Here is a 144,179-nt window from a genome sequence, read left to right as displayed (position 1 = left end):
AAGCCTGGAATTGATCCCCCAACTTTCAACTGGAAAGGCCTGTTAGGGGAAGCCTGGAATTGATCCCCCAACTTTCAACTGGAAAGTTGGGGGATCAATTCCAGGCTTCCCCTAACAGGCCAAAGTGTCCTAGGGCAAGACACTAAACCCCAAGCTGCCCCCCCGATGTGCCTATCGGGGTATGAATGTGTTGGATGAGTGTGCATGTGAATGGGTGAATGTGACAAGTAGTGTAAAGAGCTTTGAGTGGTCTGCATGACTAGAAAAGCGCTATAGAAGTACAAGTCCATTTATTGATCTGTTTAACAGCTAAACACATCCAATGCTGGAGACGTACAAAAAAAAGGATATAAAATCGTAATCGTAAAATCGTATATAATCATGTGTTCCACTCCCTAAGCAACTTGTGAAATCTTGCAGAAGCATCCTCTATCCAGTGCTGTTGCAGAAAGCCCTTTTGGCTGAGGCTTGGGGTCAGGACAGTTTAATAATACTCAGCAATGCCTGGAATGTCAGCCTAATGCCAGTTCAAAAAGACGAGCCCTCAGCCGCTAAACCACAGGATTACTCCGTGTAAATCTGCATTTCAAATGGCACAAGTCTGATAAAAATGTGACTTTTTTGCCCCAATCAATTATTTTACTAGTAATGGTCATAGAAGTGGGTGTCTCTCCCCTGCACAATTTGAAGAAAAACTAGTTTGATCTCTCTCCCCAGTGATCCCACCCTCTTTCCCTTGTCCAGCAGACCCCGGAGGTTTGGGCCGAATTAGATCACACGCTTGGTGGGGGTGGCTTTTTGGACTAAGAGACTGACAGAGAGACAACAATGGCTCCTATTTGAGAGAAGCAAAAGCAAAGGGTAGCGCGCAGGCTGATGGAGGCTTATCGCCGTGGAGACCAAGCTGGAGGCTATGTTAGTGGCTTCTCATGAAGATTAGAACAGTTGTCTTGTGCGTGGATGAGACTGCATGCATGAGCTAAACATCAACACTAAAAATGAGTCGGTTTTTTAAGGTTATTACAAAAACATGATCAGAATTTAACTTTTTTTTTTTTTTTTTTTTTTTTTAAATCCAAAGATTTAAATAAATAGAGGAAAAAAATGTGGAAGAGCAACTGTAACTTTTACGCGTAGACCATAATCTTGTGATTTAACGCATTTGGGTTTTGTTTCAGGTCTGTTGAAGATGCACTGGTCTCCGGAGCACGCTGCCCCTCTATCTCAGTGGCCTGAGCAGCACCTAGATGTCACGTCTACCACCTCGCCACCATCTGCCCACAAACCCGACCCCCACACTACTGCAGCTCGCCGCAGCTACGGCCCTGCAGGTTATCCATGGGCCAGTGATGACATATCTGCCCTAACAGCTTCTTCTCTGCTCAAACGCTATGCTGAGAAGTATTCAGGCCTGGACTTATCCTATGAGCGCCCTGCTACAGGGACCTACTCAGAGACTGGAACTTTTCTGAAAACTGAATCTGAGCCCTGGGCATTGGGTCAGGGAATGGAATGCTACCCTGGATTGGAGGCACTGACTGGCACGAAGGTGGGGTCTCCTTCTGTGGGAATCCCTGCCACAGGAAGTGTAACAGTTGTGACCAGTAACTTGGCTTCAGAGCCTGGGTATAGTGGTGCTGGCTCCTGCAACACCCCATCTTCTCAGGAATACCCTCCTGCCTACAACAGCACCTATCTGTCCTCAGGATACTACCCTCAGCCCAGTGCAGCACTTCCACCTGCCCCTCTGCACTCCTTGCAGGCCACACCGACTCTAGTGCCCAGCTACAGTGCCAGCACTCCTGTCTACAACTACCCACCTGGATGCTACCCTCAAACAAGCCTGTCTTCTGGATACAACCACCCCAGTGCCTCCTACCTGCCCTCTGGAATTAGTGCTCCCACTCCCCTGGCCCCTAGACCTACTATGGTGGGAGGCAGTTACAGCTACCCATCTCACAACCTTGGAGGGAGCTCTGATGCAGGGGTGCCACTGAAACGCAAGGCCTTTGAGATGACAGAAGAAGGGCAAGAGGGCGCAGAAGTGGAGGGAACACGCTACAGAAAATACGGGAATGGTCATGGAAACAGTCACAGTAAGGGCAACGGTAACGGGCACGGCAATGGTTATGATATTAGCGGCTCAGCTTCAGACCAGCAGGCGTACAAACCTGGAAAGCCCCTGATGTCACCCCCATATGTCGGGCCAGGGGACTACAGCCCGCAATCAGGCCTAGCAGGCGAGAGTGTGTCAGGGGAGCACAACTTTCCTCAACAGCAGAGAATGTCTATGAAGATACCTGCATCCCATACACAAGCTGAGGACCCCACTGGTGGGCGCTGATAACCCCCATTGGCATTTGAGAGGATTCCCTTGCTCCTTAAAACCAACTGGTGTTCTTAAGCTAGATAGATGTGCAGGAATAAAATCGAATTGTTTGATGTTAAGTGTAATATCTCTGGCAAACACAAGAGGGCACAAGACTTTTTATTTCTTGTGTACATTTAACATATTCGTCACACATATTTTCCAAAGATTCACAGGGGCGTTTCTGCCTCAAAGGCTGAGGTAAGTCTTCAGAGTGAGTTGGAGGCATTCTCTTCATAGATATCACTAAGACATCCTAAATGTATGAGTGTCTGTTTCTCTCAGGATCCTATTTATTCCCGTTCTACTGCTGTGGCAGCGGCACTGCAGTTACTGTTTTACAAGTTGGTGTAATTATTTGTGGCCGTTATGTACGTAGGAAGGCCTGTGACTGCAATATGTTTAAAAAAAAAAATCATTACTGACCAAAAAGTAAAGAGAGCAATAAGTGAAATGGTGAGACTGCCATGTTTCTTCAGCACAATCACTGCTTCACAGCTAACCGCGAGGCTCAGAGCATCATTTGGCCTTGAGATTTGAATGTTTTACTTTTTCTCAGCCTCTCTTTTTCTCACTCTTTACCTATATCTCAGAGCCCAGCCTTCTCTGCTAAACCGCTGAATAACTTTTGGTTTTGTCCACTTCATGCATACCAAGCTGCTAAGATTATGGGAAAGTGTACATGAAGCTGCCCTTTACCTTGAAATTCTTTTCATGTTGATGTAAAGCAAGAGTAGGGTAAGATTTTATCTTCATGTTTCAATTGCAATGAAATGTTTAACTTTTTCTCAAAAGTTCAGGAGGGATCTGGCAACTTGCCCAGCTTATGCCTTAGTCTGTAACGTTTAAAATGCCGCAAAGATGAAAGAATATGAACATCAATAACCAAATACTCAGAAATATCTGTAACTACTGTTAAAACTCACTCAGATTTAATGCATAAAGGCTTTTTGTAAGTGCAGCTTGAATGCACAGCCCAGGTTTCATTGGAAGATAAATGCTTGCGAGTGAGTGCCTGTAACAGATTTTGCTCAGCATTATTTTCTTTATGATGATTTGCCTGCCTATCTGCCACAATTAACTTTTTTTTTTATATATGCATTCTCGTTACTTTTGCCTCTCAGAAGGATGTTTTATCGTTGTGTTATTGAATACTCAGGAAAAATATTGTTACCTCAGAATGATATAATAAGAATGTATGACCTTAGGGTGTTGGTAGAGAGCTTTTAGGAGCAGGATGAAAATAAATGGAGCCATGTCTGAAACTTCAGGAAAACCAAAAACTTACACGACTTTCAATAGCATAAAATAAACACACAAAGATCAACAACGTGCAAAAAATATCCGCTTGGCTTCTTTGCTCTCGGCAATTTGAAGTTTTTGTACCAAAGCCCGAAATGTTGAATGTAATTCAGATTTTTTTTGTTTTTTTTTTTGTTTAAAGGAAAATACATGCCATAATTAACATAAAGGATGTTTTTAGATATATGAAACCTATTTTCTTCATGTGTAGATGTAATTCTCTTATAGGTTTTGGTGGAAAAATGAACGGCATGTTAAGTGTTAGTGTAGTGTTTTTTTTTTTTTTTTGTGGGGTGGGGTGGGGTGGGGTGGGGGCGTGGTTTTGCAGACAAACTGTCAAAACGAAGCACTCCTGATCAAAACATTTCGATGTATCAAGATATACATATAATGCAGTATATAATCTGTAACTGGAATGTGTATTAGATGTCTTAATAAAGTAACCCATTTTAATACAAGTATTTTTAAATCACCAGTCAGTCATCTGCAATTTGAAATCATGCACTGCCAGAAAACAGCCACAGCTTTTAAACGCTTGTCACCATGTTGTAGCCTAGTGGTTTCACTATGCCAGCCCCTTCAAAAACTGTACCCACGCATCTTTATTTCCAACGTAAGCCCTTCATCTTGGTGTCTTAAACCAAAGCACCAACCCAGCAGCATGTCAAGACAATATGATTTCCCTCAGTAGTGAAACTTTGGAATTCCACTGGTTGAAATGCAGCCATTCCTGAAATCAGACTTACTCTCGGCGTGGAAGTGTATGAAGCAGACTCACGAAACAAGTGCTTAGTCATATCCTTAAAAAAAAAAAGTACACATATCTGGTAAATAATATGCCTGATTTTCACGTTTTTAAGCGCTTAGCTACAACAAATGAATGCTCTTCAATGCCACACAAAGAACAGGCTGCAGCAAGTATTTGCTTTAATAGAGTTAAAGGATGTGGAGTCAGAATTAAACTACGGTGTTATCTTTGTATTTCGCTTGTACTTTTGTTGTGTCTTATACATTCTCTGTAACCATTTCTACCTCATGTTGAAGACATTGTACATGGAAGTATTTATTTCATGTCATTTTCACATGTCAGTTTAAAGAGTAATGTTTCTAAATTTTGACCTGTTGTAGTCTACCTCACTAAAGACTGTTGTGTCCTGGAAATGAAGATATACCCAAAATATATATATTGTTGAATTTGTCTTTTTGTTCATGGGAATATAAAGTTTGGCTCTCCTTGACTTTCTAACACCAAGACTGTGAGAAGGTTCTAATATTTTTTGGCGTAGTGGTGTTTACCAGTGTGTTTTTGCAGATTTTGACTGTGACACATTGCTTTCGGCAAAGTGACAGTAATTATGTAAAATGCAGCTCACACTGGTTTTTCGGGTTCCTTGTCGGTGTCAGCTTTTCCCTTTACTTGTTTATGCAACATCACTACAAAAATATTGTTAGTTTTACAACAAAATCTTCTTCTAAACAGATATTATGCATTTATTTATCTGTAATTTCAATAATAATAAATTACTTTCCACCCAACTGTGATAACACCACAAATAGGCTATATATTACAAGATACTGACATTGTTATAATTTCATTGTTATTATTATTATTATTATTATTAATAATAATAATAATAATAATAATAATAATATTAATATTATTTAGTAATTAAGTGTAGGGATATATTCACATGGCAATATTGTATTTTGTCTGATAGCATTTATCGTCTTATATACACAAATAATTAATTATCAGCTGGCACTTTAAAGCTTAAATAAAAATGAACTATTCAACTATTAAACATTTACTCATTTTATTGTCCTGTGCAAAAAACCTGAGCTATTCCTCATTTCTTTACAGTTTGCTTCCAATGAGTCAATGTTTCTTGTAATCCTTTAAAATAATTTTGAGGAAGTTCTCCTGGTTTTGCAGTGCAGCGGTGACACCTACAGGTCGTATTTTCCCAGAAACACAAAAATCTTATGTGCATGTGTGTGTATTACGCACACACAGATATATACACTATACACACGCACACACATACATATATATTCAATTCAGCTTTATTTGTATAGCGGCACTTCACAACAATGTTGTCACAGGGAACTTTACATACACATCATTTCAAGCCAATGCATACATATCCTATAATAGAAACCAAATGATTGCATTGAATCATGACCAATCCCCATCCTGAGCATGCACTAGGTGGCAGTGGGAAGGAAAAAAACTCCCCTTTAACAGGAAGAAAACCTCCGGCAGAACCCGGCTCAGGGAGGGCAGCCATCTGCCTCGACTGGTTGGGGTGGAGAGGACAGGAAAGACAGATCAACATGTACAACTGCACTTAATCAGGAAGACCTGCGGAAAAAAGGAGAAATAAGTTAGAAACTGCAATATTACAATTTATTTATACATTAATACATTAGAGAAATAGAGCGAGGTACTTCTCAGTGCATCAGGCAACTTCCCCATTGCTACATAAGTAATGGATGGATAGACTACCCATAACTATAAGAGCAAAGAGCATAACCTGGACATTTTATATATATATATATATATATATATATATATATATATATATATATATATATATATATATATATATATATATATACACACAAGTTTTTCAAAAAGGGTGTCTGTGCAGTGCTGCATGTTTTAGATGCTTCCCTTTTTTTTTTTTTAAACACAACTGATTCAAATGAATGAATCAGAACGAATCAGAACATGACATCAAGCTCTGCACGTCTGAAGGAACCATCTAAAACCTGCAAGACACCTGCCCTCCAGGCTTGGGATTGAGGATTTCCATAAAACCACTTACCTCTACCTTTATACCATCAAAGAGTTATTTCCTTCAGGTCCCACCAGAGGGTGGTAGAAAGCCGTAGGAAGTCGTTTAAAAGCACTCCACCAAGGTCTGATGGAAACCTCTCAGCATTAACAGCACATAATAGTTGTCGTAGCAGCTGGGGGTGAAGATGTAAACCAAAACCTATAAGGGGTGATGCACTCTATGAAACTATTGCGATCTTCTGTAGCAATACGGAGTGCAAAATCAGGGTTGAAAATGGTGCTGCATGCATAAAGGAGTCTGTTTTAGCAAAAATGTTGCTTTGTCATTCATACCTTAGTGAAGTGATACATTAGAGACAGAAAGAGGGTTTCCCTCAAAACTCATATGCAAACATGTAGGGCTCCTAGCTCATTGCATGAACACGAAGGGTTGACTCTTCTGTGGCATGCCAGAAGAGACTTGACACAGAAACTGAAAAGTCACATATGTGCTATCACAGACAACCACCTCACCCTAGCACGTGATATATTTCAGATTACCCTCATTCCTTAAAGAGACACAATCTCCCTTTCCCGGTAACTCCTACATGAAACACACACGGTGTCCCCCTCTCCTTCACAAACGTGCTTCCACCCTGAAACTAACCCAACAGATCTCACCAATGTCCCACTTAATCCATGTCCCACCTCTGCAGCTAAGCCCTTCTATTCAGATGGATTCAATGAGAACAAAACCTAAAGAGCAATTTAAAAAAACAAAAAAACAAAAACAGGATTTTTCTTGTAACAATAAATAAATCAGTAAATCAAAAAACACAGAGGTCAGTGTGATAATGAGAAATTCTACTTGAAGTAAAAGTGCAAAAAACAAAAAGTTATATATGAAACATCGTGTAATTATACATTTAATAAAACCATGTGAAATCCAGCTGAGAAACAAACTGTGCGCATATACCATTAAAACAAACTGGTGCAGTCCAAACACTTGCAGCACTGCCCACAGGAAGCTGAAGGATAAATCTTCGGCAGTGTTCCTGCTCAGGATCGTCTGAGCCTCTCTTCATTGTTCTCATTTACTTTCCTTCTTCCTGAAGTAGCTCACTCTCCCTCTGCTTTGCTCTCTGTGGGTAAGGAGGTGCTTTACAGTGCACTGTACAGTCTGAGCCTGTTGGGAACATGCTGCTGACTCAGCCCAGGCCACTGCATTCATCTATCTGCACTGCAGTGCTGTCTCTGCTTACTCCCCCCCCACCAAACACACACACTCCTCCCTCGTTCTGTGCCTCTATGCCCACACACACAGGAGGGGATGGGGTGGGATGGGTGTGTGTGTGTGTGAAACATTAATGCACACACACCTGCCATCTTAGTACTGTAGCAGCATGACACACCCAGCCGCATAAGGCAGAAATTGTACTCAGATGTTATTAAAACATGAACAGAGAAAAAACAAAAATTGTGTGTCTGTAAGTAAACCATGTTCCTGTTTCCAAACAAAACAGAAAGTAGGTTTGTCTTACAGGTCCAGGTCTCTCGTGTCTCTGTCAACATTTTCTGTCATGTTTGTAACTTTAGGGATCATTCACTGAAAAATGATGGAAATAATTGTTTTAAAAAACAAGAATAAAAAAACCTTCTTTAAAGTGATATTTAAATAAAGTAATCATTTAAGTCGTGAAACCTCACATCCTCAGATAGAGCCAAATGAACCTCACAACCATTCATTCGATGACAAAAAAAAGAAAGAAAAACACACCAGCCAGAGAGATAACTGGAAGGCTGCTTTATTGTTTGGAAATAGATTCGTGCTCCAATGAAGACATTCTTTCACTGATTTCTCATTTAATTGTCCCATGTGGTTGTGCAACACATGTCCCCTTTCTGACTGTATTAGTGGCAAGAGATAATGACAGTCAAAAGTTTTTTATTTCTACTTTTTTTTTTTCCCGTAACCTATTTTCAAAGAAAAGAAATTTATCTCAGTCATGCTACAAAAACAATGGCCTCATATACCGACTGGTAAACCAACATTTGGAAATGAACAAAAGTGTAAAACAGAAGGCAAGCTGTTCTCCTACTAGCAGACGAGCCAGTAAACAGAACACACAAAGAGAGCACTTACTACATGATGTTAGTCCAGACAGCCTAATCTAGGTGGTGAGTTTGCAGTTTGAGCTCATTTCAAACTCAAAGTTTCATTTCCATCGTGCTCCCTTTTATATTCACTCCATGGGTGTTTGAGATCCTCATTGCTGATTTTATTGATCGACTAAATAGAAAGCTAAAAAGGCACGTGCCGTTAAGAGATATTGCACCATAAACAAACACACAGACATTTAAGACAACTAACCCTTAAATCATTAGATATATCATATTGAAAGTGACAGCAAAAAATTAAAGATCAACTCCAAACTGCAGCAGTGTGTTGGGGGGGGGGGGGGGGGGGGGGGGGCATGGAGGGTTTGAGCTGCAGCAAGCAAAAGTTTGTCACACAAAGTGAGCTGTGGCTTGTACTGGGACACACTGGTTAACCAGCAGTTGCCTGCAAAAGGCTATGTGCATGAGCGTGTGTCTGTCTGCATATGTATATCTTTGTGTTACAACATAGGAAACTAGGGGCAAGACATCGTCACACATGTACAAAAGGGTATGCTGGTAGTGCAATCCTCTCACTAAAGCAGGTTCTGCAATTCTCAGCAAGCAGCCAGTACAACACCATGCATTGTACGCCAAACCCAGTATGCAGAAGTACTGGGCAGGCCAGAGTTTTGGTTGTTCTCTGAACATACCACACAAAGAAAGAAGCATGATCAGTAACACTCTGTGGTTCTGATTTCACCTCAATGCAAGGAGTGGACAGGAGAGTTATATATATATATATATATATATATGTATATGTATGTATATATATATATATATATATATATATATATATACGTGTGTGTGTTGATACAACTGTGTATATAGGCATTGATTTACATGGTTTTAAATACAATTTTCTGCTCTTTAATATAAATTCTTTTAGCTTTCTCGCCTGTTTTTGGTGAAAAGTGACTGAAAGAATCTACTCCATCTAACAATGCGTCACAGCCTAACAAGTGTGACAAGGGCGCGTCAGCTGGAAGCCATTCTATTTACGGTTATTAATATTCAGTGTTAGATTAATAGCTGTAGTTTTTTTTTTTTTTTTTTTTTAGGTAATCCCATATTTACAAAAAAAAAAAACTACACATGCTGTTAAAATAATATATTACATTATTTATAGTGTCTTAAAAAGTCCAGTCTCAGCTTTTGCAGTTTTATGCCCTATAGCCTAATTTTTATTTTTTTTATTTTTTATTTTTTACCAAATGGATGGAAGTGTTGCAATTTCTTTTTTCTGTCATACATTTGTTTTATCTGTGGATTTCTTGGAGAAAATGGACGGCAGTAGCTTTTATGCTTGTCATTCAGTTTTATTTGGTTCAAGTTAACACCCACACTGATTTTGGAGATCTCATGCAGCAACTGGACCATGGAAACTTGAAAACGGATAAAGGCGTTATTCATCAACAGGGAAGTGACATCACTGCACAACAGGAAGTGCAAAAGCTCTGGTGTGGTGCTTAGGCTCACAGTACCATGAGAATGCATCCAGTGCTCTGTTGGTTATTTGGTATTTGTTATGTAATAAGAGCAATATGAAGAAAAATGGCAAATAAGAGCATTCGCTGTTGTTGACAACTGAAATTTGGGGCCTAGCCACTGAGTATTCCACTTCTGTGTGTGTGCTGCTCAAACCATCATATCCCAATTCACTCTCATGACATCTCCTTACACTGTTTCCTGTATCTGTGTTGGCTATCAGGGTGAACCTTGTTTGTTTAGAGAAATTAATTGAGACTAGACTTCAGTTTGTCAGGACTAAACCAAAAATGTCATCCATCATCAATATAAGAGTCGCCCATTATAAGCAAGCACAATGTTGCTGTTCCACTGAGATGCCTGTAGCCCTATAGTTCTAAGCATCATAAGAAGGAAGCACTAAACTGGCCCCTGACTGAGCGGCTGTCACAAAAAGGACAGCCAGCCGAGATCATTGTCCACCAGCATGACATAAAACAAAAGTGTAAAACATGATACATTAAATACTCCCATCACATTCACTTGCATTTTGTTGCAGAGCTCATAATAGTACATCTATAATATCTCCTGAGAAAAAGGGATGGATTTTTCAAGCATTGCATACATTTCTAGGGTCTCTCTGTCTAATAACGACAGTGAAAAAAAAAGAAAGAAAAAAAAACAGAATGGGCATCCAGTCCCACTCCATAGACAAAGGGGAACAAGGGATAACAAGGCAGATCTCTTTGGCTTCTCCACACACAATGTTCTCATCATCCATTCATCATTTTATGTTTCTCGCTCAAACAGGACACTAATAACACCAAACGGAAATGTTCTAGCACAAGACCACTTCCCCCTTGACTTGATGCGGCTTATAAAACTGTGTAATATAAGACTCATCGCCTATCAAAACATGTAGCAGGGAAGAAAACAAACGAGGGAAAAAAAAGAAAGATTCACATTTACATATACGGTAAATAGGTTACAAGGAACCAAACCTTTAAAAAAAAAAAAAAAAAAGAATTCAAACTCTTCTCAGCCCTTTCAGAAAGGTCTAACCACCCACAGAGAAACATCAAGAAATAGAAAGGAGTTTGCCAAACCTGTGAAATCCCTACAAACCACTGACATTAGGACTCCCAAATGCCTGCTCACACAAACATAAAGGCAGATGGTATAACATAGGACATATATGCATCCAAATCATAAACAAAGGCTTTTTAGCTCCAAAGTGTCGCACCCTCGAAAACATTTCAGCCCAAATTTACACACGGACGTGTTTTTCTTCAACTTCCACTCATTAATCTCCCGAGCAGCAAAGAAAGTGTTCGCATTTCTCCTGCTGATCTACTGCGGTGGTATCATGTGTTTCGTTCTTCTGTCTACACAGGCAATCCTATAAACATTTGAAGTGTGTTTCAGTGATGAGCTAAAAATTGGATCTATTTTTAGATGATCAACCCGCATATCGCTTATCCATGTTGAGCAAAGTACGGCAAACTGTCAAAAGTTTTGACCATGTCTCAATCACTGTCGAGCCACCGGTGTGGTCTGACTATTAGTGTCTTGTTGACTATGATAATTCATGCAAGATTTCTGATCAAAACATGCCATCATGCAAGTCATTTCTATGCATTGAACAAGCACAATTATTTATGTATTGGTTTGGAAATCTTTCAGAGTAAATGTAAGCCCTTGGCCCGAGTTGACCCCATAATAAACAGACCCTTTACCAGTTCGGTGTGAAAGCCCATGTAAAAAACAAAGCATCTTGATGTGGGTATAACAAAGATAAAATGAGCAGAGGAGTTGAGTGGCATGGGCAAACTGTTGAATATTGTTCTCTTATTTTTTTTTATACGTTTGCATTTTTGCTGCTCAAATAAACAATTTCAAGCTTTAATAGAACAAAAAGTACTGTCAACACTCTGTTTTTGTCTTTCTTTCACTCACCAGTCATCCTTCTGTTTGCTCATAAAGTGAGTGCGTCATTTACTCTTCTATACACTGCAGTTCAAAATGACAGAAACACTCATTGGCTGCCGTGAGAGGACGCTTCAACATCAAGCAGCATCCTTGCTTTCCTTGCACAGTACTGTCCTCCACAGGAATCCATTAATTGCATCCAGGCGATGGACTCCTGCTTTTTTCATTTCAACTCTTGGTGTAGAGTTTCTTGTCTTATCTGTAGACCAGTGGTCAGTGAGCCCCAAACTTCTCCTTGTAGGTCTTCTTTCGCTTTAGTTAAGATCATTAGTCTAGATACAACAATGCCACACAGTATGCTGATTATGTTTGGTTTGACGAAAGTTCAAGAGTCCTCGAGCTGTCACAGACCGAGCTGCTTTCCTCTGCATCAATATAGGAATGAAGTCTGTAAACAAAATCATTGAATACTACTTTTTCTGACTTGCAAATGAAATAATCTGTACATCTGTGTGGGTGAGTTTCCTCTCGCTTTGCTTTAAGTTACATTACTATAATCTTTATTGTTATTACTGTGATTAATCATCCACTGCCCTAACATTTAGATTCCCTGATGTCTTTTTGGTTTCTTCCTTTCTCTTTCCTCCCTCCCTTGCCCTCATTGTTGTCATCCTGTTTCTCCTTGTCAGGTTTGGTTACACTGTCATAAGAGGGCAGGGAGGCAGTTGAGGGAGTGCCCTCCTTCTTTTCTTGTTCCTGATTGTTACCACCATTCTCTACTTTGTTATTGGCCGGTTTGCGCTTACAGACGAAACCTCGCCGGGCCAGGTAGGAGCGGTAGGCCCTTTGAATGATTCTGACAGATACATCCTCCTGCTTGCGCCTCAGAGTGGTGGTAATAGGCTCATAAGAGACTTTGGAAGGATTGGCTGCCACAAAACGCTCCTCCATTTGTTGCCTCAGCATGTCCAACTCCCCACTGTCACCCAGCACACGCTTGGTGAAGGCAAAAAGGATGTCCAGACAGTGGATGCGGTCTCCGCTCACCATAGGCATGTCCATTGCGATCAGCTCAATGGTGTTAGGTTTGGGGACACGGAGTGGGTGTTCAAGTGCATCTGCAAAGTCAGAAAGCTTGGCATAGGTGATGAACTGGGAGGCATCAGGGTCAAACTTCTCCCAGATTTCATAAAAGGTCTCAAAGTCGTCCTCACTGAGCGGATCTGCACTCTCCTCAGTGGCCACACTGAAGTTCTCCAGGATGATGGCGATGTACATGTTGACCACGATTAGGAAAGAAATGATTATGTACATAACAAAGAAGAAGATGCCCACAGAGGGGTTGCCACAGTCTCCAGTGGCTGGGGTGCCGGCATTCTCCAAAAGGGGGTCACAATCTGGAGGGTAGTTAAGAATAGGCAGCAGCAGGCCGTCCCAGCCCGCTGACGTGGTTATCATAAACAGGATGATCATGCTGTTTCCAAAGGTCTCAAAGTTGTACAAGTCATCAATTCCAGCCCCGTGTTTCACGTAGCCAAAGTTGGACATGCCAAAGATGGAGAAAATGAACATAACCAGGAAGAGCAGGAGGCCAATGTTGAACAAGGCAGGAAGTGACATCATGAGGGCAAACAGCAGAGTTCTGATTCCTTTGGCACCCTTGATGAGTCGCAAGATTCTGCCAATACGAGCCAGACGGATCACCCTGAAGAGCGTCGGTGACACAAAGTATTTCTCGATCAGGTCTGCCAGAAACATCCCTACGGTGGAAAGGAAGTGGAGACATAGAAGACTTTTAGTTAGAATAGCAAAAATATAGCTAAAATCTGAGCATTTTTTTCCCCTTTTCTTTCATTTCGACAACAAAAAAAGAAAAAGACTCAAAGTAAAAGCAGGTCCATACCTAGAAACAGTCCCCTCAGCAAGTATCAAAGATGTTTTATGTTTTCAGCTGTGACTTTTATCTTATGACATGGTCAATTGTCATTTTTGAGGGGTGTTTAGGATTCATATTCTGCCTTCCTGTTATGGTTTTTGCTTAACCCATAAAGACCCAGCTTTGGAAAAACTGATCAGATAAGTCAAATTTTTTAAACATGAGATCTTTGTCCCTTTAACTAAATGTAAATTAAAAAGAACTGGAAGCAGCAGAAGACACAAATCACATTGTGTTCCCCAGGATTTTGAGCAAAGTTTGTACCATAAAGTGATGTCAAATGTCTCAGAAACTGTATGCATCATATATGTCACGCCGGGTCCTTATCGGTTAAGCTGTTTTATTTCTGTTCTAGTTTCTGTTCTTGGCTGTCTTTGTATGTTGTGTTTTAGGTTTCATTAGTCCAAACCTTTATGTTCTGTCATCCCTACTTCCTGTTCAACACACACCTAGTTTTAATTTGCTCTTTGCTTGAACTCGTCCTCGTTCAGTTGATTTTTCTCAGTATACAGTATATATATCTCTTGGTTTCTTTTGTTCTGTCCTAGATCATTATCATTTTTGTGTCTTTGCCTCTTCGTTTTCCTAGTCTTAGTTTTTGTGGCCTTCTTAGTTTGGTTTGTTTGCCTAATGATGCATTTAGATTATCTTATGCATTTGTACCCTGCTGTGGGAGTTCTTTTCATTATTTAACAATATAAATCCTCAATTCCTTCATCCACCTGCCTCCTGCCTGCTCCCGCATTGGGTCTTTAGTTTTTATGAGGCATGTTTTTCATTTTTAGCATGTTAGGCAGCAGCTCAGATGAGCACAGGCTTACAAACTGTAAGAACAATTAGAGAGTGAAGTTACATGTCTAAAGCTTCACAACTTACATCAACAAGCCTTTCCTGGCAGTGACTCTTCACTTTATTTACAGTAAAATAATTTGGGTCTATTAGCATGGATAAAGTCTCTTAACCATCTGTTACTCAAGCTTATTTACACCGGCAGTACCTAACCTTTGTCTGATCGAGCTGCCTCACACTGATCACACACCATAGCCTTTTTGAATACTTGCCCACGATTGAAAGGATGACCACCACCACGTCGAAGATGTTCCAACCATTGGTGAAGTAATAGTGACGCAGTGCAAAGAGCTTCAGTAGGAACTCGCCAGTGAAAATCACAATGAAGATGAAGTTGACCCAGTAAAGCACCTCCTCGGTTTCCGGAGACTGATCGTCTGTTTCCACCATCATGGTGACCATGTTGAGGCAGATGAGTATCATAATGGAAATGTCAAACACCTGCTGCGTCACAAAGTCAAACACCATACCCTGGATTTTGTTCTGAAGAGAAAGTAGAGGAAGAAAGGAGTTAATTTTGGAAAAGTAAAATCAGTTTGATAGGGATGAGAGCAGTGGCATTTACCTGAGGCCTGGGTATTGGCTTTTGTGGTTTCTTTGAGCCTAGCTTTTTCATGGCGTTGTAGTATTTCTTCTGCTCTTCTGTCATAAAGATATCCTGACCTCCAAAGTACAGGGACACAAATAATTTGGTTATAATCTGCAAACATTTTAGAGCCTTTGCTTTAGTCCAAATCTCAATAATATTTACACAAAGAGACTGTTCACTGTTTACAATCTAAAACTATAGGAACAACACAACATTTTGGGAAAATATAATCATTAAAGTGAAGAAAATAATGCTTATCTTTTTCTTCTGCTGGTTGAAGTTATCGATGATGACACCAATGAAGAGGTTCAGGGTGAAGAATGAGCCAAAGATGATAAATATGACAAAGTAGATGTACATATATAAGTTGTCCTCATAGAGGGGCTGATCTTCCACCTGTTAAGTGGTAAAAAAATAGGATAATTTGATATACAAAAGATCTGTATAGAAGCAATCCTTAACAATCTGTACTGAGCTATGAAGGGCCAGACTTTATAATCAAAGCTGAAACCAGTCTACCTTTCTGGAATCGATTGCTGCATACATGATGTCCATCCAACCTTTGAATGTTGCCTGTGAGGTAAGCAGTCACAATGTAACAGAATACACTCGACATCAGCAGAAAGAAACAAACAAGATGCAGGATGAAAGGCCTCTTACCACTTGCAAGAGTGCTAGGTATCCTGCACCCACATTGTCAAAATTGATTTTGACATTTTTCCATCTGACTTCAGAGTAATTTGCATTAATAAGTGCGAAGCACTCGGTTTTGTTGTTGACCTGATCCAGTTGAAAGTATTCCTCAGACGTCTCATTGAAACAGTAATAGTACTTTCCAGCAAACAGGTTGACGCCCATGATGCTGAAGATAAGCCAGAAGATAAGACACACCAGCAGCACGTTCATGATGGAGGGAATTGCACCCACCAAGGCGTTTACAACAACCTGAGGAGAGCAGTGAGGAAACAAAAGTTTAATTTTGCAGTCACACACACACACACACACACACCAGCTGAACGAGGTTCACATATGTAAACATCAAAACACTTACATAAAAATGCACACTCTGTCTCTCCATAAAAGAAGCCCAACTTGTGTCATTAGACTTCATGACACAAGTTTCGGCTCAACGTGATAAGCTAAAAGGGAGCGTAACAATACTCAGCACAATACAACACAAAAAAAGACCATCTGCTAAATGCAAATGTCTGCTTATTAAGATGTGAATATTAGTGATTAAATAAAACATAACTGGTAAAACAAAGCAAATATGCTTGTGTAGATTAGGAACAAATGCATGTAAACATCTGCACTCATACACAATAATTTTCCATTTCTTTAGGTGTTATACAATTTTATATATATAAACCCCTGCAAACATACAGCAGTGGAGCTTTACTGACAGCTCAGTTTATTAAACAAATGCATTTAACTTCTTTCAGCAGCTACTTATGTTTTTTTGCACTGAACTGTATTCTGCCATAATATATTGTTACACTCCTATAAAATGTAGTTACTATAAAACTACATGTTCAAACACTGTACCAGTGATTGGCATATTCATTTTGTTGTGCTCCAGCAGGTGTTTTAGACATGCTGAGTTGATCTGAACAATCAATGCTCATCTACTGTGAAAACAGATGATCTCTCCATATGAAATTTAGATAAGATATAACAAGCATTTGCAGTAAATTTGGGAGGTCAAAAGCAGAATGTGCATTTCCATACACAGAGGTGCCATGGAAACAGAAAGGCGAATAAATTACCCATAGAGACAAACATCAAATGTCAACTTATTTTTTTCTGTTCTTGCAGTGTTTTGCTGAATATCATTAATACAGAAACAATGCATTGATGTGAGAAGTTAATATAACTGCAAAATGGTAACTGTGAAAATCATGGTAATGAGAATCACTGAGGAGCAATGAGCAAGGATGGCAGGGGAGGGGGTTATGCAACCAGAAGTTTGTTGATCTTCCAGTGTGACAATGCCAAAGCCAAACTGTGGTAAGATCAGATAACAGGACACTTGAGGCAGAGCAAAAGTCAGAAAATGCTGAGCCTAGACACTGACACGAGGGTTTGTTTTCTTCTGCCCAACAACAACCAGAGGCTAATCTGACCCATCACACACTCAAGTGATGCTCACAAAGGAATTTCATGTCATAGGAAAAAAATTTATTTTCTGTTTTTTTTTTAGTGCAGAATCCTCCAGGGGTGAAGAACTATAGATGTAAAATCTATACACACATAAGCCCAATCCCAACTACTCTCTTTGCCTTAACTACTTAGAATAGCTTGATCTTGTCATTTTTAATCCTTGCTTAAATGTTAAGCACCCCTTTTGTTTGAGTGGCGGTCATCCAGCCACCCAAATGACATCAATACTTCAGCTGAAGGACTAGACAGATACTTCGTTTTACTTCTGAAAAGAAATGGAACATCTTATCTCTGAAAATGGAGGAGTATGGCCAATTGATCAGAACAAGAGAGGGAATTGGGAAGGGGCCTTTTTCTTAGAATCTGTGTGCACAGATTTCCACATCATTTAATTTGTCCCTCATATGACAGCAGGGAGATTCTGCACCTCAGAAACACTTAAACAGCAAGTGAATGTCTTGCACAATTTGCATCTCAATCAATAAAAAAAACCCTGTCAGTTTAGTTCAGGCTGAATGGTTTGGTGTGACAGAACATACCATCCTCTGGTTGTTTCTCAGCTCGCACAGAACAGAGCTGAGCTTTTACTGTAATATGTGCTGCATCATTCACGTAAGTAGATAGGAGGGATCCATTTTTACTTTGGGTAGTACTATTAATGCATAAATCACTGTTAATTGCCTTAACGTAGCGCTACATTTATCATATATGAAATGAAATATGATAAATCAAATCAGATGCATTAGGACCATCTGAGATGATCTGTGTCCATGCAAAAAGCTTCTCACTGATTAAAGGGGTTACTAAAAAAAAAAACTTCCCCTCAGCCTTCAGAGAGATTTTTAAGACTTATTTTATATTGCCATCTCTAGCATGCGTTAAAAGCTTTTATTTAATCGGCATGCAAAAGGACCAGCTGCCTGGTGTTTTAGGTCTTACCCTCATCCCTTCAAAACGTGACAGGGCCCTGAGGGGTCTCAAGGCCCTCAGTGTCCTGAGTGATTTAATCGGGCCTAGATCGGAGAAGCCCAAAGCATTAGCTATAAGGCTGACTATAGACACCTACACAGATAGGGACAGAAGGAGAAGGAAAGACAGAAGCAAAGGAAGAGAGGACCCACACAGTTAGAGAGGATATAGAGAGAAAGGTGGACCCTATATCAACTGTAAGGATGGCTGAATAATTACATATAGATAAGTACAAAAATAGCTTCTTTATGTGAAAGAATATTTCTATAACATGAAGGTCAAACAGGAGTTATTGCAATATACAAAGATCAATAAAGTGCACCCGAGGTTTCTTTTTTTTTCTTTTTGAAATGTGTTGGCTCTTGTTTGTGTTTGGTTTAGTTTGGCAAGCCAGTCTAGCGTGATAACCAGCTTAACAGCACAGTGAGCACACCTGGAAAGAAACTTGTGGTTGACACAGTGAGAGGAAGAGAAGAGAGTCAAACAAAGGGATAAATTAGAGGAGAGATGTGTTCACAAACACTAAATCAATGTGACACAATAATATACACACAGTACACAATACAAAACAGTACAGTTTCCACAGCAGAGGGCGTTTTACTTAAAGTGGGAAGAGAAAACGCAGGAGGTTGAGGACAACTTTCAGGGTTAGAAGAGAGGATAACCTGTGAAAGTAGGAGCCCCACCACAACACACAAACCTTACCCTGGACACCCAAACACCGACCTCTCAGTCCCTCTCGACAGCTGCACAATGTCTCTCTTAACTTAAAGAGAGACACAGTTATAGGCACCTGCTGTGAGAAAGAGGACAGGTCAGTATTAGGGTAGAGGATGCTATCTGCACAATACACTTCTTTAATATGGATTTTTCGGATTTATTTCCCACCTATTTTTTTTTTTAAATGTTTTTTGGTGAAAAGTCAAACTATCTGAGAGACGAGCCACAAATAATCAAACTATGTTGGTAATTGTTTGTCAAGTTGGACTTAGACCGAAGAAATTAAGCAATATCAGGAGTTCCAAAGAGAAAAAAACAGATTACAACTATAAAATATTGTATACCAGTCAGTGTTAATGGGGATATTTACAATAATGCTTTTTGTTTCATTTTCCTTTGTAAAAAAAAAAAAGGTTTTACTCATCAGGATGTTGTGCAGTTAGCAGCAAGGGTTGGCAAAGTTACTTGCTCTGATTCTCCTTCCTCTTAAAGTTTGGAATCTTCTATTGTTGAGACTGAAGTGAAATTTAATGTCTGTAAATGTCAACAGTTTCCAAAGGATAAATATTCATCATTTTTTTGGACCATTCATTCATTCATTTATTCATTCATTCATTATCCTAACCGCTTTACCTGATTAAGGGTCACGGGGGAGGCTGGAGCCTATCCCAGCAGTCTGTGGGCGAAAGGGGTACACCCTGGACAGCTTGCCAGTCCATCGCAGGGCCATTTTTTGGTCCACGTGACCTCGAACCATTGCAGGTAAAAATGTAAACAAATGTATAAAAACAACAACTGACTGAGAGAATAAATTTACACGTTTTTTGTCTGACACTTGTGAACCATAGCTGTCAAGTTTCCCGTTTTGCCCAGGAAACTACCATATTTTTCCCTGTTTCCTGACGTCGTCCCAAATTTTTATTTTCTCATATTTTTCCTGTATTTTCAAATAGGGAGAAAAAAACACTGATACAAAGAGAGAAACCCCCCGCCCCTGCAAAGAATAAACACGCATCAGTGAACATAACCTCCTTTACCACATGGAAAGAACTGCGCACAGACCTAGAACTTGACAGGTATGTTGTGGACACTTTAACAATGATTTTACATTATTATATAGTGCCCTGTGATGGACTGGTGAACTGTCCAGGGTGTACCCTACCTCTCGCCCAATGATTGCTGGGATAATCTCCAGTTTCCCCATGACCCTTAATTAGACCAAGTGGTAAAGAAAATAAATGAATGAATATTATATAGCAGATGGAGATTAGGGAAAGGAGTTCTGTTACTTGAAGTACCTGCTAAAAAATCTACTGTGAGGAATGGACTGACTGCAGGCTGTAACTAGAACTTTCAGAGAGTGTAGATCTTCGCCAAGCCAATGACTGTGGGTGTTATTTTGTGACACTGGCAAAATTATTCCAATCTTTCCATGAGAAAGAATTTAAACAAATTTCTGGATCCAGGTAGCGATCCAGATTAGAGATCAACCACATGTGAAATCTCTTCTGAGATTTCCTGAAAATTAAATAAAAAATAGACATAAGTTGTTGGGTTTTTCTTTAGTTATGTTGCTAAAAGACAGACACAGACAGACAAACCAACGCTGCCGAATGCATGACATGACTTGGCAGAGGAAACCATTATTTATGTGGCTACGATAGATGGGGGCCAAGCTAACACACACACACACACACACACACACACACACACACACACACACACACACACACACACAGACACACACACAGCAAACACATAAACAAACAATACTGTCATTTGAAAAGATTACAGGGAGGTCATGTTTGTTAGAAACAACCTTTCAAGCATGCATTAAATAAATCCAGCAGCTGATAAGTGAACCCGATCACATACAAGTAAACTACTGTAATTTGCTTATTTTTATATTTAACAGGATAACCATGTTTCATCATCATAAACCTCAATATAAACATTGATTAATCCTTCACAGCAGTCTGCAGATACGAGCCTTCATAGACATCATTATGGTTCTCTAAGTTTAAGGGCCCATAAGTACTTGAAGATTTCGCCGATGGGGCAAACACTGACATGCGGGGCTTTTTGTTACCCAGCCAAACCTAAAAGGTTTTGGGGCAGATGAGGTTTCCTGTATGTGACATGGCTCCGCAAAGTGCTTCTATGAGACGTTTAAGAGGACTCAGAGTGTGCTTACACAAGTGGCCACTGGGACTGCTTTCTCTTTGCCTCAGCTGCTTTTCCTGATGCTGCACTTTTCACTATTGTGGAAACATCAAAAAAACAAAATTCTTAAATAAAAATGTACGCACAAGTTATAAAACACATCGGATTAGGAAGAAAAGCGATGAACAGACAGAAAACAGGTACACATGCAAACAGGGAGACTCCTTTTTCTGAGAAAAAAAAGAGCTCTGAATTTTTGGAAAATTTAAAGGCAGTCAATTGAATTGTTCTTAAAAGAATTTGAAGTTTATAGTATTTGTTAAAAAATAAATCAATAAAATGACCCATTTGTCAAGGTCAACCTTCATTTATCTAGTATTCCAGTAGAGGAGTAAAATATCATCTGACTTTATCATCTCTTACAAATGAAAAAGTCAGATAAAGATTCTGATACACAAAACATTTTCTGTCTTTCCCACAACTGGGAGTCTCCAAAGCTACAGTGTTTTTCTTTTACACTGTAGCACTATACACACATACTATGTCTTCATTGCACAATAATAACTAGAAAAGCACTCAGTGAGCGCAAACCTCAGCCAAGGGCCACAGTTCTAAAAAAAATTCCTGGATTCAAACAGTGATCCGGATCACTAAAAAAATTAAATCAGTTCTTCCTTTTCACATTTCCACCTCCTGAAAATTTAATGAAAATCCATCTATAACTTTTTAAGTTATCTTGAACACAAACAAACAGACAAACACACAAACTGATAAATGCCAGCAAAAACGTAACCTCCTTGGCGCAGGTAATGAAACATAATGTACATATTTTATGAACCAACATGTTTTCTATGAAAAAATTACTTTCTAAAATCATTTTTATTATGGTTTAATCTTGCACAGTGATCATAAACATTTTGTCTATTTCTAAATGGAGGGATGCAGAAAATACAAAACAGTCAGAAACTTATCATGCACAATTATTATTTGAGTCGTTAAAGTTAGTGTTAAGATATTACTAAAGTTTGGAATCATACTCAGTGTTTTAAGATATTAGCGGGGTCTGAAGAGCTGTCAGGGAGGGAGTGTGACATTTCTACAAGCAGGCCATAAAACTGACATATCAGGAGACATTTCCAGTAAATACACGCGTGGGCTGGTTCCTTCTGTGTGTTTTTAACAATAATACCAAATGAAATGTCCACTTGCATTATTAAAATTTCTGCGGCCACTGGTGTTTCTACTGAAAACTGACTGGTTAAGACTGGTGATGTAAACATCTGTTTACATCATCAGCTTTTTAACAGAGAGACAAAGCAGGATTTGAGACTTCAGCTCATTCGGTCAACTTCAGCAAAATGGAGATACGGACAAAAAAACAATTAATGTTTTCCCAACAGACCACTTCCCGTGGTGAGGTAATATTTCAGTCCATTTTTAAGGTTATTGCCATTATTATTCTGCAGCATACCACTTCATTTAGGACTGTACATGATCAGAAGGCTGGAAACTAAGTGAAAACAAGAAAAGTCACTCAAAGTTTTTTCTTTTTTTTTGTTTAGTGAGTTTTAGTGCTGCAGAAGCTGTGCATACACCAAAAGAGACATTTCATCCTCATATCCTGGTACCTGAAAGGTCAAATAGTCTTGTTTACAACTTAAACTGGCCTGTGAAGCATCCTGTAAAATCCATGCCTTCCTTTGGTCATTATGGTCATTAACAAATGAGCTATATGTAAACAAGCAAATTACAAGAAAACTTACATCCACAATGAAGAAGTCTAGCCAGCACCAGGCATTGGTGAAGTACTTGACAAAGCCATAAGCCACCCATTTTAGCAACATCTCCAGGATGAAGATGTAGGTGAATACCCGATCTGCATACTCCAGAATGATGCGGACTGTTTTCCTCTGTTCAATGTACACATCTTCAAAAGCCTAAACAGAAGCAGAGAGGACAGACACAGGCATTTTAAAGATGTTAAAATTTCATTCTTGACTTGCATTAAAATTTGGAAAAATTGCAGGGAGGTTATTTCAATGTAAAAGGTGTTTAAAAAGTAAACTCATAAATGGCACATTTTTAAATAACCCAAATCATTTTTAATAGTGCTGAATTATGTAAAGCACTCTATATGCTGTTTACCTTTGAGACTACACTCTCAATATTGTTACTTGTAAGGAAAAACAGCGATAAAGAAAAAAATGATGACTCCTTCCACAGCCTGTATCCATTCTTCAACACATAAGGGTTTTGATTTGGCCAGAGGCCTTCTTCCCTTAGAAAGCTGCAAACCTAAGCTGGATTCTTGTGGTTGAAAGGTTGGTGCATTACAGCACTTTGCCATCCATTAGCAACAACAACATCAAGTACAACTGCAGAAGGAATGGAGGAGACACTCTTGCCTGCCCATAATCATGGACATAAATGTTCACTTTCTCTAAGTAAATGTTGCATGCATATATTTACATGGTCTTTTAACCCATAAAGACCCAACCAATGAAAAATGTTAAGATAAGTCACTTTTTTTTTTATATGAGGTCTTTATTTATCCCTTTAACAACATGTAGAAATAAAAAAAAACCAGTTTTTTTTTTTCCTTTGGATATTTAGCATTTATTACGATGTGATATGTCAACATTTTTAAAGTGTAATGTTTCGCTTTCTGGTGTCTGTTATAAGGCAGGGATCCCCAGCCATGATCCTCAAGGATCAGTGTACTGCAGGTTTTCCAAGTGTCCCTGCTGGAACAGACCTGATTCATGCTCAGACAAGCTCTGCACATGTCTGCTAAATACACATCGATTTGAATCAGCTGTGGTGCAGCAGGGACACTTGGAAAACCTCCAGGACACCGGTCCTCGGTTCAGGGTTGGGGATCCCTGCCGTAAGGGACAGAAGACAAAATCACATTGTATTCCACAGGATTTTGAGCAAAGTTTGAACCATAAAGTGATGCCAAATGTCTCAGAAAGTGTATGTTTCATATATGTCACGCTGGGTTCACATGGGTTAAAGTATTTCTCCAGCTGTTGCTGACATGCTGTCTCTTGCATCGATCAGACTAGTGTAAAACCGATAACCAACTCTGTTTTTATGCACTTTATAATGACACTGAGCTCTAAATGGTGTTTACGAGTAGTTTCAGAAAAAGAAGTATGCTCTCAAAAATATGTGTGTGTGTGCTTTTCTTTTACCAAGGCTCCACTGCTGAGCAGGATCATAAAGATGATGAGGGTTTCAAACCAATTGTGTTCTACAATCAGATAGCAGGTCTTCCTCAGGAACCACCAGTGTTTTCCCCAGCCATGGGTGATGGGAACGTCACAGCACTTGTATTTGGCCACACATTCTGTGTAATAAGCAAAAACATTAACACTTAATTTTCATCAAAGAGGCAGATATACCGTATGGCACGAGCACAGACAACACATCTGTGTCGTAACTGCAGGATGTAGGTCATGGGCTCATGTCTGTGTGTTATTCTCACAATATTAACTTCAAAGTCAGTAATAAATATCACACACCATCTGTCCAGCAGGCATCTGGGTCAAGGTACTCCTCCACAACTTCAACCACTGCCACCTCCTCCACATCAGGCTTGATGTCAATTGTGCTGCCCTCAGACGAACTGGTGTCATCCAGCTAGGACAAAAGGGACAAGTTCAAGCTCTTGAATTTCTCTCTGGATGTCAGATGTTGAAAGCACACATGTTGTGTATGTGGCACGGTACCAGTACAGTCATTACTTTAATGCCCCTTTGGGTCCAAATGCACGCCATAATTTACTGCAAGAGTAAATGTTCCAGCTATGTAGCAAAGCTGTTTTTCCCTTTTACACTGCCTGTTCTGCAGAGTCATGCAACCAATTGCTCTGGTGAAGATGTTCATTGTAATACTTGTAAAAGATTCTTCAGTGAAGAATAATTGTTCCATTTGTTATTTAAAAAAGGACTATTCTATTCATATAAATGCTTATTTATGCAAAAAGGTTAGTTCAATATACTTGAGGAAATTCAGAGATATGTTGTAATTAAAAACGCAATTATTGTCTAAAATTATCATCTACATACAGACCTCTGAAGTTGTTTGACTGTAATGTAATGTCTTGTCAAGGGGATTCAGGGAGAACTAACATTGGCCTAACAGAGGCCTTATTCTGAAAAAAGTTTGAAACCACAAAGAGTCACATTAGCTTATAGAGGAATAATATTCGCTTCATAAAACATAAAGTAAAGGAACATATTTGCGCTCCCTTCATCTGTTTCCTTAGTCAGTTGGATTTCTGCTTTTCTAACTGGCTGCTAGGAGACCTCTCTGTGTTTTTCCCTGCAGTGTGCCCTGTGGGTGGATGTGGTGCAGAGAAGATGGGTGGATGGTTAGTTAGAGGGACCCTTGTGGAATATAGAACTGGTGCAGATACTGTAGTGATGCAGATGTGCTATCTTCTCTCTTCCTACAACAAACCAGGCCAAGGTGACCTACGTATCATGCATCTTTACAAGCTCTGGGGCTAGCTTGTCCTTTTCCTACATTGATAATAAACAGCAGACTGTGTTTCTCTTTCTGTCCTCTTACTGGGCCTGCCCCAGTCCGTCTGCCGTCTTTGTTTGTCTGCATGCTCAGCACTCAGGATCAGTGTTACAGTGCTCCTGTCTAAATGGATGTTCTGAAATGTCAGGCAAACTGTGTCTTCAGTGTGGCAGCTTAAAACTGTTCTGCTTGCTTTATATAAATTGATAAAGTTGTCTTTCTAGTAAATATGTTTTATTTATATTGGAAATAGCAAAACTTGTTATTTAGTAATGACACGCAAAGATCATCCCCGCTTAGTCATGTGCTTGAATTGGCCTCTGCCTGGTCTTATAAATAAAGTACTGCTATATTTTTCTCCAGCATGCAGTAATTCAGCCAAACATTCATCAAACAATAACAGTGATGTCATTCTCATACTTTAGCAATCCTTCCAACTCACATCTTTACTATTCTCCACGTCTGATTCGCTGCTGAAGTCTTCAGTATTGAGGTTTTCAAAGTCCGACTCGCCAACAGCAATAGGGACACACACAGTGAGGTTGGGGTTGTGGATGAAGGACATGTAGTCATCATCAAACATGTACTTTCCTACACTGCTCCCAATGCCGCTTGTAGTGCCATTGCCATTTTTAGGATAGTCCAGCTCACGGTTGATGTCGACTGTGTGGTTTGGAATGCAATTGAGCTTCTTATCAAAAATATCATCAAGAGGCTTCTGCTCATCTTCAATAGGCTGCTTGACAGAGTGAAAAAACAAAATGAACAAAAATGGCACTAGGAAGTAACATAATCACAGAGCTGTTTAACAGAGAAACACATTCATCTGAAAACAATCTGCTTATCCAACATCCATGAATTGCTTATTTGTTTTGTTCTGTAATGGGAAGTACCTTCTTTAAAACAGTCGCTACAAAAATCGCCATGTTGGCCTTAAACCACGCGATCCCTTTCTTAATGCGTGCCACAGCAAGCTGCAGATTGTTGGGCTCGCCGTCGTCATCTGTGGCAGCGAGATTGTCTGCACTGAATGAGCTCAGCAGCAGAGCCAAGAACAAATTCAGCACCTTGGAAAATAACCACACAAAAACTTTGTACTCACAAGCATCCAAACTGGAAGAATTTTGTAGTATGTACGGTAACACTTGTCTTTTCTTACCACCAGATTTCCAATAACCATGACCATCATGAAGACGATTAGGCACATGGCCTGTCCTGCCACTTCCATACAGTCCCACATGGTTTCAATCCACTCCCCACACAAAACTCTGAACACAATCAGGAAAGAGTGGAAGAAGTCGTTCATGTGCCAGCGTGGCAGCTCACAGTCCTGTGCGATCTTACACACGCAGTCCTTGTAGCTTTTTCCAAACAGCTGCATGCCCACAACAGCAAAGATGAAGACAATGATGGCCAACACCAGGGTCAGATTACCCAGAGCTCCGACTGAGTTTCCAATGATTTTGATCAGCATGTTGAGAGTGGGCCAAGATTTGGCTAGTTTGAATACTCTTAACTGGAAGAAAAACAGAAAACATTTTTTTTTTTTAATTTCATAAATAAAAACCACAATTCAATGCTAAATGACAGAAGTTGTAACAAGACTTAATCTCAGCTACATGAGATGACAAAAGTTTGTGTCATACATTCAATATACTGCCAAAAGGACAGCACGAGTTTCTATTCTTTTTCACTCACCAATCTGAAAGACCTGAGAACTGAGAGACCTTCCACGTCAGCCAGGCCCAGTTCAACTAAACTCAGAGTCACAATGAAGCCGTCGAAGCAGTTCCAGCCCTCCTGAAAGTAGTAGTATGGATCCATAGCAATCAGCTTGGCAAACATCTCCCCAGCAAAGATGCCAGTGAAAACCTGTAGATAAGATAATCATAGAATAAGATAAAGTTGGAAATATGTGCAGATCATTTCTAACCAATAGGAATCGTGTAGCAATCACAAACCAACAACATTTCAGTGGGATTTAGTGGAATTAAAGCAAATACACCAGCTGTTCATGAAATCGCTCTGGCACTGACCAGTCAAAGCTCTAGAGACCCAATGTGCTCTTTGAGGGACCCAAAGTTGGGAACCACTGGTCTATATAAATGTAGGCAACCTAATTTGTACATAAATCTCACCTTACCTTTACTTCTCAAAGATTCTGGCTTTCTTCATGCTAATTCAAATGAGTCTCTGAGCTGAACTCGATATGTTGTTGGATCTATTAATCTGAATCAGGTGGGGAAGTATTTAAAACCTGTAGGACTGCGGACACATGTATACATACATTCAGCATTTTAAATATTTTAAATGATCAACTTCAGATAAAAGCATCAAAGTCAAAGAGCACTGCTAACAAAGTCTAGCAGAAATTGCACTGAGTTGTGGTTTTCTGGGCCTTTCCCTCAACATTAACCCAACATCAAATCATGTGTCTAGTCAGTGCTGCAGAGGACATCCAGTGATTCACACTGCAGCATCCACATTCTACGCAAATGAGTTCAATTCCTGTTTCACTCTGGACAGTGTGCCAATGTCTATGACCTCATTTCCTGTCTTAGTGCTGACACAGAGCCAATACCACTGCACTGCACAGTTGTGCTACAGCGATATCTGAAAGCAAGGGCAGACCACTGACAAATCAAAATGCCTGCTAAAGAAGAGGTTAATATGCACTGTGCCAAATCATTCTCGAACAGTCCTGTGCATGTCCATGTGTGGAGATGTGCCAGTACTTTTTGTTAGAAAAGAGAATTTGACGACTCAGTCAGCAAGTTCAGCGATGTTCAGAGATTTTTTTGTAATTAGGATGCAGTGGACAAAGGTCGGATGATCTAAGTCGGGAGAAGAGAGACCGGGGGTCAGGCTAGATAGCGACATTTAAATGGAACTAAATCTTTAATGAGACCCCATCTGAATACTGTATATGGTGAGTCTGAGAGCTCTTCAGTGCGCATATCAAATGATGCATCGATAAATTGGTTTGAGGTTAGAGAGGCAAAATCTGAAACAACTCTTTAAATCCTAAGACAAAAAAAAAATTATGCAAGACAAAAACTCACCAAGTTGCCAACGGACAGGACGCCTTCGAACTCCTCAGTCATGGGATAGTGCTCCATGGCCATGAAAAGAGTGTTGAGCACAATACAGATGGTGATGGCTAGGTCAACAAAAGGGTCCATGACAATTAAGTAGACAATGTGCTTGATCTTCAGCCAGATGGGGCAGCACTCCCAGATGAGGAAGATGTTAGCAAACTTGTACCAACAGGGAGGACACTTCCTCTGAGACTCCTCCAACTCTGCAGAAAGAAACAAAAGAAGGCGAAAAACAAAAATGTCACATTGAAATTGTCTAATTGTGGGCATGATCTAGTGCAAACTCAAGACTTATCAGCTGTCATTGCATCTCAGGTAAAAACCAAATCCAACACATATACCATTTGTGAGACAGAACTGATATTTCCTTCTGGTCTACTCATACAGTACATTTGACCTTTCCTGGCAAAGGATTGCACCATTTTCATGAAGAAAGCTCAAGCACTATGAGCACCTTCTAACAATGTGTTGGTGACCACACTCATCTGACTGTTGGCACGGTCTTTTCCTTTGAATGAGGAGTTGAGTTGATCCACAGACACCATGAGAGAGCCAGAGTGCTTCTTCTTTATCTCCACATCTGTAGTCTGTACTCACAAAAAGAGAGCACATCACTTTAGAGACCAAGCTGACTGCATGCTCACATGCATATTAAGCTGTACAGTAACTAAAACATCAGTGATGCTTGAAGTCTGCTCAGAAGACAAAAGAAAAGCCAGACACATCCCTTCACAGTACAACTGAAAAGTAAATTGTCTAATTTGTTCACTTAAAACAGTGAAGTTTCCTGCAAAATTTTACTTTCAATAAATGAAAGTCCATACAATAAACTCCCACATGCCTGTTGCAATTTAGAGATGTCTTCATATGAACAAACTACAAATAAAGACCAGGGTTTATTTGTAATTTTGCCAGACAAGCAGCCATTTTCAAAACAGTGGCTTTAATTTGAAAATTTACAATACACTTTCTACCTCCCTCCCCTTTATCACGAACTGTAGACAACAATGCCTAAGTAACATTAGACTGCATGCAGATGCATGCATGTCATGTCAATATAGGGGAATCCAAGACATCATTTGCTGCTTACACCATGCTACATCTGAGGAGTGGTTAAAGGGATAAAAGCAGGTCGACTGGTTGAGGATAAAAGAGAGGTCCACCATGCTTGATAGTATGAGGAGAAAAATTGTAACAGAAAATAAAAGATCCAGGTTTGTAATTGCACCATCCAGGATAAGGAGTAGAGAGTAGGAGAAGTGTGACAACAGCAGAAGGAGAGTGACAGACAGATGCAGTTAGAAGAAGATAGGAGTAGATGATAGAAAAGAGCGTTAGCCCACATGCCAAAGTCCCCAAGAAATCAGGTCAAATAAAGGTAAGGAACAAAAAGTTGAATCTGTACCATTAAGTGTTGAGATACTTTGCTTTTTATGGATGACGGTTAGAATTTGTAGGTTAATGAAAATCAAAACTAAAATAGTCTTAACCAATAAGATAATCAGTGAGGCAGTGAGTTTGTGGATAATATTTTGGCTTGTTAGAGCGGGGGAGTCAAACTCCAGCACTCGAGGGCATCTGGCAGGTTTTTGTTGTTTCCCTGCACCAACACACCTGATCAGATCAAATTGACCCAACAGCGTTTTGTCAACCTATTCATCCATTTTGTTCAGGTGTTTTGGAACATGGAGACAACAAAAAACTTGCAGGATACTGGCCCTCAAGGACTGGAGTTTAACACGTGTGTGTCTGGGTCTTTTCGTTAAAAAGAAGTGATGGGAAAAGTTATTATATCAGTCTGGATGTGTAAGTGGCTGTGTAAGGCAAGATATTCAACTAAATCTACATATTTATGAAAGGAAAAAGGGGCTACTGAGTTTAGGCAAAGAGGAACAAGAGTCAAGGGTAAGAGGTTGTAAAGGAGGAGCTGCAGTAACCAGGGCCACCATCACCATCATCATGCCTAAACTGTATTGGTGTCCCATGGACGTCCTTACACTGTCATCAGTGGCTGCCTTATCTATTTTCACCTCAGGCAGAAGCCGTCTGCCAGGCCCAGGGCCGATGAGAGACACCACGCCATTGCAGTCGACTGTGCTGTTCCTCTTCCCTCCAGAGTGGGGTGCCAACGGATGAATCCGTGATGAGCCTTGGCTGTAGCCACTGTAGCTGTTGCGACGGTAAGGTATAAACAGGGAGCCTCGACGGTCTTCACTCTCCTCCACTGTACTGTGCTCGTCATCTGCAAACTCGTTCTCGGAGCCCATGTCCTTGGAGCGGCCTTTGAAGCTGAAGATGCTGCTGCGGCTGTTGTGGCGCGACATGAATGGTGAGCCTGGGATGCTGAGCAATGACTGAGGAAGGAGAAATAAACATGGAAAAGGGGAATTAAAGGTTTATGAAAAACAACAAGATCTATGAGGAGACAGTGAGAAATAATACCGAAGAATTACCTGGAGGACAAAGATGAAATAAATTAGCAATCCTGAGCAAATGGAAGAGTATTTTGGATATTAGCACAATCAAAAATAGAAGAATTAAAACTTAGTATTAAGACTTATGCTGCTTCTCCAGAAGTAAAATTTACATCTTTTAAAATTTACTTCTTTTGACCTTTTGTAGAATTTTAACATGAAGTTTCCATCAATTTCCTGGTAAAGTACAATGTAATTGCACATATGTGTTCTAAGAAGACTGTATAAGCTGCAGAGGCTGTGCCCCTCCCAAAGCCAGTCAACTTCGATGGTCTGATGAGATAACCCTCTTAAGCCAGTCAACCATTTTTTCCGGTTTCATAGGGACTTTAATCAAACAAATCATCTTGTTGGTGCTGAGATCCACCAAGAAAGTCCATTTTGATTAGATTTTTTTTAAAACAAACAACAATGAAGTGGTCATTAAAGAGAGTGTAGCGCAAAGCAGAGTCTGGATAGAAAAACGAACAGCACACAGACATCTCTTCTGCCATGTTCACATGGCAGAAAAATGACTATAAAGGAGGCTGTAGCTAAATTTCTCTTCCAGACACAATTTGAGTTTCATAACAGACTTAAAATCGTGTCTGAAAGAGACATGTATTATGTTATAATACTCGACTATGACACATATCATGTTTGGCATTGTTTTTCTACAGAGAAACAAAAATAGTCTGGATGAATGAAGGACATGTCGAAGGTCCGGGTATCAAGGGAAAAACATCCACTTCTGGTTTGTCAGCTTCTGTGATGTTGTAAACAGTGTATTTTGTTACCTGGCTAGTTTGTTGACTTGGGGGTCACCATCTTATAGACTGTGAATTACTGTATTCTTCTTTAGTTAACTTTAGGTAATCCCTTAATACTTGAATTTATTTAAAATAAAATAAAAACTAACAAAAATTTAATGAAAAAGATGAGAAAAAAAATCAAAAAGGAAACAGACCAGAAAAAGGAAAATTAAATAGTAGATGAATTGATAACAGTAAATAAATAGTATGAAAATAAATACAGAAAAAAACTGTAAATAAAAAAATGGAATAAATTTATCAAATTTATAAGATGAATAAATAAAAAGAAGCAGCTTGTCAAAAATGTGCAAAAACAGACATCAAGGACTTTACAAAAATATTAAATTATTGGACAAAATTTTGTTTTAAATTTATTCTGGTTATCCTTCTGGCAAATTCAGAATTTTTTTTGTTTTATTATATGATTTTTAAAAAACAACATGAACATAAACATGTCAATGAAACAGGAAAAGCAGGCAAAAAAAAATTATTTAAAAAAATGTTCTTCGGAAGTAAACAAGCACAAACAAACTAAATACTAAACAGCTGGAAGACTTAAATGCTGCTAAAGCATTAATAAAATAGTAATAATGTTAACAGCATTATTTAATAGTATAACACTTATAGAGTTTTTCCCACTGGATACTTTTGATGACTGCTATGCTACTTCTTATGAAATATGTGCTTTAAAGTGAGCTGAGAAAGAAGTGCAGGAAATAGTATCTGAACTTTCCCATCCAGTCATACCACCAATTTTCCAAAGCAAAGAAGTCCACATTCTCCAGTAACCTTGCAGGTCACTGTCTAAAGAGAACAAGACTAGTCCAAGAAGCCAGATCCTTCAGAGCCTAGCAAAAGTTTGTTCAAGTACACCGTTTATGTATTTCTCAAGTCTGAATCCATGAAACACAGCATCTTGCAGACGCTAAACCAAAGAAATCAAAAGTTTTTCTGACTGTACCTGGTTCATGATGGATGTCTTCCTCCCCAATCGGCTTCCCGGGAAACGAATGGTGCTTTTCTTGCTGCCATCATCCGACTCAGACTTAACTACCTTCTCACTATCCCCTTTCTCCTTCTCCTGTTCTTTCTGACGCCATTTTTTCTTGCGGTTGCGACGCTCTTTGGCACTTTTGGAACTTAGTTTGGAGACCTCCGAGGAGCTGCGGGACAAGTGCCCCCCTCCTTCATCTTCCAATGCAGCCTCTGACACCGAAGCTGCAGATGTCGCTATAGCAGCAGCCTGAGGAGGGAAAAAAAAGGCATGTAATAACTATATGACATGCAAAATGGATAAAGGTGTTGATGAGCGGAGGGCCGAGACTGACCTGTGTCTCCTCCTGTTGCTTCTTGAGCTGTTCCAGCATTGCCTTGAATTCTGCCTCTTTTTGCTCTGCCTCTTCCATGGTGGCCTGGTTCTGCTCCTCGTAGGCCATGGCTACCACAGCCAGGATGAGATTCACCAGGTAGAAAGAGCCCACAAAGATGACCAAGACAAAGAAGACCATGTAGGTTTTTCCTGCAGCTCTCAGAGTCTGTGAAAAAACACACCAAGAAAAGGACTATCAATGACAATCTTACGTGGCCCTGCTGGTAAAATATAGGTGCAATACCATGTAGAAATAAAGTTTTTAAGTTTTAAAAGGTTTTTTTTTTTTTTTTGTTTTTTAGTAATTCCTTATTTTCTACTGCAGGGGTGTCCATCTTTGGTTCTCGAGGGCCAAAACCCTGCAGGTTTTTTTCATGTATCCATGGAAACCAGGAATACATGGAAAACCTGAAGGACAGCAGCCCTCCAGGACTGAATGTGAACACCCCCGTTCTACTGCATGTATATGCATTTTGTCTTGTGCTTTAATATCAAATCCAATTCTTTCACATAGAAAAACCTCCAGAGATGATCCCCATTAACACCCCCACAGACACACAAAAACACATCCGCACACAGAGTACAATGCTGCCATATTTGCAAAATGACAAATTATTGTGGCTGTGGTCATACTGTGGTGAAGGATGTGGAAATTTCTGGCAATGCAGAATCATCAGTGTTTATCAGTATTACATATATTAGTAATTGTAGAGAGAAACAACAGCATTTTTACATTAGTCAAAAAAGTTGCTAAAATCCACTGACGTCTGAGTCTTACGCTCAACATGAAAGTGTTTAATCAGCATTAAGGTTGGCGTTAAGTCAACTTTTGTAGCTGTGTGGGTTTTAATCGACTGCATCAATGGGAACACAGTCTGGGCACTAAAAATTGGGCACACTTCATGGTTCTTTTGCTGAGACATGTCTCTCAACAGAAATTATGTTGATGTTAAAAGTCGTAAACGGATCTGGTTATCTCGATCATAAGAAATACAACCTGCAGGATCCAGTATAATCCCATCTCCTCATGTTATCCTGTTCTATGAGAGGTTAATGTATACTAAACCTGTGAGTTTTAGTCTGTGAAGAGCACATGATCAACCACCTGCTACATACAATGGGAACTGCTTTAAGTAGTTTGTATTAGTGTGTGTACCCACAAAGCAATGGGCTCCACATAAGCAGTGCTAATAATTTAGCAAATGTGAGAAGGCTAAAGCGAGTGTTGGGGGCACTGTCATCAGCTGCTTCAAATACTGTCCAATCAACAAAAGCATGAAATCTGAAATTATTCAGAAATTTTCTCAGCATGAAGGATGAGAAGCATCTTTGAACTCCTGGCAAGTCAGACGCTCCGAGCTTCAGCCTTTCAAATCAGCTGTTGTTCTCTCCCTTTTATTCAGAGGGCAAATTATTAGCACTGCTGGGTAGTTGCAGAGGACTGGAAAGACTTTGATACAGAGATATAACATGAATGCAAGAAGGTGCAGTTTATCCACAGAGCAGTTCTCGTAGCTGCATTCACTGGTCATGAGTTAATTAGAAAGGGAGAGAAACAGAGAAATGGTTAAGGACACCACTGCTTTACCAGCATGTACAGATTTTCCCAGAAGTCTTGTGTCATGAGACGAAAGAGGGTGAGGAAAGCCCATCCAAAGCTGTCAAAGCTGGTGTATCCATAGTTGGGGTTCCTTCCAGCCTTCATGCATGTAAATCCCTCTGGACATCGTCTGGAAGGAGCACACAGCAAGAAAAAACTGCTTTATAACTAAATTATATGCATGAGTGGACTGACATTATACTGGCATCATTAACCATGATGGAACAGGATTATGAAGATAGTCATGAAAGAAATAACCCGCTGATGTTAGCTTATGAATGTATGCATTCATGTATACATTTCATGTATATTCCTTTAGGAGTAGAGTGCTAAATGATTTACTTTAATAGTTCATCACCTTCTTAAGAGTAAACAGGACTAGATTAGACAGGATTACAATGAGCTCAAACTGCTAAGGCAAATATTCAATTTATTTATTACTAGACATGCGTTGTTATCAACAAAATATTACAAATTTCTTGATTAAAGCTAATAAAATGGATGTGTTTCATATACATTGTAAGATTTGTGAGACCAGACTGAGAGAGTTACGTCAGGGCAAGTCGGGAAATATGATTACACTCACTAAGATGCAGGCGGCCTGAACCAGTTAAGAACACCTCTAGATTCCATGCAAGTTTTGTAATGGATATCTAACCACAGGTAAGTCTTTGGTATCTCCAGTCCAACAAGAACAGAAGTATCTTTCAAGCTACATCCAGAGAAAAATATGTAATATTTAGCAACATCAGCTCAAGCTGATGTTGATCATTATTCGTCAACATTTTATGAAGAACCTGATAACTTCCAACCCAGACAGATAAATGGTTAGCTGGCGAAAACAGCTGCTGAGACTGTTAAGGGCAGTACCAAAGAAGGTCCAGTAGTTTGAGGAAGGTTTTTGTCCTCCAATGAGCTTTAGATAGAGCGGCAAAAAGTGAGCAAGAAAACGTGTGTCCAAATTTAGCACTGTTCTGTTGCTTTAGATCAGGTACAAGCCATGTCACAGCTTTAAACAGGGGTCTACATATGAATATACAGAATTAGAAGGGAAAGCAAAGATTTCTGGTATTTTGACGTTTCTGGGCTCTATTTGACCTCTACTTGTGGTCAAGTTGTAGCCGATTGCGCAGGAGCCACATTTGTGTGCCTGCAAGTAATTATTCATGTGGAGAGCAAACGATGCAGTGGAAATAATATTTTCTGACCAGTTGAACTAGTTTTTAACACGTTTTAAGCAGTGAAAAAAAACCAAAAACATTCAAACTCATGATGCTACTGCGCTAATAGAGAAAAATGGCGCTGCTATTGTTGCTAACTTGTCAATTTTGCGATTTTGTCACAATACTGAACCAATTTTCAGAACTAATCGGTGATTTGTTTTTTGTTTGTTGTTCAGCTCATTTTTGGACATTCATTCCCTGTACAGGAATATGAGAGCAAGCTCTCTTCCCTGCTGCAGCTCTTGCTACCTCTTCTGTAGTGCTAAGTTGAGCTAGCATTACTTTAAGCTGATTGCACATTCACAACATTGCTGTTTTGGTGTGTGAGACAAGTGGTTTTGGAAAGCCAGTCCACACGAGTCCTCAAAACAGATCAACAGGGCTTAAATGCCTCAACAGCATATAGTTCTTATGTGCTGGGTAATCTCCAATGACAGAGATCCAAAAGACAAATTATGTATGACTCTAACATGGCATGTACTTGTGTGAGATACTCACCCTGAGTCAGAACTATTTCCACAAAGAAGAGCATCCAGTGAACCATCCAGGAAGTAGAAATTAGCTACAAAAAAAACAACAAAACAAGACAATCCTTACCCACTACCAGGATTTAATTAGTTTATGCTTCTGGTTATATTTCATCTAAGCAACTAGCACATTGTTTATGACCTGTTTATATTCTCCATGTATCACTTGGCACATGTTTTACTCACAGTCATTCATGATGTATCTGTCCCAGTCAAAACCTCTGCTGCCATTTTCCAGGTACTGGTTAGTCATGTTGATCGGCCAGATTACACACTTATGCCGGAGGTTCCCCATGAAGAGTTGCAGTCCAATCAGAGCGAAGACGCTGAGACAGAAGACAGTCAGGATCATCACATCCGACAGCTTCTTCACAGACTGGATCAGGGCCCCCACAATGGTCTTCAGGCCTGTTAATTAATACACAGATAACACACACATGCATACAAATGTGCACAAACATAGAAACGGGCACACACATGCACACCAGCATACAAAATCACCCACACACACACACACACCCTGACAGACAAATAAAATGTCTGGCAACGGTAAGAGTTGGGTTTGGTGAAATGGTTGAAATTAGCAGCATTCAAGTTAAGCTTGAAAAAATGCTGAAGTTGCTCACCATGTCCTGAATTCCTGTATTTAGCTTGATGCTGTCCAAGCTTTTACATAAGTTAAACTATCAAAGGTACTTGTTGTGATGTTGTTGATAAAAATCTCCAGCTCAAACTTTTAATGATTTACTCAGATGTGTGTCTGCCATGTTGAGCCTACTTGATAGTTTGTCCATCAGTAGACGACAACCACGATTTTACCACCTTAAAACCACATTACACTGCTAATTATCACGCTTGAGAAATCCATTTTGCTATTTTATTAAGTTGTGATTGATCCTAATGGAAATAATAGAATAAAACATGACAACATAAGTGGTTGCAAAAGATACAGAAAATAAAATCTTTAGAGCTCAGCAAGGGTTTCTATCCCTGATAAGTTTTACATTCTTGCTCAAATAAACCTGAAGCCTATAAATAAATATGCTGAACTTATCATATCAACTGCAGCGTTATGTTTTCCAAACATAACACGCTAAAGAGCAGCATGATGGCACAGCTTATAGAGGTGAGATCAAATAAAGGAAATCCTTGTTGGGTTGTGAAACATATTTAATGTAAAACTGTAATTCTTTTGTATCCAAATAAAAACACGAAATGTGCAGAACTATAATGTTTCCAGCTAATCTTGCAGGATAATTAGGATATGGTGTCTGTTGACGTGAGGGCTTAATATTCTCAGTCATCGTCTGCAGGTAAAAGGCAGGAGAACATGTTGTCCTGCTTCTTCACATCTCCTGGGAGAAACAGCTCCATCTACCTTGCTGCTAACATTCTGGCTGTTAACATTCATTGCTGCTTTGTGCTTATTTTGATGGGCTTTGGGTTTCTATTGCTTTAATATTTAATTAGTAAAAATCAGAGAAACATGACTGTACAGTTGCTGATGCGGACTGATCAAAACGGAGCATTCTGCTGTGTTGTCACTGGCTTGGTTTTAGGTAACAACTGAAGATATCTTTTTTTATGAAGTGTTACTTTCAAATAAGAAACTGCATTTGAAAAACTATGAAAGCTAAGGAGTTTTGTCTCTTTCTTGATCTTTCTATACCCTGGTTTAAGTGGGTGGGGCTCAGTTGTCAAATTGTCATTGACATGCAGCGGCTTGCCTGTACTGAAGTAGCCATGATGTGCATAACACACCAACAAAATCACAACTATAGGGTCATTTTTAAAAAAAATGCTGCTTGTCACTGTTTTAAATAATAACTTTAGGTTTCTTTTTAATAAAAAAAAATTTTAAATTTAAAAAAAAAAAAAAGCCCAAGAGCTTCAGTATAATGGTGACAGATAGTTTGGTTTCCTCAATTAAGTCTGATCAGGCCCTGTCCACACCGTCCACATGAAACATCAACATGGCATGACTTTGGCTGTTAATCCTAATACCTAATTATGATTTTCCTTTAGTTTTGAATGGTTTTTAATTAAAACTACACACTGTAATGTCATACTACATGTTTTTAGAGGCATTTGAAGAAACCCAAAATGTTCTCTCCTTACATTTTTTCAGATTGTCTTGAGATTAATGCGTTTCTTGTTGTTTTTAATCAAAAAGATTGTTGTTAAAAATGAAGAAAGACAGAACGATGGAATGATCCAAGTTCTTTTCAGTATACATAGTGTATAATAGCAAATGCACTTTAATTTTTAACTTTCACAAAACAATTTAGGTAAGTTGGAAATTTAGATATTAAATTCAGCTTTTATAGAACACAAATACAGATACCAAAGCTTTATGGGATGTTTCCATCAGAAAAAGACATTTCCACATTTATTTAAAATATATGCATGTGTGTAAACGGATCTACAGAAATAAAATAATTAAATCAACTAAAGTTTTTTTATATTTTTTAGGAAAGAAGCCACTATTGCAACTGAATTTAGAGATGAAACTGCATCCTTGATAACCATTTCCTTTTGCTCCTTTTGTCCGTCTCTGGAAACATCCCTGACTAACTTCTGTTGGTAATTATAGTGCATCCTACAAATCAGCTGAACATAACAGCAGCACTACAAACAGCAGACCGTGCACAGAGCCAGGCTTATAGTCAGGTTAGCAGGAAGTGAGGAAGAGAAAGAGAAGGAGAGGCACGAGAGATTCATGGCTTGTGGGGGGTGGAGTTTTGGGTCAATGAGAGGTGGCATGCAGGTCATTTAAACGCCAAGGCTGAAGGAAATGACTTTGTCAGCATCACCCATCTAAACCATGATGATGACCTTGCTTGGAATAACTGAAGAACTGTTCCCATCCCAGTCACCTTTTTGTGTTACTACCACAGTGCCACATGATACCTCAAGCAAGTTTAACCAGTTTAACAAGTTTAAGGCTGGCCTCAGTCTGCACTAGAGGTGTGGTGTGTGTGTGTGTGTGTGTGTGTGTGTGTGTGTGTGTGTGTGTGTGTGTGTGTGTGTGTGTGTGTGTGTGTGTGTGTGGAGCTATACATATACATGTATAGTTACATTAAATTGTCTGGTCATGTGCTGAAGCACAGTAACTTCATGGCATCCGTATGCTTGATAAACAAACTATTAAATAAATTTTGTTATAATCATAAAATACAGGTTGTATTACTGTGCATTTTTTCTGTCCATAAAGGTTGGCATGTACTAGCTATGCACACTGATAGATTTAGCAAGGTTTCCATCATTTATATTATGGAAAGTGTTACAAAGAATTTATTTTAGCCTACAGATTGTCTTTCCTAGCACCAACCTGATGGTACTGATGTGTTTTTACCCAGATCAAGTATTTGCAGTGCACAAACAGGAAATAAACATGAAAGAAATTACTGAAAAAGCTTAAAAAAAACCCAGCTATATTGTGGTTTTGAAGTGGATCCTTATGAGGAAGACTAAAACTGAAGATGAATACTCAAATTTTATAATATTTGCTCCATTATGAATGAGGAGTAGCTAACTTCCAAGTAGAATCGGTGCCTAAAGACTCATATGTCTGAGAAGAGGATGCAATAGAAGAGCTTGACATCAACAATGCCAGAAGGTTTTTTTTTAGAATGTATGTATAGAATTATATAAATACAAAAAAAATTTTTATTCTATGTTAATTGGTAAAAGCTATTGAATAATAATGTATACAGAACAGCAATATGGCACAAAACAAGAAATGATTGTCATTCTTTATAATAGCACTGATTCTCTCAAGTACAAGTACAGTCAAATGTTAATGTATTTTCATATCCTCTTGGAGAGGCTGCCATATCCAGACTGTCTCAGTATCTTGCCTTCCCTGTGATCATTGCCTGACTCAATGTTGAGATCAGGGCTCTTTGGATGCCATGTTGTCTGCTGTAGTGTGATTAATTAATCAGTGCATCTTTTCATTCCCAGGATGGAGAAAGATCTTCGAAGAAAAAAAAAGGAAAAACAAAAAAGGGCCCTGAATCTAAAACAAATTGTGAATTAAAAGAAAGACAGAAATGTTAAGAAATAGCCTCTTAAAGCCCAAACTAGAAAAGCATGTGTATCCGAGCTTCATGCAGCATCAAGATCATAATAATTAGGCTTGGCAGTCTAAAAAAAAAATAAATGTTAAAAAAATCACTGGAATTTGTATGAACAGAAATCATATGGACAACAGTTTTTCCTAATTACTTTCCTCTTCTAACCATGTATTTTCATGGCATAGAGGTCGACTCTTCAAAAAAAAAAAACACACACCAAACTTCTCTAAGTATATCAAAGACTTCATTTCTACTTCATTTACAGAGGGACAACTGTTGTCCACCGCAACATGCCAAAAGATGTCTGTCCATAACGTGTCCCACAAGACCACCAGCAGACTGCTAAGCCTATCAAAAATGTATTGCTACCATTTTTGATTTTCATCAAAGAAAATTAGACAAAAAAAAGACATTTGTAAAAGGGCATTGTGAAAAAATGAAAGGTTAAAGTTAAAAAATAAGAATAAAATAATAAAGGCATCTATTGTCTATTTTTAAGCTCAGCCTTCGTGTTTAAATGGGAGTCTCACCTGGAATGACAGAAATAGTTTTCAAAGCTCGGAGAACCCTGAACGTTCTCAGCGCCGAGACATTCCCAAGGTCCACAAACTCTGTTATATATCTGTAACAAGGTAGGATGACACACAGAACAGAACTCCATGACACACAACACACACGATTACAACAGAGCACGACACCAGCACCACCATCGAAGACCAGGAGGGGGGACAGTAGGAGAGAGAACACCTGTCCGACCGGTGAGGAGAAGACGAAGGAGGAAAAGGAGAGGGACTGAAACAAAACCACACCTAACATCAACCCCGTGGATCGCCCACCCGCAAACACAAACACCTGTCTTACCTGGAATAACTGAAATTGTTTTCAAAGCCCTCAGAACCCTGAACGTACGCAGAGCTGACACATTGCCTAGGTTTACAAACTCTGTTATATACCTGCAAGGTGGATCAGATACAGTTACTCAGCAGTCATCCCCATCAGAAAAAGAAAAGATTGTTACATCATATTTTAATAACAAACATTTTTATTATTATTATTACTATTATTATTATATGGTGTGATGGCCCAATATGGATTGATGCTCTGCAGGGGCAGTTTTCAGCTACTGCATCTAGTTTCACTGCTGTGTGTTGAACAGAGCATGTCTACTGTCAGTCAGTCGAACACGCTCAGTTCTACCGAGTGTTTACCAGCCTGCAGATGGAAGAAAGGAAACAGTCTATGCTCCATATACGGTGCTGCTGCTCTGATGTGTATCAGAGGCTATAAAAGTGCTCATCGGGATATTAAGACCCTGGTGTGAGCTCTTCTGTTATTATTCTTGCTGCTTTCATATGCTTGTTAATAGTGTTGACATAATTGTTTGCCTTCCTGTTTTAACTCCAGCGCTTTTCCCATTTAACCATTATGCCTCCATGTTAATGATGGGGTTGTTCAATCATTTCACAGTGAATCATAATGGACTCATACTTACGCCATTGAAATGACCATGAAGTCCAGCCAGTTCCATGGGTCTCTGAGAAAAGTGAAGTCGTCGATAGCAAAACCACGGGCAACAATCTTTGTGAGCGACTCGAATGTATAGATACCTGTGAAGGTATACCTTGGATAATAGAGAGCAGAGATTTTTTTTTTAAATAAACAAAGGAAAAACTCCAGGTATTAAATGAGGATATGAATGCTGAAAGGAAGGCAAACATGTACTTACTCTACTTGTTTGGACCACTCAGGGGGGTCACTAAATGTCATGAATATACAGTTGGTCAAAATGGTACACATGATGATCATGCTGAATAATGTGAGAGCACAGAAGTTAAGGAAAGTATGGACAGTGACACCTCAGATAAGTAAAAGTGCATTATTCTGAAGTAACTTTACAAACTTTAATAAATAAGCAACTATCAGAAATAGAGTATATTTAGTACCTGCAACATTTTAAAGTAAGAACACAAAATGTTTTATCAGTTTGAGGAAACAAAGAAATAAATTAAGGTTTAGTAGGAATTTAATCAGTATGACTCTTATAAGAGTCATACTGATTTTAATAAAAATTATTTAATAAATAAAAATAAATTATATATAAATATATAAATATAATATTTATATCTATTTATTTTTTCAATAAATATTTAACAAACATTTTAAAAACTTTTTTTTAGTTTTATATATATATATATATATATATATATATATATATTATTTATATATAATATATTATATATAAATATAATTAAATGATTTAATATTACTTTTAATAAACAATAAATTGTTTAAAATTTATTAAAAAAATAAAATAAGAACAGAAATAATTTAATCGCTTTTTCAGGTGACATATACTAACAGAAACATGTAATTATCCACATATTAATAAAGAAAGAAACATTTTACATTTTATGAAAAAAAGCATGTCACAATTTGCTAAATAAAACATATGCATGTAAAATGTACATGTTCCTTAAGTAAAGTTATGAGCCAGTCCAGATAGTGTGCTTTATGAGCAGGTTTCCTTCTCCAAACTGTCCTTTTCCTCACTCAGTGTTGCATCATATTTACGTACAATTTGGTTATTACTTTTACATTTAAATTTAGTGACAAAAATTTAAATAAAATGGATATAAGAAGAATGCTTATTTTAAATAGTCTCTTTGAAGTGAACATGAGCAGTTGTTTGTCCTCTGTGTTCGCCTGGTTTCTCCCAATAGAAGGTGGGATGTAGGCCCCCCCCCCCCCCCCCATCACTTAAAACTTTATGAGTGAAAAATTAACACGCAAAAGAATTCATTTATGTAAGAAAAAATTACTGGGTTGGTATTTATAATAATACAATCATGAGTAATAATGAAAATATTTTTTTAAATAATGTTGAGTAACCATCCAGTGTGGGTTCATTGGTGAAACAGCCTCGTGGGGACTTTTTTAGACCTGCTCAGTATTATGTATCACTGCATAAACAATATAAACTCACAGCAAGAAGGTCGCTGGTTCGAGCCTCAGCTGGGGGGAAGGTTTGAACAGTGGCCTTCCTGCGTGGAGTTTGCATACTCTCCCGGATACTCCGGCTTCCTCCAACAGTCCAAAGTCCTGCATGTTAGGTTAATTGGTTGCGCTAAATTCAGGTGTGAATGTGAGCTTGAATGGTTGCTTGTCCCTCTGTGTTGGTCCTGTGACAGACTGGCGACCTGTCCAGGGTGTACCAAGCCTCTTGCCCAATCACACTGGGATTGGCTCAAGCTTCAACCCTGTATTGGCCTAAGCCATTAAAAAAATTGATGAATGAAAATATAATAAATTCATAGATATTGTGAAACTAATCATCAATGATTGATGAAGATCTTGTTAGTGTGTCTTTTTATGTTTCTTGTGTATAACCTACACTTATGTGTAGTACATTAATAGTTACTTGGTATCTATTAATGATTTATCACTTTACAAACTGAAAACTATTTAACATTTTGTGTCCCTTGTTGTAAAGTGTTACCCACATTTCTTTACATTCATCTTAAGTACAGACAATAAAACGCTTGAAAGGATATGAATGTATCAAAATCTTAATAGCTATTCGCCTCAATAGATTAAAAGGGCTTAAGATGTACAAGGAGGGCGTGGCACTGAAGCGGAAGATTGTTTTCCCTTTGTTTAGGACTATAAATGTCTGTGGAAAGAAGAGAAAGAAGAAGAGAAACACGTGAACAATTAGACAAATCATCATGTTAACCGTGTAGCACACATCTCATGGTACATGGTCTGAAAAACCTGAGATATCAGATATTTGTTTAAAACAGGAGCTGAGGTTCTGAATCAGTCAGCATGTCTGCATTAGCTTAGCTTCTGGGTACAGAGGTGCAAATGTATTTAAACAAGCCAGCTTGGTGAGAGTGATTACTGTTGTCTCTACCAATACAGAAATAGATACTGTTTTACAATCTAATGTCCTCACACTATAAGAAAAAGAAACAATATGGTGAAAATATAAATGTACAGTGAAGGACAGAAAATCACAGGCTGCAATGATGCAAGACTGTATTACTCCGCTGACATCCCTCCCTCTGTGACCAGTCACCCAGCAAGCAGGAGTACACCTCTGTCCTGGCAGGCCTTTCACAGTGACAAAAGCTGCCACGGGAGCCGCAGACAGGGACATGGGAGGCTGTCCCCTCTTCGTAGCCAAATGACTCTCTTCGTCCCAAGTTTAAAGCTCTTACTGGAAAGGAACTGCAAATGCTGTCATCGATCAGAGCAGATCTGCTGACTCGAGGCTCTCAAAAACCACTCCCTGCCCATAAACATCACTGGGCCAAGAGGGGATGGGCACTGGGGTGAGGCAGCACTGTCGGTGCATTTCTGCACGGTCTATGAATGCTCGTGCCCATTCTTGAACAAAAAAAAAAAAAAGCTGGTTCAGAGCGAGACGTTGCAAACAAACAGAGCACTGAGATGTATTACATGTTCAGTTACCATGGCTACCAGTTTTGTACACCCAGCCGATGCAGTTCAGAGTTGATTTTGACTATTTACCACTGTGTTGTTGAGAAAAGGATCTGTGGGGGAGTTATGGACCTGTACATTGATAGGTGGCTTTCCCTCTTTTTCTACATGCTTCTAAGATCAGCTGCTAAAAAAAAATATGTTGCGTGTAAAAATCAACACAAAAGATCAAAAAGGATTAGGACTTGTAGCAATATCAAACAATTCCTGTTCATTTAGGACAGGGGTGTCAAAAGTTGGTCCTTTGGGGCCGATGCCCTGCAGGTTTTCGATGTATTCCTGCTTCAACAGATCTGACTCAAATGAAATGGATCCAACGGCCTCTGAAGTTCTGTACAATGACTCATTAGCTTCAATCAGGTGTGTCTGAGCAGGGATACATGGAAATGCTGCAGGACTGTGGCCCTCAAGGACCACAGCTGGACATCCCTGATTTAGGAGGTGAATTTACACATATTATTGTAACTAAATTTCATGACAGTTTATATTTAATTCATTCATTAATTACTGCAATGACAACCCATAAATAAGAATAAACAGCATTTTGTCCTGTATAATGCCAGCAACAATGTGAATATGCAGCCAACAAGTAGGTAATAAACACACAAATAAGACCCAAGTTGAATATAAGTATTCTGGGGCCACTTGTGTCCTGAAATGTGTTTAAAAAGTCTAACTATCCCCTCTGTGACAGAGGTCAACTCATCATTTTCACCCGTAGCGCATCTACTGACAAACATCAAGATTTTAATGTTGTTACCATGCCAGTTGTGGCATTCTTGCAACATGTGGGTTGCAGGGTAACAATTATCTGAACAAAATCAACCATCACCCCTGTGACTGGTAATTTCTGCACCATATACACTCTCAGAAGGGCAAGGTCAGCCAGGCCTCGTGTTCTGCGTCGAGAGCGAGAAGAAGCCCTTCAGAATACTTGATGGGCGGAGCTTTACAGCTACTTTTCATGCACAGTGAAACCGATTAAATGAAAAGTGTGATTTGCAGGTATATTTAGTCCAAGCTAAGTTGATTTGATTTGCTTTTCTAGCAAAAATGGAAGAGATTAACTTACCTTGCCTAACATATACTGAAAACCTTTAATTCTTACCCAGAGATGTTGCGTTACAAGAGAAGAGGATTTAGTTTATTTGGCAACTCTGCACAATCACATGAAAAGATGAGCAGAGAGGACGTTAGTTGCAGTCTGATGATGATCCAAACATCCTCCAGATCCCACGACTATGAGGAAGCATGTACATTTCAGTCATTTTCTGTTTTGTTTTCTGTTTGATGTATTTTCTCTCTGTCCTGCTTTTGTTTGCATTTCCTGCTATGACATGATGAGTCTGCACGGTGGCGTAGTGGTAAGCACAGCAAGAAGGTTGCTGGTTTGAGCCTCGGATGGGGGGGAAGCTTGAATAGTGAGCTTTCCGTAAATGCAAGGATTCTCTCCAGGTCCTCTGGCTGCCTCCCACCGACCACAGACATGCATATTAGGTTAACTCACTCTCCCTAGGAATGAATGTGAGCGTGAATGGTTGTTTGTCCTTCTTTATTGGCTCTGTGATGGACTGGCGACTAGTCCAGGGTGTACCCTGCCTCTTGCCCAATAATTACTAGGATAGGCTCCCAAGCTTCCTCGCAACCCTTAATTGGACTAAGTGGTTATGAAAATGAGTTTATGGATGAATGAATGAATGAAAGGTGATGAGTTGAATAGTTTATAGAAAGTTTATAGCAGTGCTGCCCATCTCTCGAAGAATAAAGTAAGAACAAGCCAGTGGCATTTCTTATGTAAAAAACAATCCATTGCTCAGTATGTGTGCGAGTTGGTCGCCCTTATTGTGAACTTTTTTCATGTCCAGTACAGCTTATTAAATGTATCATATTTCATAACCTGGTTTAACAAGCTTAAGCATATTGTTCAAGGCAAACTTTCATATGAGCTTTAATTGTTGTTTTTCTAATTTCTAATAATGTGGAAAACAGTAGACGATAAATAGATTACCATGCTGACACATGGTAATGTGTCAGCATGGTAATATGGCTTTGGATAATTTAAATTCCTCTTAAGAAGCATCAGTTTCTGGTTCAAATATTTCCAGCTGAACTTTTCCAGTAATAAAAAAAATGATCCATGGATATGATAGCATAGACATAGGGAATGTTAGCATATTCAAACATTTCCAGCCAATGACATTGTGAAGTTATCCTGAAGCAGTTTGAGCGAAATTACAGGGTTGATGGTGTCAAAAATGACTTAGCAGTGAGTAAGATAAGACTTTAGGACTTTAGACCCCTAATATATGCTATCACTGTGGGTCAGTGAGGACAGGATAAATAGGCAAACATGGGATCTGCAGTCATGAAAGGGACATTTTTATAGAGTTTAAGTTTTAATGCAAACTGAAATTCAAAAATGTTCATCCACGACCAAATTTAGACAGAAAAAGGCTTGAGTTACTCAATGAGCTGCGGCGGCTTGGAAGCAGAAAAATGTGCTGCTACCGCAAACTTGGCAGCTTGGCAGTATTACAACAGAGGATGCAAATGTCAGGCAATCTCCTTAATTGATAATCTTCAACATGAATCAATAATCAATGACTCACAGAGCCTTTCAAATAATAAATGAAAGATAACTTGAATGAAATTGTTTATGTAATTGGCTACTTTTACAAAAACCGTACACTTACTAAGAACATAGTTTATCTGCAACTCTCAGATTAGACACTGAAGGCACAAAACCAATATTAACTAATGTAATAACACAGATTCATACCACTAATATGCCAAGAATATCAACAAAATTGCAGGTTAGACACTAAAAATAGTTGGCTGATTAAATCAGTCTTTCAAAAATCATAAAATGAAATGAGAAAACTGTATAAGAGGAAGAAGATACACTGAGCACATATTCCAACGCAGATGTCCAGGACATCATTATTGTAAGAGGTAGAATCATAAATCTAACCACTGCCTCTCTCCTACCATAACAACGCAGGTACACTGCTTGCTGTTAAATTCTGCAAGCTGCTTATGTGGCAAATTAATCATTTATTTAATGCAGTTAAATGTACATAAATTCTCTAAAGTGGACTCAAACACAAAAACATCCCTCATGCGTTTGCTTATGAAGAAGTGCTGTTAAAACAAAATACATATATCAGAGAATAAATGCTGCCTTGTATTAATCTCAAGTGCATGAAGGGAGAAAACACACAAGCTGCTTCAACACTAAATGCATGTGCATACACATATACATAAACACACAGCTCAGCAGATCAGGCTTCACTGAACAATGCCACATTTGCTGCAAAGCTGTTGCAATGTTCCCCAAACAGATTTAAAGAAACATAAGCACATGCAAAAAAAATCAGCGGGCAGAATGCAGCTGCAAGGGCAGCGATGGGTGTTTGTGTTTGTGTGCACGAGAGAAAAGAAGAAACAGCATAACAAGGATACGGAGATGGGTTTGTGGGGGTATGGGACAGCAGCAAAGAAAGAGATGAATAAAGAGAGAGATGAGGGGATGGTGGGGGAGTGATGCAGAGCAGAAAGCCAAAGAGCTGCAGAGAGAAGAGAGCCAAACCTGAGATAGATGGGTAGATGGAAGGAGGAGGAGGAGGAGGAGGAAGAGTGGAGGAGGAAGAGTGGAGGAGGAATGGGTAAACATGCAGCAGAGAGTAACTGAGAAAGAAACAAGGTAGGGAGGGTAGAAAAGGGACAGACCAGTGAGATCTAAGCAGGGGAATAACAGGAAGCAAATCAGGGAAAATGTTCTTTTCTTCATCATACAAACATCCAGTTTATCACAAGTCTACTGCTACAAGGAACCAGCACAGAAATAGCATAAAAACTGTGATGGACTGCTGACCAGTGCACCCAGTCTCTCACCCAATGATTGCTGGGATAGGCTCCAGCTTTCCGTGACCCTGAACTGGACTGAGTGGTTAAGAAAATGAATGAATAAATAAATGAATGAATGAATAAAAGTGATGGACAAACTCAGGTTTACTGTAATACATTTGATGTTTTCATCCTTATTGTTCTGAAAAGATGATCTCCTCCAAAGCGCCAGATGAGCGTAAAGTTTGGATTCGGCAGATACATAAATTAAAGACCATACGTAAATATATTGACAATGGATTTTGTTTGTTTGTTTATGACTGCTAGCCATGATTAGTGTGACCCTTGCAGAATCAATATATGTCTTGAGGATTTCAGGGATAATAAATGTAACATTATGAACTCATATTTGTGTCTTTAAAGTAACAACGAAGATGAGTTTGCATACTAACACCTGGAGGTAAACAAATAAAACTAAATAAGACATGAAGCAGTCTCATGGCCAGTGAAATCTGGCAGCTTTGGCTAAAAATATCCATTTTTGGACCACAATTAAGAGAACATAGATGCAACACATATCTTTTACATTCAAAGTTGGGTCATTTTTTCCATTTGATGAACTTTAAAAATCCTTGTAACTAATATTAAAGAAATGTAACTCTACAGGGTATCTGATTATAGTGACACATACTAACACTCAAATTTATATCACTGCAAAGTAGTTAAAACGATTGAATCATATCAGAAGAAAACACAAGCAAAACAAATGTTTCCCACTTCAGTATGTTGTATTCCTCCTATGCCTTCTTTCTCCCAGCCAGCAGAGCAGCAAGAGCACACTCAACAGCCCACCCCATCCCGTTTTCACTCAGCCCAGCACAGGAGGATGCTGTGTCATCAGAGACTGAGGACTCAGACAGAGCACTAAAGGCTGGCCCTCGTTCTAATTTACTACACCCTGAAAGAAAGAACGGCAGAGATGAGGCGAGAGCAAAAGGCAGAGTAATGGACAGAGACGCACTCACCAAGAGAGCTGGTGGGACATAATGTAATGATGTGCGTGATGCTACAAGCTGAGTTTCAGAGGCCGCTGCTGCTGTTTTCCAACTTGCAGCTGCAGCTGAGCATGACCACATGCTGAAGTGACTGAACACTGCACACTGGCCTCATACCACAGTCACCTAAAATATTCGTGAAAATGATGGATTTTCTTTTTGTATTTTTTTTTCTTCTTAATTTATCAAAATGTCTGGTTGTTGTTTTTTTAACCACCCGTCTACACAGATGCATGTGGATGTGCATGTCCACAGCAACGACTGAAACATTCCTCGGCCCTCCATCCAGCCTGTGCTGCTCCTCCTGCATGGCTACGGCAGCTCCTACATTGCCTAATCCCATCAGACATTTGAAAAGCCGAAGCAGTCCTCTCCCCATCATAGGGGAAACCAAGAACTGCAACTCTGCATTTCTCTTCCTCGCCACTGCCCCCTCTTCCTCTCTTTTATGCATGAGTGCTGTGATCAGGTTTCCTGCAGCTGATGGTAACACACACATACACACACTTAGACTCACTCATTGACATACAGCGCAATGTTGAACGATTGAATGACTGTCGGTCGAGTAGAGGAGACGTGCATCCAGGAAAGGTGAGGGCGCAGACAGAGGAAGAGCAACGGACACTTGACTGTGAAAATAGTCAGAGGCTCTTCCTCAAGTGTGACAAGGGACAAAGACATTAGTGGAAAGAGAAAATGATTGATTTTAAAGACAGAAAGATGGTGTGTGGCTGCTGACATGTGAGGATGATGAGCGTGATGAAGATCTTGACTGAAGTATAGTCAGAAACTGCATTTAGACATGCTGAGACACATATGGATCGAAGAGAGTATCATAAGATATCAAACGAGAATAGTCAGTATTCACACTTTCCTTTCGAAATGATGATGATAATGTGCTCTTTAACGAGGCATCTCAGTCACAGACAAAACAAAAATATGAAAATATTATTTAAAAAAGAAATATATAAAAGGTTATAATGTTTATTTGGTGGTTTTTAGTCAGAATTACAACAATTTATGGACTATGGTTGTAATTCCTCCTCCTCCTGAATAAGCGCAGTTGTACATGTTGTTCTGCCTTTCCTGTCCTCTCCACCCCAACCAGTCGAGGCAGATGGCTGCCCTCCCTGAGCCGGGTTCTGCTTGAGGTTTTCTTCCTGTTAAAGGGAGTTTTTTCCTTCCCACTGTCGCCTCATGCATGCTCAGGATGGGAGATTGGATCGAAGTCATGATTCGATGCAATCAGTTGGTTTCTAATATAGGCTATGTATGAATTGGCTTGTATGTAAAGTGTCATGTGTCATGTGTCATGTGACAACACTGTTGTGAAGTGGCGCTAATACAAATAAAGCTGAATTGAATTGAATTAATTTTACTGTAGAATAAGAACCAGGATATCTAATTTCATAACTCCTTCCAGTAATAAATTTGATTTAAACCAATTTTGACCCATTTTTAATGGTTCTACATCATTGTAAAAATACAAAAAGTTCCTAAGAATTATTTTTGTAAGCAAACTCAGGCTTCCAGGTCCATGAAGAGAACATGTGGATGGAAATGTCTCATGCATCCTCATCAAAGAATTTATCAATACAAAGAACATGATTTATCTTGACTGCTGTCCAACAGGTTCATTTACATTATCTGAAGTTAAAACACAAACATGTTGCACTAAAACCATATTCCCAGTCTAGATTATTCATTAGAAAAGTAAGCAAGCTACAGAACTGTGATAAGAGTGGTGAAATAGTTGCATTGATTATTACATTTAAATAATCAATGCAACTATTTGTGTTAAAGGTTATACTAATTTATAACCTTTAACACTGAATAAGTAACCTCCGAAACAGTATTTGTTGCATTAAGGTACAGAAGCAACATCTGCATAGCAGCGTGCTGTGTTGAAGGTCTGTAAAACATCCCTGATCATATTCTTGTCTGGATTATCTGTAATCTGCATTTTGTGCATCAGTGTGATTAGGCATGAAATGCATTGTGGTCAGAGTCATTCTATCCAAATGTTGATTGTTTTTGTTTTATTTCCTGCAACCTGAGCAACATTTTTGGCCATATTAAAAACACAGGAATGCTTTCCCTATAATTTCTTGTATATTTTCCAAACGCGTGCAAAAGTTTGTGAAAACTACCATCACACAGCTGAGGTCATGTCGCTGGGAACTTTCATTACCAATGTTAAATGCCACAGAGGAAAGTGAAAAAAAGCTAAAGTAGAACGCATGAGCACAAAGAAAAGTTGGGAAGGATGATAAGGCAATAATATAACCCTTCCTGTGGCGACCATTGAACCTGGGCTGCAGATCAATAGATCACAAACAGCACATGCACTACAAGGGAGTGCTGCTCGCTGAGACTGCCAGTCTTGCTGACTGGCTTTCTTGCTTCTATAGAGGCCACAGATTCTCTTACACATTATCACCGCCACCACACAGGAGACTGGCCACTCCACACTTATACACAGCAGAAAGGTACTATAGCATGCTCCAGCACTTTTCTTCTCTCTTAACTCCTCATTCATTTTAAGCTGGTGCAGAGCTGCAGAAAGGGCAGAGTCCAGCCCCCTTTGATTAATAAGAAATATATCATTTGGAAAGACGGCTGGAGCTTTGTGTCTACTGTGTCTGCATCACATCGGAATATGGAAATGATTGTGTCTGTGTGACTGGTGAAAAGCTAAATATGACTGTGAATAAAAGCAACAACAGCAAATACAGAGAAATGACAAAGCTGTTGTTTACGGTGGAAATGAAGCTGAGATGCAAAAGAATAGAAATAAGAAAATAGAGACATGATGATTACATAAGAAATGAACACAAGCAGCTCTGCATTGGCAATTCATGTCTAATCAGTTTCTATCCTCTCCTGCCATTTTGACACAACACCTGTCATGTGACAGTTTTATCAAGACATGTATTTGGCAGTAGAAATTATAGTTTCTGCATTAAAAAAAAGGAAAACTGCCATCCCCGTCTAGCTTGTACACCATCTCTACTACATATTAACACCTCCAACTGACCAGCACAACAGTACTAACTGCTTCACCTGAACCATAATGCTCACCAGTCTTGCAGGACCTAATGTGACGCCGCAATATGCTCCACTGCTCAGCTGTTTTGAGTATATCAACAGAGTTATAATCTGCAGAGGTATGCTGTCCTTTCAGATAACATGAAATCTGAATTGTTTGTGTGGACAACTTTTAAACGACTCATCGGCGTTGCCGGACTAGTTTGACATGAAACACGGTCCAGTTTCAGCAGAACAACGTGCATACATGTACATGAAGATTCAGAGTTTTTAAATGTTTGGAAAGAAAATGTTGTGCTTTGAGGGAAACTTGACAATGTGTGTGAAAACTCACTTTCTTGTTCAGATAGTATGGGTCCAAATCCTCCAATGGTGTGGCCGCCAATCCATTAGGAATATCGCCGTAGATGAAGGGCAGGCTCTTCCCAGCCTCCAGGTCACTGTTGGGCTTGGGCTCATTGTCATCAGACGTGTCGCGATGACTACTGTCCGATCTGGGCTTGGGTGGCTTCTTGTTCTTCTCTTCATTGATGCGCTTCTCGATATTAGCGAGCGATTCCGGGGTGAATTTCTTGAAACTGTCAGGTCCTGGGGGTGCAAGAAGGGGTGCGGCCATGTTTTCATCCTGCAGCTATTTCCTTTTTATTTGTTTTCCATCCCCGACGTCTAGCTCTGAGAGGAGGAGAGGGATATTCAGTGATTATGTGTTGAAGAGGGGACAAAAAGACACCAAACGGAAAGAAAGACAGCTCAAGGAAAATATATGTTTAAGAAAAGGTTTCATCTCTCAGATGTTGTCATCCTACATTTTCATCAAGTGTTTTATGATTTACACTGAGTGGGAAACAAAAGGCTAGGATTGAACAAATTTTACATTCATCTAAACCATTTTCAAGTCCAGTCCTTCTCAAAGACTCACAAATCTTTTTCAAGAATAAGCAAGCAAAACAAAATGGAGCTGAAAGATGTAAATATTACAGACACAAGCCAGTCTTTGCAAAACTTCTGTTGTTCCATCAAGTTTAAATGACTGAAGCGATGATCCTCTTTACCCAAAAGCTTATGTGCTCACCATACAGTCAGCATTACTTCCCCGTTTTTGCTTACACCTTTGTGACCTCACACAACTTTTCCTCTCTCATGCTCACTACTGTTTAACACTTTAAACCATGCAGTATGTTCAGAGGCTTGGTTTTACCTGAAAGAAAAAAAAAAACCTCTACGAACCCACCAAAGATGAAAATCAGATCCTGCAAGGAGTTAGCTCTGCTGACATCAAGGTCTATAGAAATAAGCGGTTTTCAGCTAATGGTGTAGATACAGAACAACTGAGTTATAGTTTCAGTCAGCATTAAGAGGAAAAAAAAACATTCACTGCACTTTGATTTAAAGTTCTTCTATGCTGAGCCACCTATCAAAGAGGCCCGTGTTTCTTCATTGTAATCAGGCTAAAATGGCAATAAAATCAATATGTTTTGTCATCCTAACAATTATCAACAAATCTAAATAGCAGCAAAAAACAACAATGGATGAGACTGTGAGAATAGGTGGAGTTTATTTCTGGTAATTTGCTGACATTCAGTTATTGAATAAATTGCTACTATCACTTTGTTTACATATTAGGCTACAGCTATTTTGTTTATCATAAATAGTCCTATTATAATTAATACATTGTGAGTTAATTATTCAGCATGTGATTCTCTGGCTTGTTATTTAGATGGAAAATTGCAATAACGTTAAAAAGGAAAAATCAAATTTACCCTCCAGCTTGGCTGTGAATTTGTACCATTTAATAAAATCAGTCATTAACTACATCATTAGTCACAACGGTGAGGATACAGACCTGAGAAGATGTGAAAAACAAAAAGAGCAGAGAAAGATCCAAGAACCTTGTAATTTCCAGAGAAAAGAAGTGGCAAAGTCCGATCTAAGTAACTCAGCCTGGGTGCAACCTCCAAGTCTCCTTCCGCCAAAGCTACATCAATTGATCCGTCAAGGTGATTCAACAGTCTGCATGTGCATGACCAGCAGTGCATGTGCACTTGACACATTACCAGGAAGCAAAACTGAAAGATGACAGTGAAGAGATTGCCTGAATGCTGTTTTATAACTTAATGTTGGCCTACAACCACCAATTCACCTCCTCGTATGATGAACAGATAAGTTGCAACTAACTTAACCTATTTTGACTATAAGCTGTTTGGTTCTTGCAGCATTTGGAAAAGGTGCGCAGCTCCAAACTGGTGTCGATTCAGTTCAATCCTCCCTGAGACAAGTGAGAGGGAAAGAAGGAAGAAAATCTGATGGACGGGGAAGAAACCTAAGAAATCCTGCAGTATACATTGCTTCCCAAAGCAGAAGAAGAGGCTGAGCTTTTCCCCCCCCCGTCATTCAGCCGCGTGCAGAGAAGTGCCGTGACGCTGCGTCCTCTGGAGGTGAAACACCCAAACGCACCGCGGAAAAAAAGAGGAAAAAAAACCTCCTTTATTCTGCTCCGTGCACTCTGGTGATCACCTAACATCTGGCAGGATCCACCGGACACCGCGGAGTTAACGGTGCCTGGCCAGAGGATGCGTACATGGCACATGCATCCGAGTCACATGGATCGCTACTGAAGTTCACCCTTTGCTTCCTGCAGCATGCCTTACTGCTGCCTGTTATGTCATTTCAGTTCTTATCCTCAGTGAACGCAGGTGAGCAGAACAGGCACGCCTGTACCGTATCACCAAGAAAATAAACTGGCTGATCAATATTAAAGGGACCTCATGATAACCCCCTTATATTCCATTTTGTATAACATCCTTAAAGTCTGAAGAGTCTCAGTTAAAGTTTTGATGATCATGCTGGAAAATATCTGAGTTTTGGTAATGGAGGCGAAAATGAATATGAGCAGCAGAGAGACCAGACAACACAGACTATCAGTGGCTGCCTGATCAGTGGTGCTAAAAAACACAAAGAACCTCTTTTTTCCCCATTAGAGAACTTCATTTCATTGGAATGGAGACCACCTGCCCTCCTCTACTTATAGTAGCCTGCCTACCTATCATTTTATATTAATTCAATCACTTAAAGTGATATGCTTCCCATGCAGAGCTCGGTAAAAGTGCACTGCTTTATATCCGGGCGCGTCGTTCTTCTATAGGGCCAAAGCCTGAAATACTGCAGTGTGGTTTATTGCTGCTCCACACTCCAACTCCTAGTAGGTCAGTTAAATGCACAATCTATGTCCTCACAGCTCATCTCTGCAACAACTCGTGCAACATATATGAAGTTAGCAAGACGTAATTTCACGTCATAGAAAGTATATATATATATATATATATATATATATATATATATATATATATATATATATATATATATATATATATATATATAAGGGGCTGAAACTAAACCGCACCCTGATGAGACCGAGACCACAGAGATCCAGTGATGCAGTATGAGCTACATGACAGTGTGAGAGCGATTGTTGTATTGCTTGGAGAAGACTGTATGAAAGGACCGGGGGGGGGGGGGGGGGGGGGGGGGTGCCGCGGTCTCTTTTCAGGACTGCCAAACTAAAGACGCACCTTCCTCCTCACGCAATACAGTCTCTGGAGATTGCAAGCGGGAGGAGGGGGGGCACACAGGAAGGGGAGGGGGGGTGAAACTATCGTAGTTACAAAATCATGCAAGACGAAATAAATACACATATAAACACATCTGTCTAAATTCCGGCTGACATGTTTTTAAAGTGGCGCATGAATTAAATCTGTAAAGAGTTCGTTTGTCATCACTCAGAAGTTGGACGTGGTCTCACTTCCACATCCCATACATGCGTATGTTTCCCCATTCTGACACACTGTAATGTCATTTCATCCAGCTACAGGCCAACTCCCAGAATAAGCCGCTGTCTCCCCGTTTCCCCCAACACGCCGCAACATACATCCCACTTCTCCTTTTTTTTTTTTTTTTTTTATTAAATGACATCTTCCCTACTTCTTACCGGTCTCTTTTACATGCATATTTTGCCCATGCACTGGCAAGGAGCCTTCCACAGACGCTATAGAGAAAGATGCTGAGAGAGGGACCGCTCTGCGGCACTGGGATGCAGTCAGTCGACAAAGTAAGACCGAGACCCAATTCACGAGCAAAAATACCAGACAAAGCAGAGAACAGACTGTCTACTTACTTTCACTTGGATTAACAGATATCCCGACAGCTGTCACTGAACTGCAGATGTAGAAAAGAGTCGGGAGTAACTGCGGCTGTCGCCATATTGTTGCTGCTATCTTCCTTCCCAGTGCGTGCCGCTGCCCTGCATAATTGATGACTCTCAGCAAATTGTTAGGGAGTGTCGGTAAATGCCTTCGCTTTCAGTAACGGACAAGAGACCGCAGCATCGTAAGCATAAAACATAGTGTTTACTGTTCATGTAGCAACAGTCATATTCTGGTTGGCACTGGTATAACATTTGGAAACACGCTTGTAATCGTTTATATTCTCTTTCAAGAGGAAAGTTTAAATGTCAAAAAAGGCCTGGAAGTTGAAAGACTTAAAAGGCAGATAGTTTATATGCTCACATTCAGTGTATTGTACTTAAACAGTCTAATTTAACCATTCATGCACAAGTGTTCATATTATTTAACAAGCAGACCTACAAAAAATATAATAAAATAAACTTGTGATGTTTTGTGATTGAGCTGTTTTGAGTGAAATTAACCTACACGTTAAAGTGGAGTTATAATCTAAAAGATCTATTTATTTTTATGCATAACTTGTATGGTTTTTTCAGTGCATGAAGGCCCTGAAAGTGGACCAGCATGCTCAAACCTATGACCATTAAGTCCATGATAACTTCATGAGGTCAATTTGTCTTTTCCTCTTTCTTGATATTATAACATAAAATCAATATAATGTTTTGTGGGACTCAAATAGCACATAGTGAAAACTGTATGGAAATTCTTCTGAATATAAGTTAAAGGGCATGAGAATAAAAGCTTTAGGACTATATAATTTCTTGGCTTTTCAAATCAAAAGCACTGAATCCCTGCTGTGATAACAGAAAAATATTGGTGGTGAACCTTGTTCCATATCTGTACTCAGGACAAATCAGAGTTGGATACAACATTGCAATGTTCAGAACATGTTAAATAAATAGTTTAAGTCAGGGATCCCCAACCCTGGTCCTCGAGGACCGGTGTCCTGCAGGTTTTCCAAGTGTATCAGCTGCAAAACACCTGATTCAAATCAATGAGTGTTTAGCAAACATGTGCAGAGCTTATCTGAGTTTGAGTCAGGTGTGTTTGGTTGGAACACTTGGAAAACTTACAGGACACTGGTCCTTTAGGACCAGGGTTAGGGATCCCTAATTTAAGTCATAAAGCTACACAAAGCTGCTCATGAACAACCACTTAATATGCAAACACTATTTTTCTACTACAAAATTTTAAGAAATTATCTGGATTTGTGGGTATTGATTCTATTTTCAAAGTCAGCATCAATAAAAAAAAAAAATCACATTTGTAATTTTTGTCATGATTTAAGATTTAAAGCAAATTGTTAAATGCTAAACACACATTTCAGCTGTTTATCCTTACACTTTTTAAATGGATGGATTTTGTCTTAATTAAACAGGATGCAACAGCAAATCAAACTATATGTCTGCGTTAACAAATATGAATAAAATAAATACCAGTAAGAAGCCACATCATTCAGAGTTGATGGAGTTGATACTTAGATATCTGTCAACCAAAACCTTGGAATTTATCCTTTTTTTAAGATATGGTGAAACCACTCTGCTGATACATAACATGCCTCTACAAGTTTAAGGCAATAAATTGTGTATGGCTTCTCTGTCACATGATTATGACAGGCTGTGAGATTTTATGATGATGCTGCTTCTGTACCTGATGATGAGGTTTTCTTGTAATACTCTACTTGTTTAACGCAGGTTATTGTGTGTGTTTTATTATATATACCACATCACTTTTATAAAATTATCCTTTTTAGTTTCTATTTAGTGAATTATCTTATATCTTATCATTTTAAAATATTTATTCAATCTTACTTCACTTTACTTTAATTAGAATTTATTTTGAACAAAAAAAAAAACAAAACAAAAAGACAAGAACAAATATTGGTTACAACAAACCACAAACAAAATAAGCTTCTTAAGTTAAAAAAAATGAAAAATCTTAATTTTCTTTGTTGTTTTTCTAAAGTATTGATGTTCTTATGTCTTATTTATATTCCATCCATCTTTGCAATATAGACATTAATGAATGCTATATTTGAATTTCTCTAAAGGGCAAAGAGTATTTACATGGATATAAGTGAAAAAGTAATGGTGATACTTGATGAGATAGCAGCAGGCAACCAGTTTCCTATAAACCATTAGACAATAAAAAGTTGTACAGTGTATACTTTATTCTATACATAGTCCACAAATGAATGAGTAATTCATTTAAGAGAGCTCCCCAGTGAGATATTGACAGTAGAAACCTATGCACGGACTGCTGATATAAAATCACCACATAAAAGTTTTTCAGTGTCTGAAAAGATTTGCTCAGAAGCCCTGAATGTTGAAACAATCGGTCAATTTTCAGAGTTCCAACAATGTCTCCCTCTGGTGGTCAGCTGAAGAAGTGCAGCTAGAATCGACAAGGAATTATTGAGATGGTTATTTTTGTTTGGCTTCTGTGTGTATTTTACAGTTTTGAGCATAGCAGTGACATTTATCAGACAGCAACAGATAAGGAGGAGAGCAGACTAATGTGCCCCAATGATTTGAAGTGAGTCTAGCAGTTCCTGAATTGTCTCAAGTCTTGCCAAGACTAGCCTCTCTAGTACCTTTATGAAATGCCATGTGGGTGTCAGTGGTGATATTTGTTGGTGTCAGCTGCAGCCTTTCTCTGGTGTAGTCTCTCGATCTGTTTCCTGACCTAACCTGGTTTGTCCTTACACTTGTGCAGGAGAAAGTATGAGAATTATCCAAAGAGGAATTGGAGGAGGAGGGAGGAAGATGTGCAGGAGAGCATACCACAAGAAGTGAGAGGTGCAAGCTTTGAGGTCAAGGTGTGTGGTGGAGACACCGGGTAGCTTAGAACTGAGCCTGTTGAAAAAATAGTTCAGCTTTATTTGACCTCTCCTGGTAGCCTGATAGCTGCCTGTTTGCCTTCTTACATCCCTGTCCACACATTGTTTAAGTCAGTGTTTTTCAACCACTGTGCCATGACACACTAGTCTCCCCTGAGAGATTGTCGGGTGTGCCGTGGGAAATTATCCAATTATATCACCCAACTGGTGTAAAAGATAGTTGTTTATCCAAACATACCCAGGTTTCATACTGAGTGAGTAGAAATATGAAAGATCATGAAAAACCTCTTTCTTTTATTATTGTCAATATTCTTATTAAAGATATTTTGACAGGAACAACTTCACTTTATTAGTACAAACTATAGTGTCATTTTTAAACATTTTTGATTTGTGGTGTGCCATATATTCTTTTCAATGAAAAAAGATTTACTTTGGCTCTAAAAAAAAACAAAAAAAAACAAAAACAAAAACAAAACAAAAAAACACTGGTTTAAATATCTTTTTTTTTGTTTTTTTTTTTTTGTTACTACCTCCCTTACAACATGTAAGAGAGAAGATTCTGATACTATCTCCTCTATTACGGCAGTGGCAATGCTTGTCTGATAACAGTTCAGCAGTTTAGCATTGATATATTATAAAAAATATAATAATGTATTTATCATAACAAGTGTTTCTACATACAATTATGTAAGGTAAATATCTAGTTAACTTTTCCGTGATGGAAATTTTCAAAAATGTACACAAGTTAAATGTACGTAATTACATTTTTATACCATTTGGTTTAAATATTTACCGAATCTGAAATTTGTAAGAGTTTGGAAGAAAAATCTCCAATCAGATAACCTTTTTTTTCTGTGTTTACAAGGAATGTAAGCTAAAACATTTTTACTTTGAGTATTTTATTAATCAAATACAAGGAAAAATATTGAATTAGTCCACAGTTTATCATTACAATTTTAAAACTAAAACTTTTATGACACATAAGATTAAAAGATAATGATCTATGATCAGTTGAAAAGCTATGACATTTGTCAATATAGAAATGTTTGATTACACATTTTTACATAAAGTCTCTATTCAAAGAGAACATTTTAATAATTTTACACAATTTTTAAACTAACCTGCTTCACTGTCAAAAACAATTGTTCTAAATATAAAAGTAAGTTTTAAATTAATTTCATTAAAAAAGAAAACAAAGTTTTGTCCTTCGCACTTTCCGTAGTGATTCCGTTTTCTCTCGCGAGAAATGGGAGCCGTGGTTCGTCCTTCTTGCTTCTCGAAAAGGAGCTGAAATCTGGACAAGTAGCGATAAATATTGTTTTGGCATTTCAAAATTAATTATAAAACGATACTTTTCCTCTTAGTTTACTTCGACAGAATAGTCTGATAGCATTAAACAAACTATGTTATTCGTGGTCACCGTCCATGTTGGTTTGCAGGGAGGCAAGAAGTGCAAAATTCTCTTTAAAGATCACAATTAATAACCCTGCTTATCTACATAAAAGCTCTTCTCGGACTCCTACAAGATATGTATTTCTTGGCATCTCTCTAAACAGTTTGAAAGTTACCATGAAGAGGAAAATGTCTAAGCAGGGACACCAGTAAAACTCAGCTGCTTCGTCTGCCAGGATCTACTGAAGGATCCTGTAACTATCCCGTGTGGACACAGCTACTGTATGGACTGCATCGCAAAGCACTGGGACGAGGAGGATACGAAGGGAACACACAGCTGCCCTCAATGCAGGAAAGCGTTCAGACCGAGACCTGTCTTGGAGGAAAACTTCATTTTAGCTGATGTTTTGAAAGAGTTGAAGGAGACTGGATTTCATGCTACTCCTGCTGATCACTGTTATGCTGGACCTGAAGATGTAGCCTGTGATCTCTGCACTGGAAGAAAACTAAAAGCCATCAAGTCCTGTTTATTCTGTCTGATTTCTTATTGTGAGAAACACCTTCAGCCTCATTATGATGTGGCTTCATTTAGGAAACACAAGCTGATAGAGCCATCCAAGAACCTCCAGGAGAACGTCTGCAGTCGTCACGATGAGGTGATGAACATGTTCTGTCGTACTGATCAGAAGTGTATTTGTTATCTCTGCTCTGTGGATGATCACAAAGGCCATGACGTTGTCTGTGCTGCAGAAGAAAGGGCTGATAAGCTTAAAGATCTGGAGACGAGTCAACAAGAAATCCAGCAGAGAATCCAGGACATGGAGAAAGATGTGAAGCTGCTTCAACAGGAAATGGAGACCATCAATAACACTGCTGATAACACAGTGGAGGACACTGACAAGGTCTTCACTGATCTTCTCTTTTTTGTCAATAGAATAAGGTCTGATGTGAAGCAGCAGGTTAGATCCAACCAGGAAAATGAAGTGTGTCAAGTCAAAGTGCTTCAGGAGAAGTTGGAGCAGGATGTCACCGAGCTGAAGAGGAAAGATGCTGAGCTGAAGCAGCTCTCAAACACAGAGAATGACAACCAGTTCCTACACAACTACCTTTCGCTGTCAGCCGTCGGCGAGTCTACACACTCATCTACCATCAACATCCATCCTCTGAGCAGCTGCTTTGAGAATGTGATAGAAGCTGCATCAAAGCTCAGAGATAAACTACATGGTATTCTGACTGACAAAGCGGCAAACCTCCCACTAATGATCCATGATGTGTATCTGTTGCAAACACAACCAGAACCAAAGACCAGAGCTGAATTCTTGAAATATGCATGTAAAATGACACTGGATCCAAACACTGCAAGCACAGAGGTGTTACTGTCAAAAGGGAACAGGAAGGGAAAATTACTGTATCGACTGCAGCCTTATTATCCACAGAGTTTTCATGAATGGAAACAGGTTATGAGTAGAGAAATAGAGAAACTCTAACTGGATGTTGTTATTGGGAAGTGGAAATCAGCAGAGATATTTCTGTGGCAGTTGCAGTCAAAACTATCGGAACATTAGGTAATCTTTGCAGATTTGGACATGATACCAAATCTTGGTCATTAAATTGTTTCAGAGACTGTTACGAATTTTACCACAACTCCAAAGGTACCTTTAACATAGGTCCTGTGAGCCCCAGAGTAGGCGTGTACCTGAATTATGATGCAGGTATTCTGTTCTTTAACAGGGTCACTGAGACCATGACTCTCCTCCACAGAGTCCGGACCGTATTCACCGAAACACTCTGTGCTGGGTTTAGCTTTTGGGTTGATGACTCCGCTGTTGAGTTCTGTGAAATGGAATAAACTCACATTTTTAAATAAATACTTGTCCACATGAAAACCGGAACTTCTCCAATCTCTAAATATTTGAGTATTTGTATCTCAGTTTGATGTGTTAGTTTCTTTTCCGCTTCCTGGAGCCTAACAGTCCTTCATTCATCACAGATCATTTAGTCTAATAATTTGCAAATGTAAAAATGGTCCCATCTTATTTTAAGAGACCCTTTTTTTCTTTTCTGCTTTTGTTTGCTGAGAAATCGGATCAAACGAACTGCTCAGAAACTTTCTTGTCATTTCCAGGATCCAGATTAAAGATCATTCATCATGATGTATGTGACAAAATAGTTTCCCAGACAAAAGTCAGACTTTCTAAATAAGCAAATATTTTCTTTCTTCTTCATTTCTGTGAAACCTGAATCTGTAAATATGAGGATAAAACTTGAGCAGTTTTCTTGGAACAGCAGAAAATGAAATAAAGCTTCATTACAGAGAAATGAGTTGAGGTTTTAGCTTTTAATTTTTTTTTTGTACTATTTTTTTTTTTCTTTCTCAAATATGATCCATCTGCTGAAAATGAAAAGCATGAGAAATTGGAACCACAAGCAGGGACAACACAAATCTTCACAGTGGCCTGTAGCACCTCCAACAGGGAGATACTGGATCTAAAATCTTGTTTATTTCTGTCAGGAATTTAATGCTGAGTAATGAGTGAATTGGTTTCAAAGTGACAGTAAACATCTTCAAAACTATCATTAAATTCCAGAAACTTTACGCCTGTGAAGGAAAACAATATCTAATGTGATGTGCAGTTTTAAAGTTTTATCATCATTGTCGTTATCAATAATTTTATCATTATTGGTGGAGGTAGTAGTTACTACTAGTATTGTTCATAGTATTTTTTTTTTAAATGTTTTTTGTCATAATTATTATAGTTGTAAGTGGGTGGGGCTTAGATCTAGGCAGGCAATCGTCACATCAATCTGTTCAGGCCCTTATTGCCTATAAGTTTAGTGTGATCATTTCAAAATTTGAGAAATTTGTAGTGATTAATGATGTCACATAGTCCTATTGAAGTTCGCAATGGTGGCATGGGCATATCACTTTGTGGGCATGTCAACACTTTTGGCCTCCAGGGGGCGTGGTTAATTCACAATAAAATGATTGACATACAGAGGTCTTTAGGGTGGGACTGCCATCCTATCTAGCAAATTTGGTGCCAATATGTTGCTTTATGTGGAGATTAAATCAATTATTTTTTCATGGCGAGACATCAAACTTAGAGAGCCAGATCCTCCTAAACTAAATATCCTATTAGAAGAAATACCTCTACTTTTATTTGCACATGCCTCCTGAGCATCTTCACCAATTTTTGGCTCAGTGGGATAAAAGCTCTCGGACGTGTTTTTCAAAATGCGAGATGAGTCAAATACCAAAATGGCGACTTTAACCTGTCAACTTTTCATCACGACGTTGAGGATTTTTTTTTTTTTTTTCCGCCGTGTCATGTAGAACATGTCTATATTCATGAAGATTGATTACATGCAGTGGCCGGGTGCCTTCGATAGGTGGCGACATTGTTCAGCTTCGCCTGAACAGTCCTGAGCACCCAAAAACACGAAAAGTTCAGGTCTCCAAACAAGCTATTATTATTATTATTATTATTATTATTAATAATAATAATAATAATAATAATAATAATAATAATAATAATAATAATAATAATAATAATAAATATTAATTGATACAACTACTACTAATATTAATATTAAATAGCTTTTTTGGAACCAAAGTTCAGGTCTCCAAAAAAGCTATTATTATTATTATTATTATTATTATTATTATTATTATTATTATTATTATTAACAACAACAACAACAATAATAATAATAATGAAAAATATTAATTAATACAACTACTACTAATAATAATATTAAATAGCTTTTTTGGAGACCTGAAGCGGAAGGAAAATACTTTGCGCACACTGGAAGTCTTTTACTTTGAATACTTCTCCCGGACTTCCCGCCTAACTTCGCCACACGTCGGGGGTTTTCTTGTCGTATCTCTCCACAGCCACTTCTGGGCTCATCACGACAGTCGCTCCGTCGCAGAGATGAGTTATGCCCAAAAATTTTGGACCTTCGTGGTCAATGTTTTGGTTCTGCCCCTTCATCTGCTCAACGCAGTGGGTTTGTATGACATATACAAACGCGTTTTTCCATTTTGCGTGTACCGGATTTCAATAAATTACAACAAGAAAATGCACGACAAGAAAAAGGAGTTGTTTCGCAGCGTGTCGGAGTTCAGCCAGTCTGGCAAACCTGTCACAATTCTGGAGGTCGGCTGCGGAAGTGGCGCAAATTTTGAATATTATCCGCCTGGCTGCAGGGTGGTCTGCACGGACCCGAACCCACATTTTAAGAAATATCTAACAAAAAGCATGGCCCAGAACGACCACCTGACATATGACAACTTCGTGGTGTGCTCCGGGGAGGACATGAGGTCAGTTGAGGACGGATCGGTAGATGTTGTTGTTTGCACGCTGGTGCTCTGCTCCGTTAACAACATCCCGCAAACCCTGCGCGAGGTGCACCGAGTCCTGCGCCACGTAAGTGTTTTTCACCGCTTGTTTGGGTCCTTTCATACGTGGAATTACAATAATTTTTATATAGAATTTATCTCCCAATATTTTTATAATCATTCTGAATTAAACATTAACTTGGGGGAAAATTTTCAAAGTAAACCAACAGCATGCAAAAATAAATTTATTTCATGTTAATACTTAGAGAACTAGGTTTTTCTAGTGTGAGGGTGTAAAATTACTCTGAAACTGATTATTTTTTAAATTTCAGTATATTTTACTAGCAGACGTGTTGAAATAGACACACACCAGCAGTTGTAGTTGGTCAGCACTTGTGCAGAAGTTGGTGCTCTTTTTTCTTATCATACCAGAAGCTCAATCACCACGTTGTGTTTGCAGTTTCTGGTCTCATATAACAGTTATGTAACCTCCAGGCTTTCCCTTCAAACTCAGCAGCGAACCCAGCCAACACACACACACACACACACACACACCTTCAGCTAAGATTGTAGGGGAGCTTCTTAAGTTGAATGATTTTAATAAGCAGGGAAGTTCAATACAAGAAAAGTGATTATTTTGAAATTCCAATACAAGATTTTAAGAAATGTTTGACTTATTGATTCTTAAATAAAACAAAGAATAAACAGAAATGACAGAAAGGGATAATTACAAACAAGTTTTAAAAAAAGAAACATTGAGGTTTTTTACTGTTGTAGTCTTCAAAATTAAAATCATTCAGTTTGATTTGAGTCCAATTCTACAGAAAAGTCATTTGCTTCAACATGTTGCAAAACATGGCAAACAACTGATCCCTGGTATCTGCACCAGCTAAATGATTAAATAGTAGATTTTGCATCATGTGTGGCTGCTCCCTTTGATATTTTGGATTAAACATTCAAATAAAAAGATATGCAACACAGCTGTTTTGAAAAAAATCAGCAAAAATCTTTTCATATGCATCTTAAAGTTTGAACGATTACCATGCAGAAGCGGGAATGGTTGCATTTTGTAATTTGTAAGGTTTATTCTGATCTTTTACTCACAGGGTGGAGGCCTCTTTTTCATGGAGCACGTGGCTGCAAACCCTTCCACTTGGTCACACTTCTTCCAGCATGTCCTCCAGCCGGCATGGTACTACTTTGGTGATGGATGCGAGGTCACCCGAGAAACGTGGAAATACCTGGAAGACGCTGGATTTTCTGATCTCAAACTGAGACACGTTGACGCACCGCTTGTCTTCATAATCAAACCGCACATCGTAGGCTATGCTGTGAAATAAGTCATCTCTTGTTAGCTATGCAACAAGCTGTCTCTTCACTAGTATATAAAAATGCAAAACATTGGATTCTTCTCACCAGTGTACTCAACAACAATGGAGGCAGCAGCTGTTGATGTAATTGTGCTTTTTTTAAAAATAACAATGAAGCCAGTAGTTCTAGATATATATTTTTAAGTGGATATATCTGTTGAGGCACAATATAATACTAATAATGCATCTTGTTTCTGTAGTCCACTGTTCCTCATTGCCCACTTGCTTGCTGGTATATTGATAATACTTAACGTTGAGAACTGAGTATTTACCAGTTTGTTTTGTTGCTTTACTATATAATGCATCACTTCTGTAATTTCAACATTTTTTCGGATTTATTATTCCAGTCTACAGAAGTTCTGGTATGAAATAAAACTTGGAAAAAGACTGCTGCAGACTATTTGCACCATCTTGTGGTTAAAGTGTGACAGTTGGGTCAAGTATTAAGGTAATCTTTTGATCTTCTGCAATCCTTCTGCTGCATCTGCTTCAAGCTTCTGATAGTTTGGGAGGAAAAAAATGAAGTATATTATGAAATTGTGCAGACTTTTTTGTTTGGTGTTGTGTTTACCCCTTCAGCTACTGGATTTAACGGGGTTGTATGGTTTGTACAAACGTCTGTTTCCAGTGCTCGCCTACAACATCACATTTTCATACAACGACAAAATGCACGGTCTGAAGAGAGAACTTTTTCGAAACGTGGCCGCATTTGCAAAGTCTGACGGTACACTTCGCTTGCTGGAGATCGGTTGTGGCAGCGGAGCAAACTTCAAGTTTTACCCCCATGGTTGCACGGTGGTCTGCACCGACCCCAATCCGCACTTCCAGAAGTACCTGCAAATGAGCATGGACGCAAATAAACACCTGACTTATGGCGAGTTTTTAGTCCTCAGCGGGGAGGACATGAGGGAGGTTCAGGACGAATCGGTGGACGTGGTTGTCTGCACTCTGGTTTTGTGCTCTGTCAGCAACATAAAGCAAGTCTTGCGGGAAGCTCGGCGTGTTCTCAGAACGGTGAGTCTCAGCGTGATGCCTTCAGGTGCATCACGTTTTTTATGGCTCCACGCACATGGCTCGCGTTAAAGTGGTTATATAACAAGCAGGATGTTGGGGTACCAAGAAAACTGAAGGTTTTGCACCACGGCTTACTGTGTAGTGTACTTGTACACGTTGCAACTTCTTATTGAACTGTATTTAATAAGTGCCAGAACTGTACTTTACAGGCATTTTAAGCCTGGAAACCAGCAAGCGATCAGTTACTGGACAGATTTTATTAAATGCTCAATGTGAGCACTTTAGCTAAAGAATGAAAGGAATTAAAACAGTAACAATAAATGGTATTGAGGGTAATAACTTCCTGAGTTGATATTGTTCAAAATTGTTTTTGAATATTTTAGAGATGTTTTAAAGGTCCCAGGGTTCATTTAAGCGTTTTCCTTGTGGTTAGTATTCTTATGTCATTGAACATAAAGTTTAGAGTTGCAAAATCTTACAATGAAACTCTGTAGAAGAACAGGGTGCTACACTAAACAGTGGGACATGTTGAATCCCAAACACTGCAGCTTGTTAATTAAACTGATGCTTGTTGGGATCTTCAATACCACATTGTCTCCAGTTAATGAGTTTTTAGTTCCAGGAGTCTCGATATATTATCACCTTAGATAACAATCATAGACTAATAGCGACCTTTGCTTTGACTGCTGAAAGCATCTATTCAGCTGCAACCAGCTGAGCTCAGGAGTAGCACAGAAATTACACAACAGGACCACAATCTTTTGTTTGCTCTCTTTCAGGGTGGGGCCTTCTATTTTCTGGAGCATGTTGTCTCAGACTCTTCCTCATGGACATATTTCTTTCAGTATGTGTTTGAGCCTCTTTGGTACTATCTTGGAGATGGATGCGTGGTTACCAGAACAACATGGAAAGACCTGGAAGCAGCTGGTTTTGCGGAGCTTCACCTAAGACACATTGAGGCTCCAGCGGTCTCTTTAATGATAAGACCACACATTATGGGATATTCAATAAAATGACTGGGACACTAAGTCACCCATTTATGGTATTTGAGACTAACCATAGCAATTAATGACTATGAGTGGATTTTACTGACTTCAAACTTGTAAATATCTGTTAATCAGTTATACATCTAAGCGGCAACATTATAAAAAGTTTACAAGCAAGCTGACACACTCAGAACAGGAAGACTGAAAATAAAGCAACAGAAAAAAAGGAAGTTTTTCATATCCAACATTACCATAGCAACACACTACAGAGTGAAAATATATTTATTTACTCACAGATTCAGCAACATTTTTTACACTGTTCTTTTTCCCCCCCAGTCCTCCCAAGAGATACATAATAAATACTACCTGGACACTGTGCTTTTTTTCCCTGATTGTCTGAGTAACTCCCAAGTAACATCCAAACAAACCAGACGTCATCTTTTCTGTTGCCCTTTATACTCCATTGCACAAATATAAGGAATGACAATTGTAACATCTCCTTATAGGGAAATGAGGGGAATCGCTGGTTCACAAACAGAAATTAAGTCTGCATGACAATAATACAGTCAGAATTCTGCAGATGCCGTTATATCCAACAGCAACGTTATTAAAAATATGAGGGAAAAAAAAGAGATAAAGGATACATCTGGAAACTGAGACTCAACTTTAAAGCTCACGATTTCAAACCTCCCAGTATTAAAAATGTACACAACTATAAATGTTATAGCGTTTGCAATTTTTCTTAAAAAACAGCAGGTGGAAAAAATGGCCAATTTGATCATTTGTCCAGTAAATCTCACTGCCATAAGTCACTTTTATATCAGAGTAAAAAAAAAAAAAACGTCCAAAAAACTGGACACTCAGCCTGAAATGAAGTGTTCCCAAAAAACCCCATCATGTCCAAAAGCTGTGCCGTGCCACGTTCACTTAATCCTCGACCGGCAGTCAAACAGGTTATCCTGTTTTAACACAGTAAAGATCCTTTAACGTTTTGAGTTCTTCTATCAGAGTCTTGTTTTGGTTCTCAAGAACCGCTACACGGTTTTCCAGGCATTTAACATATTCCTTTTTTTTCCGTCGACATTCACGGGCTGCCTCTCTGAAAGAGTGGAAAAAAGTGAAGCTTGTGAAACAACCTGTAATGAGTGTCCATAAAATGTATGAAAATGTCCAGAACTCACTTAATTTATTTATCCAGTAAATACATGATTTAACGAGTTAGCGTTTCTCACTAACAACTTTTTTTCAAGGGCAGTGAAAGCTGGGGTAGGTAATGTTGGGGAGCTCGCAAGATTTTTTATTTATCTATTTTTTAAGCGTCTTGTCCAGCATTTAGGCAAGCAGAATGATGGTCTGGATGCTGTGTTCTGCTGAGCAAATTTACTTTGCCAAGGAAAGCTTTATAGATATAATGATCCCCTTGACTTTCTAAAGTTTTATTTTATTTGTATGTTTATTTTGCGTTATTGTTTGCATTGTAGAGTTTGTACTGCCGAACCGGAATGAAGAGGAGAGAAGAAAGACAGAAAGAGAGAGGGGAAAAAAAGAAAACCTAAAACAAAAAAAAAACCCACCTACAGATGTGTGTGTGTGTGTGTATACATATACATATATATATATATACGTATATATATATATATATATACATATATATATATATATATATATATATATATATATATATATATATACGTATATATATATATATATATATATTTATATATGTATATACACATACATACATATATATATTAGGGGTGGGAAAATTGAATCGAAAAATCAAAAATCTGGATTTTTTTTCTTCACAATTTTAAAATTGATTTTTTTTTTGTTAAAAAAAATCTTTTTTTTTTCAACTAAATAAAATTAATGCACGATAAAAATGTACTAATTTTTATCGATCTTTTTACTAATATTGTACATTATAGCAGCTGAGTGAGGGTCTGGCTGCTGTGTTGTTTTTTCCTCATTGAAATGAAGAAAAATGACAAGCAAAAAAAAAGTTTCATACATGTTTTTGTTTTTAATCTTCAAAAATCAGCAATATCGGAAAATTGTGAGAATCACAATTGAAATCGAATCGGCACCCAAAAAATTGGAATCGAATTGGGACAAAAGCATATCGTCACAGCCCTAATATATTATATATATATATATATATATATATATATATATATATATAAATCCACACACACATACATATATACGCACAAACACATATACGCACTCGCCAGAATGAACACATATGCATATACATATACATACAAGCCCACTTTAGAGTCATAGTAACTAAACTGTGAATCTAAAAAGTTAAATATAAATGAGAAACACACAGAGAAAACTAGCTGCAAATAAACCGAGCCGGGTCAGGGAAATTCTTCCTGCATTTTCTCAGTTATGTTTGCCTTCCGAGTTTCTTCTTCACTACTTTGTATTTTCATCCTAATGTCCGAATGTTTTGATTGGTCGGAGTTTTTACGGATTTACAGTAAACTGAGCGCTCTAACTATATTTCTTATTGTTCATGATTACAAAATGTAACGATTATTATCAGGACGAGGAACCACTTCACCCAGAGTTTAAAAAAAAAAAAAAAAAATGTCTCTGAGCAAGATTACCCAACCCAGCTTTAAAACTCAATTAATCACTTAATAATGGACATAAGAAATATAAAATTTTTAGTTGATACTAATTTTTAGCCAGAGCTAAACAGCGTATTTACCTGTTTTTTGCAAGCCTGATTTCTCTCTTCAGTGTTGGATCATCAGTCTTAGTCTGGGACAGTCCGACAGGAGAGGTCATAACTACAGTCTGAGGAAGGGAAGTGGATGTGGGAGCTGTTCGGATCTGGTACGTTTGCACCTCTCCTCCTGCACCTGATTTAAACATAACAGCAGAGAAACAACAACCTTCATCAAGTTGCCAGATGTCGTATCATCACTAAACTTATCTTTTTTTCTCTTCCAGAAAACATTCAGGTTTTAGGAAGTTGTTTGAAACATAGCAATAGGCCTGAATAAACTGATGCCCTTTGCACTGGTGGTACATGCAGTATCTTTCTACTGTGTGGACTGTGATTATCTCCATTTCATATTACATTAAGTGGGTTGAATAATTACTACTACTGTGTTGTGTAGATGAGCTGAGGAAACGTAAGATTTGACAAAAACATCACACTACATTGTGCAAGTCTCTAAAGCTGGATGTGTATAGTCTGCTACTGATGATCTGTCTCGGCACTTGCACAACTCTAAATGCTGTGCAGAAGGAGCTAATGAATACAGTACCTGCAAGCATTTTCTCATTCTCAGCTTTCCCCCATTATCTTGTGACAGCCATTTTAGTCTGCACTCTCGCTTACACGCTGAAGAGTTGATTTTGTTAAACAGTATACTGTACTTTACTCTGATTGCAGCTAACACTTTCTGCATGGCTGCAAGATTCATCTGATGAGGTAATTCACTCAAAAAAAGAATACTATATTACCAAGTAATAGTGATTTAAAAACTCTGGTAAAATTTAAGAGCTCACCTTGTACGACAACCTGATTGCTAGGCACCAGTATCTGCTGACCATCTGGTGTCTGTGCATACTGAAGGATGGTGGGGCCTTGCTGGGCTCCACCAGAGTTGGCCATGGTGACAGCTTGTAGTCCCTGAATTGCTTCGGATCCTGGAGTTGCCAACTGGATTGCGCCATTAGCAGCTATGGTAACTAGAGCAATAAAAAAAGAGAAAATCATAAATGAGCAATGCACAAGCTTAATCACATGCTTACTAGAGTATCTTGATATTTTTTTCTTGTTTTTGTTGAATTAATCCACAAACTTTAACATATAAATAATTTTTTTAAGTTTTTTCTAGAGAGCTTTCCAAAAGACGTTGTAATCACCATTTCTTAAATTCGCTGTTTGTTGTTTGATGCAAGAAAATTTTTTTTTTTTTTTTTTTTTTGTGGATCTTCCACAAAATAAAAATATATTTTGTATAAGTTTTTTCTAGTTATATTGCTAAAAGATGTAATAATCATCATCCTAAAATTTGCTGTTTAAATCATCACCTTAATGCAAGAATTCTTTACTTTAGAGTACAACACCACCCATTTGACGTCCGTCCCTTATTTATCCAAGAGAAAATGAAAGTAAAGGTTCTTACTATACTGGCCGCTGCTGGTTTGGTAGATTTGAGTGGTTGGTACTGTGACACCCGTCACTCCTGTGGATGCGGGACTGTTATCCTTTCCTTCGATATGTGTCACCTCCTCAGATGAAAGATCATTCAAGATTTTTCTGCAATGTAGGGAGTTGATACATAAAATGATATATTCACCTAATAAAAGATTTTCTTTCTGGATGTTCTGCTTTCTTTTTTATTTATGTTTTGTTTTTTTTAACCTGTATGAAGGCCGTCTTGCCAGTATTTCTCTGGTCTTATGGGTTGCCGCTCCACTGTCTGAGGAGTCCTGTGAATCTTCACTATCCGTACCCTGGGCCTTAAAAAGTAAAGGTGGTTATTAAGTACACATAATGACAAAACTCTATTGATCGCACAGCAATAGATGCCTTTTTTCCCTCAAAAAACTTGTTACTCAGAGACAATCCTGTTATACTTTGCATATGAACACCTTACTCTATTTGACTGACTTTCAAATTAAGCTAACCTGTTTCCATACAGCAGCTAACCTGTTTACATTCAGTTGCACATGTAACAGCTAGAATGCTTACACTTTGTCCACTATAACAACAATTTTGCAAAACTAAGATTGCACATATCTGCAAATATGTACATACAATATAGACTATATTTTTCATGGTGTACATTCTTTAAAGATTGTTTATTTCTATTGTATTTCACATGCTTCTCTTTATCTTATTATTTATCTATTTTATATTTTGATTTTATACCTCTTGCTTTTTACCCTCTTGGCATCCAGTGCGAGCAGCAAAGTAAGAATTTCATTGTGCAGGGAAACATGTTTCTTACTGTGGATATGACAATAAAAGCTTTGAATCTTTAATCTTTTATCAAAAAAGTGTCTGCTGGTAAATATGATGTACTTTAGAAACACTCCAAGGATTTCATTCCCCGAATAAATAATTTAAAAAAACATAATTAGATGTAATATTTCTTTTCTTTTCTTTGTGAGAGTGGTAGCCAACTTGATTTGTTAACATATCCTTGATGGCCAGAACTTACCATGTTCAAATGAGTATTTCAGGTAACACAACATCATTTTCCTAACAGAAAGACCATCAGAGAGACCAGACATTAACCCCCTAAGAGAATGGTGGTCTGACTCATATCATCAATACAAGAGCCTGGTCAAAAATTTAAACAACTCTGTATGGAAGTAAATGTTCCACATTGCACAAGCTTATCCAAACAATGCCACTGTGATCTAATAAAAAGTAAAGATTAAAGGTCCAACAAAATGCCAGAGTGTAAGCTCTTCTGTTATATATTATTAACCAGGCAGTGTTTTTTTTTTTTTTTCAAACAATCAGTGACAGTTAAAGTCAACTCTTTGTTTTAAATCATGTTTACAGATTAAGCTCAGAGCGGCTGTTTGCATGGACAGAGTTTCAAGAATGCTTATACTGAGATTTTTCAATTTACTTTTATAGTTAGTGGTGGAGTCAAATGTTCAACCAATCAGATCACACTTCTGCCTTTCGGACAGTTACTGTTCTGTTATGCAACACGTTTCCACTTAAACTAGTAAAGTATCTCCTCAAAAGTAGGATTTGAAACAGACTTTACAAATCTAATTCTACATTTTACAATGGTGAAAAGTCACTCGTGACAAAAAGTCTGGGTAGCTCCAGCTATGACAATGTTTATACTTCCAGACAGTAAACTTAATATTAGTTTAATGTTTTAGAAAATCATCTTTAACTTTAGGCAAACCATTTAAAGAAGACTTTCATGTGTCGTTTAAGTCTGTTGGAAAATAAATTTCTACATGAAACAATTATTCTAAAGACAGCATTCAGAAAGCATATTCAGTAATAATGAATAGGCAGTTTATAGAGGAAAATTGAGAACATGACATATATATGAACAAGTTTCACCTGTGGAGTCTGCACCTGAGGGGACTGAATAACTGATGACTGTGCAGACTGGATCACTCCTTGAACCTGAAACTGCCCCCCTGGCAGCTGCACAAGAGCCACAGATGAACCACCCAATGACATCTGGAAAAATAATTGTTATAATAACTGTTGTTATTACTAAAATGTATCTATGTGATACAAAGGTTCTCATTTAACTCCAAAACAGCAGTAAGCAACATTATTAGACAGATCCATTGTGATATTTAATACTGATAGTATTCACATAATTTTGTTAATATATAACCAAACCAAACAGTAAATGCATTACACAGAGGAATTAACACAGCAGATATCCATATTTTGGGAAAAGACCCCGATTACATAGAGATATCTCACCCTTGCTCTGAACTGTAAAATCTACAAACTATTGAAAACTAAACCCATGTTATAATTAAATGTTTTGTACTCAGACAGGAATTTAACTTAGTATTCTTTTATGTTATGGACAGAAAATGTCCTTGTTACTTCATAAAAAGACAGGGACAGAACAGCATTGATTAAATATGTATTTATAAACAAACACACAGTTGTCCAAACTTGTGACTGGTGCTGCATATATGTATAAAATTTCTGCTCAGATCCATTTGAAATGCCAAGTTTAAAAAAATTCAAAATATAAATGTAATTTAAAATGTAGATTTGTTTCAACTTAACCTTGGTGCTTGGTGTATTGTCAGTATATTGGCTACTAATGCCATAAAGAATGTAAGATAATCTTTTTCATGGCATTTTCAAAGGGATCTATTAGTTACCTGCTGAGCTATCTGTGAGAACTGAGAGGTTGTAGTGGGAATGGTTGTAGCTTGTGTTTCAGTGCCATTGCTGCCCTGCTGTACTTCTTCCATTGTAACTGAGAAGAAATAAATCAATATTACTGTTTTAGAGTAGTTCTAGTGACAACAACAGTTGTCTGTATCAGTTTTTGGCTGCTGTACCCACAAACCTATGGCCTATATTATTCAGCATCAACAGAAATTTAATAACTCATAGTCTACCAATGGAATAATATTAATAATAATACTTAAGTTTTTTTCTCTCTCAGTAACAAATAAAAAAACAACAACAAAGAAATGAATTAATAGTCGATTTCTTCTCTGGTTTGTTCGTATTAGCCAATGCAACTAATGTTAACATGGTATTACGAAACAGCCAGTTCCTGCAGTAGATACTGTTAACGTTTTGCCTTAATTCCTTTTAAAGAATATTTCATGAATCTGTGGCTAAATGTTAGGAAAAATGTTAAGTTAAAACTGGTTAAGCATTACTTCCAGAAGGTTCGCGCTCTCTAACATGATCGCAGCTAGTTATCAGCGGCTAACCAGTTAAGCGGATGTTATTCACATTAAAGCGTCAAATCGTTCAATTCGAAACAACACGCCTGGTAAACTTTGTTAAGACTGATTTACAGGATGGACGAGCTTTTGTCCCAGTGAGCAAATATATGTAACTCTGTCACTGGCACGCAACTTATCGCGTCAAAAGACGTCAGCGATACGGGGAGCCATTAAGCTAACTACACCTTCCCTTTTCGTAAAACGGCGAGGGGTTGACGAAGCTACAGCCGCCATTACGGCTACAGCGGAGCAGACAGTCAGATGAGCGCTAAAGTATCGCTCAAGCCAGCCAAAATTTACCTTCTCGGAGGATGTTTAAGTGCTCTGGTTCACAGCGTTGAATTCGCCCAACTTGTGCACAGATTTTTAATTGTAAAGTAACCTGGAAAGTTACTTAGCAGTAATGGCTAATAGCTAAAAATACAAAGATGTCAGCTAAAAAAATAGCTGACCACTTTTTTCCCTAAAGGAAATGGGCGGGGCTACTGAGCAAAAACGGCATTACGTAATTGTGTCTTTCAGCGGTTTGATTGGTGGAAAAGTTCAGGCTGCTAGTTCATACAGAAATAAGTATTGCATTTTATTTTTTATACGTGATTCTACTTCAGAGTTGTCATATGATTGAGCATAGAAAATATTAATATTAAGTTAGGTGAGTAAAACTGTCACATTTCTGTCACTTTTCGCACCCTGGGCACTCGCTGCTTGAACTATTACCTTCAGGTAAAAGGTATAGATCATTTAAGACAAAGACAAACAGATTTAAGAACAGTTTTTACCCAACGGCAGTCATCATTTTAAATACTGCCAATCATAGATGATTGAGCTGGGGCAGCAGACGGTACACTGTTGTGTTGTTTGTGTATTTTATTTATCTTTATCTTTTTATATTGTTTTATTTAATGAATGAGGCATCAACTAAAATGGCACTTTAAATTTCGTTGTACTTGTTGCAATGACAATAAAGTTTATTCCATTCTATAACTTCGGATAAAAGAGAAACAGGAATCTGTCAATTAGAAGGGGAGCATAGTGTTGGATAATGGGTTTGACACATTATTCCTTCCACATTTGTTGTGTTTGTGTGTGAGTATGTGTTTGTTTATTTTTTGTTTGTTTTTCTGTCATCTTGTGATTGTCTTTTTGGAAAAAAAAAACAAATCTACTTCTACAAGATAAAGGGAGTAAGGGAGAATGTGGATGAGTGTGAGATTCAGCAAATTACTCCTCGGTAAAAGATAAAAATTATTAGAGCAATAAGGGCTAGAATTTGAAAAGATTTAGCTTCTTCCTACTCCTTTTCAGACATCTCAGTGTTAATATGTTTTGTTTTTTTGGTATTATGATACTAGCACATTTTGGAATTTGAAATATTTCATGTTTTATTTTTAAGCATTTGTCTTTTGTTCTAAATAAATACATAAATAAATCAATTTTTATACTGATCTCGACATCAGTCCAACAATGCTTACTTTTCCTTTTTTACTTACTACAGACTGGTAGAGCGTGCAGTCTTCAGCCAAATCTTGCAGTTCCTCCATGATGAAAACCTTTTTGGTCCATATCAGTCTGGCTTTAAGCAAGGCCATTCCACTGAAACTGCTCTTCTGTCTGTTACTGATTCCCTCCAGCTTGCCAGATCCACTGGTCAGTCCTCAGTCCTGATACTTCTGGACCTGTGTGCTGCTTTTGACACAGTGAAACATCAGATTCTCCTCTTCACACTCTCTGAGCTTGGTGAAGTGTCCAGCTCACATGAGTTGAAAACAGGGGTGCCTCAAGGGTCGGTGCTCGGCCCTCTTCTCACTTTACACCTCCTCACTTGGTGCAGTCATAAGCTCTCACAGCTTCTCCTATCACTGTTAGGCTGATGACACTCAGCTTTTTCTCTCCTTCCCTCCGGATGACACAGCCATCTCAATGAATTTCAGCTTGCCTTGCTGATATCTCGGCATGAATGAAAGCCCGCCACCTTCAGCTCAATTCAGCTTGGACAGAACAATGAGTTCTGTCCAAGACAGAACTCATTGTCTGCCCAGCCAATCCTTCCTTACATCCGCAATTAAGTGTAAAGCTTGACTCTTTCATACTTGTTCCTATGTCTGCTGCCCGGAATATTGGTGTCGTGGTGGATGACCAATTGACCTTTAAGGTCCATGTTGCGTCAGCTGCCCTTACTTGCCGATATGCTCTCTACAACATCAAGAGAATCAGACCATACCTGACAGAACACATGACTCAGCTTTTGGTTCAGCCTCTGGTCATCTCATGCATTGATTACTGCAATTTCCTACTGGCAAGTCTGCCTGCAAGCTCTATTAAACCTCTGCAGATGATCCAGAACGCCACAGTACATCTGGTTTTCAACCAACCAAAACAAGCTCATGTCACTCCGCTGCTAATCGCTCTTCACTGGCTTCCGGTCGCAGCACGCATCAAATTTAAAGCTTTGCTTCTGGCTTACAAAACAACTGAAATGGCTCCTGTCTACCTTCACTCCCTAATCCAGGCCTATACTCCCTCTCGACAGCTACATTCCACCAGTGAAATACGCCTCGGGTTACCACCAATACGTGGGACTAAATCACTGGCCAGACTCTTCCTCTGTTGTGCCACAATGGTGGAGTGATCTCCCTAACTCCGTCCGCTCTGCAGAGTCCCTGTCTACTTTTAAGAGCAAGCTGAAGACTCAGCTCTTCAAGGAGCACTTCAACACTTAGTATATCTATATTTGTTGGAAAGTTGGAGAACTTAGCCCAGTTCTTTGCAACAAACATTATGGTATTCATTTTTTGTATTATAACATAGGTGATATTATGGGGTGGGAAGGGAATAAACAACAAAAAAATAAATAAATAAATAAAAGCCTGTAGCACTTCATGGAAGGACCTGCGTCCAACTGGACAATCCACTTGCACTTTCCTACGATGTCCTCTACTGTTTGATTTCGTGCTTGTGTTGTTCTCACTTATATGCAAGTCGCTTTGGATAAAAGCGTCTGCTAAATGACTGTAGAATAGAATAGAATAGAATAGAATAGAATAGAATAGAAGTTGACCCTTTTTTCTACGTAGACGTAAGCTTCCATACAGAATCATTTTCACTCAGTTGAGTGAGGAAGTGTACTTCCTTTACTTCAGTGTTGAATAAGCATAGCACAAACAATCCGTAATAAACAAATTGAATATCAGATTAAATTAAAACAAACATTCAGAATGGTTAAATGTTTGTTTATTCTCCATTACGTATACATAAAGTATAAAACAAAGTACAACAAACCAAAATAGAAAATAAGTGAGAAAAATGGGAAGGAGTGAACCACCTTAAACAACGGTGTATTAGTTAACACCCTCCCCATCATTAAAGATTAATCAGTGGATCACACCCTCTTGGAGCAAGTGTAGATCACCAAATAATTACAATACAACACACTAAGAGTGCATACACAAAATATTGACAGAACAACTCAAGAGAGATGAATACAGTCTTAAGTACACTACTGGTTAAACTTACTTAGTCCTTGTTAGTTACTAAAAAAAAAAAATAATCTTGAGCAACACATCAACTGTGCAAGCTTTGAAATGAAATTGCACCTTCATTAGGATTGCATAGTGTGTAAGAGCTCTAATGCAAAAAAAAAAAAAGTGGGAACCAGAAGAAGCCCTTGTAGACTTCCTAGCTAAACAGGACTCTCGTTGAAAGTAACAACTCTTTTTGCTATTTAGGTTTGCAAGTTCTGTGATGACAAGAAGGTTCATTCTGACATATGTCAACATTTTATGGGTACTATTCACAGATTGCACCATGGGACCCCTTGGTCCATCCCTGTATTATGAGTTTTGCTCCATGAATAGATTATTTTATACATATTTATCTCCCTAAAATGTGCCCCCAAAATGAAAAGTAACTCAAACCAATTTCTTTTTGTGCATGGCTGAGTCGTGCAAACATTCTGCTGCAACTCAAGACACAACATTAAAGCTAAAATAAGATGTTTTTTGGACTGTTTTTTGTTTTCTTTTGATTTTTTTTTCCTGATTGACTAAAATGGAGGGAAACCAAATGTCATTATCAGACCGTATATATTTAAAATTATTCAACCCACTTAATTTAATATGAAATGGAGATAATTACAGTCCACATGGTAGAAAACTACTGTGCATACCACCAGTGCAAAGTGCATCAGTCCATTCAGACTGAATGCTTTGTTTCAAACAACTTCCTAAAACCAGAATTTCTGGAAAATAAAAAACATTCCTCTGAAGAAACTGGATAATTGAAATAACAACAATGACAATTATACAACACATGAGAGGTTAAGTCTTTCATTTTTATTGTAAACTGTTGACTCTATTCTGATATTTATCTTAATTTAAAACTCAATTCATTATTTCATTTTCAAAATATTTGTGCGATGAGTGTGTCACACAGCATGGGTTAATAAAATAATAATCCCTGCTTACTTCTAATAATTAAAGACTACTAAATCTGTGTGTTTGGTCTGACTTAATGTTATTATGGAATGACAGCAAAAGTCACTAAGAATGACAAAAAAACAAAAAAACAAACCCTATTTACAGGCTGACATTAAGGGTGCATCACCAAAACACATTATGATCCATTACAAATAACTTTGAAATTATGGCAAGGAGCACAAGGAAAGCACAAGATTGCAGGAAATCAAGTACATTGTGTAAAAATATCTTGATGCAAGTATTTTTTTATTTTTTTTTTAGTAAAAACTTTTCTTTCAGATATCTTTATTTGCCAATTAATGTTTCAAATGTGGCTCAGCTTTGCAGCTGCATTCACAAGTGCTTATAAATCCAGTGACTGAATATAGAAAATAACCATGACACTTGCTTCTACTGACTACAGTACCAACAACAATGGTTTTGGAATTCAAATTCCTTATTTACAAAGTTGCACAAACACAAAACACAGTCGGAATGACTGTTGTGAGTTCTGAGGGGAAAATGGGTCAAACTCACGAATGCTTACTCCATTACCAGCGTGTAAAACGGAATGGAAGAGCTCATGCCTACTCAGAAATACAATGGTCATGAAAATCAGATGTACAGTTATGGGCCTTCTTTTTACAAAATAACCTGGCAGCGTGAAAACAGTCGTAATATTGGTTTTAAGCCTTCTCAACAGACACATTTTACCCCCAGTGTCTGACACTAAGGGTTAACAGTTATAGCCCTCCCAGCAAACTCTCGAGGCTCCTCAACCAATAATCTTCAAATATCCTATTACATAATGCCTCATTGTTATAATAAAATAGATCATTTTTGACAAAGTGCAATGTTATATCTTTACTGAATATTAATGCTTTAAAGTTATTTATCTTTATTTTCCTTTGTATAGCTCATATACCCACAACAAGTACTTGTAACTGTTAAATCTTATATACAATCTTTTTTCTGCTACTCTTACAGTCTCCCAGCCGGGTTATCCATCCAGAAACCATCAACTGAGAGATGAGTCAAATCTTTATACATTTATACAAAAAAAAGGATCTGTACAGTAGCATACAGTATCGAAAATACAAAGAGACCATTGTAGTTACAGTACAGAATATGGCCTCTTTCCTTTATTAGTTTGATCCCTTTTTGATTTGTTAGGATTTCCTCTATTAGTCAAAGAAGAGTACACAGCCACTATTAGTAAATTTTCAATAAAAATGAAGTAAGGAATGTATGGCTGAAGTTTGATAAGGCAGGAAAGATATTAGAGCAGGAACATCTATTTGGCTTCATTGTCAGGGGAAAAATACACTTTCTGAAGATGCACACTGGGTGTGAGAGGCTGCTGCTTTGCTATATTTTTCATCCATGTTGCTGAGAAAGACAAGTGTTCAGCACATGCATTGGAGTGAATTTGTTCGAAAGCTGCATAAAAAAATATTTCTTTCGTTTAGAAGCTTTGTTGAGACTAGAAGGGAACATGTTTGTGGTAAGTACAGAATAAGGGGACAAATTTCCACTAAGAGTGTTCTACGTTATTCATTATTAAGTGGACCTGTTGAGTTATTTTGACCTTTCTCCAGAGAAAGTGCAGGTGAGATTTTACTTTTCTTTGCATTTCACAGTACATGTCACCTGTCCCATTTGCAACATTTTATCTTTGTATAAAAACACAGTGAACAACTCCAAACGTGGCCGATCTAATCACAGACATGCAGTGGCCAAGATATGCTGGTGTCAAATGGGTGTCATGCTTGCCAAGCCAGTGGTTGATGGCGCAGAAGACAGTGGATGATGCCCAAATAAACCCAGACCACCAGAAGCACTCACATGTTATAAGCAACATAGATAGGATCCAGCTGGTCAGCGAGGAACGAGTCCCGAAGGTGCATGCGTTGCTTTTCTCCTCTGGAGTTGATGGGTATAACTCCTGGGTCCACAATGACTACCACGCCGACAATTAAGTGGTGCTCCTCCAGGACCACGTTGGTGATCAGAGGCACCAGGTCCAATGCATCCTGCTCTGAACCACATAGCTCTGACACCACCACCAGTAGGTTGGTCCATGTAAACACAGCACTGTGAGGAACAAGGACAAGGTGCTCAATAGCAATGTTAAAATCTTTTGAGGAGAAATTCTTGGTTAAAGGTTATAAAACCTACAGTTCTATTTTTGGCAAATGAAATTTTAAACGTGCGTTTTTATCATCAAGGATTTTTACTGAATAACATAAAGTGTGTGAGACTAGGTAAATAATTGGCATGAAGGATCTCACCTCTCAGCAATACTTCGGTGGGCTCGTGACACTGATGTTTCAATGTCAGTAGGGTGATAGCGCAGTCCCCGTAGCTCCAGCGTCTCATCCAGTGAGCCGACCACAAACATAGCATCATGCCGATCTGACAACAGAAACGGAGGGAACAGAAGCAGTCTAGAAACGTTTGCAGACTCAGAGGAAAAATGACTAATTGGTATTAAAAACAATAAACCCAGACATTAGCTTAGGCTGTTTACCTCCACTGGCATCCAGCAGCTCTGTTCGCTTCACAAAACCTAAGTATCCAGTTCTGGCCCATAATGTGTGCGGGTCTCCAAAGCTGAGCTTCGTATTGAAGTGGTCTGCCTGAAGACTCTCCTCTCCATAGATGGTGAAGTAACCACTTGCATTGTGAGGGCTGTTCACCCAGATCTGAGACAGGATTGGACAAGATGCTGGTTTCAGGGAAAGCCCACTTTCCCAAGATTTTTTCTCCTAATAGTGTCATGACAGAAGAGGAATGTCAGTATGGCTCTCTCACCTCTCCCAGATGAGAATCACCAAGTGGGCCTCTCGTCTCGGGATTTACGATTATCACCCGAACACCTGGCAGAATCTGCACATAAATGCATCAACATTACTATGACTTGAGATTCAACAAAAAAAAATCTACTTTACTGGAAACCATATGACGCATCTCACCTTGCCAGACTCCATTAAAGGAAGACTTTGAGGTGCTCCTCTTTCCACCAGCCTCACTCTGAAACAGCCAACAACACAGGCAAACAAGCACATACAGTCATTCAAAATCAAGGCTCGAATGAGGAACTCTTATGTTCGTTTTAAATCTGTTGCCAGCAACACATTTAGGAGAAACTGGGACATTTAAAAGAAACAGACTGGGATGACAAATGAGCAACAAAGCTTTCCATGTTTACATGCAATGATTAGGAAAATTGCAGATAACTGAATTAATTTTTATTTATATTTCACGCAGCATCCCACTCGGCCTTTGCTAAAATGGGACAACAGATTCAGGACTTATGCACATAATTCTTGGTTATGCCAAGAAGCCAAGCCAAGCCCGGACTACCAGACTCCGAAACAGCTTTTATCCAGAGGCCGTGAGACAGATAAACGCAGAAAAAGCATGCTAATATTGACCTCCTCTTATTTGCATGTGCTAAATAACTTTATATACAATATTTGTAAATTGAAGGGGGTGTATTTATTGTGTATTTATCGTAGATTGTAGAATTTTAGAATTTTTGCTGACATTTGGGACCTGAGGCAGTGTTTTGTTCTTTGTATTTATATGCTGGAATGACAATAAATTTGAACTGAACTGAACTGTTAAGTTTCTTGTTTTTATCTTTTGATTTTCATGTACTCAATAAACCAAAACCCTGCACTACTCTTTATTTTTCTATAATTGATATTTATCCAGCTAGCATTTTCTTTAACTAAGCCTCAGAGTTTTCTCTTTTTTTGTTACTGCACATGTTTTCTTAATAAAAGTTTTTTTAAGTGCATCATAATGAAAAGCCATTAGCAAAAGCCTTTTGTGAAATATAGAACTCTGTCAAGCGTTTATTAACATTTTCTTCATGTGGTAAACTTTAAATACAGAGAAGTACATAATGTCTTATTGAGGTATTGAGCCTCCAAGTTAACATAAAACAGCTTAAACAATTCTAATCGATGTCGCCACTAACTGTTCACCTCTGTGAGACAAGCGCAACACCGTCCTTACAAAGGATATTCCATCCCTTGGCCTTTCAATGATGTTTCATGAGAGCACTGACATATCAAACTAAAATCACTAGAGAAACTGAACTGATTTGAGGTCTGTGCATTGAGACATTGTGGGAGGGACTGCTTCAAGATCCCTCCCACTCAGTGTTGAGATCTCAGTGTTGAGATCCAGCAACACTGTATCTGATTTGAGGTGACATTAAGGAAGAAAGTTGAGCAAAATCATAACAGAAAAGTTTCTCCAGATCCTCTCATAGTAGTGAAATGTTTGGGTTTTCCCTTTATCTGTCATTAATCTTTACACTTTCATTTCTTTAAATTTGTGAAGTTCAGTTTAGTGCACTCAGTTCTTTTACAGTCAAAACGACATGTGTTGTCACCTGTCATGGCGTAGAGACTTCATGTCCACATACACCGTACAGGGATCAGGACCAGTGGTGCCCTGTAACGTAACAAAAATAATTTACGTACAGGTCCCAATGGTTTGCATTTTCCACATTTCAAAACAACATCCTGCTGGTTTTCGTACCTGCAAGCAGACAGCCAGGTTGACCCGGGAGCCAAAAGCAGTGCTGACAGCTCTGGATGACAGCCCCACATCTTTAAACAACTTGGAGAAGGACTGTGTGAGGGCGAGGCGAGGACGTTCCTCTGCTATCACTACGCAGCTCCGCACACATGACAGGTTCACACCACGCGCCTAAAAAGCATCCAGACACCAACAATAAATCCATAACTCTGATTGTTATAATTATCTATTCTGTGTGTGGAGTCCTCACCTTGAGCACCTCTGTCTGTGTACCAAGGCCTTTAGTGCAGAGCTCCATGACAGAGTAGGAACAGAAGGTGTCCCTGATCCGGTACTGACTGAGCGTGCTCAGCCACAGAGACAAACAGCTCTCTAGCTCAAAGGGGGGGATCAGGATGGACTGATGACCTGAGTAAACACTATGAGGCAACAAATAAAATAAAGAAAGGTGGGTAAGAATCAGTTATCTCTGTGTATAACAAGATGTGGAATAAGTGATGACTGACTGTACCTTGCGAGGCACCACAAAACAAAGCCCAGACCACAGTAAGGATCCAGACAGATGGCTATTTGGCGAGAGGAATACAGTTCACACTGAAGCTTTATGGAACGACAAAGTGCACTGATTGCTGCATGAGAGATCTGAGAACAACAGCAAAAATAAAATAAAAAGTTAAATTTGTGATTTCTTTGACAATGTTGTGCTTCCAGAAGGCACATTCAAGATGTTTGGACGTGTGCATCTGTGCTTTAGTGTGGTTGAAAAACAGAACCTGAACAGCAACAGATGGTCATTTAATAATTAATACAGTCAGACTATGAGGATGGTTGCAAATGTGTTTTAATCATCATAGTAGTTTTCCCAAATAATGTCTCTTTCTGATTTACTTGCATGGAGAGCAGCTCTTGAACCATAAAGAATAAATTATTTTATTTCTTTAGAAAAATAACAACCTCTACTCCTCCTCCCCCCATAGCAGTTTCAGTCACTCCTTTACTGGGAATAAGTTACAGATATCTGAATGAAGAAGCTTGTGTCTGAATTCTCTTTTGTACACAGATGATTATAACTGGAAAAAACTGAATCCTTATTAAGGTACGAGCGTTTGGTCGAGCGCTCTCCAAAAGTAAATCCAAAGAATTTTTTTTTTTTTATTATTGTATTTTTATTTCATTCTCTTTGCATTAACTTTTCTACCAGGATCCATCTTTGCAGCAACATGTGCAAATCTCTACTACCACATCTGTGAGTTTAGGGTTTTTGTTGTTGTTAGACACAAGTGGTCGCAGTCATGTTACTTCACACAGAGATTTCTTTGCTGGACTTTTAAAACTACATATTCAGTGAGCATAGCCTTTCTTTCAGAGTTTCAGTGGCTATTTGATATATCAGATCCCAACAAGTTAATTTATTGTTGGTTCAGTGCATATGCTACAAAAGTGCATGTATTTTCTTGCAACACAACTCTAAGTGGCTGTTGTAACCTGAGGGGGATGACATGGAAGATCTTATAGACACAGGAACAGTTTCTTCCCCCGGGCCATCACTGACTTGAAAAAAATATATGCTGATGCACATTTGCACACATCCATGTGACTTGAAATTGCTGTCAAATGTTGTGTAGATATCATGTAGATAGTTAGAGAATAACCAATAACCAGTGTTTATTGCTGCTCGTATCCATGTTGCTGCTTTCCTTTATTTCTACTGTGTATTTATTTTTTTTAATGTTTATTATCTAACTCTTTCTCTCGTTTTTTTTTTAAATTTTTTTATTTCTTATTCGTTGATCATTTTAATGTATGTACAAGTGAAAGCAATTTGCCGCAGGAGTGAAATTCTTTCTTTGTCTGCACAAACATGGCAAATTAAGTGATTCTGATTCTGATCATCTCAAACTGTAAGGACATATAAAAATTATAATTTCTCACCTTGACCCCAGTGAGCATGCCTGTGGTGGACACGCTGAAGTCCAGATAAGCTATCATCTCTGCTGTAGGTGGCTTATAGATCTGTGGCGGCCGGCGGCGAGGAAGGTCATCTGCAAAAAAAGAAATCATTGTGTCATGTAAAGCAAAACAGGTATAACAGAACGTCATCATTGCCAGATGCATTTTTGCTCATTGGTGATTCATGCAGTTGATTCAGACATCACAACTGTGCTTATTATTAAATACAAATGTTATCCATGGGAGCTTTGCCCACGTAGTATGACAGAAAACAGCAAACAATTTGGTACTAAAAGAAAAATAAAGTATGAGAAAATGGTTAACTAAGTACTGATCAGGTCACAAATCTACCCACAGAGCAGTTAAACGTGCAGACCACAGCACACAGCTTAGTTTGTCCAAATGTTGCAAAACAAGCAAACCATCTTCAAAACCTGCAACAGGTCTCTCACTCTCTAACATCTGTCTTAATATACCAGTTATTAGGAATAAATGAGCCTACTTTGTTGTCTTTACTTTAAAGCAAAACAAATTTAAGCTTATGCTCAACTGTAAATATGAAAACTGGCAGATTTAGTGTTAATTTGCACATTAAAGCCGTCCCGAACTGATCACGATGCCACGTTTTGTTTTGGTTTTTTCTACAAATTGAGGATTGGTTAATTGATCTTGTATCTTTTGATTTATTACCTGTATCGATGATTGTTGGCCAAGTTTTAATGTTGACAGAAGCAGCAGCCTCTTTGGAGCGCAGACTCCTCATGAGGTTTTGTGTTGTAAGAATACATGCAGCTTTACTGACCTGGCAACAAAAAATTAGTGGGACAGTGTGAACTTGAGAAGCTGCTTCAAAACCTTAAATGAATGATATAAACACACATAAATCAACACAAAAAAACATGAGTTATACTTCTTATAAAGGATTTTTCTTTCTTTATTTGTGAAAAATATTGGTTAGCAGGGCCATTTACTGTTTAACTGTGAAATATGACTTGTATTGTTGCTGCAGGCGCCACTTTATATACAACATCTTCCTTCATAATGTAATAAATGTAGTTTGTAGAAGAAAAAAGTTACAATAAAGTTTTTTTTTTCTTTTTATTTGGACCACTAGAGGTATACTTTGCAGTTTGCAACACCCATCCACAAAAAATCTTAGAAGTTATCCAAAGTCTCCAAGCAGATTGTACGGTCTGCAATGTTTGAAATGAAAGAAATCCCACACATGTCATCCACAGACCCACCCACGGACATGTACAAACATAGCTCATGCATACATACATCAATAATCATCCTGACAGTTGGCAGCGTGGCTGCCAGGTTCTGAGGGTGTGGAGGTCTGACGTTTACTGGAACACATCCAGCATAGAGGCAGCCGTAGAAAGCCGCAATCAAATCAATACCTGAGAAAAACATAGAAGTCAAGCTTAAAAATAAATCCATCAAAAACTAAAAAAAAAAAAAGCCTGATGGAGAACTTGCCAGGAGGATAGAGCAGCACGACATTCTCCCCAGTGTTGATGCTGCCTTTCTCAGTGAGTGCTGCAGCTATCTTCTCTGCTCGTTTGTGAAGCTGGACGCAGGTTGCCGTGCCCACCGTTACACCCTGAGGGATGGGATGGAAAAATGAACACCAAAAATAAAGCACTATGTATAAAAAAATCATATGCGAGGATCACGCTTAAAAGCAACTTAAATGTGGGCATTAACGATACATTACTCTGTTTGGTGTATAGACATCTCAGTTTGGTACCTTGGCATTGAGAAGAACATAGAGGACATGGTCTGGGTCTGTCTGGGCCCTCCACTGCAGAGCCTCCGTCAAGTACTGGTGCTGTAATGAAATTAGGAAAATGATTATAGATTACATCTGAGCAAAATGTCTTCCTTAAAAATGTGCACACATTATTACAAATAATGGAGGGCGAAGTTACTGATGGAATTATTTTTTTATAAGCCTGAAAAAATAGAAAATTAAAATGGTGCTGAGACACTGCATACCTTGGTAGACAGCTGTTTAGCATAAATTATCACTTGCCAATGCCAAGTAATTTACCACTTACCCTTAGCCAATTCAGCTCTTAAGATAATGAACAATAATTTAAGATGTAAAAAGTAAAGTACATTTGCAGTAAGCAGAGATGACCACAGGAAAAAACACACACACACACAAAGAACACAAGCAAAGCAACTCTTCACAAGCACAAATAAAATGGCCACAAAACTGTACAGATTAGAGCGTGAATAAGCACAGGTGGGAGGAAAATGCAAGAGGGAATGGTTATTCTTACCATCACTGTGGGCCACATACAGAGCTACATCCACAGGGAGAGACAAGAGCAGAGAAAAAGAAGAATCCAGATTTTTCTAAACAAAACTAACCTCTGCTGGAGCTTTGGTCATTATTATAGTAGCAGTGGAAATTCTTCACACCTCATTATTTACCTCACACACACACACTTTGAGCATTACTGTTAATCACATGCACATGATTCTTGCAGCTTCTGGAGGACATGCTGTTAATAAGCTGTCAGGTTCTGAGACACCAGCTGGTTTAAAGTGTGAGTTTCAGTGTTAATGCCAAACTACCTTCCGGACAAGATCCTGGTCTTCAATCATGCCAAGGTCCCTCCCTGCAGCCTGGGCTATCCGCTTCCCAGCCACAAGGTTACCCACCATAACAGATGCAGGACCTACACCCACTACAAAACAAAGAAAAAAAGAAAAAGAAGAGAGATCAATAAACAGGATTTCTAACAAAGAAAAGCTGTTTACAAGTTTCATATTAATACTTTTAAACCAGGTTTCAATATATGACTGCTCTTGCTTTCATCTCACATGAAAGTGACACAAATGCTATGTTAGGCATGGCCACATGACATGAATAATAATTACCATGGATATTTAAAAGATGCTGCTATGAAAAAAAGGCCTTTTAACTACAAATACAAAGGGTTGACGGGAGGATTCTGCATCCGCCTGGTTAAATAGGATTTGTAGTACAACAGAATATGTTATATTATAACTATGTTATATGTTGAACCTCTTCACAAATAATACATCTACAATTCATATTACCTGGCTGCTTCTGGCGGGGCTTGGGCAGGTTGGTAACACAAGTATGAGGACACATCAGGATGTTGCAGGGGTGCAGGTTGCCCTCTAAGTAGAACTGTTTTGTATCTGAGATGTGGATGCCACCCAGAGGTGTTTTGGGTAAAGTGTTGGCTGGGACCAGAGCCAGACAGTAGAGGCCCACCTGGTGGATGCTGTCTATAGCCTACAGAGGAAACCAAACAACAAGACTGAGGTAGGTGGGAATTACTGGCTTGTTGGGAAAATATTTAGGAAATTAGAGGATAAATGGTACAATTGTGTTGGAGCTTCCAACTTAATCTGTTGGTTTCCATACACAGGCTGTTATGAATTGGCTTTCATTGTTTTTTTTTCATGTCTGTAAAGCGTCTTGAGATGGCATTGTCGTGATTTGACACTATATAAATAAAGTTGAATCGAATTTTCAAAAACTAAAAGTAATTTAAGACTTTGGTGGACAAAACAGGGATTGTGTCTTTATACAATAACCATGTAGAGTTTAAAAAAATAAAAATAAAAAGAAAGATTGAAAGAAGGTGCTGAATTACCTGAAGCACTCGGCTCATCCACTGGAAACTGTCCTCCTCGCTGGCATCTGGCCTCTGCTCTGCCACAATTACAACCCTCTCATCGTAAAACACTGTGACTGAAAACACAGCGATCCTGGTACACACACATATATGAAAGAATAAACATTTCTGTTTAGACTGACTGTGTTTCCTCTCCACCACTAGATGTCAGAAGTGATAAATTAATATTTGCACTTGACCCGCCACAGAGTTCACCCTCCCTGTTTTAACCACAATGAAGAGTTTCTCCTTACCTTCCACGGTAAACTGTCTTAACTGGCTCCACGGCGAGAGCAGTGGCCACCAGGTCATCAGCGTTGTGTCTCCGTCCACTCACCATCAGCAGACCCTCGATCTTCCCCACCACGAAGATCAGACTCCCCTGTGTAAGGCCAAACAAAGCAGAGTCATTATGGCGTCAGGAAAAAGAGGAATGGCTTCTCAGTAATGAAAGTCATACTTACTGGGCCAACAAACCCCAGAAGGCCCGATCGTACAAATGGAATCTCTCCAATGGGAACTCCATTAGCATTAACCGGTATCACCTGAGCACCGTGACACACAGACAGAAAGGGTAGCCATATCACACCAAAAGAAATAAATGACTTTCCTGAACTTTCCTGAGGTAGATTTTTTTAGTACATGCTGATAGTCAGTTCCTTCATACCTCGAAAGTGTTTTTGGTGAGTCCAGGCAAGCCGTAATACATGTTGCCTCCAGCACGGGAGTTGATTATTATTTCTCCTATTTCATCAGTTTTACACAACTGAGGAGGCCCATCTGGCTTAACGATGCACATCAGAGCTGGAAGAAGGGGGTGGGAGAGTAGGATCACCATTAGCAGCATAAAGACTTCCTAATGCCTGAAACAATCACATTGCACATATCTAACCGATACTACTTGATTCTGGGAATCTGTCTTTAGCCTTCCCAGAGGCCTCAGATCTCCAACTGATCATCTAAAACCTGGAAATCTTTGTCAAACTATCAGAAGATATAAAAAGCCTGACAGAAAAACATGCACTGTTTAAGTTATGTTGGTGTGCAGAAGTGAATGTAGTTATGTTTTATAATAAACACACAGTTCTAGCCTGTCTTTGCAATTATTAACAGGGTCCGTTTGACAGCACTGAATGGGAAACACAGTATAATGGGAAATTCCGGGGAACTATGTGCAAAGCTGAGAAAAAGGGTCCAAGATTTACATGTCTAGAAGGAGTTATTTCCTAACAGCTGCAGATTCCAAGATTGTCAACGCAAACAAGTGCAAGTAAGCATAACTTGAGTTATTGGGAAACATAACGACATTGCAGAGGCCTACAAGAACATAGACTGACATGCACGGAATAAGGTTCTGCTCCAAACAGAAACATAAAAGAAGATGATGACTTATAATCCATCTGTAATGCTTTTGACTCACTTTACTATTGTCTTTTTTCCGTGTACAGCAACAGCTCAGTGATTACAACTCATAGAATCTGCTGCTGCATGTACACATCTGTTATGTTATGTCAAAACATGACAACTCTGAGTTTTAAAACATCATAGCAAAAAAATGTGTTTAAAACTTTTAGTTGTATCTGCAGAGGAAAGAATACACATCTGAGTTTGGTTGGACATGTTTTCACTTCATATTCTTGAAGTTCTGACTTTGACAATTTTGCTGAAATGTGAAATGAAATTAAATGTTTATTGTCATGTGTTTTAATTAAAAAGGATAACAGGATGCAGGATAATTTTGAAGCTGTTGTGGAGAGGAGGACTCTCACTAAGCTGTTATCTATCCTGGAGAACCCTGACCACCCTCTCTCCACCCTGTGCTGATCAGACAGTGGAGAGCCTTTTCCAAAAGGCTCAGACAGCTTTACTGTCACACGGACCAATACAGGAAATCATTCCTACCCACCTCAATAAGACTTTTCGATGCTTCTTCCTTGTGTCTTAGATAACATCACAGCTGTTACTATATATTAATATATATGACAATAGTACATTCCAGGGTATTCCACTCACATTGTACAATGTTACTTACCTCCTCTTTAACTGTTTTGCCGATATTATTAATTTTTATACTGTTCTGTTTGTTTGTATTATAAACACAAATGTCCATGTAGGTTGCAGCAACTAAATTTTTCAAGTTGGGATTAATGAAGTACTTCTATTCTATTCTATTCTATTCTATTCTATTTATAACATATTACTGAATGATCTTAGAGTTTGCTGCAACACAGTTCTAATTAGTGTTCAACAATATGTTCATGTTCACCTTTGATCTTAAATTTCTGGCAAAATGCTTCTAAAATTTTTCTCACAAACATTTGTTTGTTGTTTTTGCTTTATCCTCATATATTTATCCCTCTATCCTTACCTCCAGGCATCACATGTCCCACATCTTGTACAGTCAGGGCTGAGTTCTTATCCTCTGTATTCACCCTGATGACACCATGACTCAGGCCACCCATAGAAAGGATAGCACGAGCCGGGAGGGGGGCTCCCGGGACTCCTGGTCTGTACAAGCAGAAACGCCAATCAAACATGAAGATTAACATCCATCTCACCTGTTCATAACATTTCCCACTGATCAATACACACCTATATCAGCTGTATCAGTACAACTCTGCTCAGTTTTGTCTCATACAGCTTAATTAAAGGGCTCATATAAGGACCACGTAAAGACTCATGGTGTTGTTTGAGAATACGCTAGAAGAAGTTCACAATGCTTTAATAGTCTAAGACATGATTTTTCACCTTCTGTGACCCTGATGCATCCCCTCGTACCATTTTCTTTGTAAAACACTGTAACAGCTCACATCTCATGCCCGTCCTGAAAGGCCCGGTCTACTTCAGTCACAAAATTGCACTTGCTATATATTATACCAATGTGGTCCTCCAGGGCCACAATCCTGCATGTTTTCCATGTATCCCTCCTTCTAAACACCAGACTCAAATGAATCAGTCATTGTGCAGAACTTCAACGGCCTTTAGATCCATTTAACATAAGCCAGGTGTGTCGGGACATGGATACATTAAAAATCTGCAGGACAGCAGCCCTTGAGGACCAACTTGGGACACCCCTGCATTAAACAAATGTGTTACCCGCAAATTCAACACATTGCAAAGTGAAAAACTTAAAAAGAATCATGATCTCTGAATACAATAGTCTCTAATGGGCTGAGTGTGTTTTGGGTCTTTTTATTTAATTAGATTTTCTCATTTTATATAATACTAAAAACTTCTAAAAAGAAATGAGAGTGTGCGATACCTGCGTATAGCTACTGTCATGGCCTCAGGAGAGGTAGCACAAGGGCAGATAACCTCAGGCTTCAGCCCATGTGACTGAAACACATTCAGGAAGGCATCGCAGGAAGAGACTGACCCTGGACAGGAAGAGGCAGATTTTTCCACAGGTTATCTCTAATTTATCAGACTACAATTTTTAGAGACTAAAAAAAGCCACCAATCACAGAGTACTCACAGGGATTAGCACCATCAGCCACAATGAGCATTCGCAATGAAGCGAGGCTGATATCTCTCTGGTCCCGATGAGCCATCATGGCCCAGTGGAGGTCACGGCACTTCACCAAAGCTACACGAGCTGCTCAGTAGTAAGATAACACAGCACATTATTACACAATCCTTTTAGATAACATTCCTCCAGGTAGAAGTCATGTGTTGTTTACCTTTCTGGACGTGGACCCTTTGTACCCAGGAGAGAGGACAAGCTTTCATTACCGCATAGGGAACGCTGATAGTGTGTATCCTGTTCATTACAGCCTGGAAACAAAACAACACGCTTCATGTGATGGGCATCAAATACTATGGTAACAGTAAATATCATTATTAAACTTCATGAACACCTACTGTAAGAACTCCATGCCATAAGCCCATATCCTTTTTGAAGTCCAGGACATTTACTAAAGTTTCCCCTTAAAATGGAGACAGAATAAATGTATGTCACTTCAGCTGTGCTGAAGAAGAAACCTTTAGGTAATGGATGACAACATGGTGACACTACTCACCCTCACAATAGTTGCAAGCCTGGGTCAGTGCTTGGCAGTGGGTCAACATGGCTACTTTGGATACAGCCACACCCACCACTGTGCCCTCTTTACTCGCCTTGTACTGTAAAGAGACAGAGGATGAGGACAACCTGACAGTATTTGTAAAAAAAAATCTTAACAGACTGATAAAGGCTGATTTTTATTATTAATAATTTTATTATCAAAAAGGACAAATGTTTAAAAAGTTCTCTGTAATCACAGCGGGGGGTTACGTAAAAGGCGCAGATATAATACCTCTATATACGCAGGGTCAGTGTTGGCAGTGGGTATGTGCGGCTGCCAGTCTTTTGATGGTTTGGTCAGATATTTTGAATCTGTTATCACCCACTTTAGTCGAGGCCATCCTGATAGAGAAAGTAATCAGAGTAAAGTCAAACATAACATCATTATTTACAATACAATACAATACGACTTCATTTATAAGGCACTTTAAAAACAACAATGTTGACCAAAGTGTCACATTGTGGGGGGTTAAAAAAAACCAGAATAAATAACATACATTAGGACAATTTAAAAACAAACAAATAAATAAATAAATAAAAAAAAAATATATATATATATATCAGACATCTAATAACAATTAAAAAAACTAAAAACAATTGAATGAAAACTATCAAAATAAAATCAGATCTAAAAAGTCAACTTATTGTACAGAAAACCAGCTTAAACAAATGTGTCTTCAGTACAGATTTAAAAGCAGATATAGTGGAGGCCTGTCTAACAAAAAAAGCATAATTTTAATTAAAAATGATCCTCTTTGTCAAATGTCTGAATGTGACCTAAACAAGGCCACTATATGTGTCATAGATCACATAATAAATACTATAGATAAAAGATAAAGCTTGCTTACCTTTGAATTGCAGTATTTCACCAGTGGGGGTCTTGGGTAGACCTTTCAAGCAGATTTCACTGGTCAGAGCCAGACCAACACCACAGCTACCAAGCAGAAAGCCCACCTGGCTGATACCTGCATCCTGAAAACACAACAAGAAAGAAAGAGAGAGGGGAAAAAAAAAAAAAAACTTAGACAAGTTTAAAGTGGAACTATTCTGTGCATTTCAGGCTAATTTATTTTTATTTCTGAGACCAGAAGGGCTGGGATTGATCGAGTTATTGTCACAAATGGCTTTATTTACTTCAGACCGACCCTCTCCGTAGGCTGTCAGATCAGCCTGTGGGCAAAACGAGTGGATTGAGACTCTTCCGCATTAAGCCCCGCCTCCCGCCACTGCACTACATCGGGAGCGCGCACCGCACCTGCTTTCGCCATCATTGTAACATCTCATAAACAGAAGGATTAGGCTCATATGAACTCAATAAAAAAAAACAAAATACAATGTCAACACATAGCATCCAGCCCTACATGTTGGAACCTGAATCAGACCCTGAAAACGAAGTGGAAAACAGCAACCCACAGCAACGAATGCAGCAGGATGTCTCTCTTTGGTAAACTCACCAGCCATCGTTGGAAATAACTTTATCCCACGTTTTCCACCCGCCTGATGTATTTTTACATGCCCTTGTTAACCAGTAGAAAGTAACCAATCACCGAACCTTATCCCCCGGGACATCATAAGGATTTCGAAGTAGAAAAAACTCTCTAAAACGACGCGTTTTTCGTCGCCATGGAAACCGAACGGAGAGCTTGCTGGAACTCAAACTCAAACTCAAACATGCGTTTAGGTGATAAAAAACAGTGCCGTTCACATGTCTGATGAGGATTCAACACTGTAACACTGTAGAAAGCTCAGAAAACTCCAAATACCATAATAGGACCCCTTTAACATATTTCTGCCCATATTTGTATGATCGTTTTCATACCTTGCGAGAAAGTGGTACCTCAATAGGTACAGGTATAACCTCAGCCAGGAGGCAGCCATAGAAAGCCACCCAGAACATCCCAGGGTCACTGTTTGGATAGACAAGCGCCACCTGCCAACACAAATAACTTTGAGTTCAGGATCATTTTAAGTAACATCATCTCCGTTTTATTTAGTGTTGAGCAACAAATTTACAGGTTAGAAAAAGCCTATCCCAGCAGTCTTTGGGCAAAAGGCAGGGTACACCCTGGACAGCTCACCAGTCCATCGCAGGGCCACACAGAGACGAACAACTACACACACTATTGGCAATTTAGAGTAAGCAATTAACCTAACATGCATGCCTTTGGATGGTGCAGCCCGTCTTGTAATCATTTTGGAGATATTTTGTCAGTAATTTAAGTTTACTGATGTGATGTTCCGAAAACATGTTCTGTTTTTAAAAAAAAAAAAGCCCTGATCCCGTCACCTAGTAATCACAATATGCACCTTGTCAAAGTCATTTAGAACTTTTTGTCTCCCATTTCTTATTCTTTCAGCTGCATTGTAATGAGGTGTTATTTACTTCACGACTCGTTGGATTTAATGTTGTGGCTCAATGCCATATATTTGTTGTATAATACTTCTGCTCGTGATGACAACATTAGCAGATTCTTGCCTTCGAATAACAAAAATGAATATGGAAAATCCAGGGCCTGTTAAAGACTGCAGTACATTCCCCTATGCTGTGTTTGCTCGCTCACCCTGTCTCCAGGTTTCAGGATTTGCTCATTCTTCGTGCCCAGCTTGTTCAGGAGAGTGTAAGCCAGCTTCACACTGCGGCTCCACAGCTTCCCTATCAGACAGAAGGTGGGGAGGGAAGAAAGTAGTTAGGAGGGCAGGAAAGACATCTCACCACTGCCAAGAAAATCTCATGTCACAGGGTTCACACATTTTGTCATATCAGCTGCTTTGGAAATAACACAGCATCTCTCATTTATGACTTCCAGCAACAAAAGATAAACACAAATCAAATCAAATCAAATCAAACTTTATTTGTATGGCATTTTTCAAACAAAAGCATATCACAGTGCTTAACAACATAAAAATAAAAAACAGTTTCACACTTAAAACACACACACACACACACAAGCACACAACCCAACCCTTCCCCTGACCATTTGTGCCAAAATAACAACTAATAACTTCAGTATTCTGTCTCTATATCTGGCCTCTATATCTTGTGAACATCATGTGGATTTCTGCACATTAAATAATTCAATGATGGGTCTCACCATAAGTCAGTGTGTAGAGTGGCTTGCCAGTGATGTCCAGAGCAGTGAGAGCAGGGCTCTTCCCCTGAGTGGCCCCCCAGCGAGCCAATGCTGCCTGCAGCGCTGGGGGCCAGTTACTGACAACTCCCAGAGGCTCCCCTTTCACTGGGATAATCTGACGGCCCTCCGGCCTGGGTGTGTTAGGGTCCGGCTGGGGAACTACGATTAGGACAATAAAGAGAATTTAGGGATGATCTGTACAGAAAAAACGAGATTCATGAGGGAAACAAAAAATACATTGCAGCTTTCCTGTTCTGTATTCTTCTATATGTAAATCTAATCTGTCATTGACTAAACATGTTGATATATTCTACAGAAAATTGACTGTTCTAAATACTACTGTTAAATACTACTACTGTTTTAAATTACAGACACAAGCCTCATCAAGTCACAACAACTTCATGTGCGACAAAGTATCGCTCAGACATCAGTACGAGCTTCATATTTTTGAAGGGATACCGTGTAACTTTTGACCCAAATGTCTCATGCGAGTTATAATGGATGATTTATAATGGGTCAATATACAGTGCTTGATGCATGTTGGTCTCTGATGAGGGTTCCCTCTTCAGATATACAATAAAACCTGTATGATATCTGACTGGATCAGTCTCTCATACTGGATCATGTCACCTGGAGCACATTGCTTTATGGCTCGTCCTCTATAATCACAGAAGAATCTGCTTTGTGCTACTTTTTCCTCCTCTTCAAAAAGAAGTTTGTCATGGCTGAATGAAGTAAAAAGGTGAAAATGGTGTCTAAGGCCAATATGAGAAAGCAGGAAAGGGATCGCTCCATAGAAAAGACATGAGTTGACCTTGGTAAAGAAAACAGTGTGGATACAAAACCCGCTTTCTGTCTGCCTCTGTTTTATCAGACGGTTAAGTTAGCTTTTTGGCTGTTGTGCAAACGTACCAAAATGTGATGAACTTTTTCCACATCTTTCAGTCAGCGTTTATTTAAAATATGGCAGTAAATGCCTGATGAGCTGCAGAACGTTGCAGTATATGTCCGTGTTTTTATTTTGCTGTTTAGCAGAAGCTAAATGCAGCTAGTTGAAGCTAATCGGCTACAGAACAAAGCTAAAAAGACTCCCTAAACATTTTGTGGAAGTTGGGCTGATTTCCATGCAATAAATGCATATCTTATAATTGATGTAAATATGAATGCAGTAACAGAATGATTAGCAACTGGCCTGGTTTAGTTTTATGATTTTCGTATGCTGTTCAATAAGAAAGAGCATTACTGTAATGTACAGCTAAAGGCTAATAATTTTCATAAGTCCTGTGATGAAAACGTCCACAAGTGTCAGTAAGAAGTAGTTACTGATACTCAAAACTATAATTTATAGTAATGTTTTTGGGGCATTTTTTGTTTTGTGTGAGTAACATTTTTGTGATTGTCGCGGATGGAGACTGCATTTTGCAACACAGTGTCCTGTGCACTGTGAGAAGTTACAGGTTTAGCGCCCCTAGTGGCCAAAAGTTGCATGGTATCCATTAAACTAAAAAGGTATCTTTATACACACAACAATGAGAAATTAAAAGCCATTACCAGAAAACAAATTATGCAAAAGTAGACTTTGTAACACTTATTTTTGTGCTTCGAAAGGGTTGAATCTTTTTGTTGTTAATGAAATTGGTAACTGTATTGATCTCTCAAACTTAAAACTTTAAAATCAGAATTTAATAATGACCAAATAAATGCATTCTTATCAAATTAAAACGATTAGCTTTGCTGTTAATGACAGATTATATCTGATCAATAAAAACTGTAAACGCCTAGTATCAGAGAAAAGTCATTAGCATCCATTTTTTGTTTTATATTAGGCTACTCCCAAATCAAATTAAACATTTCCCTCAGCATCGTCAGCTATGTATTTGTATATTTCTATTGCAGAGCGTTGTACTTTTAAATTTACGTCAGGATCATCTTAATAAAAGTGTTTTTCAAGATGCAGCGTACCTTGGACGATCTCCTCTGAGTCGTCGGTGAAGAACTCGCTGAGCGGGGGCCTTTTAGGTCTCTTCAGAGTGTTGAGAAGCTGCTGGATCTTCGTGGACACTCTGCTGTTCACAGGAACCCCTGCAGTCAGGGTTAAAGTGTAGGGAGGCAGCAGAAAGGAGAAACATACAGTCAAACATGACATTGAGCATACAGCCACAAAAAAAAACACCTATTCAGACATCTTACCATCTTGTAGCCTGCTGCTCTTCATTCCAGTAGAATTTATTCAATCATAATAATAAATCTTAAATGGATTTTAAGGTCGTTTTGGAAATGAAAAGCAGCAGTATGGGTGGGTGTCATCAACACAAGGAAAATAGTGAGAATTGGGATTATTTTTTCGGTTTGGGATCACACATGAGGATCAAGTTTGTGCGTGGACATTGTATTTGTTGCATATCCATCTGTAATCATCCACTACAAACAGCAGGAAGAGTAAGGGTTTACCAGGAAACACAGAAGACTATGGACATTATACATTAAGGAGTTTCCTTACTCTGCATATTACTTCTTCCTACCAGCCAGTCAAATAAACATGAGAGGATGGAAAATATCAAGAAGAAAAGAAAGCAGTAAAGCCAGATTAATAAAACACTGGAAGTCAGCACTTATTTGTTGAGAAACAAGCTCACGCTGAGACACAAACTAACAGACAGCCGTTACCATCAGCCGTCTCCATCATGCTCGAGCGGCTCTGCCCTCGGCTCATTCCTCGGACAACAGCTTTGGAGGGCAGGTCAACCCGCGGGCCTCTGGCTGGATGGGCTACGCCGGTCACGTCTGGTGGAGGGACACTGTTCTCACTGTGGGCTGCAGGAAGAAGAATAAGATTTCTTGAAGTTTTCATCTTGACAGTAGGAAGGAAATCACCCACTAAAAACATACTGCGAGTGTGACAGTCAGTCGCAGGTTTCTTGAGTATGTATAACGAAAATATATAAACAGACAAACTGTTACTAGTTAGTAGTTGCAGTGACTTTTCAGTCCCTTGCAGGCTGAACCCAAGATATTCCTTCTTTGTCTCGTTTATTTTTGCATTACAGACATTCCACATATTCAAAAAATATTTTTAAAAAAAGGCAATTTAGGACAAGAATTGGGATTTATCATTATTACTACTACTGTTATTATTTATTATTATCATTACTATTATTATTTATTTATCATTTATCATTTATTGTTGTTGTTATTATTATTATTATTATTATTATTATTATTATTAATAATAATAATAATAATAATAATAATAATAATAATAATAATAATAATAATAATAATAATAATAATAATAGATGGACAGAAGATTTACAGATTTTCACCAAATGTGACAGAAGATCTGAATCTAATGTTCCTCAGATAGAGATCGGAAAGGATTAGCATTTATCTCATCCACAGTGCATTAAATCTTTAAACTATTCAAGGAATTTAGAGGAATTTCAGGACATAAACTAAAAGGACGGAAGTCTAAGGTGCACGTCACTGATCTTCAATCTGGAACTAAATCAACAACTATCATTTATTCATAGTTAATATCATGAATGAACACAATGATTAATTTCATTATGATGAATGAGGTAATTTTCTGTCAGCAGACTTCACCCTCCAGAACAAGATGTTTACGGTAAATTTACTTAAGAAAAACAAAAAACAAAACAACTACAACATTGCATTCTTCCTTTGGGATACACAATGTAGTTTAAATTTAATACAATTTAACGCACAAGAAGTTACTTTTGGGAATCTTATTCAAGTCTAAAACAGATTATATTCACCAATTCCAAGTCAAATTTTACTTTGCAAAAAACAAAACAAAACAACAACTTAAACAATTTAACTTATACAAAGGCAACATCTTCCTCTCTGAGCTTGGAGGCATCTGGATGAAACTCAAGAATAGGACAAAATAACATCTAACACTCCTCCTCGCTTTTACCATCAATGCCAGAAAATCTTTGAACATTGAAAGAAGGAATGATATTATTATGAAGAAGAAAAAGCTCTACGGTCAGGACTTTAAAGATGTTGGGGACTTAAAGTGCAAAATCGGATGTCAACAATAGATACATGCACAAATCTAAACAAAAACTACCACGGAGGTTCAGATATATCCTTACTCTAAAACAAACACTTAATAATTGTAAAAAAAAAACAAAAAAACCACACAATATACTGTATCATTGTACTTCTACTCGTTTGCTTTATGAATGTGGAAATCCAGCCAGAAAGTTCTCTTTATGGAACAGCTTAGGAACTTGTTGAACAAAACACTTGCAACACTTGAAGTCCATGAATATTTGAATGAAATCAGCCTCACCGATGCGACTCTGAGCCAGCATGTCTGTCACTGCTGCAGTGCGGCTCTGCTCATGCGGCTGGTGGTGGGGTTGATACAGAGGCTGGTACTGCGGCTTGTACTGAGGCTGCGGCTGAGGATGAGGTTGGCTCTGAGGCTGTGGCTTGGCCTCGCCGTGTGACATGGTGGAGGACGCTGAGGAGGAGGTGGAGGAGCCTTGGGCAGAATGGTTGATCCAGTCTTGGCTCTGCAAGTTGGGATTGACCAGAGCTGGCGGGGCGGCCATTGAAGATTGTCTGCGCGCTGATGTCTCATCATCAGAGCCTGACGAGGAGTCTGAATACAACATGACAAAGCATGACTATGCAGCATTGTAACCTCTGGGCTAGATTTCCAACTGCAGTGTCGTGTTAGGAAAAGAGGCAAAAAGGATTGTCTCTTTTAGTGTCATACCTGGTGGTGTGCGAGTTTCAATAGGAGACTGTACGTAGGTGGACCGCCTTTTGGTCGGCATTGGAAGAGCCATCTTCTCTTCCTTATGCTTAGCCAGCGCAGCTTGTACTGCTTCAGAATGGATATCTGCATTGAGAGAGAACAATACACATTCAGTTAGATAAGAATAGTTTCCCTGAAAGATTGATGAAAATATCTCTCTCTGGAGTCACTGTAATAATTAGTCATATAAATGATCCTTTTAAATCCTGCTTGAATAATAGAAGCTACAGGATCCTAACATGCATGATCTGTAGACTAAACTTACATCACTGCCAGCACCTTTACACTGTTATGGTCTAGTTGTTCTTTTGGGTTGTCTCAGTTCCAGTTTCCTGTTCTATTTTGTAGTTTTCTTTGTTTAGTTCCCTCATGTCTTGTTTCCTGTTTTACCTTTGCATTCATCAAGTTCACCTGGACTCAATTGTTTTTTTCAATACACCTGTGTCATCTTCTGTTTCCCTGTATTTTTACACCTTGGTTTCTGTTCCCACTGCTGGTTCGTTGTGTTGTGTTTTGCTTGTCTGTATTGCCTGTGATGTTTCTGTCCTGTCTTCTGTTGAGTTTGTCATTTGGATAAAAGCCTGTTCCTGCATCCCGTCTGCCTCATACCTCTCTGTTACTGCATTTGGGTCTCCACACCTACATAATTCTTGACATTACACGCGTATTTCCAATACCTTTCCTTGGCATAAAACCTCCATTACACAGAGTTAAGGAGCCCTTTCCTTTTAGGGATCAAGTGTTCAAAGTTATTTATTTAGTCTAACATATAACATTTGTCCATTTTCCCTGTTAAACATAATTCCCAGGATCAATATAGTAGTTGACATATGAGGCAGGATCCAATGCGCTGTCTACATGTTTGTTAATGACAGAAACTGCCCACCCAGCAGTCATGCTAACTAGCATGCGTAGCTAGCATAGTTGCTGCTAATTTAAACCACGTTATTTGAACAAGAGAAACTAGAAAAGCACTCGGAGAGCGCAAACTTCTGCCAAGCGCAATGTTAAAGAATCCTTTAAAAAAGTTCCTGGATCCAAATGGGTATCCGGATCGCCACCAAAATTTAATAAGTTCTTCCTTTTCACATTTCCAAAAAACTCATAACCTCCTTGGTGGAGGTAAACGAATGGACAAGGCCAAAGATGACAACTAGGATGAGGCCTTTGCTTGTAGTACAGCTTTTATGTTATTGCAATGGAGCATTTCTTCTTTTCACCCAACTGGAAGAAAATATAAAACTTATTTTTTCAGTTGATTAAATTGGTAAGCTATTGATTATATAAACAGGGGCAACAATAAGATTTAATAATCAGATGAAAGAAGCGTTCCTTCTGTTTGAATGTACAGCTTTTATGGTTTATATTATTGCAATGGAGCATTTCTTCTATTCACCCAGTTGGAAGAAAATATAAAGGTTATTTATTCAGTAGATTAAACTGGTAAGTTATTGATTATATGGACAGGGGAAACAATAAGATTTAATAATCAGATGAAAGAAGCGTTCCTTCTGTTTGAATGATGACAAGCTGCAGGTTTGTTAACCGTTCTCATTTTTAATAGCAGCATCATAGCTTTGTTCCACTAAGATTATGAGGAGTAAGAAGATGACCATGTTCCCCACTGAAGCAGGAAACTGCAAGGAGTGAACAAAGCTGTGTATTAACCCACTCACATGCCTACACACATAAAAATGCACTGAGCAATAAACACACACTCGCTTTCACTTGATTACACCCACAGGCGCATTAAAAAGTACCACGTGAACCATCTGGCAAAATGTAAACCAAAAGACCGCATATGGAGAAGCAAATCCAAAACAAACAACAAACAACCATTTATTATGTCAGTAAAAATAAATGAATTTGAAAAAAAAAATCTGTTTTGTAATTTAAATAAATCATCAACACAGCCCACTCCACAGCAGCAGCGGGGACCATAATTACATAACCGGCACTCTCCTGAACAGACTGCTATGGGCTAAATCATTCTTTCTCATAATGTGCACAAGTCCTCCCTCACCCTGGAGCGTCAGCAGAGGCTGACTCCTCACACATGTCCGGGAAGATAGAGGATGCAGCCTGTCGCCGTGCTGATAAGCACAGCAGGTGTGTTTATGGAGGTTTTGTCAATTACTCCATCTCCAGTCAACACGGACACAAGTGGGCAGCTAGCGTGAGTGCATTGTGGTGTTTGATGCATGTGAAGCAAACTTGAACTTGTTTATAGGACAAGAATTTTTAAGCACAAAGACAGCAGCATCAAAAACCATTCCAGTGGCTTGTTTTTAAGAGGCATAAAAACGGGAGAAAGCCAGGAACTAAGAAGCTGTCCAGTCGATAAAATGACCATCACTTTCCTCCACTATCAAGGATCCTCCAGAGACAGTCTCTGATATTCTTCCAACCTATTTGTTTCTAAGCAAGACGATGCAGATAACTTTCTAACTGTAATGAATGAAATGAAGTAAAAATTGGTCAAAATTCCCTTTTGTTTTGGAAGAAGTATCCACATATTTCTGACATGTTTGGCTGTGAAATTGGCACGTCACAGAAGAGTCATCTCCTAGCCAAGCTGAGAGCTGCGTTCTCAGAGCGGCCTGTCAGGTTTCTGTTTCTCACAGCAGCATATCATTTCAGTAGCTTTAAAAAAACTGCAGCATTTCTGAATAAAATATTGCATTTTTGGATGAGCTGCTATGAAAGTTCAGCACAAAACACAAAGGCATAAAAAGAAAGGTTTAAGCAGCTACTGACTGGATCATCACGAACTATTTCAGGATGAGGTGTTTCCAGCTGCATTGCTGGTAAATTAAATTTACTGCTACACATCTGCAAAACCACAGAGATTCCTACAAACCTCAGTTTATTTTGTGTTCAATTAAACATTATGTTAATTATAGAATGGGGTAATGAAAATGATGAATATTACGACTAATAACTTCAGTTTTTTAGCACTTACTATAAACACATGACCAGTTAAGATAACCACTCAGCAACACAGAGATATTTACAGCCTGTACTATGGCTTGTTGCATACAACTTTTATGATGATGGTATTTAATAGTTTATGTACCATCCCTGACTGGGCATTTTCCATATTTGTCATTTAGAATGAGAGGAAAAATCTCCATTGAACATATAATGTACAATACAGTTAAATAGGAATATATTGTGCATGATGTATACTAGGGCTGTGATGATATGCTTTTGTCCCGATTCGATTCGATTCCGATTTTTTAGGTGCCGATTTGATTTAAATTGCAATTCTCACAATTCTTTGATTTTGCTGATTTTTGTAGATTAAAAACAAAAAAAAGTAAAAAAAAACTTATTTTTGCTCTTCATTTTTCTTCATTTCTATTAGGAAAAAACAACACAGTAGCCAGACCATCATTCTGCTGCTATAATGCCCAAGAAGACAAGTTAAAAGATCAATAAAAACAATCAAAATGACATAAATTTTATAGTAGATTAATTTTTTTATTCAGAAAAAAAATAGATTTTTTAACAAAAAATCTATTTTAAAATTGTGAAGCAAAAAAAATCCAGATTTTCGATTTGATTTTTCCACCCCTAATGTATACACACCATCCATCCAACCCATTTTCTTAACTGCTTAGTCCAATCAGGGTCGCTGGGAAGCTGGAGTCTCTTCCAGCATTTATTGGGCGAGAGGCATCGTACACCTCGGACCGGTCGCCAGTCCATCGCAAAGCGTGTACACAACATATTATACAGACATATTGATAAAAATGATAAAAAATTATGAAGACTGTGTCTTTTCCGTTTGACCAAAAGATGTGTGCACAGTATAATCACTGGCCACAAAAAAAAAGGAAATTTGTGATTGGGCTATTATTTAAAAATTTTAATAATACCAATTGGTAATTTCTTATAGCTCATTGTAAAGGTGACTAACAAGGCTTTCTGGCAATGTATATTCCTCAAACATATCCTATTAATGCAAGAGAAAAATAATTAATTAAACACAAATGTTCTTAAAATTTTTTTTATCATCATTGTAAAGCTTTTAGCACTTTAATAGAAAGATAAGGACATTTTGACCCAATCTCATTTTAGGCTTTGTCTTCTCTCCTGATCTTTGGTTGAAGCCTATGTCTTCTGTCTTAAATTTTTTAATTATCTTATATGATTAAATACAACTAAGTTGTTTCTCTGTCGGAAGAATCTAATTAGACTAAAACTGACAGACTTTAGAAGAGTCTGTTTTTATACTTAGCCTGCTGGAGTATGCGGGTGTTTCCCATTAAAAGACAAGAAACAGCACAGCATCAATCTGGAGACAGATTATTTATCATAATGTTAACCTCAATGAACATCCTCTAATAATTCTTCCATGTGTGTTTTGTGCTCTTTCACCTCAACTCCTCAGCTCAGTTTTGCAGAGTCAGGTTCTTCCACTCCAGATTCGTATTATTCTGCTGTCCATGCAGCTTTGGCACACATAGCCAGGCGGTGACATCACTCCGTAGTCAGAAGCGGGGGTCCAAGCTGATGGCTTCCCCAGCTGCAAAACTGAACTGCCCTCACAAAAACAGATTTCCAATTTGCTCTGGTATAATTGGCCCCTCTGAGACAGCCGGGAGTCTGATCTTAAAAACAGGCTGGCTCAAGAGGTGAAGCTGACGCAAGCCCATCAGAGCTGTAAGGAATACAGGACGCAGGATGCAGTCTAGGTTTTTGATGCTGACCTGATCTGTAGCGGTCATCTCTGGTTCCCCCACTGCGATGTGTTCTGCGAGTCCGACGTTCACGGTACCGGGATGAGCTGACAGGGGGAGGGGCGTGACTGGAGGAGCTTGGAGCAGGAGGCTGTACATCATTCTGAGGGGGCGACACTGTCAAACAAGCACAACAAACATGCCTTAGTACAAGAGGTAAGAGGTAAACTTAGTGATAGCTTCAGCGACCATTTCTCTGAACAGTCTGGTTTCCATTCCAAGTAGTCCCCAAGGAGTGGAACCTCTTCATCACACAGTGGAAATAAGACTTAAACCTTGATTTGGTGATGTACGAGAGTACTTGAAGACCCCGTGGAACTAGATTTTATGGATAATGTATCTTCTGGGTAATTTACAGGACATGTCTGAATAAAATCATTTAATTAGTCATAGTAAAGGTAATTCAGAGGCTGGATATGTTTGTATCAGATAGTCGTTTTTTGAAAAAATGTTGTGGACTACCAAACCTCATTTGTCACCTGGTTATTTCACAAAGTTTGACCAGGAAATCTGAGACTAATGCAGTCGTTCCCAAACTCTTAAAGCTACGACCCCCAAGATACATACATACATTGGTGATCGCAACGCACCTAAATGTAAGGTTTAAAAACTGTCAGAATCCTCATAAATAAGGAGTATAAAGTTTTTAATAGTGGATTCAGTTCATCACTGTGAGGAGCACCTCCATGCTTAAAACCAGCTTGTCTTGCTGAAAAAATGCTAAATTTGTATTTTTAATATGGCAAGAGTAATTACTTTGTTTATACTTTGTTTATGTAAAACTAACATGTTATTGTGTTGTTTCCAAAGTCTATTCGTTTTGCATTCACACATTAATTTTAACTGCTCTAATAAAAAATCCAAGATTTATTTGATAAACTTCAGGTGACACCCTGAAATCACATTGGGACCCCCATAGGGTCAGGACCCCCAGTTTGAGAAAGGCTGGACTAAATGATGCACCACTGTCACAGTTGTAGGATTGATCTGATCCATCTCCCACTTGCATGTTTACTGCATAGCTCAGCTGCATCACTGGCATCACTGGCAAGGAGATGCCTGCTCTACAGATGTGTGAGTTTACAAATGTTGCTAAGTGAGTTCACAGTAGGATGGTGACCAAAAATATTTAATCTCTGCAGAGAAAAATTTAGTTTAGTTTGTTTAAAAAAAATCAGCTGTGACTGTCTTGTGGTTAAATTGAGATGTCAACAAAGCAAAGGCTAAAATCTACATCTTGTTTGCATTTACATATAATGAAAAATACTTTGAGTGTGATCAAAAAGGATTTTAAAATCATGTGATCAGTTCGTACCTGGAGTATGGATTATGTAAGGAGCCAGGAGTTTCGTCCTTTTCTTCTCATAGCCCTTCTGTGTGATGTCACCTGAAAAAAAACCCCCAAAATGTTAATAAAATTCAGACAAATGTGCTCAATAAATACCAAACGCTAAACTATTCTACATCAATGAGCAACTTTTCTGCACTTGGACTGATGAGTCTGAAGAAAGCCATCAGTTCAAATACAACAACTGTAATGAAGGAGGGAGTAAGAGCGATAAGAGAAAAGATAGAAAGGAAGAGGATGAAAACAGATGGATGCACACAGTGTTGCAGTAATCTCTCGAGATAGCTGCGGGCGTCAAAGATGTGGCTCAGTGCCAGCCTCAATGAAGTGAAAAACAAAACAAGACTAATTCTGGACACATACGGAAGCGTGGGCAAGAAAACGGAGGATTCAGAGACAGTGAGAGAAAACCAAGAGGTATGATTGCAGAGGAGACACAGGGAGATGAAACAGAAATGCAAAGAGAACAAAGGAGGGAAAGATGATGGTGATAATGATGAGAAGGGGGAGGCCAGGAAGTCAGAAGGGAGTGATCATACATCCGGGGGAAAGAGGAAGAGGAATCCCGAGTCACGGGATGACTTGAACTTGAGTCAAGTTGTAGTCAAACGCAGTGTCCAGTAAACGCCCCCTTCAATCCCTCCTGCTGACAGCCCATCTGCATCTTCCTCCATCCCACCAGACTCAACATAGGCTCTCTGCTGACTCTGACGCCATGCAATAACGCTGCCAAACTCCTCTGTGGGTAAAGCTGTCAGATTTTCAGACGCATGAAAAAGCCATCATCAGATGCCGCCCTCACTTTGCTCGTAGCAGTGAGAAGCAAAACAGTATTAATCATAAGGCTGCTTTTCAGCTCCTCTCAGACTCTGTCACGATGACTGATTCAACGATGAGGAACTGAAATATCATCTTAATTATCTCAAATTATTATATTTTATAGAAAAAAAGGTTATTGAGATAGTTTTCATGTCAGTCTCAGACCTCAGTAATGCTATGTGTGTGTTCTGCACACAGCTTTTTACAGGTGATGCTTATGGGACATGTGGTTGTATTTAATGTAGTTAACTTATATGATTTTATCTCTAAGAAATGCACAACACCGCCTTTTTATTTATAAAGCCCTTACTTATTATGCAATCTTTGAGAGTTTTTTTTTTTTTGCACTTAATATCTGAGATAAAATAAGGTCCTTAATCACTGTTGTAACTTCTGGATATTTAAAAAAAAAACTGGATTTAAAACTTTTAATTGTTTTGTGTTAGTATATGAATTGTATCATATAATTTTTTTTTATTTTGATGTATTTTCACTAAACATTTACAATGTTTGCAGATTTGGTTTTAAATGATTTAATGTTATTCCATGTTGTTCGATATTGTGATATTTTCTGATTAGGAAGTTACTCTAGCTTTATTTAATTAATGGCATAAATTTACCATCTGGCTTGCTGTTTATTGTTTCTACGATGTAGTTTAATGTTTAATGTCAGCTGAATGAATTATGGTGATTCAGTAACACCAAATCTGAATGAGGGTGTTGAATATGTTTCTATGAAAATGTTAATCAGTCAGGATCTGATCACACTTTACAATATCACCTCTTGAAACTATAAGCTTTAATCTGAAATAAAAAAAACAACAATATTTCAGTACGCTGAAACGCAAAGGCCTCATGACCCAGATGTTGTCTTTTCTAAGTTTCACAAAAGAGGATGACAGAGATTAGACAAGGATTTTCTGGCATCTAGACATGTAGTCAGCAACGCAACTACTTCTGCAGGGTGCAGTATACATTGATCTTTGTAAGTTACACTGGCAAATAACTGTTACAAGTCATTGGACCTTATACTTGCTAATATGATAAAACCAAAGTATGATGATAAAACAAGCTATACACAAACAGTTTTGCCCTTTTATATATAAATATGTGTGTGTGTGTAAGTATGTATGTATGTCCCTATAGACCCAACAAAACATTTTCACGCATCTCTAAAGCCTGAAGCGGCATTAGGAAAAATTTATGTCATCATTTTGAAGACACAGAACAAAGATATTTTCAATAAATCGTGTTTTCCTTCTGGGTAAAAGCAATAATTTCCAATAAAATCCCCCAAAATGAAGTTTTTTTTATCTGTAACAGTGGCAAAAAAAGGTTAAATAGGTGTACTCATTTCTATTGAGTTGTATGGGGATGATTTGGTATATGGACTTGTACTTATAGCACTTTTCTAGTCATGCAAACCATTCAAAGCACTTTACACTACTTGTCACATTCACACATACACTCATACCCCGATAGGCACATCAGGGGGCAGCTTGGAGTTCAGTGTCTTGCCTTAGGACACTTTGGCATATTTAGTCAGGGGAATCGATCCCCCAACTTTCCAGTTGAAGGACAACTGCGCTTCTTCCTGAGCTACAGCCGAATTCAAAAGCTGTTCAGGGTTTTTTGTTTAAAGGCTGACTTACAGTCAGTCTTCATGGAATAAACAACATTATATCTTACCTCTACTTAAAATCTTACCTGAAAATTAAGAATATAATTTGCAAATGAAAATCAAATCAATCAAATCAAACTTTATTTGTATACCACTTTTCATACAAAAGCATATCAAAATGCTTAACATTAAAAAATTAAAAACAGTTTCACACTTAAAAACGCACACACACACACACACACACACACACACACACACACACGTTACCCACACACGCACACAACTCAACCCTTCCCCTGACCATTGATGCCAAAATAAAAACGAATGACTTTAGGATTCTGTCATCTGTATCTGGATTGACACTGCTGTGAGGAAACTACATCTGGGGAATCCGTCGATGTCAAAGAATGACATTAAAAACTGCAAATCTAGTCTTTGAGAAAAGCTGCTGAGTTTGCACAAATAGAAATGAATCCATATTTGCACAGAAACAATATTAATGTGCTCTTAGGGACACAAAATGTGGGAGCTCAAACTAGACCAACATTGCTGACGACAGCTCCACCAATTTTTACCTTTAACCCAATTTTTCCCTGGAATACCCGCGATAAGCTTAATAATATCCCATATATATATATATATATATATATATATATATATATATATATATATATAAAAATATATATACATATATATATATATACACATATACATATACACATATACATATACATATACATATATATATATATATATATATATATATATATATATATATATATATATAAATATATATACATATATATATATATATACACATATACATATACACATATACATATACATATATATATATATATATATATATATATATATATATATATATATATATATATATATATATATATATAAATATATATACATATATATATATATATACACATATACATATACATATATATATATACATATATATATATATATATATATATATATATATATATATATATATATATATATATATATATGTATATATACCTCTATTTGCGAGCTTTAAGCCAAGACAGCATCCTTAAGCGTTTTTACACATCGAGACAGAAAAATCCCAATGCTGCAGCATGACTATGGACACACAAGGAATAGCAACAGAGCTCCTGTTTGCACATCCTGTAGAGGATTTCGCCTGACAGCCTTCTCCAACATAATTTCTTGTCGGGGACCAGGGAGCTTTTTTCTTCAGGAAAAAAAAAAAAAAAGAAAGAAAAGAAAACACTTCCATAAGTAATGCATGAAGAGTACAGTTGGCCGCACTCAGTCACATGATTTATTTTTAGCTTGTGTGAACAGGCAGTTTCTCTGCAGAAAGACTGAGAGAGAGGGATGGAGTCGGAGATGGGGGGGAGGGGTTAGCGTGGCATTAAATGAAACTCAATGTAATCACTCTTCCATCTGGATGATTTGGATTTCATCTGTTTTTGTAGAGCTTGCACCGTCAGACACCAGCAGCTGGAGATGAAGGGTTAAACCTCTGCAAGACGAGTGCAATTTATCCGTGAAACTGCAGGTAAACATGTTAGAACGATAATATGAAAATGAACACGCTGGTGCTCACAATTTACACTCAAAAAAAGCAGTGAATGAAATCTGCTTAAGAGTCCGAGCACAACTCCATCAAGCAGGAGAGGGCCGGACTTGTTAACCCACTTTCCCAGAGTGACCCAGTCATGTCTGTCCCAATGGCGGAGGTCACAATCACACTATTTCAGTATTGAGCTTCATATGTGATTTCCACAGCGCTCCTCTTTCCTTCTGGTGTAATGAGAGAACACCTCTCCGTTTTGTTTTTTTTTTTTATTCTCCACCAGCTAAATGAAGAAACATCAAAGCTGTGCCTCCTCTCAGCCTCAAACACTCTCATACTTTCTAGCGTCGGATTATTTGAATTGTGGTGAGGCTGCTCTTTCCTTTTACCCTGCAGGCACTCAGTCTGAATAGTAATTAGCCACTGATCTCCGTCCTTTTTTTTCTCTGTGCCACACTTTGTCACATTGCACTCAGTTGCTCTCTCATGACAACAATTTAGGTTCATGTGAACACCTGCTTGCAGAAAATATAACAGGTGAGGCACGAGATGTAACAGCAAACAGAGAATTTCAACACAACATCGTCTATAACCACTGAGCATTGAGCATATGATCAAACCTTCCTAATGTAATGTACAAAATCAGCAACTGCAGCAGATAGGCAAGATAAGACTGAGGACGACTCCCCTCTTTGGCACTGCGGCACCTCTGCCTTTTGTTAAAGTCTGTTATGTCCGAGGGGGTTGTTGTTTCTTTAGAAAACTGAGGCCTTAAGAGTTAGCATGGTTTTTATGTATGGAATAAACATCCTTCCGAATCCTCCCAGCGGCCTCTTTTCAGCTGCATCTAACTGGACCCACAAGAACTACCTAGAGTTTGACATGAATTATTGATGAATGAAGACTTACTAAAACCCTTTATATTATGAAGACACTTTAACACACATGCAGATGGGGTTTAAGTGATCAAGCATTTATTGCAGTCATTGTTACGGCCTCCAGGAGTTGTTTTGGATCATTTTTCCTGATGGGGCTGCTTTAGCAAAGTCATGATGACTGATGTGAAAGAGTTTACTGGTATCAGGCCACAAACATCTCTGCTGAGCTGAGGGGCGACCACATCAAGAAAATATTTTAACAGCAGCTGTAATGACTACAATGTGAGCATCCATTTTGCTGCAGACACCATGCAGCTCCAGTTGTACCCAGACCCAGAATTTAGCTTTATGTAACTGCCATGTTGAACAGAAAGAGGGTGAGAGTTCACACCATGCTGAAAAGAAAATAGTAATGAGGGGAATTGAACAGAGTTATGTCAACTAACTTCATCAGAGGAGAAATTTTTTATATTTTATTCATGCTTCACGCATCAATATTAATGATTTAATGACTTCCTGGCACTTATCAAACAGGATGCACGTCAGAGACTCTGTCAATACCAGAGACCACATGGAAATGTGTGGGACTTAAACTGAGACTTTTCTTTGCACTGAATGTCAAATTTCCAACCTTTTAGCGAGTTAAATGAAGTAGCAGCTGACAGCAAAGAGTTGATGAGTTCAGAAGAAAAGTGTTTCCCACATCCTAAATAAGCTCACATATAAAATGCAGGCAGAAAACCAAAGTATGTGACATTACTTTATTCTGTCCATCCATCTATGGATTCATTTTCTTAACCGCTTCCAATTAAGGGTCGTGTGGAAGCTGGATTCTATCCCAGCAATCACTGGGCAAGAGGCAGGTCACCAGTTCATCGCAGGCCCAACACAGACACAGAACCATTCACGTCACACTCACTCTAACTTAATTCCAGTTTAAATTAACAGAAAATGAATGAGCGAATGAGGTATGGAGTGAACACTTGAAGCTGTACATCTTTCAGCATCAGGGAGGAGAGGACAGGATCCTTGTCGTACTTTGACTGACATTCATTTCAGTGGTTTAAAAAGTGACCCCAGTGACATCATCCGCTGCTTTCACTGGCATCACAGTCATGCTGTGAAATCTGTCACTGCTTTGAACTGGCATTATATTCACAACCATGTTGTTATAGTTATTAGTAGATGGTCCTTTATAGTCTGGTCTTGTTCTGAAGTCATTAAACAGATTTTTTTCACATTAAGGATCATTGTAACATAATGTCTGTTGAACTTTCTGCTTTACATCAACGCTGACATTATCTGCTAAGATATCTTCATATATGGGGAGTTCTCCGAAACAAGAGGAGACTATAACAGACTATAAGAGTGGCAGACTATAAATCATGATGCCTTGCAGCATCTTTTGCAATTTCTTTGCAGAATCACAGCTGTATTATTCTATTCAATTCAATTCTTTGGTCACTTGGCAGATGCTTTGATCCAAACTTAGATGTAGTGATGAAATATAAGTGATAAATTAACCATAGCAATCAACCTAACATGCATGTCTTAGGGGTGGGGGGAAGCTGGAGTAGCAAGAGGGAACCTGTACATGCATGGGGAGAACATGCAAACTCCACACAGAAAGGCCGCTGTTCAACCCCAGCCGAGGCTCGAAGCAGAAACCTTCTTGCTGTGAGGCTGCAGTGTTAACCACTACGCCACCATGCTAGAAATCTGTGGATAATAATGGATGCAGACATCAATTTCACCACCCAAAATAAATCAATAACATCAGCAGCCTTTTACCACTTGGAAAATTTAGCTAAAATCAAAGGAATAGTGTCCAAACTTGATTTAGAGAGACTACTTCACGCATTTATCTCTAGCAGATTAGATTATTGTAATGGTTTGTTCACTGGCGTGTATCAATGAGTCTAGAAAACTGCAGTATATTAAAAATGATGCTGCTTGAGTCCCGAGTACAGCCAGGAAATACAATCATATTATCCTAATGCTAAAGTCTCTGCACTGGCTTCTTGTTGCCCAGAGAACTGGCTTCTAAATAGCTCTGCTTGTGTACAAGTCCTTTAAAAGTCTAGCGCTGATGTATATTTCTGACATGTTGGAACAATATGAACTACCTCGGGCTCTGAGAAACTCTGGGAGTAACCTCCTGGTAGTTCCCAGAGTCCGGACTTAACATGGTGAGGCTGTGTTTCAGTTCTATGCAGCTAAAGTCTGGAACAGTCTGCCTGATGATGTGAGACAAATGTCTAGTTTGGCGATGTTTGGGACATTTTTCATTAGTTGTGCTTATGGAAGCTCAACTTTTTGTAAATTCTGTACCATATGCTTTAAACTTTTCATTGCTTTTTAAATGCTTTTTTATTTCTGTTTTTTATTGTTTTATTGTTTTATATGGTTTTATTTGTGTTTGCTGTAAGGAACATTGAGTTGTTGTTTTTTTTGGAAATGTCCCCTATAAATATATTTTCCTTGCCTTTTGTTATTATTATTATTGTTGTTGTTGTTAATAATAATAATAATAATAATAATATTATTATTATTATTATTATTATTTAATCTTGTGTATGACGTTTCTGAGATGGACATAATGCATATCTGTGTACCTAGTCCACAGGGTCTGCATGAAACAATTTTATGCTAAAAATCCATGGTGAAAATGTAAAAAAAAAAAGAAGAAAAAAAAAAGTCATTACTCCTAAGAACCACTTAATTATTATTGACTTTAGGATTCATTAATTTATTGATTGGTGAGAAATGGTTCACATCAGCAGAAGCTTCCTGTGTTTGTTTGTTTGTTTATTCACATGTGTTTTATTTATCAATAAATATCTAAACTATGCAATGATTTATATCACCAGTTTAAAGTGGTTTATTGTGGACCGCTATAACTATAGTAAAGAACTAATTCTGTATGAGAAATTTAAAAAAAAAAAAAAAAAAGCAGACTATTTCTAAAGTCTTTCATTGCTTTTTCATTTTTCTTTACTGTGCTTGTGAACATGTTTGTTAAAGAACAGTTCAACATGCAAGTCGATGCAGGACACCAACTGCGTTCATAAGGACAAACTATGTGGCTGACTTATGGCTGATAATCAGAATTACGGAGCTTTTTGAAACCTTGAACCTTTTACTCTTGTCCTTCACTCTAAGCTGTTTTACGGTTGGAAATACACTGTCATTGCACAACATCTCACATACAGACAGGTGTCGGCTTGCCCTGCAGCACTGGATTCAGAAACATTTCTTCTTAGTCTCAGCTTGACCAAATCTGTATGGTTGTAGAGATAAAGATAGTTCTGGTGACCCTGGCGACCTGTCCAGGGTGTACCCTGCCGCTCTCCCAACTGGACCAAGCGGTTGAGAAAATGGATGAATGGATGGATAGTTACGGTGAATTCCTTTCAGTTTCAGGAATTGAACATCTGCTTTGCACTGAAAGAAAACATGAACATCTCCTGTATAATGAAACCTCAGAGTGTTACAACACTACTTTCCTCAAAGCAAAGCTACGTGTGTTCACCATTAGCAACTCAAACAATAAAACTGGCATTACTGGCACTGGTGAGTACATGAAATCCTTTTCAAAAGCTGAAAGCCTTAACAGACACATACACACCCTTACACACGTTTTTTCTGCAGTGCTCAAATAATTCTCTCTCTGTGAAACAGCAAGCTGGGTGCGGCCAACTCAGGTAACAGAGCACATCAAGTGTTCCTCTACACAGTCATTAAGCCAAACGGGAACAGGGAGTGAGGACACACACACACACACACACACACACCTACACATTACACAAATGTGGTCCACACACACTCCGGCTGGCACCAGAGGGCCAGGAGTGGTAATAACAAGCCTTACAAAGCAAATAGGCAAATAGGTATAAGGAGGTAAGTAAAAGGAGGGAACTGTGACTCAGCCAGTAACACACACACACACACACACACACACACACCTGCCATTCATTTCCAGCCGTCAGCTTTTTCCATGTTTTGTTGTGTTGCTGACAGAATGATGGAAGAAGGTGTGGTTGAACCACCAGATATACTACACCTCACACGCTACTGTACTGAGAGTAACGCTGTGAAATACTGAATGTGAGTAACAGTCATGACAAATAATGACAAACTGGTATTCACTGTGGGAAAAAAACATAACAAACAACAAAAAAAACCCTTTTTGAGTTTAAGATGACACTAAGCGTTCAGTGTGATCGCACAACTCTGGTTGAACTTTGCAAAAGCAGCCATGCTTGATCCTCCCCATTAACTTAAAGAGAAAACATAAAAAATAAACATTGAAACATTTATTTTAAAGTACTTCAGGAAATGACCAGCTAAGTGAATGTGTGGTGTGGATGAGGTGATCAAAACTTTCTGGTGAGTTTCTTGCTATGAAAACACTTTGTTCCCAAACTAGCTGTGACTGAAGGATGATGTAGCCTCCCTGTCTCAGAAACAAGGCTATTTAGGGCCAAATAATTGGATTAAACTCAGGGATTTGAGTTCAACGTGTCTGATCTCCTGACAGCATGCGCTGCCTGCCTGACTGCAGTCTACGTTGCTGCTTTGCTGGGTCAAAGGTGAAAATAACGGCAAGCAATACTGTGAAGAGTTGCACATACTGCAGAAGAACTCAAATGCTGATAGAAAAATAAAAAGTAGAGCATCTGACGGGTTTTTCCCCACACCAGTGAAAAAGTGGAAGCCTCTCATTCGCATCTTTTCTCGTCCGAAGTTGTCACATAACAGTAATTGAGGTCAAGGGGGACTCAAGTGGTGTTCTCTGTCAGTAGGAACCTTTTTGTGGTTCTTATTACTGCTGAAGATGTTTCACTTTATTTTTGTTTAAGCTCTGATCTGATTTGTTGTCTCTTAATGTCCAGCATCATGAGACCAAAACGAAGATGGACATTAGCTCATGAAGGAAAAGTCATTTCAATTTAAAACTTACAATGTATAAGTTTTCATTGATTGCATGTTTACCTGCCTTACTTTTGTACTTTTTGAACTCCTAAAATGCCATAAGTTTTGTAACCAGGTCCCAAAGTGCACAAATGGGGGTCAACAAAAATCTGCAATATAGTATATATAATATCCATTGTCACAAAAAAAAAAAAGCCACTTATAAGGCCACATCTTGTGCATCTACTCAGTTTTAGTCCATGTGCTGTATGATTTAATGAGATGGAAGAGCTGCAGTAATGGAGTAGTTCAGGATAAACATGAACTACTCCACTAATCCTGATTTTTCCTGCAACATTTCATTACAGAAACATGTCTGAGAAGCACCACAGTGCAGATAATTTGTCCATTTTTTCAAATTAAAAGTAAGGCTATATGTTGATAGTTATCCTAATTTTGTTTTAAACATATTATTTGGTCAGAAGCTAGGTAAGGAAAGCATAAAACAAAGTGTGGTCTACACAGGGTGGGGCAGGTGGGTCCACAGCTTTTTGGTGGTTACATGAAGGAGGTCTTCAGGGAAATTAGGTTGGGAAACACTGATCTGTAGTATGAAACTCTATGATGGACGCTATGCGAAATACTGGATGAGGATTTGAAAAATCTGTACAATCCAAGAAAATTCATTATGTTTAAAGTCAAACATTTGTGGTTTATACCACAAATTTAAACACAGATCAGCTGAGCTGAGATTCTTTAAAAAAAACAAAAAAAAAACAAGTTCCATGTGTTCACTAATTTCCTGGCCTTCATGAGGGACGAAATTAGCTTTAACAGTTAATGGACTGCCATTATTCATGAGAGAATCTTCTAGAGTTAGCTAAGAAACAGTTGCATTGCTCTGACACATTCGCAACATCAAGCTTCATGTTTGCTCTGTTAATGGTTTCAACAGCTTCGCGCAGCATTTAGTTGTGTTGCTGTATGAGTGGTTAAAACATAAGGCTGCTTTAATCTGGACAGGCTTGATGGAAAATATACAGACAGGGGGCGAAAAAGGAGCAGGAGTATGGGGGCGCCACATGGGTTGTATCCATGGCAACCAGGCGGCCCATGTGGTGATGGTATGACAGGAATATAAAATGTTAAAGCCATGGTGACAAAACAGGGTGGCAGCAATAAAGATCTGGATGAAACACAATGATAGAAACATGCTGCTTTGCTTTTTAAGGCAAACTTTGATTTGCTTTGTCACAAAGGAGAAAAAAAACATAGGATTTAATGGCAGTGGACTTCCTGACATGAAGCATGCACCGCATGCAGTCAAACTGCTGCTTCTACTTGGCATTATTTAATAATTTAGCAAACAGCGCAGTGACCTAAGCACCGCTCTTCTCTATCAACCACCGTCGTCCTTGTCTGATACTTCTTTGAGCTGAGTTCATTTTAGTTACTGCAAACACAATAAAACCAAACAAACCAGACAAAACATGATGAAAATTATCAAAGGGTGTTGTAAAGTGCAACTTTAAAGGGAGAACAGGTTGAAAGCCCGCCTATGGTTTACAGTGAACTTGAAAGTGAGATGATTCAGCCACCCAGCTGGCAGTGTGTATTCGTGTGGAGGTGTGCACTTGAGTCTCATCTAAATTATTCAGACATTTTTGTAGTCATAGCTTCAGTGCATTCTTAGCAGCGTTACAGTGTTTATATGTGTGTGTGGGTAGATGTTCAAGGTAAAAATTAGAAATGTTGCGTTTTATGTAATAAAAGAACTCCAAACCTTGATAGCTGGGTGCTTTTGTGTGACACAAGTGCTGCAAGAGTCTCCCATTTCTTGATGTAAGAGCAAGTATGTAGCCTGAAGGACTGAAGATCAGAGGATAGTTTCTCTCTGCACAATTATTGAACTAAAGCAGCTTCCTTCCTGTCCCTGTCACTGAAGAGGGCACACACAAATAATACAACATGTTGCGGGTTCTGTAACACATGGGAACACAGTGTGTACAGCCTCTTTTAAAGACAAAACAGAAGGTTCTTTACTTTTTCTTTAATCAAGGAATCCCATGAAATTTCTCAACCAAAAAAAAGTATCCTTGTAAAAACATTTTAACTTTACAGACAATGTCTGAAACTACCCTCAAGAGGCAAACGGCAACTTCAGTGCAGCCCAAAGACTGTTCATTAGAGATAACCCAGCAGTTAAAGCTATAGTTGGTAATCTTGCTCAGACATTTTTTTTTTTTTTTTTACTCTGGGTGAAGTGGTTCCTCGTCCTGACAGTAGTCTACACATTTTGTAATCATGAACAATAAGAAATATAGTTCGACCCCTCAGTTTACTGTAAATCTGTAAAAGCTCTGACCAATCCAAACATTTGGACCGAAATGGAGTTGTTCATTTCTTTTATTTTGTAAGTTTCTTCTCCCAGCTCCCCTCCTCCCCCTCCCGCAGCGCATACCTGATAGCTTCACCCTGCATATAAATAGCGAGTTAGGATAAAAAATACAAAGTAGTGAAGAAGAAACTCTGAAGGAAACATGGCTGAGAAAATGCAGGAAGGATTTCCCGACCCGGCTCGGTTTATTTGCCTCCTCCTGCTAAACAGCAGAGAAAGAGAAAATCGTTGGTGGAAGCTGCAAATCAAAAAGCTTTGGGTCGCGGGTCTCAGTGGCGTATCTCAAACAGATTATTGATTAGAGGGGGAGGAGCCAAGACAGGGTGCCACTTTCAAATCTTGCAAGCTCCCCAACATTACCTACCCCAGTAGCTAGGTGGATGGGGTGAATGTCACATGTCCTAAGGGTCGTTCATCACCACTGTCAGACTACAAAATGTCTACAACATATTTCAGCTGATTCGCACTTGTTGGTGAGATAGCTCTCTGACTGGTTAGTCGACAAGGCGGATGAATGAAGTGGAGGAAAGCTTGCCTAGATGCTGGTGATGCTTTAAGACCATAAAATCCTAACAGCCCAGTTTCGGGCTTTATTTCTAACTTTACAGATTTTTGCTGCATGCCTTCCTCAGATCCCTCTCTCATCTTTCTCATTTATCTCCACTGCTTTTTAATGATGCCAACAAATGCTTAATATCAAACACAAATCACACAGCTGTCCTAAGGGACCAGCAGTTTTGTTACTGGGATGACAGTAAGCACTTTAGTCTTAGGCAATATAAAGTAAAACCTACCTTAAATATGGATTGCCCTTCAGCTCAAGATTGTTCCCAACAAAACGACAACTCACAGCATTTACAAGCAAGTAATAAACCCTTTTTTATTTTTAAACCAATGATGGGGTGGGCCTTCTGGCAATCATGCATGACCTTAAAGTTGGTGTATGACCTGCAGTCAGAAGCACGACAGGTCTTCCCACGAGGGGAAGATAAAACATTGTTAATTGTTTTTTCATTTTTAGCTCAAATTAAGCAAATTGTGGGCACAATGATAATAATCTCTGAAAGCAGGTAAGAAGTAAATCTTTATAATAAGCGAGGTGGATGATCAATAAAGAATGTAAAGGTATGTCACACCATGCTTCTTGTGGAGATGGGAGCACCATCTCCTCAGCATAGCTCTTCTGTCATCTCCATCTACTGCAGAAATTTAGGTTTACATCTAAATAAGACAAAGAGCCTCACTCGGAAAAACATAAAGAAAAAACATCCAGTAATTTTTTTGTGTAAAGTTGCACACTAACACACAGACAAATAAACGCTGGTAAGAACGTAAAAAAGTTGAAGCTGGCATCTGATGTCAACTTTATATGTTTTCTAGTGAAATCTTAACTAAAATCCGAACTGAAACATAAATGTAGGGTAGAAAACAAATCTACAAAAAACAAAACTTTAAAAACACGTTAACAGAAAAAGTTGATGCAAAAACTTAGTTTAAGAGACAGACTTTGCATCCAGGCAACCATATGAACAACTAACCATGTGATCACACGAGCTGAATTTGTGTGGTGAGCTGTGATTCAAATGATAAAACCTTTAATCCAGATCACCTACCCTCGAATAAAAGAAATATATATTTTTAATTAGAATTTTCTGTCATGTTGCAATCCATTTTAGAGTTTAGCGACTCAGCAGAGCCTGGGCTTAAACAGACAGGACAGTAAAAGTGGCACTTAAGTAAAGAGGGATTAACGCACAGTGGGCTTTGCAGTCTGAATAACATCACTGAATGTTACCAGCCTTATTTTAGAGGAGTGCATCTTATTTATTTTAAGAACAGAAGACTAAGGCAACACAGCTAAAGGGGCAAAAAGAAGAAAACTGACAGAGAGCTGTTAGTGGTTGAGGGTACAGGAGAGGGAGAGATCCCCAACAGCACTTCAAGCCTAGTGACTCACGGGCTAAATGAGCCAGGCATGTTGCCCCCTGATGCTCTGTGACCTAGATTGAGAGACGCAGTCAGGACTGTAATCTCTCATTTCTCTCCCTCCCTGTCAGTATGGAACAGGCTGATGACATGAAAACCTGCCTCTCCTGCACAGGATCCTGCAGGATCAGGATGATGTTAAATGAAAATATACACATCCCAACATCATCAACTCGGTCACACCAGTAGCTACTGAGATGCTGATCAAATCACAAAATACAGGAAAATTACACAAGTGGAACTGACTTGTGATGCATTTGTTGCCACACACAGGTGCATACATGAGAACAGGCCAGATGCATCACCAGTCATGCATAGAGCTGCATATGGTTAGCATTTTTAAAAACATACAGGTAACTTTAGTATTCCAACCACTATGAAATACATTTCCATTCAAAGCTGCACAGCTATCTATGACCCTTATTGATCAATCTAATACATCAAAAGATGCAAAACTTGCAAGCAAAACTAAGATGATGGGCAACAAACTAATACATGTTAGCATGCTATATAATTTAACTAAAAGTTTGATTGTGTTTCATAAAGAAGCTGTGACCAGAGAAGATATGGATGTGGGACCCCAGTGGGTGTTCTGTGTTTTTTTAAGCATCATGGAGGATTCCTAGCAATTCCTGAGAAGTTTCTATCACTTTGGTACTCTGTTAATTCTGGGGTGAAATTTCTTACTGCAGAACAATATGCACCAATGGCGTAACACTGGGGGAGTACTAACGCCATGGAGGGTGTGCTTGGTTCATAAAAATGTTTCAGTGATTGTTTCATATCAAAGTAACATCCACAAGAATGACAGATACCGGGTTTCACTCCAACATGCACTGTTATGTAATGATCAGTGCTGGATAATCATAGTAAATTTAAGGACAATTTCCTTGTCCTTAAAGCATACATGTTCCTGTTATTCTTTTATTTTTCTTTTCTGCTTGGAAGATGAATTCCATAAATGCACAGGAGACTGATGGTCACAACCAGACTCTAAACAAAAGATGGATGTAGCTGCTGTGACGTCTCCGGCTAGTTTATAAACTGTTTTTGAAGCCTCACATCCGGCATTTTGCCACTGATTGCTTGGTCTGTTTTGGGCCTGATGGGAAAATATTACAGCAAATGGGCAGACCTGGACAATATCACCAATCCATAAAAAGTATAACCACGTCACCTTGGGAATACCTTGGAAAATATGTCATTAAATGCAATTTGCAACATCATAAAGAAAAGTATGAAACTGCATTATGCAAAGATGAAGCCATATGTCAACTCTATGCAGAAACGCTTTAAGTTTCAGATGGATAGAAAAACAGGGGATATATGTTCAAGGGAAAAACGGCTCCATTTTAAGCTGCTTTTGGTGAAAAACAAACATTAGGTGGAATGTGCCAAAACTTAAGAAGAGACATCAGAAGAAAGTGTGAAAGGGAGCATGTGTGATGGTATTATATAAAACTCCCCCAGTTATCAAGTTGTTGTGTCCTTAGGCAAAACATTTCACCCTCCTTGCCTCAGGTGTCGGCATCGCTGGTGTATGACTGCGCCATGATGAATATGTTGGTGATGATCAGAGAGGCCATTAGTGGGGATTAGCTGATAAGTGTCGGTCAGTCAGCAGTGGCAACACAAACTGTACAGCTTACCATCACTGAGGAGTGAATGAATAATGGATCCAATGTAAGCGATTTGTGTTTTGTCAGCAGGAAAGTGGTATATAGATCTAATCCATAACTGTCATTATTATTATTGCTATTATTATTGGGTTGCACTACTATAACTAATGGGTGAGTTGTATGTAAAGATAACATGAAGGAAAAGGCTTTTTATTAAATTTTGAGTAGGATACATTCTGAATAGGTCATTAGACAGAAATCCATCCCTTCTTCCATCCATCCATCCATCCATCCCTACTTATTTCCATGCAAGGACAGGGTTTAAATAAATTCTAAAAAAAAAAAAAAAAAAAAAAAAGTTTATACGCAGAAACAAACTGGATATTCACACTGGAATAGAATAGAAATAAACTTCATCATCGTTGCTGCAGAACCATGACAAGCAGTTTAAGCGTTCAACATTTCACAGCATATTTTAAGAGATACCAACACACATCGAAACTTTATGAACATATATTAGTAATACTTTGTAAAAGAAAGTGCCAAATGGATATTAATTCATTTTCTATACCACTCATTCCAATTCATGGAAAGCTGGAGCCTTTCCCAGCAATTAGCGGGAGAGAGGCAGTGTACACTCTGGACAGCTCGCCAGTCCATTTCATTGGATTATTCTGCAGCACATTTTAATTAAACAAAATATGTGCAGCCTCAAAATATTTAAACAATAAGTTTGGTTACAAAAAAAATGGCCAAACATACTTTTAAATCCTTAAATGAGTGACTGGAGTACAGGAAGATTACACAGGCCAGTTTGATGTTTGACATGCACACCTGAAGTCTGTGTTTTGTGCAGGTGTAACCCGTAATTGCTTTCACAAGCAATTTTCTATGTAAGCTGTATGACTGGAGCTCTTGTATTAAGCCCTTTATATGTTTGCGACTGCTTTACGACAGTCGATTTTCGTACACGTACACAGGTAGGAGAAAGAAAGCGGGTTCAGTCCACCGTAGCTGCAGCAGAGAAAGCTTGTATGTGTTTGGTGTGTAGTCTCATGCCACCTTTTCAACCTCTGATCTTCCCCTGCTAGCCTTACAACGCTTGCAACCTCTAATATCCTCCAGCCGGACGGCGGAGAGGGATTTTTTTTATCTTCTTAGTGGAGAAGAAACGGCGGCTGCTTCATCCTTGTCTTCTCCTCCGTTCTCTTCTTCTGGAACACTTGAGTATTGGATCCATTTCAAGATTTTTTTTTTTATAGAGCTCTATATGTGCACATATTTACATTTTTTTGCTGGCCAGCAATTGCTTGACTTTCTGCTTGAGAGCAATGTGCCTTGCTTATAAAAAACAGCTGAATTAATTTCTTTGTTTGTTGTCTCTGAGTTGAGAAAAAGACTCAATCTTAAAATGTGTTCACATGTGAATGACAGAACAAACTGTTTACTGCGTTTAGTTATATGAGGGAAGCAGACCTCCACTAACCTGTGTCACTATAAGGTAACCATCAGTTCTTTGAACCCTAGTGGTTGGGATCATATTTCTCTACAAAAAGAAAAGAGCACTGCTCGAGTCCAGTAGAATTTTTATAGCTGGATGGGATGGTAAATTGCTATCAGACCCTAAATAAATTCACTTTGTTGCCATTGACTACTGTTTCATTATTTTGTTCCTGTTTAATAAGTATTATGGTTACACAGGCCGTCCACTTATATTATCAGTAACTGTGGAAAGCAAATAGTCTTTGGTCTCTTTGAGCTTTCTGTCAGTCATTTTCACACACTCACATCCAAATCTGCATACATGCCACTGATCAGCCAACCACATAACCACTGTGGTGGACATAAGGCCTACACACATATTTTAGTGCTGAGCAGCTTAAACAGTGGTGGTTTAGAGCTCTAAATTCCAGTCCAGCTCAATCACTAAGACCCTGACCCCCCCCTCAAAGGTTTTCTTTGTATCCTTACAGTCATGCAAGTTCAAGTAGGTGGAGCTCTCTCTCTGATACACACATATACACGCTTACATGCACACTCATACTGCAGCCCACAACTTTTTCTGTGCAAAACAGCAACAAAAAAAAGAGCTTATGCACATTTTCCCTGGTTTGTTGGTAGAGGACGACCATCTATGAAGACAACAATAGGAGGATTGTTGCCATGTAAAAGATATCCATGAGAAAGTTTGGGACTTGCAGGGTGTCCAACTGCTGTCTGCCTTGTGCCATAAGCCCTGTACAGCCTGAGTGCATATTAGGCAGGTGGCAAAGATGCTTCATATCTGTAGAAGTTGAACATACGAAAAGGAGGACATCTGGATAGCAGAGCCTTTTCATTAGCAAAATAATAATGTCTGATCTTAGGTTACAAATGAAAGTGTTTTCCCTTGATGCTCACTGAGTCTGCAACAGCACGAGATACGAGGTATCACTTTACCACTCATTCTCATTTAAAAAAATGAAAAAAAAAAAAACTCTAACCATCTACAAATATACAGCTACAATGCAGTGCAAAGTCTTCTCCAGCTCATCCCTAAGATTCTCAGTGGTGTCAAAGTGTAATCTCTATGGTGGCTAATCCATGAGTGAAACTGTCTCTTGCTCCTTGAACTGCTCTAATTAACTCTGTAATGGTCAACATGGAAAATACCACTGGGGAAAAATAGAAACTATTGATAGAAAAGCCTTTTCATGATGATTTTTTTTTTTTAATCGTAATAAATAATATGAAGATAATGCATGTTAATTCATTATTTTAAAAAAATAATTAAAATGAATAAATTAAATTAAATTAAAATTGACTTGATTGATTGACATGTCTGTGATTTCATGTCACAATGAAGGTGTTGCTAAATAGGCTCTATAGCCGTTGCATTATGCAATCATATCAAGCTCCAGCCCACAGCAGGTTCATTCATCTGTAACTAGATTCAATTACATCTTTCACAAACAAGCTGCATGTAATTTCATGCGAAAAGTGCTGCAATCTTTAATTCTTACAGTTGTGAAATTACAGTCCTCTGTACATTATTTAAAAAAAAAAAACATCCACCTTTAATTAGTCATACAGTAAACATCCGTTCTTTTCTGATCAGTGCTCACAAGCACACATCTAACTGTGTATTATAATTAACAACAGTATACATACATGCTTTCATACACTAGAATATGTGTAATGCTAAAAACTGTTCACAGCAAGGTTTGTTCAAGTGATGTGAAGTTTCACCTGTCTTCCTACAGTGCAGCGCAGCTCAACACACGCATAAGAGTTCATGGTGCATGAGGGACTGAGACATCATTAGCGACACAAACCTCCCCCTGCTTGGCTGTATGAGAAACATAACATTACTCATCCACCCCCAGGCACCAGAGAGCTGCAAAGCACCAATCAAGTTGCTGCCTAGTGATTCACAATGTGAGGAGGAGACTTGCATAATAGCAAGATCCATATTCCTTTTCCCTACATTTAGCTTTTTCAAATAAATAACCCAGCAAGTCAGGGTTCAGCCTCTCAGAGCAGCAGAGCTGAGTGCTGGAGGAGCCGCAGCATCACTGATCTCTGGGGCTACACACACACACACACACACACACACACACACACACACACACACACACACACAGGGCCTCAGGGATACCATACTTGACCCATATTCTTCCACAGCAGTGTTTATGCTCATTTAACTATAAACAACGTGTGGAATACATGTAGATCGACTCTGTGGGATTTACTGTCAAATAACAAAAAGAAAACGAAAAATACAAAAACAATAAAAGGCTAAATACTAATGTAAACATTTGTTCATGTCATGAGTTGCAGCCTACATTGATGATAATCCTTATGTGGCTTAAAAGTAGCAATGACAGTTGACAGAAATAATGGCTTTAAAACGAGGTCAGAGTGTTTTTTGTTTTTGTTTTTGTTTGTTTTTTTTGTTTTTTTAAATGATTTCTTGTGATCGTGACCCGATCGACTGCAGCAGCTGATTCTCACCCAGCTGACACAGGAGAGCTGTCTGAGACTGGCTCCAATATAAACAGCCACATCATCTGCACTAAACTCATCAAATATCGCCCCACTTCCAACTAATATACCCGCTGGAAAGGCAGCATACCTTCGGATAGCTCCAGATCCAACTCCGCCAGCTGGTCCCTGACCTCTTTAGGCAGAGCCGACAGATCAACGGCGCGGTCGGTCATCGTTGGAAGCTCAGCAGCCTGCAGGATGTTTGCGATATCTCAGCTGACAGCAGCTACAGTCCAGCATGAAGCTACGAACAAGAAAAATCAAGATGCACAAGCGCTGTTTACTCCATCTCCGCGACTCCCCGACACCGCCATGACTGTGGGAGATGGAGCAACTCGCCAGAGGAGTCCGGTGGTCACGTGACCAGGCTTGACGGTAATTTCTATGGCACGATGGGAGGAAAAAAGCAGACTCTCTGCTCCCTCTGCTGTTTTCTTTTCACAGCTGGGGGGGGGGGGGGGGGTGAAGCAGCACTTTCCCTGACCCTACTCACCTACCACATTATCCTCAGGTGCAACCTTGCTCCTTTTGATGCGTCATGTATTTCCAGGCTGATATTAACTATCAGCCAATCAAATCAAACGTTGTATTTATACCACATTTAACATTAAGTGAAATGTCCTAAACTATAAAAGTTTCTGAAAGTGGAAACAAGATTACATGCATGTATATACCAATCTTAAAATATAATAATAATAATAATAATAATAATAATAATAATAATAATAATAATAATAATAATAATCTGGGGTTGCATTAATGCCTATTGCATGGTCAGCTTACATATCTGTCAAGGCTACATCTATGCTAACAAGTACCTTTCCCCAACCCTGGTTCTTGAGGGCAAGTGTCCTGCAGGTTCCAGATGTTTTCTTAAAGCAACACACTTGATTAAAATTAAATTGATCTCCAATTGCTTTATGCCGAGCCTGCTGACTTGAATCAGGCAGAAAAACATCTAAAAACCTGCAGGACAGCGGTCCTCAATTACTGGGGTTGGGGATTGCTAATGTATATTGTAGGTATTAAAGCATAACATGCTTCCGCCGTATGTCTCCTTTAGGGAAGACAATGCTAAACCACATACTTCATCCATCGCAGCAGCTTGGCTTTGTAGAATAGTTACTGAACTGGCCTTCCTGAAAACATTTATCCCATCATGAACTGAAAATCAAACAGTAAAGGTCTGAGAAAGATGAGCAGCTAAACTCCTGCATCAGACAAGAATGGGACAAAGTTTGTATCCTCACTTCCCAGCCATTTGCAGAGAGTTGTGGAAAGAAAAGAGAACGTTACACAATGGTAAAGATCACCAGGATTCAACTTTTTGGAGATACGTTTTTTCCATCCATTTCAAAATGAGAATATTTTATTTTCCATGAAGTACTTAAATGTCTTGGTTTTAACATGCTGTTTATGCTTCATTGGGAATAAATTATGCATATATGAAATATTCAAATCATTGCATTTTTAGACTTACATTTTACACTCATCTTTTGGGGAACTTAGTAAAGATACAAGAACAGAATTTAAAGCAAGGTATGGATTTAAACTAACTCATAAGGTGGTAAAACAATTAAAAGCATATATAAAAATCTTGTTCTGAAAGCTCACCACACAGTCATCAACAGTTTTATATGACCATATAGCATATCTATAGAGCCCTCCTAATCTACAAAGTTAAAGTTGGATAGTGGAATGCAATGGGATCCACAAAGTGAATCTGTTGCTCTTTTCCTTCAAAATGCATTGGCCATTGTTGTCGTCATTTTGTCCTAAATCTGTAATATCTAAAATGCAAACACATTAAACCATTATTTAGAAGGGTACATAATTCAAATCTGGTTTAAAGGGAAAAAAAAGGCCAAGTCAGAAAATTCTAGTTAGAATTGTGTATTCTTTGTTAAGGAAAATAAGATTGTACATATCTCGAGAGGAGGTCTTGCTGATACCCTTTGCTGCTAAGCTAATACTTCAAATGCAAGTGTCCCAGGTTCAGCCTGAAGATCTCGCCTGTCCTACGTCAACCATCCTCTTTTACTGAGGACAAATCATGTGACTATGTGCGTGCATGTATATGCAAATTCATATGAGTGTGTATCTCTGTTGAGAGCGGCGCTTCTTCTGCAGGACTGTGGCCTCCTCCTCACTTGGTCCCGGCGTTGAGTCAGCAGGTGAAGTTCCTGTAAAAGCAGCATTTCTCTACTCTTTCTCATGGCTCAACAAACCTGCTATTGTCATCTTTCTGAGGAGACGTCTGCTCCTCCCTGTGTGAAAATTACTGATAACTCACAGTCGAGCCATGTGTGTGTGTGTGTGTTTGTGTGTTGTTTCAGTTGATACATCAGTCCAGCCACTGTCCTTGACTTCCTTGTCAGGATCTGGTTCTGCTTCTTCTGTGCTCTCTGTGTGCCTCTTTTTCTTCTGTTATAGAGTCACATGGAAATAATCTATTGATTGTATATTGATTAATAATAATAAATGAAAGAATATGTAAGATTATACTTGTGATTAAAAATGATAGAATATGTAAAATATAGTTCACCATTTATATTCTAAAAAAATCACTTACAGCACCAACCAACTTAAGTTTCTCCATTAATTTATTTTACTGTTTGCCAGAGACAATGTATTCATTAGTTGAGACTATACAAGTTATTTTTTCCCATCTTGAGGCCTGAGTATTGAACAAACTTCCTCTAAATGTGTAGCTTCAACACATTTTATTGTGTAGGTCAACCTCAGTTAAATACACACAAATAAAAAAATAAAAAGACAAAAAAGGGAAAAACAAATTAAGGGGACATACGATGAGACTAACATTTCCACAGAAAAATGAAACCGTTAAAAATAAAATGTTTTTTTCAAAAATATGATGAGGAGGGGGGAAAACAACATGACAGTCTTGGAAGTACAATGCTTTATAAAATAATTTGCATTTCAAAAATTAAATGTCAAAATAAGCACCTTGCACAAGTTTTAGGTCTACTTTGTGATACAGCTGCTTATTATATGGTGGAACGCACTCAAGACACCTGTAACTGACCACAAATGTGCACTCATCAACAATCTTCCATTCACTCAAGAATACTCACCACATTTGCTTTGGTCTCCTAATTTCTATAGCTTTTAAGGGAAACAGACCAAACCCCTCTCAGCAGCTGCACTACTTGCATCAGCTAAAAGCAAGAACATTGATATTCAATAGAAAAATATATTGCACTACTCTTTCCTTAACTGAAATGCCTGGGTATAGGGTTTAAAATCTATCGTGTTTGATTATCATTTAAAAGTCTTCTAAAAGACGACCCTTTTCAAGTGTGTTACATTAGGACTGAGGATGGAATCCTTACACAAGATCTTTTTTTTTTTCTCATCAATAATTTGATGTTACAGAACAGAAGAAAAACAATAATAGTATAATGAACTACACATCAACAGTGGTATTCTTCAGCACTGAATAATTCATGCAGTCAATAGGGTCCGATAGAAACGACTGATATTATAACATCCATACTACATGAGTAAAACAGTTAAAAAAAAAAAAAAAGTAAAAGAAGTCAGGCACACAGTCACAAGGTAAACTGTTCACATCCACAATTTGGTTTGTTATAAAACTCAGCTGACTAAACCATTGAGTGTGTATATGAAGAAATAATAATTTAAAAAAAACCAGATAAAACTAAAGGACTGGATAAAGAGTAGACACACAAACACACACAAAAAAAAAATCCTCCTTGCTGACTTTACTGAAAGGAAAAAAACAGACGTCATCACAGCCAGTGTGGGTAGAAATTGGACTTTTTTTGGTGAAATGAAAATAACTGATTTTTCATTCATATTTTCTTTCAACCCTAAAACCTTTTCAAACACTCATAAGAGACGAAGAGGTGACCCTGAACCCTGCAGAGTGTTTGACATGTTATTCATATTTACACGAGCAGAGTGACGAAGCTGCTTTGCAAAGGGCGCCTTGCTGCGGGTGGGGGGGTAGACCGAGGCGCTGGGCCGTGTCTTTGTGTGATTACTGTACGGTGTGAGTTGAGAGGTCATCTTAAGTCTGGGGTTATGGGGGTTAAGGGTGGATCCCTCTTCAGGAAAAACTTTGCACCAGTCTGGCCTCCAAATGCCTTTCAAGTTCATTCTGGCTGCCGTTGTCCGCACATCATCTTGGGGCTGGCTGGGACTGCGTTGCCATGACAACCCCTACAGGTTGACCGGACCCCATGCCTGCCAAGACTGACATGGCCACCGCCTCTGCAGCCCGCACGCTCAGACCGTTGATGGTGGTCCCTGGGCTTGAAACCGAAGCGGGTGGCGACGTCCCGTGCTGAATAACAGCCGCTGGGGAGCCGATGGGTTCGGCCGAAGGATCCCTGGAGGCTTCTTCTCCTCCTGCAGCTACAGACAGACAGAGCAACATTCACCCTTAGGGAGGTGAGCGAGTAAAAATAGCACATTAGGTGAATGAAATGATGGATGAACCCTGAGATAAGAGATGTAGTTTATAAAGTTTTGTCATCAGTTTATTATCTGGAATGGTTACCTAAGAAGGCTGCCTTTTTCTGCATGACCGTGACGGGGCAGTCTTTATGAGCAAGGAGCAGCTGCTTCAGCTGTGCCACCTCGTTCCTCAGTAGAGTTACTTCATTCTAACACACACACAAAAAGCCCACAAGTCATCACTAGCTCTACTAACAATACAATGTGAGATTAAATTGATATGGTTTGCATACAACTTGCAGAAAACTAACCGATAGGGAGACATTCATGTTGGCCAGATCCTCGGCCTTTTTCTCCAAAGAGTTAACCCACAGTTTTCGTTTCTGTCTGCAGCGGGAAGCAGCCGCCCGGTTTCGCTCCAGAAAACGCTGCCTCCTTTCATCAGGGTCCATCTCTGATGCACGCCGGCGCCGACCCCCTGTTGGCTGAGCAGGGGACACCTGGAGAATGAGGAGGGGGTGAAAGTGGGCTATTTGCAGTTACAAATGTGGCTCATGTGAGAGGGTTGAGAAATTTTATATTAAACATGCAACAACTACATAAGGCACTAGTGTTTACTTCCACAGTAAAATGCCACGGGTCAGGGGTGTCCAGCTCCGGTCCTCTAGGGCCCTGATCCTGCAGGTTTTCCATTATTCCCTGCTCCAAAACACCTCACTGTGAAGAACTTCATTGGCTTTTGAGTCCATTTAATTCGAGTTATGAGTTAGAGTGGGGATGTGTTGAAAACCTGCAGGACTACGGCCCTTAGAGGACCAGCTTTGGACACTTTTCTGATCTGCAGTGCGACACCCCTTCGTAAATATAAAACTTTTCTGATCTGCAGTGACAAACTATTATTTCCAAGACCGAAACTAAACACAATGCTGGTCTATGAGACCAGACAAGGAAGGTAGGTTCATACTACCCAAAGTAAAAACAAATAATGGAAAAAAAAAACAGTAATGTACAGATGTTCATATGGAATACGCTGGAACAATAAATAATTATATCAATTATATCAAATAGTTAATATAAATTTAAAGTTCTTTTCAAAAAGCATTTGATTACAGCTCTCTGAACATTAATCGTGATATCATCAACACCTATGATTTATACTGCATTCTCTCGATTTAACTGTCAACACAATTATTGGGAAAAATTAATATAAACTAGGTCCTGTGTCTGTTTTTTGTGTGTGTGTGTGTGTGTGTTTCTGTATTTATTTTACCTAAATACAGTTACATGTGTGATCATTGTAAAATATTGTTAAAATATTGTAAATTGTACGGCAGCGTGGTGAACCGACTCCTGGAAGACTTGTTGTTTTTAACAGCTAATGGAGATCTAAAATGAAATGAAATGCTGGTACTTTTGGGAAACGAGAAGGTCAACTCGCGGCTGTTTATCTGTCCGTGCTACAGTACACAGGCAAGAGAAATGGAGAGATTGTAAAGAGAAATTAGTATTTTCCCACAAAACTGCACGGACATGTTTGTATATTTAATTTTGCTTTAACATTCCACCACTGTGAAGCGATGACGAACTTTTTCACTTCAAGGATCCATCCTGACTCATTCTGTAGCCAGCTGCACACCACTGTAGCTTACACTGTTTTGTATCCTTCACTCGCTGGGCTGGACATGAATGGCCATGCTTCAATTGTTTACTTCCAAACAACGGCAACATTTTGTGAAATTCACATCAAAGTAAGTTTACAGCTCTTAAAAGGTATGGAGGAAACAAAGTTTCATCAGAGACAGAAAAGTGGAGCTAAGATGATAGGAAACCTTAACCAATCAGAAATGCTTTTCATGGCAAAGGTCATCTTTATTGTTCACTATTCACAATATCACAGAGAGTAGAGAGCAACAACAGGCTGGAAGCGGCACTTCCTGCCAGAACACATCATTTCTGTATCTGTACCAGAACAATAAAAAAAAAAAAAAAAAAACTGCTGCATTCACACATCGTCTGACTTGGCTCCCTTTTAAACCAGTACAGGTTCAGGGATGATTCTAGCGCCAGTTCTAAGTTGGTTCTCACAAAGAATTGGTCTGGTTTTCCACATCCAGAGAACCACCACAGAGTTGCATCTTTATATCACCGTAAACATCCCTACCTTGTTAAAGCCTCATTTCAGTGTATTCTGAATTTCTACTGAGCCCCACAGATCGAGTGGTCAACTGATCTTCACAAAAACACCAATGCAACACAGTGTTTGTCTCATTTTCCTGGTTAAATGTGGTTGGCACACTTGTTTTTCCATTTCATTTCAAACTGTTGGTGTTTTAATGATTTGCAGTGGTTCCAAACACAAACTAGTTTTACACATAGCAGCACACGCAGGATTTTTACAAGCCGTTTCAAGTGGGATAGAAAACAGATGAAGTTATAAAAAAAAAAAAAGAAAAGTTGGACAATGTTAATAAACGAAGCTGCAGACGCTTCAAATGTCAACAGTAAACAATGCTTATGAATACAGCTGTGCACTGTACATCGTGCAGCATTCACACATGCAAATCCTGATCCAAAATATTACACAGCAGGAAAATAAGAAAACACTGAGCTTTTCTTCCTCTGCTGTGTTGACTTCACATCCATGTTGCAGCTCAGGTTTTGATCGTCTTCTTCTGGATTCACCAGTTTAAATCCTCTACTGGTTCTGGATTTCTAAACATGGCGGTGTTAACATTTAGCTGGTCTCATGGTCTCCATGAACCAAGAGTTCCACAATAGCACCATTTTTTTTTTTCCAGTGCTGAAGCCAGAATATTGGTGGGTGAAGGTGATTCTAAGTTAGGCTCTGGCTCAGAACCAGTATGGGAACCAGTTTGGTGCAAAAAACTTAAGAGATCTTTCAGATATTGCTCAGGCTGACCTGGATACTCTCTCCACTAAATTATGAGCCTGGAAGATTTAAGAGAACTGAATGGATGAAAAAAGCTTTGGTGTTGCTTATGTTACATATTTTTCTTCATTACCAGCTTCAGGAAAGTTGGCTTCAACCCACAGGCTGACTGGTCCTTGATTTTAAAGGTGGACTATGTAAGATTTTCAATATTCAAACAAAAAATTAACTAAAAAAATAACTACAATCATAATTAGATAGTTTTTTTTAAACATATAGGTTCCAGTCTGTCCATAATTGATGTGTTATTAAATTACAAGTTTAATTAATGACAAAGACCCTTCTTAAATGTTTTCCTACCAGTAAAAAAAAAAAAGTGCTTTTTGTCATTTGTCATTAATTAAACTTGTAATTTAATAACGCATCAAATATGGACAGACTGGAACCTACATGTTCTAAAACTAATTATGATTGTAGTTATTTTATTAGTTTGTTTTTTGTTTTTTTTTTAAATATTGAAAATCTTACATACTCCACCTTTAACTGAAATTCTTCAAAACCCACAGTCAACAAATATCCAAAGTAGCCAACAGAAACATTTGTTTTTGTCAGTGTGAGTTAAAATTTGCTGTGAGTTTCTACGTTTTGTCTACCTGCAAACGTATATGATGTGTACACATCTGTACCTGTGGTTGGGCAGGTGATGGTGCGTCAGAGTTTTGAGTTGGCTGGTGGCTCTGCTCCTGCCGCTGGGGGACAGCAGGGATGGTTCCTGAGCCACTGCCTGCTCCGTCTTGTGCTGTAGGGCCTTGATGAGAGAGAGCTGCCTTCAGCCGCTTTGAAGACACAGACAACACTCCATGTAGGTCAGAAGACAACAAGCTCACAAATGAAGCCAAAAGATAAGATTTGTGCTTCTAATTTAACACAATTAAAGTGGATGAGGAATTTAACCAATGTACCACAGATAGACAGGTTTTTCTTTTTATAGCTTGCAGCTAATAAAATGACCGCATGACTGGTAATCTCACCATCTTAGTCTCAGAATGAAGGCCATATCCAGATGGAGAGGAAGAACCACTACTAGCTCCTCCAACAGGGGGTCCGGGAATCCCAGGGATGTTAGGCACTGTGTTTACTGGCCTCGCAAGCTTCACGTTGCAACAGAAAGGAAATGGGACGGTAAAAAAAAATTTCAAACACCATTTGTGACAGATTTCTTCTCAATCTCAAACATATGACTTACAGATATAACTGAGGTCATCTGTACAGGACTGGGCAAAAGAGGAACTGTCTGCCCGTTAGGGAGGTGCCTCATCAGTGGATATGCACTTGTAGGAGAGCTGTTGACAAGATTAGATACTTAACAGTAAGTGAATAATGCAAAAAGGATTTGCTGTGTTAATAAAATGTGTAGGTAGGTTAGTCATCTAAATAAACAACAACAAAAATTCTAATATTGCATTACAAAAAAAAAAAAAAAAAAAAAAAATTTGAGGGATCATTTTAATTTTGACACATTTGGGCAAATATCAAAGCAACATGAAGAAGTGATCATGTTGGCAAATAGAAACACAATGTAGTTTACCCAAGCTGTCTGTTGGAGGGTGGAGCTTGCGTGATCACAGAAGTTGGTGATGGCAGAGTTGGGTGTAGTGGATCATTACTTAAGTGAAGGGGAAGAGAACCTGGACGCACAATAGTTGGAGTAGGAGCAGACGTTGCTAGAGGCTTTGTGAGAATTTCCTGTTAAGAAATTTGTAAATTAATTTTATGCACACGCACGACTAGTAGTTAGTAAAGCTCTCTGCTAAGCACACATCTTGTTCCAATCCATTATAGCTCCTCTCTTACCCTTGAGCTTCTGCTGTTGTCAGACATACTAGATGAAGAATCTGGACTACCAGGAGGGGATGAATCGACTTGTAAAGGACCCTCATCCTCTTCTTTAGCTTCAGATGGTGTTTGTAATGGTGTAGCCTAACGTATCAAAAGAAGGAAAATATGATATGATAAAATGATTTCAAGTTATCTAATGACAACGTGAGGCCAAAAATGTATCACAGACTGAATATTTATCCCTTTTCCTCACAGGGTGTTTTGTCCTCTGCTCGTCTTCCTGTGCTTTGCAAAACTCCTGTTCAAAGGAGCTGGCCAGCTCATTGAATAGACCAACCTCCTCACAGTTTTTCAGGAAACGTGTGGGGGTGGGAGTCTGATCTGAAAGAGAATTACATTAGTCATACAACTGGAAAACAGAATTACTGCCTAAAAATTAAAGAGTGGTATATCAGTATAAGCCTTACAGAGCTCGAAAGCTTCATGACTACTCAGTTCATTACCTGCAATGATAACAGAGTCGGTCCTGGCAGGACCAAATTTTAAAGTCATTTCATGCTTGTGTTTGTGGACCGACAGGTGGTCTTCATTTGTGAATCTCTACAATAGAAAAGTTTGTTAATAATGAACAATGTAGATGTTACCGTGTTACAGCATATAAAGGACCATTTCAGTGTGCTTGCAATGCTGCCATAATATGACAAAGAATAAGATTAAGGTATTTACAGTTCATGTCAGATGAATAAAAACAGCTGCCTCCTGGACATAAAACAGACTACAATGAAGTCTTTTTGCAAATAATACCAAATTATTGTACCTTCTCTGGGTCTCTGATTAGAACAAATCTCACAAATAAAGGGTTCTGGGTGAATGACCAGACAATTACACACCCTCACTGCCAGCCTCACAAAGAATAACTTAGGCAATGCTTCATTTTGTTCAAAATTGGCAGCTCTTTGTACGTCTCATAATGGTTGGAGATAACCAATTAGTGCTCAAAAAACATTTTGATTAGGACTTAACAAAACAACTCAAGTGTGAGATGTAGGCGTGGTGCATTTGAAGTCACATGGAGAAAGCCTGGCAGACAGTGCTGCCTGCTGTATCATATCCTGTCATAAATGAACTGTAACAACAGAGCAACTGCAGCTTTGTGACTTTTTAACTCACACAGAAGAAGTTCATGTCGAGATTTTAGTATGTTTGTAAAGTCGTTAGGATGCTGCATATGCAATATGTGCATAACATGAACCATCCATCCCTCATATGTGTAAATCTGACAAGCACAATATATGAGAGTGACAGGCGAGATAACCGTCAGATTGTATACTGGCCTACTTTAGTCATTGACCAATCAATCTTTGCACCTCTCTCTGGTTTGTTTCTTTCTCTCTCCCACACACACATATATATGTACAGTTGTGCTCATATTTATTCATACCCTTTCCTTAAAGAAGGAAAAAAAACACCTGTCTGTATACTAAGCTGAAATTTACTAAAGTAATAATAAATTTTAAAAAATTATGAAAATCATTACATTATTTTCTAATTCTGGTTCAATGGAAATATATTTTTTTAAAAGCAAACAAATAAGATACTTTATCACATATTACATCACTAATAAACTAATATTTTGTTGAACAATCCTTTAATGTTTCCGCTACAGTCAGATGTTTTCTGTTCCTCTCAGTCAGACTTCTGCACCTGTTGACAGGTATTTTCTCCAATTGTTCTGTTCTCCAACAGAAAAGTGCTCTAATTTGTCCAAGACCAATTTGTTTGATTTTTTTTCTTTCTTTCTTCAACCCAATTAAATGAAAAAAAAAAAACCAGCGTCTTATATTACTAAATTATACTTTTGCAAATTTTTAGTTATTGTTCCTTTTTTTTTTAAAGTAAATTCCACCTTTTCTTTAATGAAAGGGTATGAATACATATGAGCACAACTGTATATGGATGAATAATCATCTGAGCTGAAAGATTACTGCGTGTTAAATGAAAAACAAAATGAAGAGTGTCATGTGTTTTTGAGAAAACTTACCTGCCCACATCCAGGGGCAGTGCAGACAAAGGGCCGGTCATCCCCCATCTCAGACAAAATTCTACAATAACAATAGTAATAATTATACTGTTATGTATATGCATTTACATGCATAAGTAAATAATGAGTTTATCCAGAACTTTGGAGTTTATTCAGAATATAGGAAAACAGTGCATTTCATTTAGGACTGTTGTGTCTATTTATGACTGCCATACACCTGTTGAAAACAAAAAACTAGCAGCACCACTGATTCCATGTGCTCACCTGTCAGCAAAAGCGCTAAACTAGTCAGAATACATCTGGTTAGGAGGGAGGAATACAGGCCGAACACCGATGGCCTGTTTGTAGCATTTGCTCTGGACTCAGCTATGAAGAATCAGTGGCGAGCTTTCAACTATGAGGCAGCAAACCAAGCTACCACACATGATGTCAAAAACTTTAATTTAGCAGTGCTTTTTTTTTTTTGCTACGCTGACTAGTTATTTCAATAGCGGTCAATCAGAACCTTCATCTAGAAAGTCACAAATCTTTGACAAGCTTTGACTTTCTGAAAGATGGGCCCCAAGGTATCATGTCTTTATTCCTTCCCACATTTAAGCTTTTAAATCTAAATCTTATTTGTCATTGCAAAAAATGCGTAAGCTAATGTATTGGAAAAACATTACAAGTGTAGGTAAACCAGACAAGCCAAGCCGAATCGATTTGTACAGTGTGTTACCATCCCACCACAGCTAGATGTGCTAATGCTAATAGCTAAGCTACATTAGCTTGCCATTAGAAATTACGGTCGGTGGCTAGCCTAATGAGCGTTACACGTTAGCAAGCTAATGCTATGCGAGCTATGCCCATAAACGGAACTGCAATCGCAAAGGTCTATCGCATGCTTCGAAAGCATTGACAGAATACATCTAATTTAACGTCGCTATTACAGTTACGTGATCCGACAAAAGCCTGAACTCACCTGACGTTTAAACTGCCTCTTCACTCCCCCCCCTCCCAGCTCCGGACAGTGTTGCCTTGCCTGCCCGTTGTTGACACACTGACACTGCCATTGACCAAACCTCGCGAGAACGGAAACATGTCAGCGTATTACGTAACAGGATTGATCTTTGCAAGAAAATTGTGATGTCGAATCCATTAATATATAGCTTATATAACACCTTTACGTAAACTAAGCATAAATGCTGATCAGCTGTTTTAGAGCAACAGTGAAATCGCTACACGTTGACTCAAAGCTGCAAGGAAAAATGCGTCCACAGTGGTTACATAATATTTTGGGCTATTTCCGGATGTTTTCATGACAATACACAGCATGTTTGGTTTTGGTGCCATGTCGCAGCTGCTACAAAGCCAAAGGACAAAAATACTAAGGAAGGAGTTTCCGCATCTAAGATGTCTACTTTACTGTGTTTAAGTTTTTTTTTGGTTTTTTTTTTTTATCAGCTCTTTGAAAACATACAAAAAGAAAAAATATCAAAACCAATTTTCAAAAATATCTTTTATTTCATACATTACTTAGTAATAAAATACCCAATTGATAAACCATTGTGTACTTAATTGAAAAATTGAAATGTCACTTTTAATCTATTAAGATTATTGTATGAATGAAGTGGTATTGACAAGCAAACACAAAAACTAAAACTGACATAAAGAACAGGCTTGCATGTACACACACCTCGGCTGAATCAACCTGCCCTGCGTCTGTGCCCTCCATAAACTAAGATTTCAGCTTGAAAAGCTTTGCTTAGTTGATATCTAAAGTCATTTAGCTGAAAATTAATACTCAAAAAGGCACTGGAGGTTTGGGCAAACACACTATGTTTACTGAAGCAGAAATGAAATAAGTAAAAATAAAAAGTAAAACCACTCCCTTAAAATCCGCAGTTTTCTAATATTTTACCTTCTAATTTTTTTTTTTTTTAACAATTCAAATTAAATTCAAACTGAAGTTAAATATTTACATAAAAGTAAAGCATCATTTATTCTGTGCAACATCTTTCCAAGACTTTCTGGCTTAAAAGCTTTGAAATCCAACAGAGGTGCATTTCATAGACACCCAAGGGTTATGTTGAACCCATAGTTCAGATCCATATCCAAATACATTAAGGTATCTTTTCAACAACTGAAAAAAATGCATATGAAAAAAAACAAAAAAGAACAAAAAGCATCAATGGTTACAGAAAATTTGCATTACTCACTATACACTGGAAAACCCAGATTACAATATATACTAAAACAGCTACAACAAAGACAGAAAATTAAACTCACCAGTGGTTATAGACTACATTCATTTTCTTAAATCTTAAATGTCACATTAAAATAAAAGTGATGTTAAAGTTCCCATCAAATAAACTAAGTCAAACATAAACTGCTACTGTAAGTATTAAAACATTCCATTAAATAGGAAAGTCAAACCTGCTCCTGGTTCCTCTCATAGTACAGTAATGGTAAAGCAGAGGCTTGTAGTCAAAACATCCAATTCTCAATAACACCTGTTGTGTGAACACTTGACTAAAGCAGATAGAGCTATCCATATCCTAGGGTTTGCACCTTAACTGAAACCTGTGTGGGGTGCCTCCCCTAAGCAAGGAACAATGTGAGATCACTCAGCTGCTCAAAAGTTCAAGTATGATTGCAAACATAGATGATTATAGTAAATGAGTTCTGAAACATCAAAAGCCAGAAGTAAAATCAACATTGCCAGATTTGCTCATTTATCATACTTGCAGAAATGGGCACCAGCATTACTAAAATCTAATAAAAAGATTTTAGTTTTCAGTTTTTGCTTGTAACAGTTAATTAAGAAGGTGATTTAGCAAACAACTAATATTGAGCGTTTTTCAACAGCATATCTATTATGCGGAACTGCACTGTTTGAAAGTTAGACACAAAATACACATCAAACATCACATTCTTGCATATGAACCAAGAACATGATGCTTGGTGGTTCTTTAACTAAAAAAAAAAAAAAAAAAAAAAAAAACACTACATAAAGCAATGCCATTACAAATATCTTGTAAGTTAGATAAGTTTTCAAGCCATTAAACAAGATTTTTTTTTAAGACTTCATGTGAGGAAACTAGAAATCAATTGCTGAGTTGAGCATGTTTTCTACAGAGGAATGACATCTTTCCTACAAGCCAATGTTCAAGACTGATCACTTGTAATTACTGCGTTGATTAATGGTTCACTTATTTAAACGTAAGTATTTTAGTATCAACAAGCCCACAGTCAAACCCTTTACTTTCTCATCTTTT

At 38.5% G+C, this 144,179-nt stretch overlaps 7 protein-coding genes across 10 annotated transcripts in view; 3 read left to right on the top strand and 4 right to left on the bottom strand.

Annotated features, from left to right (window-relative positions):
• Positions 1 to 3,903, top strand: part of LOC306757473 (fidgetin-like protein 2) — a 16,921-nt gene extending 13,018 nt beyond the window's left edge. The window contains exon 3 of the mRNA XM_079242527.1: positions 1,179 to 3,903. Coding sequence (XP_079098653.1) covers positions 1,179 to 2,344 — 1,166 coding nt within the window. The 3' untranslated portion in view covers positions 2,345 to 3,903. The remainder of the gene's footprint in view (positions 1 to 1,178) is intronic.
• Positions 3,904 to 12,596: 8,693 nt separating this feature from the next.
• scn8ab (sodium channel, voltage gated, type VIII, alpha subunit b) lies at positions 12,597 to 54,150 on the bottom strand (the record flags this gene model as incomplete). The annotated part of the gene is given in 28 exon segments (XM_079242516.1): positions 12,597 to 13,762; positions 15,000 to 15,270; positions 15,353 to 15,457; positions 15,635 to 15,772; positions 15,896 to 15,949; positions 16,037 to 16,321; positions 18,476 to 18,598; positions 23,152 to 23,325; positions 24,586 to 24,740; positions 24,916 to 25,033; positions 26,364 to 26,660; positions 26,815 to 26,988; positions 27,081 to 27,437; positions 27,620 to 27,793; positions 28,984 to 29,222; positions 29,474 to 29,606; positions 31,017 to 31,373; positions 33,246 to 33,527; positions 33,613 to 33,819; positions 35,242 to 35,383; positions 36,975 to 37,038; positions 37,190 to 37,411; positions 41,613 to 41,704; positions 42,575 to 42,703; positions 42,809 to 42,889; positions 44,608 to 44,627; positions 44,630 to 44,752; positions 53,869 to 54,150. Coding segments are annotated over 28 exon segments (5,964 nt in total).
• A 7,712-nt stretch (positions 54,151 to 61,862) lies between these two features.
• On the top strand, positions 61,863 to 63,632 carry LOC306757472 (tripartite motif-containing protein 16-like). Its single transcript, XM_079242526.1, has one exon. The coding sequence runs from the start codon at positions 62,288 to 62,290 to the stop codon at positions 63,488 to 63,490; it is 1,203 nt and encodes a 400-aa protein (XP_079098652.1). The 5' UTR covers positions 61,863 to 62,287; the 3' UTR covers positions 63,491 to 63,632.
• Positions 63,633 to 65,887: 2,255 nt separating this feature from the next.
• LOC306757165 (uncharacterized protein) lies at positions 65,888 to 69,745 on the top strand (the record flags this gene model as incomplete). Its single annotated transcript, XM_079242129.1, has 5 exons — positions 65,888 to 66,433; positions 67,452 to 67,664; positions 67,765 to 67,799; positions 68,261 to 68,729; positions 69,509 to 69,745. Exons 1-5 carry the CDS (start codon positions 65,939 to 65,941, stop codon positions 69,743 to 69,745), a joined length of 1,449 nt encoding a protein of 482 aa, XP_079098255.1. The 5' UTR covers positions 65,888 to 65,938.
• Positions 69,746 to 70,038: 293 nt separating this feature from the next.
• On the bottom strand, positions 70,039 to 77,601 carry atf1 (activating transcription factor 1). Of its 2 annotated transcripts, XM_079242528.1 has the most exons (8): positions 77,462 to 77,601; positions 76,580 to 76,677; positions 75,786 to 75,908; positions 74,109 to 74,206; positions 73,870 to 74,003; positions 73,247 to 73,429; positions 72,438 to 72,591; positions 70,039 to 70,814 (listed from the first exon to the last, which is right to left on the bottom strand). In XM_079242528.1, exons 2-8 carry the CDS (start codon positions 76,670 to 76,672, stop codon positions 70,670 to 70,672), a joined length of 930 nt encoding a protein of 309 aa, XP_079098654.1. In that variant the 5' UTR covers positions 76,673 to 76,677; positions 77,462 to 77,601; the 3' UTR covers positions 70,039 to 70,669. The 2 variants fall into 2 exon arrangements, with proteins under 2 accessions (XP_079098654.1, XP_079098655.1); XM_079242529.1 differs by lacking the exon at positions 76,580 to 76,677.
• A 5,855-nt stretch (positions 77,602 to 83,456) lies between these two features.
• On the bottom strand, positions 83,457 to 129,882 carry dip2bb (disco-interacting protein 2 homolog Bb; the record flags this gene model as incomplete). Its single annotated transcript, XM_079242519.1, has 38 exons — positions 83,457 to 83,709; positions 83,907 to 84,030; positions 84,146 to 84,320; positions 84,430 to 84,504; positions 84,591 to 84,648; positions 86,024 to 86,085; positions 86,173 to 86,343; positions 86,423 to 86,591; positions 86,684 to 86,814; positions 88,105 to 88,214; positions 88,813 to 88,924; positions 89,404 to 89,525; positions 89,605 to 89,728; positions 89,876 to 89,956; positions 90,712 to 90,824; positions 91,201 to 91,402; positions 91,767 to 91,881; positions 92,042 to 92,169; positions 92,252 to 92,332; positions 92,455 to 92,591; positions 94,156 to 94,295; positions 95,050 to 95,164; positions 95,263 to 95,382; positions 95,468 to 95,561; positions 95,649 to 95,713; positions 95,807 to 95,909; positions 96,083 to 96,192; positions 96,699 to 96,822; positions 97,670 to 97,780; positions 98,412 to 98,503; positions 98,943 to 99,140; positions 100,944 to 101,063; positions 101,649 to 101,795; positions 103,300 to 103,614; positions 103,732 to 103,857; positions 108,489 to 108,635; positions 109,834 to 109,905; positions 129,798 to 129,882. 38 exons carry the CDS (start codon positions 129,880 to 129,882, stop codon positions 83,457 to 83,459), a joined length of 4,827 nt encoding a protein of 1,608 aa, XP_079098645.1.
• Positions 129,883 to 132,336: 2,454 nt separating this feature from the next.
• Positions 132,337 to 141,900, bottom strand: atf7b (activating transcription factor 7b). Of its 3 annotated transcripts, none has more exons than XM_079242523.1 (12): positions 141,884 to 141,900; positions 140,923 to 140,983; positions 139,385 to 139,481; positions 139,135 to 139,262; positions 138,897 to 139,022; positions 138,631 to 138,788; positions 138,289 to 138,385; positions 138,074 to 138,193; positions 137,729 to 137,878; positions 134,464 to 134,652; positions 134,256 to 134,361; positions 132,337 to 134,110 (listed from the first exon to the last, which is right to left on the bottom strand). In XM_079242523.1, exons 2-12 carry the CDS (start codon positions 140,968 to 140,970, stop codon positions 133,875 to 133,877), a joined length of 1,455 nt encoding a protein of 484 aa, XP_079098649.1. In that variant the 5' UTR covers positions 140,971 to 140,983; positions 141,884 to 141,900; the 3' UTR covers positions 132,337 to 133,874. The 3 variants fall into 3 exon arrangements, with proteins under 3 accessions (XP_079098649.1, XP_079098650.1, XP_079098651.1); XM_079242524.1 differs by having other exon boundaries at positions 134,464 to 134,637; XM_079242525.1 differs by having other exon boundaries at positions 134,003 to 134,137.
• Between the last annotated feature and the right edge of the window lie 2,279 nt (positions 141,901 to 144,179).

Source organism: Telmatherina bonti, assembly GCF_933228915.1.
Source record: "Telmatherina bonti genome assembly, chromosome: 6".
Taxonomy (NCBI): Eukaryota; Metazoa; Chordata; class Actinopteri; order Atheriniformes; family Telmatherinidae; genus Telmatherina; species Telmatherina bonti.
Note: the sequence above shows the minus strand (reverse complement) of the source record. Positions and strands in the feature narration are given on the sequence as shown.

Bases quoted from the DNA above. Each gene is read 5' to 3' on its own strand.
- atf7b (XM_079242523.1), bottom strand. From the start codon at position 140,970: ATGGGGGATGACCGGCCCTTTGTCTGCACTGCCCCTGGATGTGGGCAG. The intron at 139,263-139,384 runs GTAATGAACTGA...ATTCTCTTTCAG, and splicing joins CGACTCTGTTATCATTGCAG to ATCAGACTCCCACCCCCACA. The intron at 134,653-137,728 runs GTACAGATGTGT...CTCATTCTCCAG, and splicing joins CATCACCTGCCCAACCACAG to GTGTCCCCTGCTCAGCCAAC.
- atf1 (XM_079242528.1), bottom strand. From the start codon at position 76,672: ATGGAAGAAGTACAGCAGGGCAGCAATGGCACTGAAACACAAGCTACA. The intron at 73,430-73,869 runs GTAAGAACCTTT...TTATTGCTCTAG, and splicing joins AACCAGCAGCGGCCAGTATA to TTACCATAGCTGCTAATGGC. The intron at 70,815-72,437 runs GTAAATACGCTG...CCACTCTTTCAG, and splicing joins ATCAGGCTTGCAAAAAACAG to AGAGGCAGCCCGTGAATGTC.
- LOC306757472 (XM_079242526.1), top strand. From the start codon at position 62,288: ATGGACTGCATCGCAAAGCACTGGGACGAGGAGGATACGAAGGGAACA.